The 143,304-nt window shown below is 41.8% G+C and overlaps 1 protein-coding gene across 8 annotated transcripts; it reads left to right on the top strand.

The window, feature by feature from the left end:
* The first annotated feature begins 31,767 nt into the window (after positions 1-31,767).
* fli1 (Fli-1 proto-oncogene, ETS transcription factor) lies at positions 31,768-117,761 on the top strand. Of its 8 annotated transcripts, XM_080214534.1 has the most exons (10): positions 31,769-31,929; positions 32,578-32,658; positions 39,171-39,376; positions 40,899-41,053; positions 41,511-41,714; positions 60,616-60,684; positions 98,038-98,100; positions 102,672-102,731; positions 103,818-103,865; positions 115,808-117,761. In XM_080214534.1, exons 2-10 carry the CDS (start codon positions 32,620-32,622, stop codon positions 116,335-116,337), a joined length of 1,374 nt encoding a protein of 457 aa, XP_080070660.1. In that variant the 5' UTR covers positions 31,769-31,929; positions 32,578-32,619; the 3' UTR covers positions 116,338-117,761. The 8 variants fall into 8 exon arrangements, with proteins under 8 accessions (XP_080070665.1, XP_080070660.1, XP_080070663.1 ...); XM_080214539.1 differs by lacking the exon at positions 32,578-32,658 and having other exon boundaries at positions 31,768-31,929; positions 39,171-39,335; XM_080214537.1 differs by lacking the exon at positions 32,578-32,658.
* Positions 117,762-143,304: the final 25,543 nt, after the last annotated feature.

The following is a 143,304-nucleotide window of genomic DNA, read 5'->3' as shown; positions in this document are numbered from 1 at the left end:
GTGTGTAGACTGATTAACCAACATGAAAAAAGGAGTCAGAATAAATAAGATTTAAGATTTAACCAATAAAGTATCACGTGGATAAGGTTGGGTGGCACGGTGGTTAGCATTGCTGCCTCACAGCACCAGGGACCCAGGTTCAATTCCGGCCTTGGATGTGTGGAGTTTGCACGTTCTCTGTGAGTTTCGTCCGAGTGTTTTGGTTGCCTCCTACAGTCCAAAAGTGTATGGGATAGGTTGATTGGCCATCCTAAATTGACTCCAGTGTCAAGGTAAGTATACAGGGTTAAGGGAATAGGACCTAAGTGGGATTATGATTAGTGCAGACTTTATGCTCCGAATGGCCTCCTTCTGCACTGTAGGAACTCTATGGAACATACTAATAGGGCCTCAATTATTTACAATTTATGTCATTGACTTGGATGAAACAACCAAACAATGATACAAAGAGGAAAGTAAATTGCAAATAAGACTTAAGCAGTCTGCATAGTGATATAGGTATGTTAAGTGAATGGTCAAAAATTTGGCAAAAGGAAAATATTGTGGGAAAATCTGAACTTGCCCATTTTGCAGGAAGAATAAAAAAGTAACATTTTTTTACATGGGGAAAGATTGCAGAACTCTGTGGTAGAGGATCTGGAAGTCCTGATACATTAATCTGAAAAGGTTAGTATGCAGGTAAAACAAGTGATTAAGAAGGCAAATAGGTTGTTGTCATTTATTCCAAGAGGAACAAAATATATAAGTAGGGAGGTTTTGCACAGAGCGTTTGTGAGACCACATTAGGAATACTATATATAGATTTGGTATACCTTTTAAGGAAGGAGTTAATTCCATTAGAAGCAGTGCAGAGAGGGTAGACATCACTGACATTTCAACGAAGGTGTTGTATTATGAGGAAAAGGTTGGGCCTTTATCCACTGGAGTTATGAAAACTGAAGTAATATTATTGAAACATAAGATCCTGAGGGAACTTGACCCTGAATGCTGAAAGATGTTTCCCCTTGTGGAAGACTAGAACGAGAACACAGTTTAAGAATGAGGGGTCTCCCATTTAAGATGGAAAGTTTTTTTTCTCTCAGAGGGTCATTAAACTGTGGAATTCTCTTCACCAGGGCGCAGTAGAGGCAAGATCATTGAATATGTTTAAGGCTAAGATTCTTAATCGACAAGGGAGTCAAGGGGTGTGGCGAGCCAACAGGAAAATAGAGGCCACAGTAAAATCAGCCTGATATTATCATTTGATAGAGCAGGCTCAAGGGGCTAAGTGACTAACTACTGCTCCTGATTGATATGTTTATATGCTTCACGTGAACATGAACAACTTAATTATTTGAGGAACTGTGAATGGAACTAAACACTGTACAATCATCAGTGAACAAATCTATTTCTGACCTTATGTTGATAGGAGAGTCAATGATGAAACAGCTGAAGATGATTGGGCCTGGAACACTAAAGGAATTCATGTAGGGGTGTGCAGGGCTGAGATTATTGTCCTCTAACATTGAGAACAATATATTTTGTGTTACATTTGCACCTGATTCCTATTGATTTAAGTTTTGCTGGGGCTCCTTAATGCCACAGGCAGTCAAATATTGATGTCAAGACCAGCCAATCTCATCTCACCTCTGGAATTCAGCACTTTTGTCTATGTTTGAACCAAGGCTATAATGCGGTCTAGGAATTAGTGACAGAACCCAAACTGTCACTTGATACTTTAACAGTGACATCTTCCATTATTTTGATGATACTTGACTGATGGGGCAGTAATTAGTTAGATTGGATTACCCCTGCCTCTTGTGAACTGAACACACTTGGGCAGTTTTCCATTTTGTCACCTAGGTGCCATTGTTGTAGCTGTACTGAAACAGCTACATAAGGAATGCTGCTCGTTAAGGAACACAAGCACTACAGCTGGGATGTATCCAGCATGCTTGGACAAACTATATAAAGGCTATTTCTGGCACTAACACGTAGAGATCAGAGGCAATTTACAACGTTACAGCTGGCAGTAATGTACAGGGATCAGAGTGAATCTGATGACCCAAGAAACAGAGAGAATAAGCGCCAACATACAGGGGACAGAGGAAAGCCTGTAATGTTACTGATTTTAAAAATACTTTAATCAGAGAAAATGATTAATCTTCAAGGGCCAAGAACATTCTGAAAGAACTTATGTTTAAAGCTTAAAAAAGGTAGCAGACAAAAGGCAGGGAATTATAGGCTGGTTAGTTTAACATCTGTTGTTGGAAAAAAGCTTGAATCCGTCATCAAAGAAGAAATAGCGAGGCAGCTAGAAAAGGATGGTTTGATAGAGCAGACGCAGCACGGATTCGTTAAGAGGAAGTCGTGTTTGACGAATTTATTGGATTTCTATGGGGATGTGACTACTGCGGTAGACAGAGGGGAACCAGTGGATGTGGTGTTTTTAGGTTTTCAAAAGACGTTTGGTAAGGTGCCTCATAAAAGGTTGCTTCAGAAGGTTAGGGTGCACTGAGTTGGGGGGTAAGGTGTTAGCGTGGATAGAGGATTGGTTATCTAATAGGAAGCAGAGAGTTGGTATCAATGGGTGCTATTCTGATTGGCGGTTGGTGACTAGTGGAGTGCCGCAGGGATCGGTGCTGGGGCCTCAGCTATTTACCATTTATACAGATGATCTGGAGGAGGGGGCTGAGTGTAGGGTGATGAAGTTTGCTGATGACACAAAGATGAGTGGTAAAGCAAATTGCGTGGAGGGTGTGGAAAGTCTGCAGAGGGATCTGGATAGGCTGAGCGAGTGGGCGAGGACCTGGCAGATGGAGTATAATGTGAGCAAGTGTGAGGTTATCCATTTTGCCAGGAATAATAGTAGGAGAGATTACTATTTAAAGGGCGAAAAGCTGCAGCATGCTACGGTGCAGAGGGACCTGGGGGTCCTTGTGCATGAGTCACAAAAACCCAGTCTGCAGGTGCAGCAGGTGATCAAGAAGGCGAATGGAATGCTAGCCTTTATAGCAAGGGGGATAGAATATAAAAGTAGGGAGGTCTTGCTGCAACTGTACAGGGTACTGGTGAGGCCGCAGCTGGAGTACTGTGTGCAGTTTTGGTCGACGCACTTGCACAAGGATATTTTGGCCTTGGAGGGAGTGCAGAGGAGGTTCACTAGGCTGATACCGGAGATGAGGGGGTTGGACTATGAAGAGAGACTAAATAGACTGGGTCTGTACTCGTTGGAGTTCAGAAGGATGAGGGGGGATCTTATAGAGACGTATAAGATAACGAAAGGGATGGATAGGGTAGAGGTAGAGAGATTTTTCCCGCTTAGAAAGGATAGCAGGACCAGAGCGCGCAGCCTCAAGATAAGGGGGGGGTGCAGTTTAGATCAGAGTTGAGGAGAAACTTCTTCACTCAAAGGGTGGTGAATCTCTGGAATTCTCTGCCCATTGAAGTGATGGAGGCTACCTCGCTAAATATATTTAAGTCACGGGTAGATAGGTTTTTGACAGACGAGGGAATTAAGGGTATGGGGAGAAAGAAGGAAAGTGGGACTGATCCACTTCAGATCAGCCATGATCTTATTGAATGGTGGAGCAGGCTCGAAGGGCTAGATGGCCTACTCCTGCTCCTATTTCTTATGTTCTAAGACATTGTCCCTTAAAGGGTTAATGCAAGAAGTGTGATTGCTGCACTTTAAGTGAAAAGGTAATTATGCAGTTTTAAAGAAGCTGGCAACCTCTTGACCCAAGAGACAAAAGATTACATGATGGCTCATGACTTTGAAAAAAAAAATCATGTGGTTTAAAAGCTAGCAGGCTGGTTTTGCTTTTGGGAGAAACAAAATCAACAGTTTAGGCAGAGAAGTTGCTGAAGCTCCAGGCCCAGTTGAAAGCAAATAGTGAATATAAATTATTTTGAAGTTGCTCTACATTCTAAAATTAACTGACTGCAAGTCTTCAGTGAAGTCCGCCTGAAAAGTTGTGCAAGAATTATCGATTGTTTAGTAGACAGTGCTGTGAGACCAACAGTATAACCCAGTCATCATTTCAAGGACTCCATCTTTTATCCCCTTCCCTTGAACCATTGACTTTTAACCTTCAGGCAGAACTCTTCCACGTGTGTGAATTTGAATATTTCAAAACAGTAATTATTATACTTTCATATTTTATACTGTAATGTTAATAAGCTTGGTCTTCTACTTGATAAGTCTGGTTTTGTAACACACTAATAATTTTGTTGTTTCTTGAAGAAACCTGGGTGCCACATCAAGAAGATATGAAAGAAAAAATATATATTTATGTCACCCTAGTGACTTTATAAACTTATTTTTTTAAATAATGGGCAAAGGCACTGACTGAAGCCTTGACTACCTACGATTCACACAAAAGGATAGCCTTCAGAAAATCACAGCAACTTTGTTAAACACAGAAACGCAGAAGTAGGTGTCGACCATTGGGCCCTTTGAGCCTGCTCTGCCATTCATTTTGATTATGGCTGCTCATCAAATTCAATATCCTGATCCCCTCTTCCCTGTAAAGAGGCGCTAATTCCCCCTATGACTGCCGAAATCAAATTCCAAGCAAAAGCATAAACATGCTTTTACATTCTGCAGCAAAGCCCTGACCAATGGAGACAATCTATCTGTGAAAGCAAAAGACCCTGGAAACACTACAAAACTTATTAATGGATGAAACATCAACCACCACCTCAAGAATCTAGACCAGAAGACCCCCAACCCACGCTAAGCTGCTAAGTCTGTAATATTACCTTGTAAAGGAGGCAGTCTGACATATCTTCCATTAACCAAACAACAGCAAGACCAAAGCTCTTTTCAGGTTTCAAATTGTCTGGCCCTCATCTACACAGTTTCTACTGTACCAATGCCTACATTAAGACTAATTCATCTGTACATGCTTTGGCTACCCTGCAAGTCAGCATTACTGTAAAAACAGATTACCCTCCTTCAGCCTGCTAACCTCTCTGAAGGAATACATTATTGGATTTTTGATTCTGCATTCAAGTGAAACAATCATTCTCATTTTCTCTGTGATCGATGCCCCGTACCTCTTTATTTCCCCATCCGTTTTTCATTGTATGGGTAAAAAAGGAGCCAGGTGGGGGGTTAAGTGGCAAAACCTTCTCCCTTTATTTTGGCCTATCTCATGTTTGCTGTTGGGTCATTAATAGAAGATTAGGTCACTCCTAAACTAAAGGGTTGGGCAAATTTCTTACAAAGGAGAAAATCAAAATGTTAAAAAAATCTATTTATAGATGGGTGGCGTGGGAGAAATTGGGCCTCTTTTAAACTAAAACCCTTTCCTGTCCATAATAGAAATTGGGACCTCAACTCCAAGATAACCCATTTAAATTTAACCAAAGTCCCAGTTAACAGACGAGCCAAGTCTAATATAAAAGTCCATTGGAAGCAAAGAGGAAAACTTAGTGGCTGTAACAAATTTTCAACACAAGTAACAACACAGCAAATTCCTTTTCCCCACCTAACACCAAGAAAATGGTATTGCTTGATGTCCAGATGGTGTTCAGCAAAGGAATTTAAAAGGCGAAACTTTGACGATCCTTAGCACAAAACAATTAAAAGCTGTAGTGAGAAAGTTACAGATTAAAAGTGCCTAGCAAAATCAAAAGAAGTGAACTGATCCAGTCATTGGTGGAACATTTGGAACTCACGTTATCAGTGGAACATTTGGAACTCACATTACCAGCAGAGCAGTTAGATGTAGAGTCCAATCATAACTCTGAATTCCTTTCCCAATTTTGAGCTGGAAAAGACCAAGTTGCAGCTAGAATTTCAGAAGAGGGAAACAGAACTGGAAAAAACAGGAAAGGAAACAAGGCTTCCAACTCAGAAAATTGGAAATAGAGCTAGCAGCTCAAAGTGAGAGTGCAAACAATTGGGCACAACAATGAAAATTCTCTCTCCACTTAGTAGTACCCCTTGTCCTTCTAACCTGGAACCATACTCTGAGGCCCTCAAAGTTCATCCCCAAATTTAAAGATTAGGGATGTGGAGTTTTTTTTTGCTCCTTTTGAGCATAGCAGAACAACTCAAATGGCCCTCAGATATCTGGACATTTTTAATACATGGGCAGCTGTCCAGGAGAGCCCAAGAGTTCTATTCCATGCTGCCTCCTAATGTGTCTCTGAATTATGAGCAAACTAAAGCTAGCATCCTAATTGCCTATGAGTTCGTCATATAAGCATACCACCAGCAATTTCGGAAGTCTCATAAGAAGCCAAACCAAACCCATATTGAGTTTGGATGACTGAAACAAATCACGTTGGACCAATGGGTAATATCCATAAGAATCCCATTTACCAATCAGGCTCTGTGTGAATTAGCTTGATTGGCTTGGCTGGTAGCTTTATGGCAAATATAAATATGGACTACAGAAGTTCCCAAATTGGCACAGAGTGATAGTGATGCCTCACTTAGTTGGAAAACAACACAGAACTACAGCAAGATATCTGCCATAAGGTAGTGGTGTCCCAAACGACAGAAGCTACCATGCAACCATGTTGGACCTCATACTTACCCACTATAAAGCAGAATCGCAAGGTGACCGTACAGGTTTAACTACTCTATTTAAATCAATCCATCAATCCTCACCACACTACAGCATGTAGAACTCTGCAGTATGAATGCAGGAAAGGGCCCTGCCAGAAGGCCATCTTCCTGTCATCCAGGCCAAGCAAGGCTGACCAAAGTACTCCTTAAAATGCCTATAGTACAGAAGGAGGCCCATCAAGTCTGTACCAACCACAATCCCACACAGGGCCTATTCCCACACCCGTATGCAAATCCCTCTGACAGTAGGGTCAATTTACCATGGCCAATGTACCTAACCCACACATCTTTGGACTGTGGGAGGAAACCAGAGCAGCTGGCAGAAACCCACACAGACATGGAGAGAATGTGCAAACTCCACACAGACAGTGACCAACGGACAGAATTAAAGTCTGGGATCTTGGCACTGTGAGGCAGTAGTGCTAACTACTGTGCCAAACTATTCACCCAAGCCAAAGCAACTAGCAACTAGAACCTGGAACTCTCTGGTTGTGTTAACACCCAAGCCAGACCCTCTAAAAGAAGCCAAGGTCCCTTTAAAACACCCCACTCTCCTGATCCTCAACCTGACCACAATCCTTGCGCTGACACAGTGGACAAGCAAAAGCTAAGCTGGACAGGAGCAGTTTGGCCCTATAATCCCAAGGCCTGGCACTACAGAATGAGATGTCCAGCATCATCCTGCAAATTGCCAGAGCAACTTGATCTTCACGTGTCCCGAGTGCAAACCACCCTGTAAAACTCCCAGACCCTTTTGAGGATACTTAATCAGAAAGTTGGAATGTCTGACGCCCAAAAGAGGGAAATTAGTCAGAATTCTAGCACTGAAGAAACTTCCCATGCAGATGAATTTTGAATTATCGCAGGTTACCTAAACCTTCCCAAATCCTAGGACTTGTGGTCTAGAATGAAAAGAGAAGGCTCGCATCTTCCTTTGTGTCATAGTCTGCCCATCCCCCATCCTGTTTTTCTTCAACATGACGAGGCAATTTACAACTTAGACCATGACGAGTCTGCCCTGAAACTAATGCCCCCACCCCAACAACCCCGCTCTAATGAATGTGCAATTTGTGGATAAAAAACATCTTACTGTAACTGTCTCCAGAGCTTTTTAACTTGGCGGCCACTTAACAAAATAAAACGAACCCTTTAAGGTGGAAATGTTGGCTGCAGGGAGGGGACACGCTAGATGAGAATAAATGGAGCGATTCATTGCAGCAGAAACCATTTATCAGGGAGCCTGGGGTCATTGATGGGTTCCTACTCAGTGCACTCATTTCTGTTAATGATCTTTTCAGAATGCTTTTTCAGTTAAAACCACGAGCTGGGTTAAGAAATAGCGTCCCAATTAACAGGAAGGCCCTTTTACTTTCTTGTACACATCAATCCTACCACACACACCCTGCTTAGTTTCTGGGGAGGAGTCATAAATAAGACATAGCAAGAGAACAAAGGATCTTGAAAATAATGTTAACTGGGTTGAAATATCATTTTAAAGGATTTCATCTGTATGGAACTTCAGTACTGACCCGATTGTGCAAATCACCTGCTAGTGTTTAATGTTCTGACCACGGGATAAACTTTTTAAAAAATGGTTCTTGGATGTGGGCAACACTCTGATGCAGTACTTTCTGTCTTTTTCTAATTCTTCTGAGGTCATTAAAAGGTCTGCCATCTTATGTGGTAACGAAATTATCTGTAGGCCAAACCACGTAGAAGTGTATTTATCTCCCAAATGAACGTTCATGAAGAAGTTGAGTTTGTCAACAGTCTGGAAGTTTTCATGGTCAGAACTAATCCCCCAGTGATCAGATTTATTGAATTCACTTGTCTGATGCCTGTGCTGCTAAACCAGTACTGTAACCCCAAGTGTACCCTATCCTTACAGCTGTGGACTGACCTTTAGTAAGTTCTGTTTTTGTTTTATATTATGCTGTTACACACATCTGCTGCCACTTTCAATCTTGAACACAAAAGGATCCAACAATTATTTGGCCCCTTTCCTTCATCAAACGTTTTTTTTTCCAGGTGGCGTCCCTGTAGGAGTATAATAGCTTTAATGGTCTATTTATTACACAATCGAATGATGGGAGTTTCAATCACTAGAAAATCATGATTTTAAATCTCTGTCTAGAATCCAGTACAACTAGTCTGAAACCCTTTAGCAAAATTCCAGTGTATTTACAAGCTAAAGGATTTACTCAAAGCCCCACAGGAGTGATGACTGGTACCAACATTGATGTGAAGTGGTTTCAGAGAGCATCAGAGTGGCAGTATAATTTTCGATTGTGACTTTAGAAGAGAGTCTCACAGTGCCAAATAGCGTATAATTTAAATCATGAAGCTATTAGGTTATAAAAATGCTCTGAGAGTACCTGCAGAGTTCTTTTTTAATACAATGACAAAATGCATACTCCCTGTCCCTACTTTCCTTGACAAACACAGCTGTCAGGGAGGAGTATTACATTCACACAGGATTCTCTCGATGGGCACAGCATGATTTGCACCCCACACAAGTCTAGCTTCTGTGGCTAGACCAACAATGTAGTGCCACAAAACTGCAGTGTAGATGTTGGGGGAAGGGGATGCAGTATTAGTGGGAAAGTCGTTTTAACTGTTCCAGTGGCACTGGCCTTAAATTTCATTTTAAATTGATTGGTAAAATCTAAATGCCATAATGGCATAGGATTAAAAAGACACAGTCTTCATGAAAAGTGTGCCACAGTTTTTACATTTCAGGAGACAGAAGATGGATTATTCCTGGAATTACCTGTTGCAATACTGAGACCAACTGTCTTGGAAATGAGATTAGACCAGGTTCCTTTGGAGGAAAGCACAATGCTTTTCCTCTCTCAATCTGTTTCCTTTTCTCTCTACTTCATTTCCTCTATTTTATCTGTTTTGCTATTTTCTGTTCTTTGTTTCCAATTCTCTTCGTTTCTGCTTTTTTTTCAATTTCTCTGATTTGATTTCTTTCTCCATCTATTTCACTGTTGTTCTCAACTTAGCCAGCTGTTTGTCTCATTATTTGGTTCCTAGTGTCTTTTTCTACTTTTTGCCCTGCATTTATCTTTTTCTGTTCTCTCTCCATTTCCTTCTGCCCTCACTCTCTTTCTCCAAGTGTGTGTGTGTGCGCGCGTGTGTCTCTCTCTCTCGACTTTTCAATCACTTTTAAACTTAATGAAATTGGAAAAGAATTGTCCACTGGACCACAACGTACAAAGAGGAATTGATGGCTGGACTGATATTTGTGCTGCAATTGGCTTCAGGTCAGAAGTAAAAGTGATGTGTTTTTTCCCGGGAACTCCGTGTGCATCCGGCTCCATTTCCTGTGCACTGGCTGGTGGCTAAGGCTAAAGGCAAAAAATGTCACGGATGGTCAGCCTGATGTGCTCGAGTTACATGGGTCAGGGTCTTGCAGCTGGAAATAGAAACAGGAAATAGGGCACCAGGAGCTGGCTAGGGGCAGCAGGAGCCGCAAGCTGATATCCCTAGACACGTGGATTGTAGGAAAGCAGCATACCAGAACAGGTAAACAGACAGCCGCTCCAAATCTGACAGAGATTCAGTCTAACTTAGCGCACAGAAACAGCATTAATCACGATTCAATCCACATATCTAAACTGTAGTATTCTGTGATATACTGCAAATCATGACTTATTCCAATCTTTATACTCCCAACCCCCCCCACCCAGATTCATAAGTAATCTCAATTTAAAATACCCCAGACATGTACACAATCTCAATCCAAAATGTATTCAAGGACAATCTGAATAAAAATCTGCTTAAGGTAAATCGTATCTCCTGCACAGTTAAATTTCAATAAATATGCAGTCACTGCTTGGCAGACAAAGCAGAGGTTCAGATTTACCTTTGACAGCACCTGATATCATGATGAGGGTTTATGAACCTGAACACTTTATTCATTTAATTTTATTCAAATGCTACTAACCTATTGTGTTATTTCCAATACCTTCTGGCTTGAAGTTCAAACTTACAATTTTCTTTTCACTCTTGTTCCGGAAATCTTGATAACATCTTCAATGAAGATATAATAATACCCGCAGAAGTATTTGACTACTTTTTATGATGAAGTTTATGAAAACTATTTTGTTTGTCGTGTTCTTAAAACATCAAATATATGGTCAAATTAACAACTGTAGATTCTCAGAACGCTCTATGGGAGTTATATGCAATATATATCATATTGAACACGTGGTTAGATTGCTGCCTCGTAGCATCAGGGATCCAGGTCTGCTTTTAGCTTTGGGTGATTGTATGGAGTTCACACATTCTCCCCATATCTGCATGGGTTTCATCCAGATGCTGCGGTTTCCTCCCAAAGTTCAAAGATGTGCAAGTTAGGGGAACTTAGGGACACTAAATTGCCACTTAGTGTCCATAGATGTGTGGTTTAGGTGGATTAGCAGGATAAATAGATGGGTTTATAGGGTTAGGGCAGGGGAGTGGGTCTAAGGTAAGATGTTCTTTCAAAAAGTCGGTGTAGACTCAAAGTGCCAAATGGCCTTTCTGCACTGTAGGGATTCTATCCACACAGAACCTTAAGTTATTCCAGGAACCAGCTGGTCACACTGATGGCCAGGTTTGAATGGCAGTAACTCATATGGAAGGTCCGGTGCCAGTGTTTGATACCAGTTCAGATAGGGCAATCTCCTCAGTGCGCGTGTTCACAAGATATGGCTAAATGTTCACAACCTTTTCAGCACTGCAAGAAGCACTGCAGAGCGGACAGCCTCATTCCCCAGGAACTGCAGCATCGCCAGTATGTGGCGGGCATTATGTTGAGTCCAGCAATCTCACTTACTCAGAGGAGAGCCGAGGGTCCATTGCCCTGGCTGCGGAGAAAAGGTGGCCCCATGATAGCTGAGGTGGGGGCTCTCATGCTTTTGGAAGCTGATCTTGACCCGACCACCACGTTACTTCCAGCATCTTCACCCACTCCGAACTCACAGCCCACCCATCCTGCGCATGCTCACGCGCTCTCCCGTGCCTGGCTCGCGCTCCTGCCGTTGAATTTGACCGCCAGCGCCGACGCCTCCCGCGCATGCTCATGGATCCTCCAATCACTGCCCCTTCTGTCAGCCCCGCTCGCGCTCCCTCCGTTGGGTTTGAACACACGGGATCTGCGCATGTCCGCCGACCCACCAATCAACGCCTCTCCTTCTCCCGCTCGCGCTCCTGCCGTTGGGTTTGAACACACGGGATCTGCGCATGCCCGCCGATCCTCCAATCAGCGCCTCTCCTTCTCCCGCTCGCTCTCCTGCCATTGGATTTGAACACACGGGGTCTGCGCATGCTGACAGATCCTCCAATCACCGCCTCTCCTTCTCCTGCTCCGCACTTTGCCGTTGGGCTTGAGTGTCTTCCACGCATGCTCAGCTTGGCCCTAGCACCCGTCCCGCGCATGTTCGCTGTGCCCCGCCGCCCCCAACTCTGAACCTTCTCCCGTGTTCCCCAGATTTCGTACCTTGTGTGAAGCTTCGGGTTAAGCTATCCTCTGACAATATATTGATCATAAAATGTGGAGCCGGCAAACGGACCAAAAATTAGAAGGCAAGCTATTGGAAGAGATCCAGTTTTGTGCCCTATAAACACGGAGCAAAATATCAAGGCTGAGAAATAGCTGAAAGACTGGTTCAACTGAAGTGGAATGAGGATCACTGAGTTATTACACTGAGCTTCTTCTCTGAAACTAACTCAAATTATATTTACATAATGTCTTCATCCTACTAAAACATCCCAAGACCCTTCATAGGAGGTTATCAGACAAATTATAACAGAGCCACATGAGGAGGTGTGATAGATGAAGAGCAAAAGCTTAGTCAAAGAGATGAGTTTTAAAGGATTGTCCTTAAGGAAGAAAGCGAGTTCCAGAGTTTAGGGCCTTGGCAACTGAAAACAGGGCTGGCAATGGTGGGGCAATTAAAATAGGAATGCTGAAGATGCCAGAGATCGCGAGAGCACATCCAGAAGCTACCTTCATGCAGACTACAAAATGGTGTTAAAACCAATTGTAATGAAGGCAAAAGGCAGGTAATGGATGAAGGCATTACATTAGAATCAGATGGCAATTGAATAAACTCAGTGACATGTGATACTATTGCAACTTAGTGATATGTGATACTATTGCAACTGTCTTTGAAAACAGTTTATTAATTGGAGGCAACTGCACAACACCTGGATCTGTCTGTCTCATTGGGTGGCACAGTGGTTAACACTGCTGCCTCACAGCACCAGGAATCTGGATTCAGAGATATGCAGTATAGGTAGATTGGCAATGCTAAAATGTCCCTTAGTGTCAAGAGGAGTAGCAGAGTAAATATGTGGGGTTCCGGAGATAGGGCCTGGGTCGGATTTTTATCAGTGCAGGCTCAATCGGCCAGGTGGCCACCTTCTGTACTGTAGGGATTCTATGATTCTATGTGTCCAAGTCTTTATTGTTCTTAGTGTGTTTATTTTTACTGTGATCAACGTAGAGATATGCAACAAAGGGGGAAATTATGATCGGCCCAGATGAAAATACTTTCAATTAAGAATTCATGAAGCTGTTTTGTGATTATTTAAAATTATGAAATGGGAAAAGGTGTATCTAGCAACAATGAAATTTTCCACTATGATATCTAACTTTATACCAAAGCCTAGTATACTAATCAATAACCACCCTGCATTGTGTAAAAACAAAAAAGCCATGCTGTTGTGTCAATAGTTTATACAGTGTCATCAATGGAAGAGGCTGACTGTATTGTTAATAGTCAGTCAGCCCAGAGGTGGAGGGGTTGGAGGGAAAGTGATCCAAATAAACTTAAAGAAGCCAAAGACGAGTTCCTTTATCTGAATGGTAAAGGTTACCATGTTAAAGAAGCAGATTCTCATTGAAAGAAAGGGGACCACTTTTCCCTTTGCAATTTTCCTCCCTACTCTAGAAGACTCAGGGATAACGTTTACAAGATGTGTGCTCCAGGGAATGTTTTGCGCTTGTGGTTCGTAGCTGATAAACACTGAAGCAGCCAGTTCAATAACATATCTGGACTACAAGAAGTTAAGCAAGACAGGTACTGTACATTGTATTAAACAAATTGTCCTTTGATACTTACAGATCCAATGCATTCAGCTGCAATAAGATTTCAACCTGGATTGAGCATAGTGAATTTCAACAAGATTTCTAGTGATACCAAGTACAGAAGACAAAATGATAGGTGGCTCAGCTGCAAGCCTAATCTGACATTGCACTCTTTTTGTTACAAATCATTCATGGTTAACGCATGAAACGATAGGGTAAAAACGTTTAAAAATGATTCCCTCCTTAACAGCACTGTAGGTGTATCTACATAGTAGAAAGTCTCACAACACCAGGTTAAAGTCCAACAGGTTTATTTGGTAGCACAAGCCACAAGCTTTAGGAGTGCTGTTCCTTCATCAGGTGAGTGGGAGTTGTGTTCACAGACAGGGCATATAAAGACACAAACCTCATTTATAAGACACAAACTCAATTTACCTCAGAGACTGCAGCCATTCAAGGTGGCAGCTCACTACCACTTCCTCAAGGGCAATCAAGAATGGGCAAAAAATGGCCTAGCCAGCGATGCCCACATCCCATGAATGAATTTTAAAAATGAAAGAACATTTAAAGGTTAGTTAAGGGTTGTTGCAGAAACAGACTATTTCCAGTAGTTGAGGAGTCCCAGTGAAGAGGCACAGACATAAAACTAAATGTAAGCGATTTAGAAGTGGTCAAGAGAAACTTTACACAGATACAATTCTCCCTGGAATTCATTTCCAGAGTTAGTCGTTAGGTTGCAAAGTGCTGTAATGACAACCAGTCCTCATGTTTTTAAGACAGACCTCATTCCTATGATTTGCTTCTCATGTTAATGCAATGGTTTAAGTTAAAAAGGTGTTAGTCATCAGTGAATAGCTGCAGTGATAAATAAAATGTAAGTGTTGTGAAATAGAACACCTTAGAGACTCAGATATGGTTTTAATTTGTTTATTCAAGTGAATGCAGGGATACCCTGTCTTAATTAATCCAATCCAATTCAGTACGTTACTCCTTGTTCCAAGTTACATTAACTTGTATCCATTTAGTCCCTGTCCTGCTGTGACTGAATGTGTTTTTGGTCATATATGCTCACTGTATCACAATAGGTAACAACAGTTTCTGTTCTGCTGTGAAGCTTGGCATTCCTGTGACTTGTTACCTGAAATTGCTGCTACAATAAGTGCTGAATGTCATAGATCTCCTGCCTCATCTTACTTAGATTGTCGCTGTCTACCTCTAATTACTGAGTTAATTCCCACTATGGCTTCGTCTGGACTAGTTTTTTTCCCTCGCTGTGTCCTTTATCTTGGTGAACATATGTGAAATGTCCCAGTAACCTCCACTTTACAGGCTGCTGCCAAATATCTTTTCATGGCTAAAACTGCTACGAGTATAATGCTACGATACCACTCTGTTACCCTTGCCAACAAATGATAAAAACCTTTACATGCTTAACAGTATACTCTAACATAAGTGGAAATAGCTACCAGTAATGCTTGTAACTATATCACAGTAACATTTCTGAATGCTGCCCACACCAAATGTTAGAAAATAAAAACAGTCCTATTCATCTGAAATTCATTTGATGCCCATAGACACGAGTTAATCAGTAATCTGTTAATTCTACTTCAATCGAAATGAAAGCCACATGGATATCACTGAATCTTACACTTGTATTTCTACCAACTTCATACTGATTTAGTTATCATGCTACATAGAATTTAGATCAATTGCAGCACAGGAGGTCAAATGAATCCTCACCTCCTTTCTGCAAGAGCAATTAATCTAGTACCACTCTCCACTTGTTCCCCTAGCTCTGAAAATATTTTCCCTTCAGGTGCTTATGAATCAGCACCAGCATTGCAATCTAGATCTGGGTCTCTTACTGCATAAAAAAATTGTTTTCTCAAGAGCCTTTGGTTCTTTTGCTAATCCTCCTAATTCTGTATCTTCTGTTTCTTGCTTGTTTCACTGTTAGGGACAGTTTCTAGACCCCTCATGATTTTGAACACTTAAATCATCGCTCAACCTTCTCTGAGGAGAGTAATCCCAGCTTCTCCAAACTATCCATGTAACTGAAGTCCATCATTCTATTTAATCACCTCCCCACCCTCTCTAAAGCCTTCAGATCCTTCCTAATGCACAATGCCTAGAATTGAATATAGCACTGCAGTTCACAACAGATCAGGGTGTTGTAAATGGTCATCATAAATTCTGTACTTTGGTACTCTTTCCCTTTAATATTTCAAGCCAAGGATCTTGTATTTCTGTTTAACTAATTCCTCAACTTGCCCTGCCTTCTCAACAATTTGTTCACATATGCTCACAGGTCCCTCTGTTTCTTTAGAATTATATTCTTTATTTCATATCGCCTCTCATTCTCCATACTTAAATATATCACTTCACATTTCTCTTCATTGAATTTCATCTGTCATTGGTGCATTCATTCCACCAGCTTGTTTATGTCCTCTTGAATTCTTATTACTATACTCCTCACAGTTTACAGTACTTCCAAGTTTTATGTCATCTGCAAATTTTGAAAAAGTGCCTGGATCAAACAATTCCAGGTCATTAAAAAAAATCAAGAAAATCAAGCCTCTTACCAGATACCAAAGAGTACAATAGAATTTAATTAAATGCAAAACTCATTTTCCACATTAGGAAAAATATGACAATTATCTGGATGGCTTGTCTTTTGGCTTGTGTGCCAAACTGTAATAAGAATTGAACAACAGAATTCAATTGCTTGCATTAATGTTAATTTACAAAAAAAAGCCTAATGTACAAGCCGAATATAGTGAATTGTAACAGGATGTCCTGTTGGACTGCATACAGTGAATTCCAATGGAATTTCTACCTATACTCAGGGAATTCCAACAGGATTTCCTCCTGAATTAAGTATAGTGAATTGCAACAGGATTCACCTATCTCAGGTTATTTATTTGTTGAGTCTGGAGAATGAATATTTCAAGATCTCTACATCCACCAAAATATAATGCAGCAGTGAAAAATTCAAGAAATATGATCTTCCTGTTAACAGGTTGGATGTACAAGGCTTTGCCTGTTGGCACAATGACTCACACTAAAAGCCCTGCAGCAACTGACTTTTCCATAAATGACCCGATAGATAAGATGTGCCAAGGCCTTTGCAACATATTGCCTTAATAGATACAGAAGAAAACCCAGAGTATTTATAGTTGTATGCTCTAAATATACTCATAGCAGGCAAACGTATGCACCTGAATATATACTCAGATGGCATGCATCAAAATCTACATTCATAAAAGAATATAAAGAATAAATAAATAGGATCAGGAATACTGTAACCATATGGCTACTCAAACCTGATCCACCATTCTGTATGATTATGATCGACCTTTTGTCTCAAGCTCCATTTTCCCACAATCTTCTCATATTCACTGATCCCCTGATTCCTTCATCATATCTACCCCTTCCTCACTAAGTTCATGTGCTAAGTGAATATTATTTGCCAAACCAAAAATAAGAGAGGTTGGCTCCAGGTCCTCCTCACATTTCATTGTCCACTATAATCCATCCGGTTTGAGATTTCCTCTTGGCAGTGCTCTGAAAGCTCATGCTACCAAATAAACATGTTGGACTTTAACCTGGTGCTGTGAGACTACTTACTGTGCCTATCCCAGTTCAATGCCGGCAACTGCACATCATGTTTAAAGGCACTACGAGACAAATCCCTGCTCAGCACAAAGGGATGAGCATGATGGCTATTTGTATTGATTCCCCAGTGAACCCAGCAAAAGAAAATACTTGATTAAATTCTGGAAAGGTCCAATGAACCCAGCTTCACAACTTAATTTGGGTCATTGCTGGGTGAGTCACCAATTTTGTCATGATCCCTCTGATAACCAACAAACTAACAGAACCAAATTTACCAAATGACCCCAACAAGAAACTAATGGACAAGATTTCACTTTTTATTTCTTTTACTTTAACAAACAAACCAAACTAATATAAATTAAACATGAATTAACAGGAAAATTGTGGTCAGTATTAAATATATCACTTGAAATAGCAGATACATCAAAGACAGATCTCATGAACTTACTAAGCAGTCCATTTTGCATATATAGCACCATTTTTACATATAAGATCCTTCAAAGCTCTGAACTTTAAAATTTTAACTCCTTTTGTTCAAGATTTTAATCACCAATTCTCATTTGATGGCAGTTTTACTTTACTCCACTGTATCTCCATGGTATAATCATCATGAAAAGGCCCCTTGATCTTCTTTCCCTTTCTTTCCTTTTTCAGCACACCTAGTCACATGAGCCAATTTGGCACTGGCTGGGGTCACATGGACCCTGTTTTGCATCCCACAGCCTAGTTAAAATGATTGTTCAATCCCTTAGTTATACTGTTTCCCCAACCATCTCACCTGCTGCCCTCCAAGTGCTGTGGAGCCCTGGGACAGGAACCAACACGAGTGGCTGTGATTGCTTCCTCTGGCCAAGCTCCAACCACTTGTTTCTTGGCACATGTACTACTAGCACCTCCAGCCAACTGGCTCACACTGCCACCATCATAGCATGATGCTGATTCCACCCCAATAAACACCATCACAACATGGGGTGGCACGGTGGCATAGTGGTTATCACTGCTGCCTCACAGCACTGGTGACCAGGGTTCGATTTCTGGCTTGGGTGACTGTCTGTGTGGAGTTTGCATGTTCTCCCTGTATCTGCGTGGGTTTCTTCCTGGTGCTCTGGTTTCCTCCCACAGTCCAAAGATGTATGGGTTAATTGGATTGACCATGCTAAATTGCCCCTTAGTGTCAAGGGACTACATGGGGTACATACGTGGGGTTGTGGAGATAGGGCCTGGGTGGGATCATGGTCAGTACAGACTCGATGGGCCAAATGGCCTCCTACTGCACTGCAGGATTCTATGATTCTATGAATACCCAAACATACACAAATCAATATACACTCCTACAGCACCCAAACATACACACATCAATATACATCTCATAGGACCCAAAATACACACATCAATACACACACCCACAGCACCAAACGTATACACCTGATACCACTCACTGAGCACCCAGATATTGTGTGAACCCTGTGGGGGAGCCATAGAACAATGTAACCAAATTTATTGAATGGCCTTCAAATGCAGAAATAACGAACAAGATCCCACTTTTGTGGCATTTACTTTAACAGAAATCAGAACCAGTGCAAATTACACATTAATTAACAGGCACATCAAATAAAAAGGTAAATTTCTATTTAAGTCATTAGAATGACAAAAATACACCTCACACAACCACAAGTATTTGCATCACTCCTCATATAAATGTGGCACAATGGAAATGCATAGTTTAACAATGTGCTGTTCTTTATTCAAGCTGGGAAGGGCAAGATTCTATCTGACAATAGCTTTCATCTGCAAGTATTATAGAGTCCCTACAGTGCAGAAGGAGGATATTCAGCCCATTGAGTCTGTATGGCAAACATCCCACCCAGGCTCTATTCCCATAACCTCATGTATTTACCCTGCTAATTCCCTAGGGGCAATGTCACTAAAGGGCAATTAGCACAGCCAATCAACCTAACTGGCAGGTCATTGGACTGTGGGAGGATACTGGGACAACTACAGGAAAGCCATGCAGACTGTTCCACAGTGGCTACCTAGTAGTATTATCACCAGCAAGGCACACTTCTATGAACTTTCCCTGCTTCAGGTCACAACAGTCCCAATGGGTTAACTTTCCAGGGTTCCTTTTTAACAAATCAATCCATATTCACAATTTGGCCATTTATTGGATAAACACCCAGCTCTTTAGCATCTCTGAGCTATTACATGGCTTTCCAGATTTTAGACTCATTTGGCCAACTTGCACAGTACTTCCAATAGCTCCTGACTCCTTTTCTACCAAATAGAAAAACTGACATCGCTAAGGGTGATTTACTTCTTATCCTTGAGAGAATTTCCTGTGTTCCTCTTTATTCCTGTCTGCTTTCTCATCTTGTCTGTATCTCTGTGCTGATAGTCTTCACCCTTTTTCAGCTTATTTGCATATAATACGCGTTTGTGTCTGGCCACATGATTTTCTGAACTTCTTTCCTATTGGTATTGCTTCCAAGTCAAGAGTCACCAGTGTTTCTTTTATCCAAAGTTACAATTGATCCCTTAGCAATTGATGCAAGCAAATATATTTAAACAAGAACAGTTTCTATAGACTGTTAAATAAATAACAAATTACTCTTTATACTTCTGTGTCAACGATCATCAAACTATACACACTAATATCACTCTTCAACACTCAATTATACATACACCTAAGTATCACTGTATCAGCATCCAGATATGTACTTGTACAGGGCCTAAAAAGCTGCATACACCAAATAGAAACTCAGCGCACGCAAACAAGCACACCCAAATGTATACTTACACAGTATACAGGCATGGACATATTTGAATATGTATTAATATAGCACCCACACATAAGCACACCAAACTATATATACTCAAAGCACCCAAAATACACAGCTGAATAATGCACCTCTGAATTTGCACCCGCATAATATCCAAGGGTATATACATGTGAAAGTGCACGTGAGGTTTAAAAAGCAGGCCACACTATCCAGTGGGCAGCGCCGTTACTAGGCAGTCGAGTGAGCAGGCAGCAGAGTGAAGGCTGAAGGGCTTTGGCTCAATGGGCTCAGATGGAAATGGGCGAGGCAGGGTAGGTTTAGTTCTTAGTTTTTCCTGTGTTATTTGAAGAAAGGGGAATTATGAGTGTAAGGCCAGTTTGTTGTTCTTGGTGTCAGATGTGGGAGGTCCTGTAATCTCCTAGCCTCCTGGACATCCATATCTGTGCCAGATGCGTGAGTTGCGGCTCCTAAGGGACCATGTTAGGGAACTGGAGCTGCAGCTCGATGACCTTCATCTGGTCAGGGAGAGTGAGGAGGTGATAGAGAGGAGTTACAGGCAGGTGGTCACATTGGGACCACAGGAGGCAGACACGTGGGTCACAGTTAGGAAGGGGAAGGGGAAAGGTCAGGTACTAGAGAGTACCCCAGTGGCTGTGCCCCTTAACAAAAAGTACTCCTGTTTAAGTACCATTGTGGGGAGATAGCCTACTTGGGGGAAGCAACAGTGGCTGTGTCGCTGGCACAGAGTCCGGCCCTGTAGCTCAGAAGGGTAGGGAAAGGAGCAGGAAGGCAGTAGTGATAGGGGACTCTATAGCGAGGGAATCGGACAGGCGATTCTGTGGACGCAGTCAAGAAACTCAGATGGTAGTTTGCCTCCCTGGTGCCAAGATCCAGGATGTTCCTGATCGCGTCCAAGATTTCATGAAGTGGGAGGGAGAAGAGCCAGAGGTTGTGGTAGGAAAAAGGAAGAGGTCCTGAAAGGAGAATATAGGGAGTCAGGAAAGGAGTTGAGAAGAAGGACTGCAAAGGTAGTAATCTCATGATTGCTGCCTGTGCCATAAGACAGTGAGACTATGAATGGAATGAGGTGGAAGATAAATGCGTGGCTGAGGGATTGGAGCAGGGGGCAGGGATTCAGGTTTCTGGATCATTGGGACCTCTTTTGGGGCAGGTGTGACCTGTACAAAAAGGACAGGTTGCACTTGAATCCCAGGGGGACCAATATCCTGGCAGGGAGGTTTGCTAAGGCTACTGGGGAGAGTTTAAACTAGAAAGGTTGGGGGGGTGGGAATCAAATTGAAGTGACTGGGAGAGAGGAAGTTAGTTCACAAATAGAGAAAGCTTGTCGACAGTGTGAGAGGGAGGATAGACAGATGATAGAGAAGGGGAACGCTCAGACCAAAGGTTTGAGTTGTGTCTATTTTAACACAAGGAGTGTTATGAACAAAGTGGATGACCTTAGAGCATGGATCACTACTTGGAAGTGTGATGTGGTGGCCATTATAGACATTTGGATGATTCAGGGACAGGACTGGTTACTTTAAGTGCCGGGTTTCAGATTTTTTAGAAGGGACGGGGGGGAGGCAAAAGAGATGGGGGAGTGGCACTGTTGATCAGAGATAGTGTCATGGCTGCAGAAAAGATGGATGCCATGGAGGGCTTGTCTACGGAGTCTCTGTGTGTGGAGGTTAGGAACAGGAAGGGGTCAGTAACTTTACTGGGTGTTTTCTATAGGCCATCCAATAGTAACAGGGATGTTGAGGAGCAGATTGGGAAGCAGATCCTGGAAAGGTGTAATAATAACAGAGTTGTCGTGATGGGAGATTTTAATTTCCCAAATATTGATTGGAATCTCCCTAGGGTAAGAGGTTTAAATGGGGAGGAGTTTGTTAGTTGTGTTCAAGAAGGTTTCTTGACACAGTACGTGGATAAGCCTACAAGAGTAGAGGCTGTACTTGATTTGGTATTGGGAAATGAACCTGGTAAGGTGTCAGATCTCTCAGTGAGAGAGCATTTTGGAGATAGTGATCATAATTCTATCTCCTTTACAATTGCATTGAGAGAGATAGGATCAGACAAGTTAGAAAAGTGTTTAATTGGAGTAAGGGGAATTATGAGGCTATCAGGCAGGAAATTGGAGGCTTAAATTGGAAAGCGATTTTCTCAGGGAAATGTGCAGAAGAAATGTGGCAAATTTTCAGGGAATATTTGTCTGGAGTTCTGCATAGCAATGTTCCAATGAGACAGGGAAGTTATGGTAGGTTACAGGAACTGTGGTGTACAAAGGCTGTAATAAATCTAGTCAAGGAAAAGAAAAACTTACAAAAGTTTCAGAGAGCTAGGTAATGTTAGGGATCTAGAAAAGTATACAGCTAATAGGAAGGATCTTAAGAAGGAAATTAGGAAAGCCAGAAGGGGTCATGAGAAGGCCTTGGCAGGCAGGATTAAGGAAAACCCCAAGGCATTCTACAAGTATGTGAAGAGCAAGAGGATAAAACGTGAAAGAATAGGATCTCTCAAGTGTGACGGTGGGAAAGTTTGTATGGAACCAGAAGAAATAGCAGAGGTATTTAATGAATACTTTACTTCAGTATTCACTATGGAAAAGGATCTTGGTGTTTGTGGTGCAGACTTGCAGTGGACTGAAAAGCTTGAGCATGTAGGTATTAAGAAAGAAGATGTGTTGGAGTTTTTGAAAAGCATCAAGTTAGATAAGTTGCCAGGACCGGATGGGATGTACCCCAGGCTACTGTGGGCGGTGAGGGAGGAGATTGCTGAGCCTCTGGCGATGATCTTTGCATCATCAATGGAGACCGGAGAGATTCTGGAGAATTGGGGGATTGCAGATGTTGTTCCTTTATTCAATAAAGGGAGTAGAGATAGCCCTGGAAATTATAGACCAGTGAGTCTAACCTCAGTGGTTGGTAAGTTGATGGAAAAGATCCTGAGAGGCAGGATTTATGACTATTGGAGAGGCATAATATGATTAACAATAGTCAGCATGGCTTTGTCAAAGGCAAATCATGCCTTACGAGCCTGATTGAATTTTTTGAAGATGTGACCAAACTCATTGATGAAGGAAGAGCAATAGGTGTAGTGTATATATGGACTTCAGCAAGGTATTTGATAAGGTGCCCCATGCAAGGCTTATTGAGAAAGTGAGGGGGCATGGGATCCAAGGGGACATTGTGGATTCAGAACTGGCTTGCCCACAGAAGGCAAAGAGTGGTTATAGATGGGTCATATTCTGCATGGTGGTCGGTCACCAGTGGAGTGCCCAGGGATCTGTTCTGGGACCCTTACTCTTTGTGATTTTTATAAATGACCTGGATGAGGAAGTGGAGGGATGGGTTGGTAAGTTTGCTGATGACACAAAGATTGGAGGTGTTGCGGATAGTGTGGAGGCATGTCAGAAGTTGCAGCAAGACATTGATAGAATGCAATACTGGGCGGAGAAGTGGCAGATGGAATTCAACCCAGATAAGTGTGAGGTGGTTCATTTTGGCAGGTCAAATAGGATGGCAGAATATAATATTAATGGTAGGACTCTTGGCAGTGTGGAAGATCAGAAGGATCTTGGGGTCTGAGTTCACAGGACACTCAAAGCAGCTGCGCAGGTTGAAGCTATGGCTAAGAAGGCATATGGTGTACTGGCCTTCATCAATCGAGGAATTGAGTTAAGGAATCAAGAGATAATGTTGCAACTATATAGGACCCTTGTCAGACCCCACTTGGAGTACTGTGCTCAGTTCTGGTCGCCTCATTACAGGAAGGATGTGGAAGCCATAGAAAGGGTGCAGAGGAGATTTACAAGGATGTTGCCTGGATTGGGGAGCATGCCTTATGAGGATAGGTTGAGGGAGCTCGGCCTTTTCTTGGAGAGAGGAAGGATGAGGGGTGACCTGATAGAGGTGTATAAGATGTTGAGAGGTATTGATTGAGTGCATAGTCAGAGGCTTTTTCCCAGGGCTGAAATGGCAGCCACAAGAGAACACAGGTTTAAGGTGCTGGGGAGTTGGTACAGGGGAGATGTCAGGAGTAAGTTTTTCACTGAGAGAGTGGTGGGTGAGTGGAATGGGCTGCCGGCAACAGTGGTGGAGGTGGATTCGATAGGGTCTTTTAAAAGACTTTTAGATAAGTACATGGAACTTAGCAAGATAGAGGTTATAGGTAAGTCTAGTAATCTCTAAGGTAAGGGACATGCTCGGCACAACTTTATGGGCCGAAGGGCCTGTATTGTACTGTAATTTTCCTATGTTTCTATGTTCTATGAATAAACTCCCTTACAATCCCTATGGGGATCTGAAACCCAAAAGGAGCAAATTGACCGAAGACCACCACCCCCACCTCATAAAAAAATTAATGGACAAGATTTCAGTTTTTATTACTACTTTGTTTGTGAATGTTTGTGAATGTTTGAAATGTCTGTGTGTAGTCTAACTTACACATAGAATAGTAGATACAAGAAAGCATATCTCAGAAAGGTAGTAGGCAGCCCAGTCCACTTACATGGTTCAAGTTACAACCACACAGTTCTTCCAAGCAGAACTACAGTTCCTTTCTACAGGACTTGACCAAATTCTTCATTCTCACTGGCAGCGGGGCAGATATGAACAAGATTGGAGAATATTTCTCATTCACACAGAAGCAAAGGCAGCATCCTTGTAAAACAAGATTTTACCTGTGTAATTTTCCACACAATGATGGACTTCTTTTCAGAACTTTCTAAACTTTCAGTTTTCTTCTTCTCCTGATCTGTCTGTTCTTATGCCACACGGCTTCATATTTTAACTTTCTTCCTGTTGATACTGCTTCCAATCAAGCATTGCCTGGACACTGGACCCATATTTTTAATGTAAAAATCACAATTGATCCCATGATAAGTGATATAAACTCTTAAAAATCTTAGAACGTTTGTTTTTAAAAATCAATTACAGATTCTCCAAACAATTTAAAGTGATTACAAGTTTTCCATGCTGATACCAATACAGGGTCAATCACAAAAGGCCATCAAACTTCAACTGATTTCTCTTTGAGTTTCTCTCCCCATGGCAACTGGATCAAATGGCATGTCTCCGTGCTAAAGTGTTTATCTGGAATTCTTTACTTCACTTTGTGTTAAAGCTGCAATTCAAAACATAGCCAGCTTGTAAAGTTCAGCATTCATGACAATATTCACAGACCACCCAAACATATGCACACACAAATATACACATACACAACTCAAATATATGCAAACCCACATATACGCTCACAAAATCCCTAACCATAATTACTAAGCATATACATGTAAATATATATTCACACAGCACCAAAACATGTACACAGAAATATCGCTCACTCAGCACCTAAATATATAACCACTTATCCAGGACCCAACCATTTACACACCCGATTACATATTTGTCAAAATTCTGCAAGGCACAGTGGTTAGCACTGCTGCCCCACAGTGCCAGGGGACCCGGGTTTGATTCCCGGCTTGGGTCGCTGTCTGCGCAAGTCTGCACATTCTCCCTGCGCCTACACAGGTTTCCTCCAGGTGCTCTAGTTTCCTCCCACAATCCAAAATACGTTCTGGTTAAGTGCATTGGCAATGCTAAATTCTCCCTCAGTATACCCAATCAGGCACCGGAGTGTGGTGACTAGCAGATTTTCACAGTAACTTCATTGCAGTGTTATTGTAAGGCTTCTTGTGACGCCAATAAATAAACTTAAACTTAACTGGGATTCTCCGGTGACACTGCAGAGTTTTGGCTGAGTGCCAAATTCTTCATTCTCACTGGCAGCGGGGCAGATATGAACAAGATTGGAGAATATTTCTCATTCACACAGAAGCAAAGGTGCATTTATAAAGCAGATGTGATAAACAACATACATTTCAAAGTGCTGTACAGCCCATGAAATATTTTTTGATATATTGCTATTACTGTGATTTAGAAAATACTGCACCCAGCTTAGGCAAGGCAAATTCCCGCAAACACCCAATGTGATAATGAACAAATGGTGTTTTCTTAATGATGCTGAGGTTGTGGCGCTGCCGCTGTGGGACTGGGGTGGACAAAATGAGAGGTAACACCACACCAGGTTATAGCCAACACCTTTATTTGAAATCACCAGCTTTTGAAGTGCTCTTTATTCATCAGATGAAGTTGGATTATAACTTGGTGTAATGTGATCTTTCATCTTAATGATGTTGATGGAGGCATAAATATTGGCCAGAATACAGGTTCTGCTCTTCTTTGAAATCGTGCCGGTGATCCTTTACATCTTCCTGAGAGGGCAGACCAAGGCTAGATTACACATTTCATCCAATGAAGCAACTTCCCTTCGGGATGCACTAGTGTTCCAACCTGGAATTTTGTATTCAAATTCTGGAGTAGAACTGAAAAGGAATCCTCTTACTCAGAGGCGCGTGTTCGACCAACAAACATGGGGTGGGATTTTCTCGGTGCTGGACTTGGAAGGTAAGGGAGTGGGGGAAGTACGGTGAAACTGCTTCAGGAAAGATGGATTGATACGGCAGGGAACTTCCCCAGGGGGCAGCTGGAAAACAGATCAGATACGAGAGGACTGCCAACACATTTTCAATAATTTAGTAGATAGATCGGATATTGGAAAATCCGGATCAGACCATGTCCGCCAGAGGAACGTGCTTCAAGAACTGTGAAGTTTAGCTCAATCTTGAGCTCTGTGCGTTATTTCGTCCACGTCGGAAAGTCACACTGATCGTACGTTGACTTTATTAGCAGAGTCTGTCGTGTAAAATTATGAACATGTCTCACCCTTTAGATAAAAGTTTGAAAATGTGTTTCCCTCACAAAAAAAGAACCCATGTGCTTTCATCCAGGGAAATGCAGGACTGCAGTGGCATTGATTGGCACGGGCTGGATTTGCTTTGTCCGTTCATTTTCCTGAAGAACACTGCTACATAGCATATTCCCATTTAGCCCAATTATTAGGAAGCTCTTGCTGATGTTGCACTGCGAAGTGGGTTACATCACTCTGCACTAGGGAAACGGGCAGCTCTTACATCATTCCAAGCACCTCTTTCAGTTGAATTCAGGATCTGCATGTTTTAAACTGCATTCAGAAAATTAATGCAGTTTCAAGTCAGACGTACGCTGTTCTTTAGATGGCTTTCCATTTGGTAACTTTCTTTATCTGACACAGAGGAACAGACTCTTTAAAGGAGCCCTGTTTAGACTTGTAGTCATTCAGCGGCTTCCATCTGTGCATCAGGTCTTCCATAGATAACAGTCGGTGGATAGAAACCAGCGCACTGCATAAGACTTTGGAGTACTCCAATATCAGCACGAAATGCTGGAAAAGCGCAGCAAGCCGGGCAGCATTCGTGGAGAGAGAAACAGACATAAGTTTTTCGTCGATGACCTGTCACCAGAAATACTTCAGGCTACCGCCTCCCTCGTCAGTTTGGTAGAATCGTGTAGAGAAGCAAGAATCTGCTTATAGCCGGTTAGAGAGGGGACGTCCGAGGCTGCGCTATTTAAAGTAATCGGCCACTTGTTATGGCAGAAATATCTTTTCAATTTGAAGCTAGCATATTTCATTATATATTTCTAAAAATGATCAAATTTATTTACGGCGATTTTGCAGCTTCGTTTTTGTACCAAATCCCCCAATCCTGTTGGTTGAATTTATGTTCGAATATTTAACGAATGTAATATAACTGCGGGTAGGGCCGATAGAATGTTCTTTATATGTGCGTTTTTATGAAGTGTTTGTCTCATGAAGCATTAGCCTGCCTTTTTCATATCCAAACTGGCTGAATGAGTATTTCTAGTATGTAGTATTATTATTCCACGTTTTCAATGGTATTTATTTTTCGATTTGTGGATTGATCTTTTTCTGAAAGATCCATTAAAGGAATGGGCTCGGTGGGAGATGTCCCTAACGGGCGGTCCGGAATTTGCCGATTTAACGAGTCTATTAAAGAGAAGTAACATTTAACTGGATCACGCTTCATTGGCTGCTCCCGTATAAATTTGGATTATAAATTATCTCATGGGATAGTAGGAGAGTGGTGACAAACGGATGTTTTTTTTCTGATCGGGATGTTGTATGCAGTGGGGTTCCCTTGTTACCCATATTAAGACCAGTATATATATTATATATAAATGACTTGAACATGGGTATAGGGGGTACAGCTTCAAAGTTTGTAGATGATAGGGAACTTGGCAACGTAGTAAACAGTGAGCTGAATAGTAGCAAACTTCAGGACGATATAATGGTGAAATGAACAGACACATGTCAAAAGCAGTTTAATAGGGATAGGAGTCATGTTGAACTTGTATAAGACACAAGTTAGGTCTAATCTGGAGGCTAGCCAATTCTGGGAGGAAAGATATAAAGGCATTGGGGAAAATCAGAGGAGATTCACAAGAATGATTCCAGGAATAAAAAACTGTAGCTATGAGGATAGATTGGAGAAGTTGAATATTGCTTTCCTTGGAGAGACAATAAGTAGTCTCACAACACCAGGTTAAAGTCCAACAGGTTTACTTGGTAGCACGAGCGCTCGGAGCACCACTCCTTCATCAGGTCAGGTGACTTGGTCTCAGGTGACTATGTGGAGTTTGCACATTCTCCCTGTGTCTGCGTGGGTTTCTTCTGGATGCTCCAGTTTGCTCCCACACTCCAAAGGTGTGCACATTAGGTTGATTGGTCTTTGGTCTCAGTGACATTAGCAGGGCAAAAATGCAGGGTTATGAGGATAGGGCCTGGGTGGGATTGTTGTTGGTGCTTGATGGGCCGAATGGTCTCCTTCTGCCCTGTAGGGATTCTATGGTTCTGTGATTCTAGTAAGAAGTTCCTAAAGCTTCCTCTGGCAAATAGGTTGAAAATGTTTAGCGTCCTCGAGGTTTACAGCATGGAAAGTGGCCCTTTGGCCCAACTTATCCATGCTATCCAGTTTTTACCATTAAGCTAGTCCCAATTGCCCGATTTTGGCCCATATCCATCTATACCAATCTTACTATGTAACAGTTTAAATACTTTTTAAAAAAGAAAATTGTACCCGCCTCTACTACTATCTCTCGCAACTCATTCCAGACTCACCACCCTCTGGGTGAAAAAATTGCCCCTCTGGACCCTTTGTATCTCACCCCTCTCACCTTAAACCTATGCCCTCTAGGTTTAGACTCTCCTATCTTTGAGAAAAGATTTTGACTATCTAATGATTTGTGCCTCATTATTTTATAGATCTCTATAAGATCACCCCTAAGCCTCCTACGCTTCAGGGGAAAATGCCCCCAGTCTATCCAGCTACTCCTTATAACTTAAGCTTTCAAGTTTCGGTAACATCCCAGCAAATCTTTTCTGCACTCTTTCTAGTTTAATAATATCCTTTCAATAATAGGGTGACCAGAACTGGTCACGGTATTCCATATGTGGCCTTAACAATGCCTTGTGTAGCTTCAACAAGAAGTCCCAACTCCTGTATTCAATGGTCTGACCAATGAAACCACGTATGCTGAATGCCTTCTTCATCACCATGTCCACCTGTGACTCCACTTTCAAGGAGCTATGAACCTGTACCCCTAGATCTCTTCTAGTTCTATAACTCTCCCCAACTCCCTACCATTAACAGAGTAAGTCCTGTGCTGGTTTGATCTACCAAAATGCATCACCCTGGATTTATCTAAATTAAACTCCATCTGTCATTCATCAGCCCACTTGCCTAATTGATCAGGATCTCGTTGCAATCCCAGATAACCTTCTTCACTGTCCACTGTGCCACCAATCTTGGTATCATCTGCAAACTTAGTAACCATGCCTCCTAAATTCTTATCCAAATCATCAGTATAAATGACAAATAACAGGAGGCCTGGCACTGATCCCTGAGGCACACCTTTGGTCACAGGCCTCCAGTTTGAAAAACAGTCCTGGACAACCACTCCCTGTCTTCTGTCACCAATCTAATTTTGTATCCAATTGGCTATCGCACTCTGGATCCCATGAGATTTAACCTCATGCAACAACCTATCATGTGGTACCTTGTCAACGGTTTTGCTAAAGTCTATGTAGACAATGTTGACTGCACTACCCCCATCTACCTTCTTGGTTGCCCCTTCAAAAAACTCAATCAAATTGGTGAGACATGATTTTCCACTTACAAAGCCATGCTGACTGTTGTTAAAGATTTGAAATAATTGGCAGAAGAACTGGAGTAGAAATGAAAATAAATTATTTCACAAAGAGGGTTGTTTGGATCTGGAAAACCCACGCAGAAAGAGTGCTAGATTCAGATTCATAGGATCTTTCCATAGGCAATAGGACATGCATCTGAAGAGAACTAATTTGTAGGATTATAGGGCGCCAGCCGGATGTTGGAATTAAGTAGGACAGCTCTAAAGACATGTCAGCGGAATTCTGTAATTCTATGATCCACAACGTTCTCCAAAATAGATATACTATTTTATGAATGTCCTCTTCCTCAAACTTCAGTAACATATTTCTTGTTAACACGTGTTCTTCTTTTTGTTTATATAAGACTCGAGTGTGCGGTAGATTATGTCTGAGAACTCATGTGCCAGATGCTGTATCTCAAATACAACCATTCTTATATCAACTATTTACTGAATTTCAATCGAGTTTACATTTTCATGAACCAAGAGTGATTAGATGCCTAGCAATGTGAAAGCGATGCAATGTGAATCCTATTATTGAATTGACTCGTTTCCCTTCACTTATCGGGGAATTTTGGATCCGTTTGTGAGTTTGGTATCTCCATTTTTTCTATTTCATTGTTTGTTTTCAGTGGCTGTTATATTGTCGAAATTAAAATTCTGCCGGATCTGGTGTTATTGCTTGTTTTCATTAGCTCCAGATCTCGGCTGTGTTCCAGGTCACGGCCTTCACTCACTCGCTCACTCATCTATCCATTAATTTGAGCGAATAAGTCCGTGTGTGTGTCGCTGTGCTGTTGCTTGAGCCAAACCACACATCACCAAAACCCTAAAGGTATAAATGATTTGTTAATATGATGTGATTTCAGAAGAGTGGGATGAGCTTTCTTTTGCAATAATACTTTAGATTTCCTTGCAAAGTCATGAACTGGTTAACTTTGCATTGCTCAGAAATTTAAATAGCTTCATCAGTTCCGTTAGTGTATAATTGAACGATGGAGCTGAACACAGACAGAGCGACCCGTCTGGCCTCTTTCACCCCGACTCTTTATATGTTACTGTTCAGAGAAAAATGTTTCAATATGCTGAAGTCTGGATCACCGTGGGGGAGGGGAGACTGGCGGGATTGAAAGGTTCATGACAAAAAGAGGATAAATATACCCTAAATGACGGTTTACAAAATAACTCGGTGTTTTCCCTTTGTTTTGTTACTAAAGTTAGGATTGAGTCTTTTAAAGTTAAACGCAATCCCTTTTAAAATAACTTCGATTTTGAGTTGAAGTTACGCACGGAGCTGGAGCTCCACTCAGCGTCGCTTCTTGGTTTAGCTCTTTTTTAAAAAAAGTAGAGGAAAACACATCTGATAGCTTTTCCTCCTCTCTGGGTCTATGGTAAAAATTTAAGGAGGGGGTGCAGTTATCCACGGGGATGGACTTCAAATTCAGTCTGACGGAGGAGGATTTCCATTTCCCAGTAATTAATTAAAATTAATCTATGGAATTGATCAACTAAACTAAGACTTAAACAAATAACGGGCTGTTAATAATAATTCCCCCAGGCTTTGGTGAACTCGGTCTGACTGGAGTTTCTGAAGCACACAGCCCCCACTGTACCACAGCATGGACTGTCTTGTCAAGACTTTTCTACAGTCAGTATTAGACTAGCAATGGGCCGCTAATAGCCGCCTGGCTCGCAGGTGTTGTGCTGGGATCAAAAATCCGACTGGTCTTTTGGACAACTTGAAGGGTAAGTGGGTCTTTGTGTGATAAGAAGAAAATAATGAAATGCGATAGTATCATGAAAAAAAAACACGGGCCAATGGGCATTTGAACAAATCAAAACGATAATATGTAATGATAGTGATGGGAAAGAACCTTTGGGCTTAGAGGACCCGAAAAGAAACACAATCCGGAAAGTTCTGGAAGATCACAGAGAACCCGAAGGTGAATAGAGGAAGAGAGTCGGAAGAAATAAGAGGGAGGGCGAAAAAGAGAAGTTAAGAAGCGAACCGAGGGGCGTGGTGGATTTGAAAGGAGAAAGAATGGAAGTGAAAGGAATGCTGCATAAAATATTAACTACAACAGATAAAGAAGGAAGGAAGCGTGGGGACAGAGACTGTGATAGATAAACAGCCAGCCGCGTGAATGGCTACAAAAGTAGCGTTGAAACAGTTCCTGAGCAGCATCACTTGTAGGAGTGTCTGTTGCGGATTAGGAGAAAGTAATTTCCTATCTGAGTGAATTTGGATGGATTTTCTGTCCGCGGTGTGCGGTTGGACACGGCCAGGCAGTGGACAGGAAATGTAGACGGGTCAGGCTATGGTGGTCTGGGTGAAAGGGGCACTGAGTAAAACCCCACTGCTGTATATACTCTCAAATGTGGGGCTCGTTTCAGGACGTGGACGCAATCGGAGCGGGACACAGGGCAGCTTGGAGGATGTTTCAGACTGTTCCGGACACCTCCTCTTACGTAAAGGTAAGACTGAGGCTGCAGCGTTCCATCAGAGCCATCCAGCGGCCTGAGAGTAAATTCATTCAACATGCCTGAGAAAGTGATCTTTACTGATAGGAAGTACAGAAGAAAATTGGAGCATGCTGGAAAATATTTGACCCTGCTTTACTTGCAGTTAATTTCCTCACTGTGATTTGTAATTTCCAACTGCAGTTTCTTTAGCTCCAGTGATCCAGATACAACTTATTCCATCTAAGGGGATGGAATTTCAGAACTGACTGAATCTGAAAAGCAAGATCCGGCCTGAAATTTGGGTAAATACCGGTGATATTCATTTCTTATCATCCAAAAATCCTTACTATCGCCCAGTTTATCCTTACCGCCGGGATATTACCTGTAGGGAATGCCACCCTCTCATTCCCAGCTACAACTCAGATCTGCAATGTAGCGTGTAACTTCTAAAAGGCGACACCCAGTTGGATTCAATGAAAAGAGCTTTTGTAGTGTTGGAGATCCCCACTATTGCCGTTGCATCTCTCTTTCTCACTCTCTCTCCACGTTTTAAGCCGAATGTAAATTATAAATTCCAAAATCCATGTTCAGTGGTGGATATGAATTTGAAACGAGAACTAATTAATCGATCACAATCATTCTTGGTACAGAATTTCATGCGTGTGGCAGTCGCACTTCGGGCCCATCCCGAAACTAAATTAATCCAAGATATATTAAAAATCATAGAAAAGAGTTTTGAATACATATAAAATGAATGCGGAATAATTTCAAAACTGCTTTGGTAGTAGAGACCTAAAGCTGTTAGGCCAAGATCAGCTTTTGGAGCTTTTTGTGTTTAAAGTCACATGGCCAGCGTCTCGATGATATGTCTGTGGAAAGTGTCTAGCCATCTTTTCGAGTCGAAGAGTCGAAATCTTCTTTGCTTCCTACTTTGCCCCTTTTGGGGCAGTGGATTTCTTTATAGCACCCAGACATTGAGTCCTTCCCCCACCACCCCCCCCCATGCCAAGTCGAACAGACAGGCTCCCTCAGATGGAAAAAATCCACCAGACATTAACGCAATTGTTAAATAAATAATCCGAAATGAAATAAAAAGAACATTCCTGGCGCCCACCTTTGATTGGTTAGAGCATATAATAATATTGTTTGTGCACCTAATGTTAACAACATGGGGCTTGGGTTTTTATAATTTAATCTTACGTAAAATAACTATGTGCATTTTGCAGCCATTGGGGCGGCTTGTGACCTCTGTGTCGTGCATTTTCAAAGTGAAAACCATGCAGTTACAGGTGTGCAGAGGTCTGGATTTATTTATTTCAGACACTGGGCAGCTAACACTCAATCAAAAGGGAAGCAATATCAGAGGCTTAAACGCGCCTCAGACTTATTAAAGAGAACCTTTAGAAAACATTGATGTCTCTAATATTCTGTGGCTCTATTAAAGAGTGCAGAATGCGGGCCTCGGGCTTGTACCTAACGCCCTTGAAATAGCATATTTTTTCATCCAGTCATAACGTTTGTGTTATTTCACAAAGGCTGGTTTTCAGACAGTCTCCAACCAAGGGGGAGAGGTCTGCGAAATTGGAACAATTCTCAGTCTGTTCCCTGTTCCTTCTCCCAGCCTGAGTTCAACCAGAGCTCACCAAGTGAGAGAGATTCAGAGTCAGAGAGAAAGCCCCCTCCCCGGGCTCACATGGGGTAATAATCGTCCCCTTTATTACGGTGTCTAATTACAGCCTCAACATTTATTACTTTCTAAAGATAGCTGTGTATTATTTTTTAAGCACTCCGAGACAAAACCCAAATCAGGCCAGCAAGAAATACTTTGCAGTTATATTATGATTCATTCAAGCGCATCCAGGTCCTCGCTGCAGACTTGTTTTGCTAAGGTCAGCGGAGACTAGGAGTTCTCCAATAAAAATAAATCTCAAATTAATTATGGCCCCGAGCAAAGGCCCAGACAGCTTGCTTGTGTGCTTGGAGTCGCAGGTCTCCCCCACCCCTCCCCCCCCCACCCTTCACCATTTTCCGTACGGCATCGTAATTGTGAGAATTTGAGTGCAGTGTTAAAAACCAAAGTTGATTATCTTATTTTAATGTGTAATGTCGCCATCACCAGCACCCCCCTCCCCCCCGCCACCCCCGCCGAAAGTAAAATGGTATTTTAAAGTTCACCTCCACGACTGGCCCATAAATTACCCATAACCTCCTTGTTGCTTCAAACTTTTTAACACGTGCATCACAAGTTCAAACACTTTCCCCAGGCATTTATTTTTAAAATAAAACTCACATGCCAGGGACAATCTGAGATTTTGCTCGCTATGTTCCAAATTACAAACAAATATTGATGTTTATTTGTTTTGTCTTAATCCCAACGTGATGGCTATCTAAATTCGGGGAGCCCCGACTCTGTTATGGGTCCCAATCTCAGCGTTCTCATGATCCGAGGTATCTGCAGGCAGGGTTCGTGGTCTGTATATCGTAAGTAGTTGCAGTCGGGGTGGGGGAGAGTGATGGATGGAGACCAGTGCAGATGATTGAGGTAGGAGGCAGGGGCTTGGATATCTCAACGGGATGGTCCCGACTGACAACCGGGAGGGTTCCAAGTAAAAATTTGGATTTTATAAGGACGACAGCAAATTCGATGACTGATCTGGTATGAGAATCTCCGTTACCTGGAAACCATGCCAGTCATTAGATGTAAGAACTCTGAATAACCACATGCACAGAAAACTGATGAGAAATAATTAAAACGTTCTGTTCTCTTCGTGTTCAACAACAGCATTCCTCTAGACTGGAGTTTGAAAGCTCCTGCTGCACGTGTATACCCAGGTTTGAGACACGTTCAAAGTGACTCATTACAGCCAAACCGTTTTTGGGGCTTAGGATACGGGGCCAGGTTTCAGTTAATGAGAGAAAAAAGAAAGTGTCCTCAGTGTGTACACAGGAACGAAACCTACAATTATGGGTGAAAATAGCACTCGCCCCATTGGTGAGCGCACCACGACTCCCCGGCGGTCTCCTCACGTTCCGACCTGCAGCTGCACTGAAATGCTGGTTGGATTGATGAGGATAATTTCAGAAGGGGGGGAGGGGGCTGCAACCTTAACTCACCAATTTATTCAAGAGAGGGAGAAAAAAACGAATACAGGGACTGGAGACCTGTAAAAAAAAACCAGGAGCGCAACGTCCGGACTTAACGGGAAAATTCAAATAATTATATTTTAAATCAATAAAAACTTCACCTGATCAGGTAAACCATTGATTCTGATTTATACCCTTTCAGTAAAAGTTTCTAAATGCATATTTTATATGAAGATTAGCGGTGTAACAGTAACTCGGTGTGACGTGCACTGTGCTGAATGGTTAGTTGACGACTGCCCGGTTTTGTATAACTTTATAAGTATTTTGCCGAAAACTGTCTGTCGTTTGAGGTTATGTCGAGGCTGGGATTCTCGTCTGTCTTTTTATAAATAAATGTCAATGTGTTTATTAAATGGCGCAAACAGACTAGGTAACGCCAAAAGTATCAATTTAAAGGAAACTGCAAAATTACTCTAAACATGAGCTTTGACCGCAACAAGAATTGATGTTTTAATTTATTCTTAAATACAAAAAACCTGTGTATTTTGCGTGTGCGCACGTCTGTTTGTGTTGTGTGTCGTGTTTAAGTGTGTTGTGTATACTGTATTGTGTGTTTTGTGCGTGTTGTGTTTTGTGTGTTTTGTTTGTGTTATGTGTACATGTGTGTTGTATGTGTTGTGCTTGAGTGTTGTGTGTATGTGTGTGTGTTTGTGTATGTGTGCGTGCATTGTGTGTATTGTGCTTGAGTTATATGTATGTGAGTGTGGTGTGTTTGAGTGTTGTATTGGGGTGTTGTGTGTGTTGTGTTTGTCTTTGGAGTGTTGTATTTGGGATGTTGTATGTTGTGTATAGTTGTATAGTGTGTTGGGGTGCTGTGTGTAAGTGTGTGTTGTGTTTGAGTGTTGTGTGTAAGTATGTGTGTGTGGAATAAAAGCAGAAACGGCTGAGGGTGAGGGGCGCTTCCCGACAGGAAAACGCACTTGAACCACGGAAAAGAGAAATCGCTATTGTTTCTTTTTTCCTTATCTTGACGGCCAAAATATCCTGCTTAAAAAAATGTGTAATGAGCCCCCACCATTGGTTCAGCGGCTTCCTCTCGGGCGGCTGACTTCACTTCCCAAAATTGCCAATCTTTCATCCGGTTACCTCGCCTGTCCGAGCAAGAATTGCGGTTGTAATTACCTCCTGTCCGTGTCATGTTTGGGATATTGTTCCGATTTGGGGAAAAGGGAAGAAATCGGGTGAAATGGACGGCACGATTAAGGTAAGGAGGGGAGCGGAGGAGTGGCGAGTGCTCTAGAGGCTGCTCCGTCCCCAGCGTTTCGCTCCCGTCCCCTTTCCTAGGGGGTGACGCGACTTTTTCCACAAGTTTCCAGCCCAGAACAGTGATCCGATTTGTCAGTTTTCCATTTCTTTCTAAATTTCCTTTTCCTTTCACGCGTTGAGGCCGCAGTCAGAGATGTAGTTTGGGTCAGGAGGACGCTTGAGCTAGAGAGGGTTGTTGAGGGAGCCCCGGTGAGTGTTACTCTTTCTGCACCACATTGACTTCACTTCTCCAACTCACTTGGATAGCATTGTCCCAAAGTGGACGCCGCTCGGACTCTAGCTGCTCTATAAAACTGCCTATCACTGAGTCCAGATAAAGCCAGGAGGTTGAGGGGTCGAGGGGGGGGGGGGGGTGGGGTGGTGGTGATTGGGGGAGGGGGCAGGCGGGGGGGGGGGTGGGTGAGCGCTGAGGGGGACTCTCAGTGTAAGGGTGACAGGAACCTGCCCGCGGATCGCCCGGGCTTTTACGAACTGCGCAATGTTGCATGGCACCGCGCCCGATAGCCACTCCGCGACTCTACGGGCCTCCTGCTACCCTCAGGAGCTGCAGCCGTGCGGCGAACACAGTTCAGCGACTATAGCATGAACCATTTAGTGTGACCAGAGTGCACTAGGATGTCCTGAGAACGAAACCAATCGTGTAATTTTCCGGTCTGTTGTGCTACCGGGACCTCGCAGCTCATTCCGGTGCAGCACCTTTCCTCCATCTAAGACTTTCAGATAGAAGTTATTTCTCTCACGTGCTTCAGGTGTGTGTCCAGGACAGCTAGCTGCCTCCGTGTGGCACAGACTCCCACAATCTATAACATAAAATAGGAGCCACTTTAAGATAAACTGAGTTCCAGATTGGTGAATGCACAACGGGAGAGGGAGGTGAAAGCTGCAACAGCTAACAGTTTGAAATGAAAGTTTGATTGATTCATAACTGAACACCAGGTTTCTCATCAATCCCCCTCCCTTATCGAGCCAGCATACTTCCGTTCTTTGCACTCCTGCTTCCTGACAGATTTCCTTTTTCCATAATACAATAAAGATGAAAAATATCTTATTTTTCCTATTGTTCTCCCTGAAAGGCTTGTGATTTGTGTTCTTGTTCAATGTTTGTCAGTGAACACTTATTCATGTTTTGTTTTACTTATTCTGAACTGGACTAGGGTCAGACGCCCTCCCGTTCTCCCTTCTCTCTCTTTCTGCCGAGATGTCTTCCACAGAGTGAAGCTCGCCTTTGGCTTTCGTCTATGGTTTCTGAGAGGTGGCAAGTGCAAAAAACTGAGGGGGAATATGTGAATGTTTGCCACTGCCTCTGGCTGACCCTGTGCCGCTGTGGACAGAGGCAGAGGTTACTGACTCCAGCAGTAAAACAGCCGCTCTCCAGCACCTTCTAACCTTCACATTTGCTTCATACCTGTAGCATTGTTGTTACTCTTTTCAAATACTGTGGATGCATTCGGTCTACAGACTGCCGCACTCACTTATGATCGGCCATTTATACAACATTTTACACAACAGGGTGCAAATCCCAATCATTCCCAGAGATTTCTGGAGGGGTGTGGTACTTCTGAAGAGTTGATTGAAAGATCCCTGTGACAGAGACACATGATTCCATGTTACAACATTCCATACAGTCGCTTTTTCAATATTGTACCTGTCAATTTTCATTGAAATAATATGGCCCCTGAAATTGCTCAATTAATAATGATTCAGTTGATGCCAAATGATAGGCATCTCACCCGTAAATAGGCACGTCGATGCCTGCTCACCGAAATACCTACATATATTTACCAAAAACACGAATGTATTGAAACCAAAACACTAAATATTATAAAAAACCTATATATATAATTTCCAGAATGTGGCGGTGGATTTTAAAAATAGATATGTACGGTATTGATAAACACGCTTACTATCGTGCGATTGCATAACCGTCCTGAGGTTAGCTATTTTAAATAATTAACCTGTTGCTTTCACGATAACATGTAGAGTTCTATTGTGGAGCGGGGGCACTGCACCACGCATATATTGTACTCTGTACATCTGCCTTATGTTAGAGGGTGCAGTATCTATGTATTTGCTGTCCGCACCTGTAACTCTCTCCCTATTTGCCCTGCTTTCAGGAGGCGTTGTCGGTTGTGAGTGACGACCAGTCCCTGTTTGACACCTCGTACGTGGCTTCACACCTCCCCAAAGCGGATATGACGGCTTCAGCTGCCGCCGACTATGGACAAACGCACAAAATTAATCCCTTGCCTCAACAAGAATGGATCAACCAGCCTGTCAGGGTTAATATCAAGAGGGAATACGACCATATTAACGGGTCCAGGTAACATCGGATCAGACAGCCCTTTCCACTCAAGACAGATCCCCCGGGCAGGAAGGGGGCAGAGTGCATCATACATTCGATACGCTGTATCCAGCCCCACTCAGCATGATATAAATGCCCCAACAGCTGTAATGTAATGCTGTCCGAGAATTCCCTAGCTTTGTCTCATCTCTTCAGAACAGATGACCCAGCGATCTTTGGATAGAAGAGCACGAAAAACGTCAAACACTGTATTTGGAACACATCTATATCAAACGCATTCGATACATAACATTAAACAATGTTTAATAACGTTTATAAATACGATTTTAATGCTCCCATTGTATTTAGAACGTAACATGCAACTGACTTGCAAACAATACTGTTGCACTCTGATTATGGATTGCTTATTCATTGCAGCCTTTTCATAGCACAGTGCTGTCTATGCATAGAGCCGGGCTCACCGAACTCTTGCAGCCCTCAGTCTCGGGCAATGTCCGCTGGGAGGTGCTTGGCTTGGATTGTGAGCTCTGGACCCAAAGATCTGTTACGTCTCGGTCTGCAGTGATGGCGGACTATAATACTAATAATTCAAATGAAATTGAACTGTTATTCTTGATGCGTTCTGTTACTCTGGGCAGTGGCTCACTTCTACTTGCCCTGAAAAGATGAGATGGGCCATGAGTACAGCAGAGTGGATTGCTGGGGCATCTCACATATGGAGTCACATGTAGGCCAGACCAACTAAGGAGTTCAGCTTTCCTTCCCAAGGGACATTAGTGAACCAGTTGGGTTTTAGAACAGCTCGACAGCTTTTACTGATTCCAGATTCTTTGTAGATTAAATTCAAATTCTCAGATTGCAATGGACGATTTAAACACACGTTCTTTAGATAGTGCAGGAATTTCAACAGCCACTACACTACACTACCTCACCGTGTTCCGCGTCTGTAAGACTGCAGTGAGACATTAGAAAATCTCGACCACATCTTCCCCTCTCTGTCTTGACTTTCTTGATTCGCTTTCTTTTCTTGGCCACCTTTCTCAGTCTCTTTTGAAAAGCAATGACATGTATATTCTCAGTGTGCATTCGAGTTGATGTTATCAGGGACACAGTGGGTCTTTGGGAAATTGGAAAGATTGGAATATTGAAGATTAAATGCACAACGCGCAGGGCGTTGTTTTAACTTAGTTGTAAACTAACTCAAAAGGGGATTTCGTTCACATCTAACACGTACAGAAAATTGTGTCCATGTAGCTTCTGGAGATGCCATGTCTACAGTATTCATCTGAACAATGGCTAATCTGCTGTTGACCAATATACACAAGGAGATGTAATTAAAGTGACTCACAATTGCCGAGCCCTGATAACTGCTGCCCACATTTTCAGAGGGAGGTTGTTAAGGGAGTGGTACGTTCTAATGTGTCCGAAAGGATTTGAAGCGAAGGGCAAGATGGAAAAATGTAAAGAACTGACTGCTGCACCTGTGGCTCTTGCATCCCGCGTCTTCTCTCTCTGACTCCTCTCTTCTTAACCCTGACAGGGATTCACCTGTAGACTGCAGCGTGGCCAAATGCAATAAGCTGGTGAGCGGCACCGACACCAACCCTATGAGTTACAGCAGTTACATGGAGGAGAAAAACGGACCTCCCCCGCCTAATATGACAACCAACGAGAGAAGAGTGATCGTCCCGGCAGGTAACGAGACCTCTGGGGGCCCGGGTGAGGGTGCGAAAGGTAGCATCGTGGTGTGGCAGTGAAGCTGGGGGCTGGAGCTTCACATGAATGGAAGCCTGTCTCAACACGTTCACAGACCCGATGTGTTCAAATCTGTGTTTGTTTTTAAAAAAAATCTGTAATAAGGTGAAATACCCTTGATAAGACTCGACCACATCGCTAAAGCTGACTGCATTTGATCCAATTATGCACTCAATTGCTATTACCAGAAATTAGCCGAGTGGGCTGCGTACATCTGGATTGAGTATATCGGCTGCTAAACCGGCTGGTGGGAGCTAAGCCTCAGCATTTACTGCATGCAGAAATGACACTGTCCCTTTAACTAGAACAACGTGTGGATTGGGGAGTTAGTGTTGTGGAGTTGGTGCGGTTTGTTCAGGATTCTGGATGAGTTATTTAAATGACTGCTGCTTTGCAGATCCGACTCTTTGGAGCCAGGAGCACGTCAGACAGTGGCTGGAGTGGGCCATCAAAGAGTACGGGCTGTTGGAGATCGACACTTCCCTCTTTCACAATACGGACGGCAAGGAACTCTGTAAAATGAACAAGGAGGACTTTCTCCGCCTGACCTCTCTCTACAATGCCGAGGTCCTGCTCTCACATCTCAATTACCTCAGGGAAAGTAAGTGCGATTCCAGTTCTCACCATCAGTCTAACTGAAAGTGTCAGTGAGTTAGTGCTGCTAGAATTGGGCTTGTCAAGATTTAGCTAAAGCGATGTTAACTTGTGCTGGGTTTCAGGAGTTGTAGTCAGAATGTAATCTACTCCCAATTCTTTGTTGCCGGCACTTTTCAATATAATTGAATTCGACCAATTAGCAGTTACAGAATGAAGCATTTCACTGGCACGTCCTGTGTGGTCCGACTGGTTTGAAATGTTTGTAACTTTTGAAGGTGATGTTTTGGTAATTTCAGTGCGAGCTGCAATATGTTTATTCAGCGTCTTTGAGTGCCCACTTTTATCTCAGCAAAACTAGTGTTTGTGGAAAAATCTCACATTCCCCGGTTTCTATCACCAAAGGTTCAGAAACTGAATCGATTCTCATTGGACTATTGAGCATTGTCACAGGAGGGAGTTTTGTATTTTCGTTTCTGGTCTAAAATCGTGCGTTTATGTGTGTATATTTGTGTGTCTGTGTTGTGTGTGCTGTGCATGTGCGTCTTATACCTAAGTGTTGCGTTTGTGTATAATGTGTGTATGTGTTTGTGTGTGGCTTATATATTCACTGTCTCTGTAACTTTCTAAACGTATTGCCTTGTTTTTGATTTGATGCAGACATGGTAGATGAGGGAGCGCACGGCCCAGAGAAAAACTGATTATTTCAAAAACAGGAATTCTAGTTTCTTGTATCAATCCATTGATGCAATAAACCAAAACGGTCTGATCAAGAATTAATCAATTCAATTTCACTTTAGTCCACACGGAAGTTAATTTCAGATACATTGCTGATTCGTTTAAATAATGCATATAAATGGGTAAAACAAAAAAAAAATTATCTTATCATAGACCGTCTGACCGTAATTAAATATATACTGATAAAAATATCTATTCCAATGCATTTACACAATCAGTGAGTTCCATCCTGAGCGCATTTATTCGTCCATACATCAAAATCATGTTCAAAGAGGAGCACGAACAAGTTCAGGAACCGATTTGTTCGGCACCTGAGGGATTGTGGCCTTTTCCTCTGAACATATCCAGCAGTAATACCGAGGCAAGGGTTGAATCACACTGTTCACGACATTCTTTGATTTCCTCAAAATTCTTCAAGAGCAGATTTCATCAAGAGAGATCTATTTACCAAATACCCTACCTGACTGGGTTAATAATCCCAGTACCTTTAATGACTCTTATTTCCTAGCACAGCAAAATGCCATTTGTATATAGCGAGCCGCTGCAGTAAACATATCTATTGCACACAAAGCAACATAATGCACATTCCTGCATCACATAACTTTATCAATTTATTTTAATTAAATATAATCGAATTTATATAAAAATAATGACTACATTGATGGATAAGTTGATCCCTTATCCTTTACCATCGCAATCGCCTTTTTCGTACAAAACGAAACTCTGAATTGTCTTCCCAGATTATGGAAGGACCTTTGAAAGCAGGAGAGATGTTGATATGTATTATAAATGAAGTAACTACTTTGTCTATTACCTCTATTTTTTTCTATAAGAAAGTAGTGTGGGGATAGCCTAGCCACAGATCTGTGCTGGAAGAAGATGCGGAAAATAATCTCCGTTCTCTCGACATCATTCCCCGGCCTGAATAAAAGACAAAGCTCGGTACAATTATCGAGAGGATTTTCTTTTAGCTCTGAGGGAAGCTCTCTGCAAAGACACTGCTCTCAGACTTTGAAAATCTGCCTTGTTTACTGTGCTGTGTTCAGCTGTGTGTTTCTGGGAATATTCTAACGCAGACCGGTTCGAGACAGGTTGGTTTCAGTGGAGTTGGAACTGGGTTGGACGCGATGCAAGTTCGGGATGAAGAGATTAGACTGTCCACGGGATCGTTGATATATTTGAGTTGCAACTTCTAAAGAAAAACGTGTTGAAAGTTTGATTTGAACTAGACTCCCGGTGACATTCTGTGTTGGCTAGCTATTGTGACTCCTCTCTGTCCCTTTCTATCGTCTATTCCAACATGGTGGTTGCTGCCTGACATAAATTGAAGTTTAAATAGGAAGGGAGCTTCGCGGTGTATTTCTACAGTGCCCAATGACAGTTTGATTCGTCTGAGTGTGTTTTAAACCTGCCTGATCTTAGTGTCCTAATACTGAATAGTTCAGAATCTATTTGTAGAAAGTAATGATAGAAGTGGAAGAGATTGTGTTGTAGATATGAAATATTGGTGCAAATAGTGGGTTACAATCTTACGTGAGATGTACAGCTTGTGGTGTGGCCATTCAACAAGGTGTATTGTTACTAGAGGGTTGATAGTGTTCTGCGAGATTTGTTACACATCTAAATACCAATCTCCTTTTCTCGACAATGTTAAAGCCCACGCTAATCCATATAGACTTTAAGATTAGTAACAATTTCAGTTGTGCTGGGGCTCTCTCAGGGAGCGGTCGCACACCTGAAGGCGTTCTCATATAATTACAGCCAGGTATGGCGTTAGAAATCCATGTCGCTCAGTCGTGAGGGTGTACTCAGTGCGGCACCGCACACGGTCACGGTTACCTATGCGCCCTATCCTGTGCTGACTGCGACATCGCACTGCAGTTAGGCCTAAACTGCCTTTGTTCTCGCCTATCCCAGAGAAGAGTCGGAATTCATCCTCAAAGCGTTCCAAACCCCAAAATAAATTTGGGTTAGGAGTTTCGGTCTTGTGAATGCTAAATGGTTTAGGATGTGAAAATATATCAGGGCAGAGGAGGCGAGACTTCGTTCCGACTCCACTGGAGCCCTCCTGGTTTTCCCAAATTATGGTCACAACAGCTACCGGAATGAGGAGGATTAACTCTAGAATAAGTCTAGACATTTTCAAACTAAACCTGGAATTTATCTTTTGTTTTGAGGTTTACATTTTGTTTAGTGTTTAACCAGAGCGACCAGGCAGTCCACTGGTTAAAACAAAAAAAGTTAACAAAACCTCCTGCCCCTATAGTTAGCCCTTAGGGGTACGGTTTCCGTTGCTAGCTCCAAAATATTAGCTGACTTCTGCCCTCTACCCTCCCCCACTCCAGTACACAATCACACACATGCTATAAACATGCCCACAAAAACACACATATAACGCACAGCTACACACACTTACTGTCGTACACACACACACACACAGAGGGGCATAACCAACTCCACACATTCAAATACACAGACACACACTGACGTGGAGTTCATGGACCACATTGATTAATTCATCTACATTAAAAATCCAATCCAGTGAAATATTGCAAATTATGACAGCGTTTAAGAACAGAATGACATTTAACCCAAATAAAACCATGTACAATGATACATCAAAATAAAACTAATAATATTTGTTGAAGTTTTTTTAAAAAATTAGACGAATACTTAATGTCAGAAATGTATTTCTAATGCTATATTCTGCCGCAGAGTTTGTGTTATACAAACTCCTAGTTTACTAAGATATGCTAAATTTTATCGAAATATGATTTGGTCAGAATTTTAAAATATAATAGTTTCGATTTTCCTAGATTTACCTTTATCTCATATTCTGGCAGATTAAGCAACACTTTATCTTGTAACCACAATGTACAAATGCTTGACAGCAGAATCCAGAGTTTTGTGTTCTCCGAAATATTGAAAATCGTAGAAACATAGACACTAGAAGCAAGAGCAGGTCATTCGTCCCTTCGACCGTGCTCCGCCATCCATTTTTATCATCAAATTCAATATCCTGATTCCCTCTTCCCCCACATCCCTTGATCTTATTAGCCCCTAGAGCTATATCTAACTTATTCTTGAAATCACACAATGTTTTGGCCTCAACTACTTTCTGTGATAGTGAATTCGTTCAGCTCAGCAGCTCTGTAAACATCATTTAAGTTGAAGAGTGTCGGATGAACTGGAGGGGAAAGCAGAGGGAAAGGCAGAGGTGATGAGACGGGAAAATAAACTAAATAATACGATCAAAGGAAACCAAGTTCACTGAGGCTTTTGAGGTGATGTCTGCTCTGGGGTTTTACCCAGACTTCATTCTGTGCATCATAGCCAAGATACAAGTGGCAACGTAGCAGTGTTGCAAGATTGTCCTTGCACCCGAACAAGCTGAGGGGGAATCGACAGAATAGCATTGATTTTCCCCAACTGAGTTAGGTGCTACTGCAGGATCGGAGCAAGTACTACACTGTACTCGAAGTGGCTTACGATGTTTTCAACACGCGATAAGGCACTGTGCAAATACTCTTGTGATGCATTCTCCGTGCCTCAGACTCTTTATTTCAATTTCTGACTATTATAATAAGACGCTGCTGTTTCTGCCAAACCCTGTCTCAGGTGTCCCAGTGTTCGAATGGCTTTAAGTGATACCAGCTGCCTTTTTGCTTGCTCTCTTCAATTATATTTACTTTAAAGGTGATTGTATTTCGCATCATATTGGTTAAAGGGTCTGAGTCATATCCATCTTTTGAGACATGCCGTTTATAGATTATAGTGAAATTCAATGATGTTCAGGATTAAATATTTGCTTAATTTCCTGATCTGAGAGTGAGAATTGAGCTTTTCATCCATTCAATCTTCTAAACTTTAAATGAATTAGCTCTTGGGTTTTCCACCTAGAAGTAGTTGGGGTTTGCTGCTCAGTTCGCTCGCTATTTATGGAGCCCGGCTGTTAAATCCCATACAAACTTCCGGATAAACCCTATAGTTTTCAACATGAAATAGTTGATTAAAACTCATTATAATCATGGTCTACTGAGAAGATCTAAGTTAAAGAGACAAGACCAGCCTAGTACTGGGGCTTCCGAATAATAACTCAACAGGAGAGTGTGCTCCCTGTAAAGCAAAAGACAACCTTAGCACATGAAAGTGGTCAATTAACAGGGCAGAACCACAAGTTTTCACATCTGGTATTGTTGCAGTATTATTCTGATAGTCCTTTCAGTAAGTACAGTACCACAGAGGATCCAGTTGGGTTGGTTTCATTTAAAGAATCAGAATTTTTTAATAGAATTATATTCACCAAAGATTTAGAATTGGTAAAATTCAGTTCAAAGTACATTGCAGAATGTTGTAGCTCAAAAATATCAAATTTGGCACAGCAGGTCAAAACTAGTGTTTATGCTCCATGGGAGTTTTCCTCCAAGCTTACTTCACCTCACCCTGACATCACATCCTCCTGTTTCCCTCTCATGTACTTCCCCAGCGTCTTTTTATCATTATCAGGGAATATTTTTGTTTACCTAGATGTGATCTTCTTAAAGTGGATATGATATAGTTATGGGCTGATTCTCCCTTTCCAGCATGAAAAGCTGCTCCTCTAAGTAAGTTCTTATTCTCTATGTTGATGACAACCTCCTACACTAAATCTATTTTGGACTGAAACTGATTGCCTCCCCCACAGTATAGATCTTTAATAACTCATCCTGACCTCAACCATGCCAATTTTCCTTGATAGTTGGTGACTCACTCATTGTTCTGGCCCATTTTTGAAAATTTCACAGAAAACACCCTAAATCTTATGGTTTTGACATTCTTGTTGATTCATCATTTTAACTCTAAATGTGGCATAGCACTCGACATACTTCATGAATTCATCAAAACATTAAATAAATTGTAATATACATACACACAGATATCCTGACATGCCACAACATGTGTTGATACTTTGGTGCGAGTCTTCTCTGGATGACAAATGTTTCCTAAAGAAATATAAGGTACCTGGCAAATTGTTACTCAATAAATAAGACAAATGCAACTTGAAAAGGGAGTGTTGGAGATCCAGGAGCAAAGCAAGGGAGTGGGCTTAATTGGATAGTTGTTTCAAAGAATTACCAAAGACATGATGGGCTGAATGGATTTCTTTTGTGCTGTTGAGTACTTTGTAACTGCTGTGTTATTGGCCAATGTGCATTTTATTATATAAATGTTTAAGTCTCTTGTATTTTTCAGAGATTATTTCCCATTTTGTTATTAATTAATCACATTAGATCCTCCTCTACCACATTCCAACCCAAAAACTCAATCATGTTCTGTGTAAAAAAACCTAATATATGGAAGCCAAGCCAGCTGTCTATCCATTCTGTTATATATACTTAAAATGAACATTTAGAAATAATAAGCAGGTTATAAATGAAAAGATTATGAGAAAAAACATAATAAATTTATAGAACATAGAACATTACAGTGCAGTACAGGCCCTTCGGCCCTCGATGTTGCGCCGACCAGTGGAATCAATCTAATGACCCTCCAACCTAAACTATTCCAGTGTTACCCATATGCCTATCCACTGACCATTTGAATGCACTTAAAGTTGGTGAGTTCACAACTGCTGCAGGCAGGGCATTCCACAACCTTACTACCCTCTGAGTAAAGAACCTACCTCTGACATCCGTCCTGTAACTACCACCCCTTAATTTAAAGCTATGTCCCCTTGTGTTAGCCATCACCATCCGAGGTAAAAGGTTCTCACTGTCCACCCTATCCAATCCTTTGGTCATCTTGTATGCCTCAATCAGGTCACCTCTCAACCTTCTTCTCTCTAATGAAAATAACCTCAAGTCCCTCAGCCTTTCCTCATAAGACCTTCCCACCATACCAGGCAACATCCTGATAAACCTCCTCTGCACCCTTTCCAATGCCTCCACATCTTTCTTATAATGCAGCGACCAGAACTGTACGCAATACTCCAAGTGCGGCCGCACCAGAGTTTTGTACAGTTGTAACATGACCTCATGGCTCCGAAGTTCAATCCTTCTACCAATAAAAGCTAACACACCGTACGCCTTCTTAACAACCTTATCAACCTGGGTGCCAACTTTCAGGGAGCTATGCACATGTACCCCGAGATCTCTCTGCTCATCAACACTACTAACAGTCCTTCCATTAGCCCTATATTCTGTTCTCCAGTTACTCTTACCAAAGTGAATCACCTCACACTTTTCCGTATTAAACTCCATCTGCCACCTCTCGGCCCAGCTGTGCAGCTTATCTGTGTCCCTCTGCAAACTGTAACATCCATCCTCACTGTCTACAACTCCTCCAACAAATAAATTTGTCCGTCCCATTTTTCAATCAACAATAGCTTGCTACCTTGAGGCTGATGCAACATAACTAAGCATCTCAGTCTACAATTTTCAATGCCAACACATGGTTTCATGCCCACAATCTCACTAATTTCTAACTTTGACACCTCAGCAGTTACAAAAGTCTGTACTTCATGCTGTCTGCCAAAACCTTGATCTGTTTGTCATTTGCTCTCAAATGTACTTAGCAATTTACAGGTCCATTTTAGTAGAGCCTTTGATAGGGTTCCTCATGGCAAGCTGATACAAAAGGTGAAATCGTATGGGATCTGAGGTGAGATGGTAAGATGGATAGAAAACTGGCTTGAGCATAGAAAGCAGAGAGGAACAGTGGAAGGGTACTTTTTTAACTGGAGGCCTGTGACAAGTGGTGTTCCACAAGGATCAGTGCTGGGGTCTCTGTTGTTTGTAATATATATATAAATGATTTGGAGGAAAATGTAGGTGGTCTGATTTGTAAATTTGCAGATGATACCAAAATTGGGGGTGTAGCAAATAATGAGGAGGATTGTCAGAGGATGCAGCAGGATATAAATTGACTGGAAACCTGGGCCAAAAGATGGCAGATGGAATTTAACCTGGACAAATGTAAGGTGATGCAGTTTGGAAGATCTACTGCAGAAGGAAATTATATATAGTAGATGGTAGAACCCTTAGGAATATTTGCATACTGAGGGATCTAGGTGTGCAGATCCACAGTTTCCTGGAGTGGCAACTCAGATAGACAAGGTGGTCAAGAAGGCGTATGGCATGCTAGCCTTCATCAGTCAGGGCCTTGAGTCTAGGAATTGGAAAATCACGTTGCAGCTGTATAAGACTTTGGTTAGGTCGCATTTAGAGTATTGAGTACACTGCTGATTGCTACACTATCGGAAGGGTGTTGATGCGTTGGAAAGGGTGCAGAAGAGATTTACCAGGATGCTGCCTGAATTGGAGGATATGGACTATGAAGAAAGGTTGAAGAAACTTGGATTATTTTCATTGGAGAGACAAAGGACGAGGAAAGACCTGGTTAGAGGTTTACAAGATTATGATAGGCTTGGATAGAGTAGATAGTCAGAGTCTTTTTTCCCAGGGTCGAAAGGTCAATTACACAGGAGCACAAGTTGAAAGTGAGAGGTGGAAAGTTTAAAAGAGATATAATGGGCAAGTTTTTCACAGACAGGGTGGTGAAAGGCTGGAACGTGCTGCCAGAGGAGGTGGTGGAAACAGATTTTACAACAATGTTCAAGAGGCTTCTGGATGGATACATGAATAGGCAAGAAATAGAGGGATATGAATCACGTGCAGGCAAGAAAATACTAGATTAGAAGCATCTGTGTCAGCACAGACTTGGTGGGCTGAAGGGCCTGTTCCTGTGTAGTGCTGTTCTTTGTTCCATTGACTCTATTCTCCTTTCTGTATATGACTGTTCCAGTTGCACACTTTGCATCTGAGTGTCCCACTCTCTTCCCCCCTCTTCCACAAATCCCCCACAGCTTTGGGCCGTTTGATGTTCATGACTCTCTGCCGCTCATGGCTGGAGCAGAGGATAATCTACAAAACACATCGGAATGTGGATAACGCACATTGATTGCTTTGATAAAATAGTTGAAGACAATCAATTCCAAATTACTCTGTTTGAATACATAATTTTAAAACAGGAATATACAGAAATTGTGATTTTTCTTCTGGATGTATTTTGAACTAAGGGAAAAATCAGGATTGGAGGATTTGTATGAAGGATTGTAAACCAAATTCTAAATGTAAATTGATGTGGGGACCAAACAAGTAATCCAGAATATTATAAATTACTTTATTACTCATGTATCGTGCAATTACTTTTCATACAACTTGAGGGAAAAGAAACAAGTTATTTACAATGATGATTTTATATCTGGGTCTGAAATGAGCTTTCACCCTCACCTATCACAAAGAGGTCCTACTTAACCTCTATGGCATTGTCTACTTTCATCCCTGCCTCAACTCATCTGCCACTGAAACTCTCATTTATGCTTTGGTTGCCATTAGAGTTGACTGCAATGTTCTTTTGGCCAGCTTCAGAACTTGCACCTTCTGTTAACATTCTGCTTATCTAAAAATATGTTGCCATTCTTAAGTTGCATCAAGTCTTGTTGCCCTTCACCCTTGAGCTTGCTAATCTATATTAGCTCCCAGTCCAGTAAGCCTTTAATTTTAAAATTTTCATCCTTATTTTCAAATCCCTCCATAGCCCTGCTAGGAGGCCATGTGGCTCAGTAGTTATCATGCTGCCTCTGTGCTGGAAGCTCTGTGTTCAATTTCACTTTAGAATTTGTGGTTTGGATGGCTGCTCATGATGTATTTCAGCAGGTTGATAATCAATCTATCAATACTTGCCCACCATTCCCCAAGGGGGGAACAATGTGTATGAACATAGCTTCACCCCACCCCCCATCTCTAACCTTCAGCCCTACCATCTTATGCTATCTCTGAACTCCTCCAGTTCTAGCCCCCTGTGCATCCTCAATTTATCACCACAGAGTCATGGCTTCAGCAGCCTAGACTCTCAGCTCTGAAATTCCCTTCCTAAGCTCCTCCATCTTTCTCACCAAGCTACCTGATTAATTAAGCATTTTGGTTACATTTAGTACCTCCTCAGTGTCACATTTTGTTTGAAAACACTCCCTTGAATGGTCTACTACATTGAGGCAATGTATAACTGGAGCACGAACAGTATCACAGCCAACAACTATTCAGAAGTGAAGCATTATGCTTGCATGAAGTTACTTCATTTGCTATTTTGACAAAGGTGCTGTTTATAAATCTATTAACAATGCCTTAAAGAAATTTCATATAATAGCATGAAATATTTGTACCTCAAAATGGCATGGTGCCACTATTTTGGTGAAAAGGGTGCTGTGCTAACAAGATACACCTGTTTGAAAGTTTAGTTATAGCACATAGTTTTGGTCCTAATTGCTGATTACCATAATTTGAACTTGCCTGGAGGTGTTAATTCAAACCCATGCAGGTTTAACAATAGCAATTTTCATGGAGCACTATTTATGGAGTGGGCTGATTGACGCACACTAGTAGGTTTTAAAATGGCTTTGGAACTGAGGAAGATGTGACTAAGCTCTCAGAAGTGGCAATGGAGGTCTCTGTCCAACTTGCTCTTCTATTCCCTCTATTCCTTACAACATTGAGTGTATCTGGTCGCAGATTCACCTCCTTCCACTTAGGACCAAGCAGTCCTGTTCATCTGATGAATCTTAAAAAGTGTCCAGTCAGTTACAACAGAAAAAAACCAAGGAAGCAATTTCACTTTCTCGTCCCGTTGGTCGATGGGCAAGATTGTAAGATTGCGAGAGAGGCAAAAAATGGCTCGTGCCTGATTTCTCACTTCCACGATCTAAATCAATGCAAATGTTGATTTAAATATCATTAGTGAGCCCAGGTTCACTTGCATTAGCAGCCTCGCCAGTGAAGGTCCTCACCAGTGAGGATCATGTATGGTCCCCATCAATAGGATCCAGTTGTGATGGCCTCCCAGTTGGACTGGAGACCACTGAGGGCCCCCAGGAGGATGAGAGCAGAGGGCAGTGCCCCTTGAGCAGGACCTTCACCTGTAAGACGGCTCAGACAAGTGAATCTGGACAATTCTGTCCCAGGCTCACTAATAATATATAAATCAACATTTGCATTGATTTAAGTATTGAGATCAGCCTTGCATCCTTCCCAGGTGTGAGGCTGATCTTGCCAGAAATCCAGATCTGGTACAATCGTGAGAGGTGATATATAGAATGACATTCCCAGAAAATTTCCAGAATAAATGTTGGTAGAATGTTACTGAAATCAGAAATGACATCCTATGTGACGACAGTAAAGGTAAGTTATCACTCTGTATCCTTCTAGACCTGTCTGCAGCCTTTACACCTCTTCCTCCAATGTCTCGCAACCATTTTTCTGCTGAGTAGAATTTCACATACCTTGTTCCATTCTTTTCTATCTAATTTCAAAAAATCATCAGTTTTTACATGAGCCTTACTGCCACCTATCTCAATTCTCCACTTTTAAAATTTATCAGACTGCTTGGCCAATCGCAAGTACTGGATAAACAGAAATTCCCTCCAACATTTGAGAAACCACAACCATTGTTTTTGATTTCTGCTAATTTAGTTCCTCAACTACTGACTCCATTCCTCTGCCTGACAATTGTCTGAATTTAAATCAGACTGTTCACAACTGTTAACCTGCAATGAGCTTCTAACCATGAATCCACAACATTACTAATACCACCTGTTTTCACCTTGGTCCCATCCCTGCAATCTGTCCCTGTCTCAGCTCATCTGAAACCCCTGCATATGGGCATGTTACCCCTAGACTTGGCTATTCCTGTACATTCTATTCATTCTACCCTCCATAAAATTGAGGCTACTCCAAATTCTGTTGTCTATTTTCTTACTGACACCAAATTCCATTCACCTGTCACCCTTGTGGTTGCAGGTTAACCAAGGCCTGGATTTCAAAATTCTCATTCTTATTTTCAAATCCATTCATTCCCTCAATGCTCTCTACTTCTGTATTTTCCTCCAGCACTACAATCCTCCAAGACAGCCATGTTCCTTTAATTCATTCCTAAATCTCTCTGCCACTCTTTCCTCCTTTAAGATATTCCTTAAAACTTATCCCTTTGAGTAAGCTTATGGTCAGTTGCTAAAAAGCCTCTATTCACTATAGCTTGGTGTCATATTTTGCTGTGAAAGATTGTTATTATATTGACCGTGCAATCCATTGACTCTGTCTACACTTCCCGCTGCCTTGGCAAAGCAGCCAGCATAATTTAGGACCTCACGTACCCTGGACATTCTCTCTTCCACCTTCTTCCACCAGGAAAAAGATACAAAAGTCTGAGAGCACGTACCAACTGACTCAAGATCACCTTCTTCCCTGCTGCTATCAGACTTTTGAATGGACCTACCTTGCACTAAGTTGATCTTTCTCTACACCCTAGCTATGACTGTAACACTACATTCCACACTCTCATTTCCTTCTCTGTGAAGGTATGCCTTTTCTGTACAGTGTGCAAGAAACAATACTTTTCACTGTATGCTAATATGTGACAAGAATAAATCAAATCAAATCAATATAAACGTAAGTTGTTATTGCTCATGAAGGATTGCCGAGAAAGTCTTCTAATGTGTTTCAAAAATCCACTTCAAAACTGCAGCAACAAGTGAACAATTAAATGTGATACACTTTTAAGTAGTGCTCAGTGTTCTCAGCAATGTCATGTTTACTTCTGTTCTGCTAATTGCTGTTCGAAGAGCTCATTAGATGAAGTGTTATGTGCGCAGCCTGTTTAATAACTACTATTAGGAACTTTAATTGTCAATTAGTCTCTTAATGATTCTCTGGGCAATGTTACTGGTGCTGACTTCAATTCCAACAACAAGATGGCAGTAAAGATCTTGCACGAAACAGAGAGTAAACTTTCACTGCAGCTCACCTTTTTAGGACCGAACGTTGGTTGGTCTCTCTTTTGGCTTTTCCAATGTTATATGGGGTCATCACAATGCTGATTGATCACCCTTCATATCAAACATAATTTTTAGATTTGGTGGATGGTTTTACAGCCAATGCACTTCCTGCCACTATTTTTAGCACCTTAGTTATTTGGCCAAAATTGCCCTTTTTGTTTTTTGTTATAATGCTTATAATCACTTACAGAATATGGTCCAATTTCAAAGAACAAATAACAATACAGTACAGGAATAGGTCCTTCAGCCCTCCAAGCCTGCACTGATCATGTGTTCCTAACTAGACCCTCCATTTGTATCCCTCTATTCCCAGTCTGCTCATATGGCTATCTAGATAAGTCTTAAATGATCCTAGTGTGTCTGCCTCAACCACCTTGCTTGGTGCATTCCAGGCCCTCACCACCCTCTGTGTAACATACATCCCCCGCATATCTGTATTGAACCTTGCCCCCCTTACCTTGAACTTGTGACTCCTTGTGTTTGCCATTTCCGATATGGGAAAAAGCTTCCAACTGTTCACCCTATCTACGCCCTTCATTATATTATAAACTTCTATTAGGCTGCTCCTCAATCTCTGTCTTTCCAGGGAGAACAACCCTAGTTTACTCAATCTCACCTCATAGCTAAGACTCTCCATACCAGGCAACATCCTGGTAAACCTTTTCTGCACTCTCTCCAAAGCCTCCACATCCTTCTGGTAGTGTGGTGACCAGAACTGGATGCAGTATTCCAAATGTGGCCTAACCAACGTTCTATATAACTGCAATATCATATGCTAACTTTTATACTCTATGCCCCATCCAATAAAGGCAAGCATGCCATATGTCTTCTTTTCCACCTGTGTTGTCACCTTTGAGGATTTGTGGACTTGCACACCCAGATCCCTCTGTGTGTCTATACTCCTGACGGTTCTACCATTTATTGTATAGCTCCCCCCTGCATTAGATCTACCAAAATGCATCACTTCGCATTTATCTGGATTAAATTCCATCTGTCATTTCTCCGCCCAATTTTCTAGCCTATCTATATTCTGCTGTATTCTCTCCCAATGTTCATCACTGTTCGCAACTCCAGCAATCTTTGTGTTGTCCACAAACTTACTAATCAGACCAGCTACATCTTCTTCCAAATCATATATATATATCACAAACAGCAGAGGTCTCAGTCCAGAACCCTGTGGAACACCACTAGTCACAGACCTCCAATCAGAAAAGACCCCTCCATTGCTACCCTCTGCCTTCTATGGCCAAGCCAGTTTTTAATCCAACAAGCTAGTTCACCCTTGATCCCATGTGATTTAACCTTTTGCATCAGTCAGCCATGAGGGTCCTTATCAAATATTTTACTAAAATCCAGTGTAGACAACATCCACGGCCCTTCCTTCATCAATCATTTTTGTTACCTCCTCAAAAAACTCAACCAAATTTGTGAGGCATGACCTCCCTCATACAAAATCATGTATCGCTAATGAGACTATTCTGTTCTAAGTGCGTATAGATCCTATCTCTAAGAAACTTGTCCAACAATTTCCCTACCATGGACATCAAGCTCACTGGCCTCTAATTACCCGGGTTATCCTTGCTATCCTTCTTAAATAATGGGACCACATTTGCTATCCTGCAATCCTCTGGGACCTCACCTATGTCCAATGAAGAAACAAAGACTTCTGTTAGAGGCCCAGCAATTTCAACTTTTGTCTCCCTCAGTAATCTAGGGCAGATGCCATCTGTCCTGGGCATTTGTCTACCTTAATGCTTCCTAAAACACCTAACACTTGCTCCCTTGTAATTGTGATTTGTTCTAACAGGTCTACACATCCCTCTGAGACACTACCAATCAATGTGTCCCTCTCCTTTGTGAATACTGATGCAAAGTATTCATTTAGGATCTCACCTACTTCCTTGAGTTCTAAGCATAATTCTCCTCCTTTGTTCTTGAGAAGTCTGACTCTTTCTTGACAACCCGCTTGCTCCTATCATATGTATAAAATGCCTTGGGATTCTACTTAATCCTGTCTGCCAAGGACATTTCGTAACAAATTAAAATCAAAGGTGGCAAACAGCTGGGATTTAGAAATAATTTCATGAGAGATAGATAGTCTATTGTGTTTTATTGCAAGCAATAATTATTAGGTCAGACCTACTTAAGAGTTATTCAACACAAAAAAAAGTCAGTGGTAGAGCATTCCCAGACAACATTACATCAGGGTTGAGGCACATTTACTGAGGGTTTATTTTAGTAGAATCTCTGTGCACACCAGTAGGTGTGTGATGTCCCTATTCTAACATATCACTGGGTGAGCTGCCAGGCATAGACTTACCTAATGCTCCTGTGAGTGACTCATTCTCTACTTATGCTCACTTGTGATGGGTGAGTTGGTCCACTTTGGTTGAAGCATGGGCTTAACAATTTGGAAACAATACTGGAAGAGATATTCTCAAAATGCTGTAAAATTATTGGGTTCTGATGAAAGAGATAAAGAGAAATAAATATACAGAGGAAAGATAAATAAACTTTTTTCTTTTTTTCCCTTATTTTGATTTCATAATACTTTAGAATGTGTGAGTCACACTCCCCCTTTTGGAAAAATCAGGTAGCTGGATTGGAAAACCAGTAGGGATTTCAGGCTTCATGTCTTGAAGCCATTTCACTGTCTGCTGGGAATCTAGCCTAGAAAAACTTGAAGAGCAGCAGATGGAAGATTCATGCTTGGCACTGAAGCACACTTGATCTCTGGATGTCTGCAACCAGACTGCACAAGGGTGCCAGATATGACTCCCTATGGTTCCTCTTTGCTGCAGAATATGTCCAGACAATTGGCCCAAAATAGCATTGTCCATGGGTCAGGATCTGTTGGCCTAGTTTCTTAGTGGTGGGTGATGTCAGTCAGCATCACAGAATTATAAAAATAAAATTTAAATAAGCATTTAAAGTGCAGCATTAAGGTAAGTGTGGTGAGCTTCTATGTTACTCTCAGTAACATTTCACAGATCCCAAAATATGGACTGCAAATGAGACAATATGCATTCCAGCCAGGGTTACAATTTAATTCTACTGTGTAAGTAATTCCACATTAGGTGATTAGAATGCACTAATTGAAGAGCTGAGTATAGTGACTTGTAATAGGTCCTTGTTTCCCTATAACTGAATGAACTATGGAAGATGCAACATGGAGGTATAATGATGTGTAAAGAATCGTGGAGGCATAAGGGACAATCATAAATTTTGGATGGAGTTTTTGATAGCTTTCAACCTGAAATGGGTTTGATGTATTATGGTCATCTACTCAGCAGAAGCAATGATGAATACATCAACATATAAAATCAAGAGTGGTGGGGAGCAAATATTGTTATTGACTACTCATGGTGATTAGTTTTGTCAATTGGATTATGTGATAGGTGAGGTTGAGCAGACTAGTTGTGTCATGTAATGCTTGGTTTACTATGCAGTGCTAACAACTCTCATCTTTCCAGTATTGTGCTTTTCTTTCCATTCACTAACTTTTTCATGTAGAAGGATACATATAATAAAATATTTTGCACAGATATGCACCATCATTCCTCAGTGACAGTATGATGCAGTGTAAAACAAGATAATTTACGCAGTGCCTAATTGTCTTTACCTGCGCAGTCCCCTGCGTTCCCTTGCTTTACATCCTTTAAGAAAAATGCCTCATTAAATCATACCTAGTGATCCTGGTATATTGTAAGTACCTTCATGCAACAGCTAAGTTAGCTGAGGAAAGAAAATTGAATTACCTTTCATTTTAAAACAGGACGATTTATCAAAACAAAACTTGTTTACCAAAATAAATAAAGCAATTGATGAGAATTATTTAAAGCTAGTATAAACAATTTGCTGCTTTACTACTGGTGAATTGCAGAATGTTTATCCTAGTGTGAAACAGCTGGTATGCACTGTGTCAGATGACCTGGAACTGAAAGTGATTTCAATGAAGGCTGAACAACAGAGCTAGGGAGATTGAAGAGAACTCTCTCTCTATTTAAATAACAGCCTGTTTTATTTGTTTGGTAACCCTCTCAATTCCGAGTCAGAAGATTGTGAGTTGAAGCACCAATCTAGAACCCACAGACAATGTCAACTGACAGATCAATGCAGGACTGAGGAAGTGCCTATCAGATGAAGTATGACTGATTCGTGCCTCCTTGTTCAGGTGAACATAAAATAGCACCATTTGAAGAAAAACAAAGACCTTTTCCAATGGTCAGATCTAAAAGCCATCCTCAACCAACATCAGCAAAAGTGATTGACAGTGAATTACTCCAAGCCAGTAGCAATTAAATAGCAAATTGTCAGCTCATTCTGCAACTTACAATTTTTGTTTGCATTGACTTCAACCTGGAATGGTTTAAAATAAGTGGCCAAATTACTATGAATGAACTTTGTGCTTCTGTCGGAGTCCAGTTTCATGCAATTAGCAGCTTCTTTGTATGATATTCTTTTCCGGGAACTTTACTACAAAAAACAAAACACAGCACAGGAACAGGCCCTTCAGCCCACCAGATCTGTGCCAACACAAATGCCTCTCTAATATTTTCTTACCCCTACATGTTCAATATCCCTCTATTCCCCTAGCTATTCATGTATCTATCCAGATGCCTCTTGAACATTGTTTAGAATTTGCTTCCATCATCTCCTCTGGCAGTGCATTCCATGCATTCACACCCTCTGTGTGAAAAAATTGCCCCTTACATCTCTTTTAAACTTGCCCCCTCTCACCTTCAACCTGTGTCCCCGAGTAATTGACCCTTCAACCCTCGGAAAATGACTCTAACTATCCACTCTATCCAAGTCTGTCATAATCTTGTAAACCACTATCAGATCCCTCCTCATCCTCCGACACTCCAGTGAAAACAATACAAGTTTCTTCAACCTTTCATCATAGTCTATATTCTCTAAACGAGGCAACATTCTTCTGCACCCTTTCCAATACATCAACATCCTTCTGGTAGTGTAGCGACCAGAATTGTACACAATACTCCAAATGCGGTCTAACCAAAGTCTTATATAGCTGCAACATGAATTTCCAATTCCTATACCCAAAGCCCTGACCAATGAAGGCCATCATGCCATATGCCTTCTTGACCACCTTGCCCACCTGAGTTGCCACTTCAGGAATCTGTGGATCTGCACACCTAGATCCTTCTGTATGCTAATATTGCTAAAGGCTATTTACTGTATACATTCTATCTGCAGTAGACCTTCCAAATCATATCACCTCACATTTGTCCAGGGTTAAATTCCATCTGCCATCTTTTGGCCCACGTCGCCAACCGATTTATATCCTGCTGTATGGTCTGACAATCCTCATCACTATCTGTTACTCCCTCAATTTTGGTATCATCTGCAAATTTATCAATCAGATCACCTACGTTTTCCTGCAAATCATTTACATATATTACAAAGAACAGAGAACCCAGCAGTGATTCCTGTGGAACACTACTTGTCACAGGGTGTGCAAGTGAGTTGTCAGATATGCATTGAAGGTAAAGTAACTGTGTGGTTACTGGATGGTGGTTAGCACTGCTGTCTCACAGCACCAGGGTCCCAGGTTCAATTCAGGCCTGTGTGTTTGCATGTTCTCCCCATGTCTGCTTGGGTTTACTCTGTGTGCACTGGTTTCTTTCCACAGTCCAAAGATGTGTGGGTTAGGTTGATTGGCCATGAAAAATTGCTCCTTAGTGTCAGGATAACTAGCAGAGTAAAGATATCGTTGCTGTTGGTGCAGGCTTGATGGGCCGAATGGCCTCCTACATTGTATGGATACTATGCGAAGCACTTTGTGATATCAAAAGCATGTGTAGGATGCTTCATAAATACAACTTGTTTATTTTTACTTTATGACCTAAATTTTTAAAATTGTAACATTGGTTTAAATAAAATGAAAATCATAGGTAGATTATAGTCAGTCTCGTCGGTTCTACTTATCATGCTATGTTGCTTGCAATGCATATCTGACTTGATATTCGTAATGCTTTTAAAGTAGGTATAATAATTTTAATTGATATTTTTGAAAGTCAGTTAAGTAGCTTTGTAGTTTTATTTTGTTATCTGTTGAAGCACTGAGGCCTTGTTGATCCCTACCGGGAATTGCCTATGCTGTATCAGCCATGAAATGCTCATGATTCGCAAGTCCTATGAAGTGTTTACTCGGATGTGAACTGCATGCAATCTATGTTGTTTTACAATCTGAGATTTTTACAGAATGATACTATTGTCAACTTGCATGCTATTAGATAGTCGTGGTGGGCCTTTATTTAACTGGTTACAATATCTTTTGTAGGTAGCTCTCCATTAAGCTATTCAACGTCATCTCACACTGACCAGTCAGCACGTCTCCCAGCCAAAGAAGGTGGGTTCAATTTTCTTCTTTTAATCCTTTCTTTAAATAATATTGAAATAAAGCTGGAATGGACTTCTGCTTTTGTTATGGTGACTGCAGTGTCCTTGTGTTAAAGATAATATGCAATATTTCATCAATACCTACATGTTGCTTTGTCCAAACAAATCTCCAATTAAAGAAAATTTCATCAGGCAGCCTAATGTACAGGCTCATTTCCAACATCATCCTATGTTCACATTGTACACGAAGCCTGGATTCACTGCAGCAGATTATCAGTTTACCACCCATGAACAAAAACTGAAATCATGGATCAGTCTCCATTATGGAAACTGTCTGATTTATATTTAGTAACATAGGACTGGACTTTATGCTCCCTCGCTGGTGGGGTTGAAGTTGGGGCGGGGTTTGAGGGAGGTTGTAGAAAAAAATTCTATTGTCTGACTTTCCTGCCACCTATCCATTCATTGCCAACCTGTCTGAAATTTTGAGGGGTGAGGAGGTGTTAGATGGCCTTCCTGTTGAGGCCTTAATTGGCCACTTATCATGCCCCATTCCTATTTTACCCATGCTATGGGGAGGATCATGCCATGTGTGAATCCCAACAGATATTAGCTGTGTGAGCTGGTGTCCTTTGGTGGGTCCCTAGGCCCATCAGAGGCAGCTTCCCTCAAGATCATTCCTTGCTCTAACTCTGTCCCTGGTCTCTTAGACCCAGTCCTCAGTTCTTCCTTTACTGAGAGCCTTAATGTTGGAGCTCCTAGGCATGGTGGGATTGCTTGTAATCCCAGAAGTGGCCACTACTCCTAGCTAGTGGTACTGCCCTACAGAGTTGCTGGCCTCTGATTGGCAACTCTCTAAGGCAGACTTCCTCCTGAGATAGAGGTGGAAATCTCATCTTAAAGCATTTAATGCTGCTGCCCAAATTAAAAGAAAATTGACCTGTCCTTCAAAGGGTGCCTCCCTGTTGAGGCATTCACACTTTTCTCATCATGGATATGTAGCTCCCACCTTGGCAGCTAGTAATGTATCAGTGCCTACTGGTCTCCCTTTGGTCCTCCAGCCTTGAGAGCACATCTAAGGAAGGCAAGCCCACACCTGCATGAATTGGCCTGTCCTTCTAAAAATCTGGATCATGCTGTGTGGATTCCTGACCCAGGATTAAAAATGCAGGAAATTCCAATGTGACTGATGTAAATTCATATTTTATTTCATAAATTGGATGGTGAAAATTCTAGCCTTTTCAATAAGGATACTGTACTCTCAGATTTCTAGGTGGACAGTGAATTAGCATGCAAACTTTAGATATGGACCCGGGTTTTTTTTTTGTAGCTCCTCCTTCCTCACTTTAAACCTATTAAAAGAGCAAAGATAAATCATATTTATGCCCACAGCTCTCCTGTAGCAGCAGTTGATGAGGGGCACCATGCTATGCTTTCAAATCTATCCTGGAATGATTAGATAATAGCAGCTCAATTTTTCTTTGATTTTTAGGAGAGAACTATGTGAAATAGATGGTGGTGGTGTGCTACAAATTATTCAGGAAACATGTACTTTTCAGTCTGGAGCTATAGATAGTGATGGAAGAGGCTCCATCATATGGCAAACCAGAAATATTTCACCGAAAGGATTTGTAGGTTGTTAATCAAACGGCTCAATGACATTATGAATTCACGCACTTCTTGGCCATCAGGTTCTGGGGTGTGATTTGAACACAGCGCCTCTGGCCTTGAGACAGGGATGCTAACCATTGCACCAAAGGGCCTCTGTAAAATACATGGAAGAGTCTCAAAACTGCCACAGCGAAAATCAGTCACATATGGCTCTTTTATTTAGCAAAGGTGTACAGGTAGATGATAAAATCATACAGTACACGGTGGACTTGAGGAAGAGTTCTTAGAATGCTGTCAGGATAGTTTCCTCGAACAGTATGTCACAGAACCTACGAGGGAGCAAGTTATCTTGGATCGGGTCCTGTGTAATGAGACAGGTAAAATTAAAGATCTTCTTATGAGGGATCCTCTTGGATCGAGTGATCACAATATGGTTGAATTTCTAATACAGATGGAGGGTGAGAAAGTAGGGTCCCAAACCAGTGTTCCCTGCTTGATCAGAGGGGAGTACAATAGGATGAGGGCAGAATTGTCTAATGTAGACTGGGAGCGCAGACTAGTTGGTAGGACAGCTGAGGAATAGTGAAGGATTTTGAGGAGATTTTTCTCAGTACTCAGCAAAAATATATTCCGGTGATAAAGAAGGAATGTAAGAAAAGGAATAACTAGCTGTGGATAACTAAGGAAGTAAAGGAGAGTATTAAATTAAAAATCGATGCATACAGAGTGGCCAAAACTAGTGGAGAATTAGAAGATTGGGAAAGGTTTAAAAAAAAAACAAAGAACTACTAAGCAAACGATAAAGAAAGGAAAGCTAGATTATGAAACTAAACTAACACAAAATATAAAAACTGATAGTGAGAGTTTTTACAAATATATAAAAAGTAAAAGAGTAAATGCTGGACCCTTAGAAGATGAAAAGGGGGATTTAATAATGCGAAACGAGGAAATGGCCGAGGCCTTAAACAAGTTTTTTGTGTTGGTCTTCACAGTAGAGGACACAAATAGCTTACCAAAAATTGATAGTTGTTTGACTGAAGGGGGTGAGATCCTTAAAACGATTACTATTACTAAAGAGGTAATACTCGGTAGGCTAATGGGACTAAAGGTAGACAAGTCCCCAGGCCCGAACGGAATGCATCCAGGGTACTAAAAGAAACAGCAGAAGTAATAGCAGATGCGTTAGTTGTAATTTATCAAAATTCGCTGGACTCTGGGGAGGTGCCAGCTGATTTGAAAACAGCTAATGTGACGCCACTGTTTAAAAACGGAGGTAGGTAAAAGGCGGGTAACTACAGGCCGTTAGCTTAACATCCATAGTTGGGAAAATGTTGGAATCCATCATTAAAGAAGAAATAGCAGGACACTTGGAAAAGAATGGTTCAGTCAAGCAGACGCAGCATGGATTCATGAAGGGAAGGTCATGTTTGATGAATTTACTGGATTTTTATGAAGATGTAATGAGTGTGGTTGGCAGAGAGGAACCGGTGGAGGTGGTGTTTTTAGATTTCCAGAAGGCATTCGATAAGGTGCCTCACAAAAGGCTGCTGCAAAAGATTAAGGTACACAGAGTTGGGGGTAAAGTGTTAGCATGGGTTGAGGATTGACTATCTAACAGGAAGCAGACAGTAGGAATAAATGGGTGCTTTTCCAATCAGCAGCTGATGACTAGTGGCGTGCCGCAGGGATTGGTGCTGGGACCTCAACTGTTTACTATATATATAGACGATTTGGAGGAGGGGACTGAGTGTAGGGTAACAAAGTTTGCTGGTGACACAAAGATGAATAGGAAAGCGAATTGCGTGGAGGATGCGGAAAGTCTGCAGAGAGATTTGGATAGGCTAAGTGAATGGGAGAGGATCTGGCAGATGGAGTATAATGTTAGCAAGTATGAGGTTATCCACTCTGGAAGGAATAATAGTAAAATGGACTATTATTTAAATGGTGAAAAATTACAACATGCCACTGTGCAGAGGGACTTGGAGGTCCTTGTGCATGAATCGCAAAAACTCAGTTTGCAGGTGCAGCAGGTGATCAAGAAGGCAAATGGAATGTTGGCCTTTATCGCGAGAGGGATGGAGTATAAAAGCAGGGAGGTCTTGCTGCAATTGTACAAGGTACTGGTGAGGCCGCAACTAGAGTACTGTGTGCAATTTTGGTCCCCTTATTTGCAAAAGGACATATTGGCCTTGGAGGGAGTACAGAGAAGGTTCACCAGGTTGATTCTGGAGATGAGGGGGTTAGCTTATGGGGAGAGATTGAGTAGATTAGGTCTGTACTCGTTGGAGTTTAGAAGGCTGAGGGGGGATCTCGTAGAGACATATAAAATAATGAAGGGGCTAGACAGGGTAGAGGCAGAGAGATTCTTTCCAATTAGAAGGGAAACAAGAACTAGAGGGCACAGCCTCAAAATAAGGGGGAGTCAATTTAGAACAGAGCTGAGGAGGAACTTCTTCTCTCAGAGGGTAGTGAATCTTTGGAATTCTCTGCCCATTGAAGCAGTGGAGGCTACCTCGTTAAATATGTTTAAGTCACAGGTAGCTAGATTTCTGATCAATAAGGGAATTAAAGGTTAAGGGGAGCAGGTGGGTAAGTGGAACTGAACCACTATAAGATCAGCCATGATCTTATTGAATGGCAGGGCAGGCTCGAGGGGCTAGATGGCCTACTCCTGCTCCTATTTCTTATGTTCTTATGTTCTAATAGTGTGGCATGAAGAGTAAGTTTAGTCTCACTTACTGGCTGTTTCCTCATATAACTGCAAGTTTTTCTCACTCACGTGTTTGCAAGTTTCTTTTGCAAGCTACTTATTGAATCTTTTTTATTATCCCATCAAACATCAGCATTCCAACCCTTAACCATGACAAAAATAAGGGATTTTTCTTTTGTCAAATACCTAACATCAATACTGTCTGTTTATTGAACATGATGTGGAGATGCCGGCATTGGACTAGGGTAAACACAGTAAGAAGTCTCACAATACCAGGTTAAAGTCCAACAGGTTTATTTGGTAGCACAAACTTTCGGAGTGTAGCTATTTCTTCAGGTGAGTGAAGAGTTGTGTTCTCAAACAGGACATACATAGACACTGACTCAATTTATAAGATAATGGTTGGAATGCGAGTCTTTACAGATAATCAAGTCTTACAGATACAGACAAAGTGAGTGGAGAGAGGTTTGAGCACAGGTTAAAGAGGCGTTTATTGTTTCCAGCCAGGACAGTTAATAAGATTTTGCAAGCTTAGGCAAGTCATGGGGGTTACAGATAGTGTGACACGAACCCAAGATCCTGGTTGAGGCTGTCCTCATGTGTGCGGAACTTGGCTATCAGTTTTTGCTTGACAATTCTGCGTTTTCGTGTGTTATGAAGGCCACCTTGGAAAACACTTACTCGAAGATCAGAGGCTGAATGCCCATGACAGCTGAAGTGTTCCCCAACAGGAAGAGAACAGTCCTGCCTGGTGATTGTCAAGTGGTGTTTATTCATCTGTTGTCATAGCATCTGCATGGCCTTGCCAACGTACCTTGTCTCGGGACAGCCTTTCCTGCAGCGTATCAGGTAGACAGCGTTGGCCGAGTCACAAGTGTATGTACCGCGTATCTGCTGGATGGTGTTCTCACGTGAGATGATGACATCCGTGTCGATGATCTAGCACATCTTGCAGAGGCTGCTGTGGCAGGGTAGTGTGGTGTTGTGGTCACTGTTCTCCTGAAGGCTGGGTAGTTTGCTGCAGACAATGGTCTGCTTGAAGTTGTGCAGTTGTTTGAAGGCAAGAAGTGGGGGTATGGGGATGGCCTTGGCGAGATGTTCGTTTTCATCGATGACATGTTGAAGGCTCCAGAGAAGATGTCATAGCTTCTGAAACTGGGGAAGTACTGGATGACAAAGAGTACGCTGTCCGCCGTATCCCATGTTTGTCTTCTGAGGAGGTCGGTGCGGATTTTTGCTGTGATGCGTTGGAACTATCTATCAATGAGTCGAACGCCATATCCTGTTCTTATGAAGGTGTCTTTCAGCATCTGTTAGAGTCTGTGCAATCCTCCTCATCTGAGCAGATCCTGTGTATATGGAGGGCTTGCCCTTAAGGGATGGCTTCTTTAACATGATTAGGGTGGAAGCTGGAGAAGTGGAGCATCGTGAGGTTATTTGTGGGCTTGCGGTACAGTGAAGTGCTGAGGTGACCATCCTTGACGGAGATGTGTGTGTCCAAGCATGCACCTGATTCCGGAGAGTAGTCCATGGTGAGCCTGATGGTGGGATGGAACTTGTTGATGTCATCATACAGTTGTTTCAGTGATTGTTTGCCATGAGTCCAAAGGAAGAAAATATCATTGATATATCTGTCCTGGCTGGAGACAATTTCAGACCTCTTTAACCCTCTCTCCACACACATTGTCTGTACCTCTAAGACTTGATTACCTGTAAAGACTTGCATTCCAACCATTATCTTGTAAATTGAGTCTGTGTCTATGTATGCCCTGTTTGTGAACACAACTTTTCACTCACCTGAAGAAGGAGCAACACTCTGAAAGCTTACGCTACCAAATAAACCTGTTGGACTTTAACCTGATGTTATGAGACTTCTTACTGTATTTGTTGAACTCCAGGCTTTGGAAATAGTTTATCTTCACTTACTTACAAATGTAGAGAGATGAATGGAACAATAATTGGAAAAATCAATAACTAAGGCAACAACTTACTCCCCCTCTGTGCTGATATTCCTCATCTTAATGAACAAATTAAAATCTCTATGATTAGCTTGGCAAGCACAAATGGATGAGTTAGGAACTTGGGTGCAGTCTGTGTTTATAGGTTTAAGGGTTTAATTTGATCCAGGGATGAAAACAGGCAATAAATAGGTAACATGCTAATGTGTTATGCCTTTTTAAAAGTCTTGTTTACCACACAATTTTGGTGTTAATTTCTGATTATCATAATTTGAGATTGCCTGGAGTTGTGAAACCAGAAACTTGCATATTTAGCCCTGATTAGATATCATTTTCATAGAATAATATATATGAGCTCCTTGCATCCACTAGACTTGAAGTGTCAGCTCTGGCTGGTACCCAATGGTAAGAAGTCTCACAACACCAAGTTAAAGTCCAACAGCGCTCTGAAAGCTAGTAGCATTTGTTACCAAATAAACCTGTTGGATTTAATCTGGTGTTGTGAGACTTCTTATTGTGTTTACCCCAGTTCAACACTGGCATCGCCACACCATGGCACCCAATGGCACATTGCTGTATGGGACTGAAGGAGAGGGTACTCAGGTTACTGAATGCAACACTGAATTTTCGGTGGAGGAGGTTCAGAGGAGAATGGATGTTTTGTAGTTGCAATAGGGAAAGAAGTCACATTGCTGTTATTCCTGCAGCAGCTCCTGCTGCTCAACCCAGCCTTATTTCTTCCTCTCATTCTTTGTCTGGGCCAAAGGTTCCTCTTGCAAGATACTCTTGACCAAGCATTCCCTTTATCCTGGTGACTTCTATAAAGTGTAGTAGCACAGCGGTTACTCTTTTTATATGAAGTCTTTGACAAGTGTCTCGAATAAAGGTTGCTAGAGTATCAGTGATATATTGAGAAAATGTCCTGGGAGGTTTTGCAATACATTTCTGAAGCCCTCAGCAGCAATCAACATAAAATACTGAGTATCACTTTAAGTAGCACTTGAAATTAATATCAACATTGATTCCCTCAGATGTCAATGATAGAAGGGATTTTGTTGAAGTGTTGGCCACAAAAATGATGTGAAGCCCCTTTAATGAGTGCGTATAGGCACTTCAGGGGCAATTGCTAGTTAACGTTTCTCTTAAGTTGTTGGAGCTAATGCTGATTTCAACTCCTTTACCAAGATGGCATCATATGCTAAATGTGTGCTAAATTGTGTTGCAGCTTTAGACCCCATTTTCTGCAGGCTAGCTTGGTGCCTAAGGTGAAAATCACATCCACAACATTCACAAGTGCATTTAACCAACACCAGCTGGCAGGAAGCTTGTTAATAGAAGCAATGGTCAGAATTTTACTGAGGCAGACAACAGCCTGACCCAGAAGCGCTTAAGATTGTGCAGGATGACGTCAGGCACATGTCTTGATACTTTTGCACCTTTGTGTGATATTTTGATCAATGGGCAAGTACAGGAGTCAGAAGCGTGCCCTCCAACAATCAAGAAACAAATTTAAATTAATTAAACAGTAATTGGCAAGGATTTTATGTTGCCTGCTTACCTTTATGGTTGGTGGACAGGCTGATTGGCAAGGCGGCCTTTATTTTTTAGCTGCGATCTTGATCCAGGGTGGGATGAAAGTCAGGACTCTAGTAAGAATAACAAATGTGTCTGGGGACCTGAAGTCTGTGTATGATTGCGCTGCCTAGACACTTATGGCTTAGTTTTTTTGCTGACATGTATTTTCCGTTGGCTAAGACAACTCTGCAGCAGCCATTCCCCTGAGAGAGCACACTGGAATCACCACCTGCATGCTTCCTTTACTCAGGACCCACTCTTCTCCCACTCTCTCTGGCAGTGTCCAGCTTTACAGAGCATGTTTTAGACTGGATGGCTGTTTACTGCCCAGTCAGCTGAATCATAGAATCTCTACAGTGCAGAAGAGGCCATTTGGCCCATCAAAATGAAAGTCTTTGACAGACTATTTTACCCATGCCCTGTCTCTCCCATTCTATCCCTGTAATCTCACACGTTTACTGTAGCTAACCTACACACCTTGAATCACCAAGAGGCAACTTAGCATGTCCAATCCACCTAACCTGCGCATCTTTGGGGTGTAGGAGGAAACTGGAGCGCCCAGTGGAAACCTATGTAGACAGGGGGAAATCATGCAAACTCCACACAGACGGTCACTTAAGACTGGAATTGAACCCGGGTCCCTGGAGCTGTGAGGCAACAGTGCTAACCACTACCTCTGGACCAGAAGCTCCAAGTTCAAGTCCCATATGAGGCCTTGATGACAATGGATGGTGCATTTGTATCCATCCAAGGTTGATTATTAATTTGTAAATCTTTCTATTATGTCTGATAGCAGGTGGTAAGAGTGGGAGAATTTCCTGGTTAGCCAAGTATAATCATGAACCAATCCAATGAAAGTACAAGGTTGCTGATGCCCTCTGAGGACATGGTACTGGAAGGAGGAAGAATTCAATATCAATATAAAGAAAGATTGGATGCAAGAAGTGAGGAAAACATAAGTTAAATTTGACATTTTAACATTTCCAACCGAATAGAAATCTAAGGAATGAGATTCCAAACTTGAAATAGTAATTTTCAGGACTAGCAGGGTTGGTTAGTAGCAATCAACATCTTTTATTTCATTAGAGTGTACTTAAAGTGAAGTGGGCAAGACTTAACTTTCTGTAGCAAAATTCACTCGTATCTACAAATAGCAGCTTCATAAATTTCAGTGGTGAGCCAAACAGCAAGACACTATTTTGCCAAACTGATGGAGCATATCCACTTCGACAGCAACTTTTGGATGTCTTCCTGTAACCTCACATCAGCCCTTTATCTAAAGTTGCTGCGCCATTTGCACATAAACTATGGTGAGGGTCATTACCTCATCGTTACCTTTGTCATGGTTACCAAGCCTGTCAGTAAACACAGTTGTAAGCAGATGGAGCTCCCCTGGTGAAATGCACCATTTCAAAGAGTGGTACATAGGAGTGGGAAGCTTCTTGGTTCATTTCCTGGTATGTGCTGAGTTTGAAGATATGCAACAGGAAGCTAATTGGTAATTTTACAGTTGATCCGAAGTTCCTTTGAACTAAGGAAGGCCAACTTAAGCATGGTTCCCATTCCAGATCAATAATCAATGACTCTACAGTAAATTGAAGTGCAATGCTTTTCATGTAGAACAGCACCAATACGTTCACTTGCTGGATCCACTCTTGAAAGATTGTCAGTGCACAAATTCATACAGCATAGCAGGATCCTGACATGAGATATCAGCGTAGAACACTGGATGGTGAGAGAAGGAAGCACTTCTTAGAACAACAACAATAGGGACTTGAAGACAGTCAGCAGTTATTTTTCACTATAAATGTTGGAACAACACAGGAATCCTATTGGAAAGTACCAAAAGACTGCATAGTGCTGCAGTTTTCCCATCTCAGTAAAGTAAAACTGAGCTACAGCCAGAACAAAGCTTAGTTAGTTGAACTTTCAGTTGCCTGTTTCCCTAATCCATTTAATCAGAATGTTGCACGCTTTGCTCTTGATCATCTCATAAAAACTGCAAGAGTCACTGGGGATGTAGATTCAAATTTACTCAATGCTAGGAAACAGTAAACAGCTTTAAATATAGCTTCCCTCTCAAGACAGATAAGTACTGGAATGTGGTCCCTCAGGAAATCCCACCCAGCTCTTTAGTCAATGCTTCTGAGGAGTCATTAAGATCCAGATCATAAACATTTAAATATATCCAGCAGTTAGGACTTCTCCTGCAGCAGGTAATTTGTTTGTGTGATCATTTTTGCTCTTGTGCTATTACGTAAGGCTGCAAACCCTCTAGATTTGGCCTGGACTCTTCAGGATTAGTTTCTTGGATAGTGTGTAAAAAAAATAAGGGCATGGTGTTTTTTTCTTTCATTACTATGAATGTTTTTTTTCTATGGTTGTAATATTATTAGAAATGGGAATTAAAAACTGCTTGACAGGATGGAGGCAGGAAAATCATGTGATGAAATCTCTAGGAATTAGTCCAATCAGAGTTGGCAATGCTTTGTTATGGTGAAGGGATTGGAAGCTTATTACTGTCGATCTAATGATCAGGGTTTAAGGTTGTAGGGATGAAGGTACCAGGTGAAGCTTCCTTCTTGTGTGTCAGTTGGCAGCTTAGCCCATGACCAGCATGACTCTGACAGGGCTGAGGTCAGTCCACAACTAGCAGCAATGTTCCTATGTCTGTGAATGACATATGTTCTAGCTGGTCTATGATGACCACAAACCAAAACAATATTATGCTGATATTCAGCATCTGGATTGTACCACACCCCTCCTTGTGCAGAATTATTTGCAGAACGTACTGACTAATATTTTCTGTTTCCAAGGGTGTGGGTAGTGCTTTAGTACTCAGTCAAAGTGTGAATCATAAAATGATACAATGCAGGACAAGAACATTCAGCCCACCATGTTTCTATTGGCATTTTAAAAAGCGACCTAATGAATCCACATCCCTACTCTTTCCTCATAGCATTGAAACTTCAGCCCAGTTTTTCGCTCAGGTGCACAGAGCTAGGACATTTTCCGCCTCCGCCAACCTTACCGGGGAGAAAGAGACCTGGGAGGTTGGATTTTCATTCCGGGGCTGGCAAACAGGATCAGAAGTTGGACCTACTGCCCACTGGAACAAGCAGGGAGGCTGCCCAATTAGGGCAGGAAAGTAGGCCTGTCTCTTTCCTATGACACTTTGCTGAAGTTTTTTAAAAAATGATTAAAACAAAGATTAGCCTCACCCATCTTGCCCACAACTAGGCTTCTGGATTCTGGCCTCTGTACTTTTGCACGGATGCCAACTGTTCTTGTTTCTTTTATTCTGTCATGACTGGCAAGGCTAGTGTTTGATTGCTCACCCCTAATTCATAGAATCATAGAAACTTTACAGTGAAGAAGGAGGCCACTTGGCCACCCCATCTGCACCAACCACAATCCCACCCAGGCTTTATCCCATAACACTACGTATTTACCCTGCTAATCCATTTGACACTAAGATGCAATATAGCACGAGCCTAACCCTCACAGCTTTGGACTGTGGGGGCAAACTGGAGCACCTTGAGGAAACCCATTCAGATACAGGGAGAACATGCAAACTCCACACAGTGAATTGAACCCGAGTCCTTGGCACTGTGAGATAGCAGTGTTAACCACCGTGCTACTCGTAAGTTGCCCTTGAACTCAGTGTCTTGTTCAGCCATTTCAAAAGACAGTTAAGAATCAACCACATTGCTGTGGGTCTGGAGTCACATGTAGGCGAGATCAGGTAAAGGTGGCAGATTTCTTTCCTAAAAGGATATGAATGGACCAGATGGGTGTGTAATAATAGTCAATAATAGTTTCACCATCACCATTACTGAGACCAGCTTTCAGTGTAAAGTTAATTAATTGAATTTACATTCCACAGAGCTGCTGTGGTGGGATTTGAACCCAATGACCCCAGAGCATTAGCCTGAGCTTCTGGATCACTCATCATTATGCCACAACCAGCCCCTGGTGAGATCTGCCAAAAGTTGCTGAACTTGGTGAGACCCCTCAATTTGTCGCCGTTTGGCTAGGATACCCATCCCCCACCAAAATGATTACAAACCCTGGTGAGGAGGGATGACTGGCTCTCTGCCTTTATTTAACCCATCCTGCCTGGAGCAACAAACTCTAATCTAATAAGGTGTACCTTGGGTACTTTTTCCAGACCCAATAATTATGTTTGAAACGGAACCAATTTTGGGGAGACGTGATGTGATCTCAGGAACGGCTGGGTTTCCATGAACTCTGGTGCTACTCATCTGTTAACCCTTTCATTTATCCTAATGCACAGCCCATAAGTACCTAATCTTGGAGTGAAAACTCCACACTATGTCTTTGAAAGATTACTGATTAAGTGTTGGGACAAAGGTTTACAGAGATAGAACTGAAGAATAGACAAACTGTATAGCTCTTTTGGGAGATGGTGCAGACACGATGGGTTGAATGGCTTCCTGTGCTGGAAAATTCTATGATTCTAAAACGCTGAATAAAGTCATGAATATCCTCAATGGAAGAAAGCAATTGGAGGAAGCTGGGCCCTCAGTATGGTTACTTGGTCAGTGAGAGGGCTCTCGACTGCCAATAGACATTGTAGACGATGACTGTAACTATGGGGGCGATTCTCTCAAAAGCGCTAAATTAGTGGGAAAACTGTTCGAGATCATGACTGTTCCTTCAGTGCAGCTTCAGATCCGAACCTCCACACTCTGTGCACTGCAGAGGTCACAATCGTGAATCTCATTAAAAACCCAGGGGGCGGACCCTATTTGCATCAGAGTCTGACAGCTCTGGAACTCTGCGCATTTGCAGTGGTCCCGATCTGTCACTCTCCCCATTTGTTGGCCAGCTTGATTGCTGGCCAGCCTGGGACCAGCCCTGAGCCCCCTCGCCCCAGAGCGCCTCAATGTCCCGTCCATTCCCACCCCCCCCCCCCCGAACCAGTGGTGATCACCTCCCACCCCACTCACCCCAGCAGACCTCCCCCCAAGGAGGCATCCCCACACCACCCCATCCTCCGCAGACCATCTCCCCCAGCCCACCCCAATTGCTGACCTCCCTCCGGCCCAGACCGATCCCAATGCAGATTGGCAGCGGGACTCCTCCAAACTCCCTTAGGTACCGCCCTGTTGGCACTGCCTAATGGCCAGTGGGCAATGCCAAGGTGCCCCTTGGGCATGGACACTTTTCTCCTTGCGCAGTGCCAGGGAGCACAGGCTGGCACTGCCAGGGTGCCCATGCCCTTGCCCATCATGTCTGCACCATCTCCAGAATGAGAATCCAGTTTGCTCCATTCTTCAGTTCTATCTCTGTAGACAGGCTGGCACTGCCAGGGTGCCCATGCCCAGGGGGCACCACCCCCACCCCCCCCCCCCCCCCCCAACTGCCTTGACCCCCTGGGGGGCCCCGATTGCCTCCCCTTCTCTCTGGCGGGGTGTCCTGCTCCTTCCCCAAATGTGGGAAGCTAGTCTAAATCCCGCCGGAATGAAGTAGTCCTGGCGTGATGTGAGATGCTATCAGGCCCAGCAAGTTCCGTGCCGGGCCTGATAATCACATCTAAAATACCTTTAAAATATATGTAAAACTGATTCAAATGACTTACCTCACTTCCCGACGGACTTCTGCACATTTCCGCCAATGTCATTTTCTTGCGGTTGGGAGATGTGCACAGCTTATAAAAGCTCGCAGGGAACCCGCGAAATGGCCAATGCGTGCATCTCCCAACCTGATACACCAGAAAAGTTACAGGTTGGAATAGGAGAATCGGGCCCAATAATTAAGGATTGGATGATAAACTCATCTTTTTGGCACTGAATTTCAGTACTCCTATTGCTGAATTGCAGAGTACTGCTGAGAAAGTTGGTGAAAGAATCCCTGTTGTCAGGAATGAGGCTTCCCCAGCTTAGGCTCATTTTCAATCCTTGGAAAATCAGCCAAATAGTATTTCAAAGATCCTGATTGATCTGGAGTGCCGGGGCCAAAGGAGGAGCATCCATGTGATCAATTTTCCAGAAAAAGCCAACATGAAAGCTGAGTATATTAATCTTGAAGGGGCACATTGTATCCTGCTTTCACGACCTGACCCCCCCAGCCGTTAGTCAGGCGTTTTCATAGCTTTAGTTGGAAGGGTTTTGATGAAGCTGAAAAGCATCTGAAAGCTATCTGAATGCAGATTCTGCACTTTATTCTGTTACCCTGAGGTGGACATCCGCTGGATCCTTAAGGCTGCTCAACAATCCTACTCAGATTTTGGCCTCTCTAAACTCAGTGGTTGGCAATAATTTGGAGTCATAATCTGCAATTTATTGTTAATCCTGGATTTTACCCTTGTCGTTACAGTCCTTTTTTTTGATTTTGTGATGTTGTTTAAACATCACAAAATTGTGATGTTTAAGAAATTGCCCCTTAGTGTCCAGGGATGTGTAGGTTAGAGGGATTAGTGGGTATAGTATGTAGGATGGGGGTAGGGCCTGGGTGGGATTGTGTTCGGTGCAGACTTGATGGGCCGAAGGGCCTCTTTCTGCCCTGTAGGGTTCTATGATTCTATGATCTATTAACATGTTGACAGGGTGCTGAGGCAAATTTCACCTATTATCCTTTGAAAACAAGGGGCATCGTCCATTTGTTTACAATGCAATGCACCCGTCAGCATTTTCTTTAATTACTTTAATTAATTTAAAACTTGAGACACAAATTTGATCCCATTGTAGCCTTGTTGTGTCAGGGGCTTCTGGTCATTTGTCAAAATTGAATCTTAGTGGTGTAATATCTTTGAAGAGTTTGAGAGTGTTTTGGAAGCATGCTGGGTAGGTTGTATGACACTAGGGCTGATACTTATCTTTTTTTTCTTATAATCCTTGCATTTATAATGGCGGCATTTACTATTTGATATCATTTACACTTGTCTTGGCTAATATGAGTAGCATCACTGCATGGAGGTGAGTGGGTGTTTCGCTGTTGATGTTGCAGGTACGACCCATGTGTCCTCACAGCTGGTGAGGAAAACCCCCTTAGAACTAATGGTGTTTTTTTCAGTATTGTTGTTATTTTGGAGTCAAAGAATCTCTGACGGACTCCTGTAAAAGTGCAGATAGAGTACATATCCAGGGAAAGGCATTGTTTTGTATCAATGGTGCCGTTGGTGCAGCTGGAGATTGGTGCCTGCCTTAGGTGGTACAAAAATCTTTGGCTGTCCAACTTTTTCTACCTCCGTCAATATCCTATATTCTACATCCTATATTCAGATATCCTATATTCAGAATATCCTATATTCAGATCAGCCATGATCTTATTGAATGGCGGGGCAGGCTCAAAGGGCTAGATGACCTACTCCTGCTCCTATTTCTTATGTTCTTATGTTCTCCTTGGCTGAATATGCAATGGCGCTAGCTACTTTAAAAATCCAGGAAGTTACGTGTACCCACTACCCAGTACCCTAGTACCCAGCAAGGAAGGGCATGCTCCATTATGCCGTATATGCATGGCTTTTGTTTTGTTACCCTATCAGTCTATGAAACATCCTTTCATTGTTTATACCTCTGGAGATGTTGTTTGAAATGAATAATGAACTGTGTTGATGCTCTCTTGTCTCTTTCTGAAGGTATATGTGAAAAAATTATTATGCTGTACCATACCAATCCTTGAGGGTTTGTTGCTTTGTTTGTAAAATGGAGAAATATATCACTGAGTAATAGGGTGGTAGGACAGTGAGTGTTGGAAAAGAAGGGCAGTGACTGATGGAGAGGCAGCCATTGAGTAAAGCTGATGGAGCAGTGACTGATGGAGAAACAGCATTGAATAATAGAATGGCAGGGCAGTGGCAGACGGAGAGGCAGAGCAGTGAGTGACAGAGATATGAGATGTTGAGTACCAGAGCTGAGACAGAGTATCAAACAAACTTTGTACAAATGAACAAAGAACTGGGACTCTATGACAAGAGAAAATGGGTTCTATGTCACAGCAAGAGATATATGGGCCACAGAGCCATCGATTGTCAGCTCATTAGTTTTTTTAGTATATTCCTTCAAGGGATATGGACATCGCTGCCAAAGCCAACATTTATTGCTTATTCCTAATTACCCTTGAGAAGGTGGAAATTGCTGCAGTCCATGTGGTGTAGTACATCCAAAGTGCTATTAGAGAGCCCGTTCTAGGACTTTGATGCAGTGATGATTAAGGAATGGTGATATAAGTTTAAGGATATTTGATTCCCCAACGTTACTCAGCATCTAATCTCTGCCAACAAGTGGTGGTCTTGTGACAGCAACATGCCTTGAACATTGGATTCCCTATCAAATACCAGTGTGATGGCACTGCTACCATCACCAAAGACTCAGAGAATGACCAATGCCATTTTCTCAAGGTGGCAGAAAATAAACAAAATATCCAGTGTTGCCCACCTCTTCTGAACAATTAAAAAACAAAGAGGAGAATTCGAATTGTGGATCTTGCATTATTTTGTGGGTAAGTTAGAATTTTGTGGTAACCAGCAATAGAAAATACACAATATGGAGTGTAACCAGTTTAAGCTCAAAAGATGTTGAGTTTTTCTATTGATGTATGAACTTTCATCGTCTTGGTGATCAAAGCAGTCCAGGAGAGTATGCACCAAATATATAGGATGAGATTCTCCAGCTGTGCTCACCCCAAAACAATAAATTCCACCTGCGGTCAATGGACCTTTGCATGGCCCACCTCCTGCCCACAATAATTCCCGTAGCAGGTGAGACAAGAGATTTCCCTCCCATCATCTTGGATTTTTTTTTTGTAATTGCTTTTGCTCTGCTACTGCAACCTGTCTGGAAATGTGGCAGGAACCCTGCTTCTTCATGTAAATAGGTTCCTGTCACAGTTCCAAAACTGCAGGAGCAGCTCCAAAGAAATTTTTGATCTATATATAGAATCTGCTAATAATGTTTATTTATTATATATGTTATGGATAAGAGTGTGCCACTGAATGGGTTTCAGATTCAACAGCTATAACAATAATAAACTAAAGTTAATTTATTAGTCACAAGTAGGCTTACATTAACACTGCAATGAAGTTGCCCTTGTCGCCACACTCCAGCGCTTGCTCAGTATAGTGAGGGAGAATTTAGCATGGCCAATACACACCTAACCAGCACACCTTTTGGACTGTGGAAGGAAACCTCAGCACACGGAGGAAACCCATGCAGACATGGGGAGAATTTGCAGACTATGCACAGACAGTGACCCAAATGTGGAATCAAACCTGACTCCCTGGTGCTGTGAGGCAGCAATGCTAACCACTGTGCCATTGCAGCTCAATATGTCTACAAGCTTGTTATGTTCTTGTGAAGTGCTGATGACACAGCAGAATTAGAAGAGGTTCTATAAGATATAGTAGATCGAATAAAAGGTAGAAGTTTAGAGTGTGGATTAAGTATGAACACCCGAAAGACTAAAACAATGACAATTGGAAGGAATATATTAAAAGAAACTAGAGTGGAGGCTGAAGTGGATGATGTCACATTGGAACAAGTAGATAAGTTTGTCTATTTAGGATAAATGATAATGAAAGATAATAGATACTATGCCAAAGGATAGAAATAACCAGAAGTAGTTTTATAAAGATGAAGCCTGCGTTAACAAGAAATTTAAGATTATGACAAGGAAAAAATACATACAATGCTATGTTCTACCTATGTTTTGTATGCCTCAGAAACCTGGACAATATGTAAAGAAATAGAGGCCTTTGAAATGTGGGAATTGAGACTTTTGCGAAAAATTCCTTGTACAAACCATAAGACATGACGATGTGCTTGAAATTGCAAGAGCAAAAATAACACTAGTAAATGACACCCAGAAAAGAAAATGTCAGTATTTCAGCCATTTGATTAGACTTGAAAAGCTACAGAGACCTCTTCTAGAGGCCAGAGTGGAGGGCAGCAGAAAAAGTGATCCACCTAAACGTAGTTGGATGACGGATGTCACAGAACGGTTATTGATGAGCTACAGTGGATGTGTGAGAATGACGCAAGACAAATGAGTGTGACATACCATGACAGCAGATTTCTTGGTAGGAGCGGCTTCAGGCAGCAACAATAATACATCTGTAATAGAATTGCTTTCAATTACGGAACAATTTTCTTACAACACCATCCACTACACCAGATTAAGATTGGTTGCACAACAAGCCTCAGAACAATTTAAAACCTTGAAAATCCTCTTTTCCAAGTTTGGTAGCATGCTGTTAATATAAGGCAGTTGCGATGGACATGATGAAAATACTAATTTGTGCTTTTGGTATCAGAATGATTTGTTGGATGTGTCTCTGTGATATTGTTCTTGCCTCTGTGTCAAAAATTGTAGTTTCAAGTTTTGTGCAAATTATTTAGGCTTATATTGCAATGCTGCACTGAGAGATGCTGAATTATCAGAGATGGTATCTTCAATATGTTAAACTGTGATCCTATGTTCTCTTTCAAGTGGATGTAAAAATCCCACACCATTAGTTCAAATATCATCAAAACATTATTTGTTCACCACCATGCTGTTGTTGTGGGATATAGAATCATCGAAGAATCATAGAATCCCTACAGTGCAGAGGAAGCCATTCGGCCCATCGAGTCTGCTGTACTGAAATATTTAATGGAACATAACACATTTTGGGATATATTGAGTTTGTGAAATCATCTATCAATCACATTACTATTTATCCAACTATCTATCTAACCATCCAGATATTTACTCTGCACCCAAGAAGCTCCTCCTGCTGATTGGCACTTATTGCTCTCCTCTATTGATGAATCAGTACTCCTCCATATTAGACACCCCTTGGAAGAAGGATTGAGATTAGTTTGAGCACAAAATGTACTCTGGGCGGTGCACTTTCATGTCCATCACCAAATGCAGCTTGGTACTGAGCAAACCAAAAGCTGATGGAACTAGCTGCCAGACTAGATATGCAACAGATAGTGAGAGAATGAACTAGAACTACTTGACCCATTCCTCACTAATCCATCTGTTGTAGTCCATGACAGTATGGTGGAATACCACCAATAGACAAAGCGCTGTCTTCACACTGAGAACACCATCCATTGTGTTGCATGGCATGTCCACTGTGCTAAATGGAACAGAATCAGAACAGATCCAGTGTCTCAAAACTGGGCAGCCATGAGGTACAAGAAGCCACCAAGACCAGTAGAATAGTATTCAATCATGATCCATACCCTCTCTGCCTGGTATTCACCTCACTATTATTATCATCATACAGAATTCTGATGTGTAGCAAGCATGCCAGGAGTAATATCAGGCACACCTAAAAATGAAGTGCTAAGGCACATTGCAGGACTCTATCCATGTTAAACAGGAGTGGCAGCATGCAATAGGCAGAGCTGACCGATCTCACAACCAAAAATCAGATCAAAGCTCTGAAGTCCTGCCACCAATCATCAATGGTGTGGACAATTAAACATCTAACCTGAGGGGGAGGAGGATCTACAAATGTCCGTTCCTGAATGATGAAGGAGCCCAGTATATTAGTGCAAAATACAAGGTTCAAGCACTTGTCACCAAATTCAGCCAGATGTGCTGAGTGGATGACCATCTTGGCATCCTCTTGACGTCCCCACCATAATAGATGCCACTGCATGTTTGCTTACCTCCAATGTGATAAAAAGAAATAGTTGAAGGCAGAGGAAACAACAAAAGCCTGACACATTCCAATTGTAGTACTGAAGATTTATGTTGCAGAAATACCTGCACCCTTAACCATGTTGACACAATACAGCTACAACACTGGCATTTTGCTGACAATATGAAAAGTTATCCAGATAAACCCTGTTCTCACAATGCAAGGCAAATCATTTCTCTCTAATTTCTATCCTATCAGTGCAAAATGAAAAATGATGGAAAGTGTCATTGACAGTCCTATTAAGTAACACTTGCACAGCAAAATCCTGTTCACTAATGCTCAGTTTGGGCTCTGTCAACTCCTACCTCATTAAGCCTTAGTCTAAACATGGGACTAGAGAACTGAGTTAGAGAGGTGAAGTGAGAGTGACTGTATTTAACATTAAGGTACTCTTTGATTATGCATCAAAACACCTTGCCCAAATTGAAGTCAATGGGAATCATGAAGAAAACTCACCACTGTTTGGAGTCATACCTAGATTACAGAAAGATGTTGCTTTGTTGCAGGCCCATCATCTCAGTCCCATGACACAAAGAACAAAAAAAATTACAGCACAGGAACAAGCCCTTTGCCCCTGAAGCCTACACCGACAATGCTGCCTGACTCGACTAAAACCCCCCACCCTTCCGGGGACCACATCCGCCTATTCACATCCTATTCATATATTTGTCAAGACCCCCCTTAAAAGTCACTATTGTATCCATTTCCAGTAGCCCCCCGGTAGTGAATTCCAAGCACCCAACATCCTCTGTGAAAAAAAACCTGCCTTGTACATCTTCTTTAAACCTTGCCCCTCACACCTTAAACCTTTGCTCCCTAGTAACTGACCCTGGGAAAAAGTTTCTGGCTATCCATCCTGCCCCTCAACCACCATCATTCCAGTGAGAACAAACCAAGTTTCTCCAACCTCTCCTCACAGCTAATGCCCTCCATGCCAGGCAACATCCTGGTAAATCTTTTCTGTACCCTCTCCAAAGCTTCCACATCCTTTTCTGGTAGTGTAGCGACCAATATTGAGTACAATATTTCATGTGCGGCCTAACTAAGGTTCTGTAAAGCTGCAACATGACGACAATTTTTAAACTCACTGTCCTGGCCGATGAAGGCAAGCATGCCATGTGCTTTCTTGACTACCTTCTACACCTGTGTTGCCACTTTCAGTGACACTGCTGTAACAATTGCTCAGAAAAATGCCTTAAGCCCAAGTAATCTCTGCTGCTTCATCAATAACTTGCTGCTTATAATAAGATTAGAAGAGGGGTTGTTCACTGATGATAGCATAATGTTCAATATGATTTGCAACCTCTCAGTCACTGAAGTAGTCAACGTCTGCATGCAACTAAAGCTGAACAAGATTCGGGCTTGGGTTGATAAGTGGCCAGTAAAATTGGTGACACACAAGTGCCAGGCAATGGTTATCTCCAACAAAAGAGAATATAACCATCTGCCCTTAATATTCAATGACTGTGTGGCCAAATTCCCCTCCAACTTGATTTTGAGTTTGCTGATGACTTTGTGGGTCGGATCTCAAACAATGATAAGACGGAGGCAGAAATGAAATAGAGAATCCGGTGAACTGGTGCGATGACAATAATTTGTCCCTTAATGTCAACAAAATGAAGGAGATTGTCGTTGACTTCAGGAAGTGCAGGGGAGAACATACCCTTGCCTACATCAATGTGGACGAAGTAGAATTGGCCAAGAGCTTCAAGTTTTTAGGTGTCCAGATCACCAACAACCTGTCTTGGACTCCCATGCCGACACTATAGTTAGGATAACCCACCAACGCTTCTATTTTCTTAGAAAACTAAGGAAATTTGGCATGTCAGCTACGACTCTACAACTTTTACAGATGCACCATAGAAAGCATTCTTTCTGGTTGCATCACAGCTTAGTATGGCTCATGCTCTGTCCAAAACCGTAAGAAACTACAAAAGGTCATAAATGTAGCCCAATCCATCACACAAACCAGCCTCCCATCCAACGATACAGTCTACAGTCCCTGTTGCCTCTAAAAAGCAAACAGCATAATTAAGGACCCCACGGACATACTTTCTTCCACCTTCTTCCATCTGGAAAAAGATACAAAAGTCTGAGGTCACGTACCAACCAACTCAAGAATAGCTTCTTCCCTGCTGCTATCAGACTTTCAATGGACCTACCTTGCATTAAGTTGGACCTTTCTTTTTCCTAGTTATGACTGTAACACTACATTCTGCATTTTCTCCTTTCCTTCTCTATGAATGCTTTGTTTGTATAGCGCACAAAAAACAATACTTTTCACTGTATGATAATACATGTGACAATAAATCAAATCAAAATCAATGAGAGCACCATCACTGAATGGCCCACTATCAACATTGTGTAGGTTTCCATTGACCAAAAACATAACTGGACCATACCAATTCTGCAACTACAAGAGTGGATCAGAAGCTGGGAATTATGCGGTGAGCAACTCAACAGTTGACTCCCCAGGTCCTGACCACCATCCATAAGTCTCAAATCAGGTATGTGATGGAATACTTTCTGTCTGCTCCAATAGGAACAAAGGAAAACAGGAGCAGGAGTAGGCCATTTAGCCCATCAAATCTGCTCCACCATTTAATATAATCATGGCTGATTGGACACTTACCCATTTCCCCATTTTGTTAATCAGAAATCTATTAATTTCTGCTTTAAATATACACAGTGACTGAGTTTCCACAGCCCTTTGACGCAGAGAATTCCAAAGATTCACAACACTCAGTGTATATAGATGTCTCCTCATCTTTGTCCTAAGTGACATTTCCCTTATTTTGAAAATGTGTCCCCTGCTTCTAGGATCCGCAACCAAGGGAAACATCTTAACTGCTTTTACCCTGTCTATTCCTTTAAGTATTTTGTAAGTTTCAATGTGATTATCCCTCATTCTTCAAAACTCTTCACAATATAGGCCCAGTTTATCCAACTTCTCTTCATAAGACAGTCCGGCCATTCCTGGAACGAGTCTGGTGAGCACTTGCTCTATAGCAATAATATCCTTTCTGAGGTAAGGGACACAAAGCTGCACATAGTAGTCTAGGTGTAATATAACCAAGCTCCTATACAATTGAGCAAGGCTTCACTACGTCTGAACTGAAATCCTGTTGAGATAAAGGCTAACATTTCATTAACATTGAATAACATTCAAGAAGCTTGACACCATCCAGGACAAAGCAGTCTGCTTGAATGGCATACAAGCCATCACTGTTAACAGTCATTCCCTTCACCATTGATAAATATTGGCAGCAATGTGTACCATCTACAAGATGCATTGCAGCAACTTGCCAAGGCCTTTTGGCATCATCTTCCAAGCCCCTTACTTCTGCCAACTAGAGGAGCTAGAGCAGACACATGGGAATAACACCACTTTCATGTTCCCCTCCAGGCCATACAACATGCTGTCCCGGAAACATATCGCTTTCCTTCATTGTTGCAAGACCAATATCCTGGAGCTCCATTACAGTACTATTGGTGTACCACATGGATCATTTCAGAAAGGCAGCTCACCACCGCCTTCTCAATGGCAATTAGGGATGGGAAATAAATGTTGGCTTTGCCAGTGGTGTTCAGATTCCAAGAAAAAAATATTGTTTTTTTTCTATATTTTGGACCATATTATGTGTTTATTTTTAGAATACCAGACATATTAATAAGTGAAGCATTTACCCACTGATGTTGCCAGTCATATGTCTGGCTGTAAAAACCTCATAGAGATGGAGACCTGTTCACTAGTATGGTACTAAATTTAATGCCTCAATGTCAAAAGACAAAGAATTTCCTGCTATGAGATCTCAGGTGGACTCTGCCAACAGCCAATGTCTCCTGTGTGAAATTCACTCCTCGTTCAAGAGGTCATTGGAGCAGAACTCAACAACGTCATTGAAAAGGGAAATACAACACAAAAAATGTCTGTTCCCAGGCTGTCTCTCAGCAGCTATTTTAATGTGTGCAAAAGGGTGGTGAATCTCTGGAATTCTCTGCCCGTTGAAGTGGTGGAGGCTGCCTCGCTAAATATTTTTAAGACGCGGGTTGATGGGTTTTTGATAGGAGAGGGGATTAAGGGCTATGGGGAGAGGGCGGGAAAGTGGAACTGAGCAGCGACAGATCAGCCATGATCTTATTGAATGGCGGGGCAGGCTCGAAGGGCTGGATGGCCTACTCCTGCTCCTATTTCTTATGTTCTTATGTTATGTTCTTAAAAACGAGGGTAACGGAGGATTGAAAGACTCCAATGACTCTGTCGCTATCGCTCTTTTTTGCCCCAAGCAGTGAAAGTTTAATATTGAAATGCAAAATGAATCCTCACTGCCAAGATTTCAAATTTCCCTCACTGATAGCTTTTTTATGCTGTAAAATTTTAAAGCAATTAAAATGTTACATTTTTGTTTGGATATTAGCAATGATTTTTCCAATTAACATTTAAAATGTTAGTTCAGACAGTAACATGCGCTGTTGGGTATCCATTACTTCATACCTTATAAAGAATTCCGGACAGAAAGGTGATGTCCTGAATGAAGGATTCAGAGTTAATACCAATAAGGACTTAATGCCACAGGGCAACAAACATGTTAATAAGCTGATGTAATTCCTATTAACACAAATGTTGGCCAGTTTAAATAAATGATTAAAAGTTGACTTAAGAACATTTTATGAGAACAAATTTACTTAGTGGCCGACTGGAGAAATTAAGATCAAATTTATGTCCAGTACAGCAACATTTTCCTTTACCAAACTCCCTATAACATTTTTCATTCTTGTTTATGCTTAATCACACACAAATTTATCCCAATTTAGGCAAATTTTCCTATGTCTAGCTAATTCTATCCTGTGTCTAACAGACCTAGTTGTCTCCTCAACCCATTCTCAAGCAGTCCCTGTATCACTTGTCCTCACTGGCCTACCTTTCCTGTTATCTCACGGTTTTCTAACTCTTACCAAGCCGACTTCAATTATACCACATTAGTTTTTGAAAATTACCCTCCTATAAGTCTCTGTTGCCTTGCTCCTACATTTTAAGTAAGCCACTTCATGCTTAATCTAAATTGCGTTTGTCTGTAAATTGGAAATAAAATAATTTTCTCACTGTAGAATCCTACCCCCAATCATTTGCCTGTCCTGAATTCTGGTTTCCTACCATCCAATGTCATGTGCTCTGTATTGGTTGGTGCTCACATATCTATTTGGCCATCTTTTGTTATAAACAGGATAATGTTTTCCTGAGTTTCACCTGTTGCTGTGGCTCACTCATACAAACACAAATACGAGGGTAATATGTGATATGTTTTCATAATATTAGGAATGAACCCTGGATCCACAATAATTCTGTTTACCTACTACTAGGCCGCAGTTCTCAGATATGTTTCTTACTCTGCCTCCTAACTCAATGTTTTCCTTCATCCTTACTGAGAGCACTGAGTAAAATCTTCCTCTCATTGTTTTGTTCTTATTGCATCTGCAGCTCCAAGGTATTCTTATCTCTGCAGTCATTTTGTTGTTCCTGAATATTTCACTTTCAGACCACAGTTTAAATTACGACAGTATAGTCTTGTATATTGAAGAAAAATCTCAATTACAGTCTCACTGATTATGGAACAGTTTAATTATTACATACAGTCTCCCTTATTACAGTAGTTTTCCCTCACTACTGAGCAGTCTCTGTCATTACAGCACAAACTCCCTAATTACAAAATGGTCCCATTTGTTATGGAATAATCCTCTTACTACAGCACAGTCCATTTTACAGCATAGTACTCCTTATTGCCAACAACCTCACCTATATTAAGCACAATTCCATTTATTGCAGTAGCTTCTCCCATACATTGCAATTTAAGGGGTAATAGAACAGCAAGACCTGGGCATGTGCACACACAAATCTTTAAAAGCTCCAGTACATGTTGAAATGTCTGCTACTAAAACCGAGCAATGCCTCTTTGCTTTAGAAACAGATGCATGGAGTACAATAGCAAGAATCTGCTCCTTACAGTTTTAAGCTCCTGATCTAAGGGAGGATATATTTGCCTTTGAGGGTGTGGGAAGGCTTATTAGGCTGATTTCTGGGTTGAGGGGCACATCCTATGACAAGAAGTTGAGTTGACTTGGCCTAGGTTCCTTAGAATATAGAAGAATGAAAAGTCATCTCATTGAAGGATGATTGTTTTAAAGGATGGGCTTGACAGAGTGGGTGCTGAGAAAATACTTCTCTGAGTTAGGGTGCCTAGAAATCGGGATCAATTTGCACAATATGGATTGCCCATTTAGAGCAGATACAAACAGAAATGTCTTCACTCCAAAATTGGTGAATTTTTGGAATTCTCTCCCATTGAGAGTAATGCATGCTCAGTGGTTGAGTCTGTTCAAAACAGATCAATCATTTTTATGTACTAAGGGAATTAGAGGGATGTGGGAAAAATGCGGGGAGTTGGAGTTGAGATAGAAGGTCAGCCATGGTCTGGCTGAATGGTGGTATAAGTTCAAGGCTAAATGGCCAATCCTTCTAGAATCATAAAATTCCTACAGTACAGAAAGAGGCGCAACGAGCTTGCACTGACAACAATCCCACCCAGGCCCTATCCCTGTAAGCACAGGTATTTATGCTGCTGATGTCCCCTGATACTAAGGGACAATTTAGCCTGGCCAATCAACCTAACCTGCACATGTTTGGACTGTGGGAGGAAACCAGAACATTCAGAGGAAACCCACGCAGACACGGGGAGAATGTGCAAACACCACACAGTCACCCAAGGCAGGAATTGAACCCAGGCACTGTGAGGCAACTACTATTTCTTATATTTTCATGTTCTAAACCTTTATAAATCAATGGTTCTGTCTGAGCTGGAGTAAGGTGTCTCACTCTGGGCACTGCTCCTGAAGAAGGATGTCAAAGCCTTAGAGGATACAGAAGAGATTTAGTAGAATGGTACGAGGAATGTGGGTCTTCAATTATTTTCATGAACTGAGGATGCTGGTGTTGTTCTACCTGCAGTGAAGAAGGTTAAGGAGAGATTTAAGAGACGTGTTCGAAATGATTAGGCATTTCCATAGAATATAAGAGGAATAAGATAATAGTGACAGTTGTTTCCAGGGAGTGAACGATTGATTATCATAAGACACCGACCTAAGGTAATTGGAAAAATAAACTGGAGCGACAGGAACAGGAGTTATTTTACTCAGTTGTTTGATCAGAAGTGACTTAATGAAAGAGTGGTGGAAGCAGATTTGGTGATAATAATCATAATTCAAAAATAATATGATGTGAAGATGCCGGCGTTGGACTGGGGTGCCCACAGTAAAAAGTCTCAGAACACCGGTTAAAGTCCAACAGATTTATTTAGTAGCACGAGCTTTCGGAGTGCCGCTCTTTCATCAGGTGAATGAAGAAGGGGGTTCACAAACACGGCATTTTTCGACGCAGGTAATTTAACAGGTAATCGGGTGTTTACCGAAGAGGAGCAATTTGGAAGATTACGAGATAAGAGTAGGTGGATGGGACTGGTTAGCTCTGTCAAAGGGACAGCACAAACACTAATGGCTGAATGGCCTCTGCCCGTCCTCGTTGCGCCTATATGATCCTGCGAAAGTGTATTGGATCAAAGCAAGGGGAGAAGGACATCCGGAGCTTTTCACTGCCCAGGAAGAGCCTGCCGCCCCCTGTGGTATAAGGATTGGGCAATGGGGTGGAGTGCCAGCAACTTTCAACGTCTTCCGGAGGAGGAAAAACCGGGATTTGTGTTGGACGTGAAAATAACCTGAAATTGGAATTCAAGATCGGACAGGAAACACTACCAGCTTCACCAGGGGTGTTGGATGTAATAAACTGACAACCCCCGGCGTTACTAAATAATGGATCAGTGGATGGACTGCTCCCGAAATCTCGGCAGCCTCCTTTGAGCGGGCTGATTGGCGCTATTAGTGCTGTTTGCAGGTGTGGGCATTGTGTGAACGACAGAACAGATACAGAATACACACACTCCTCTCGCTTCTATTCAGCAGACCTTCGTCTCTACCTGAATTCTAAAATAAAAGGTGCATTATCCGGACAAAAGCTAATCAGTGTCCAACGTTTGATACTTTAATAGGGTTTCTACAAGCCTAGGCTGCCTTGTTTGTCCAAGTGGAGGCTGAACAAATACTCCATCAGGCAGAGAGTTGGAGTTCGCGGACTGGAGGGCGGCGCTGGCTGTACTCACTGCGAGACAGGTGGTGTCCTGTACAAAGCGAGAGCAATCTGCTGCACTCATTATTTACAGAGAAAAAAAACCCCTCTCATTGTCTTCTTAATTAACAGAAGTGCGTTGCTGCTGCTCTGTGACAGCAACGAGTTCCAGCCGAGCAAGGGCAGTGTAATGATCAGTTGGAACGCTTTTCGTCACACTATTCAGTGATTTAACTGAGAAAACTAATAACCCACACCCACTTTGGTTGCAATTAATTTCAGGCCATCTTAAATAGATGTAAAGTGACAAGGTTTCGCGATCAATGTGTGTTAGCTTTTTAGAGAGCCCTCGCTGCTTTCCTGACTGAACCAGGTTGTAGCTGATGAACCTTCCATTCTGTGCCTAGCTTCTGTTCATCCGAAATAAAGGGAATTTTCAACTGGGCCGATGCCGAGCTGAAGTTCCGTCCAATTTTTCTGGGTTAGATTTTTTTGACACATGGCACACTCCCACTGTCACAGGAACCGATGCTGACCAAAACTAAATATTTACAGTAAAAATAAAAAACACAAAGTGGTCTGACTCCATGCTAAAATGTGCTGTGATCCGGGTAGAATGGAGCTAGGAGGCAGTAATTCGGAGCTCCGAATATGGGACAGATCGGAGTTTTAAATCCAAGCAAGACACTTTTGGGGACACAGACACGATTCGACCCGGTGTCCCAGGCCCTGACACTAACCCGAGTAAGTCGGAGCTCGGGCTGTGTATTGCTTCAACCCGAGATACTCCCTCCACTTCCGAACACGGGCAGCTTCAAACTTTTTATTTAAGCAATTCATCCAAGTACAAACCAAAATACATTACAATTTCGAAATACAAACCGGAATACAGTAGTCTCACAAGAATAAATTGTAAAATGACAACCGATACAATACAATTTCAGCAATGAATCTGCCATCATCCTTAACACAACAGCACAAACTAACATAGCACAATAACAACAATACATTTGCCACCCTTAAAACAGCGGAAAACAATTCCCACTCCAAATGAAAACTGTCCATTGTAAGAAATTTGTAACCTTCCGGGGCCAAACTTGCTTCAAACAGCCTGGGCCTCCCTTTTCACATACCAGTTATCCACTGCCAGCAGCTTGCCCCAACTCCAATTTCTTCCAAGGGCATCAATTAAACCCAGTCTCTAGGTTTTGGTGCAGCCCAACCGGTTGAACCCATTGTTTTGTCTCTCTGCAATACTTCAACCAGAGTTGAGACGGTTAAACTTTCATCTCAACAGAAACTTCTTATAGAAGATACTGACTGTTATGTGCAGCGGGATGTCCCCATGCACTAACTCCAACTCGCGGATCTCCTTCCTATAGAACAGAAGGAGACCTTTTGCCGCGCCCTGTCCTTGCGGCATCTGCAGCAACTCAGTTAGACCCAGGAAATACTGTTGCTGTTCATTACTGAGAACTCTCACAGGCCCGGGACTGTTCGTGGGTAGGATTTCACTTCAAAAACCCAACTGTTATTATTTTGATACAAAAAAGTGATTGTACGTATGGGCTTGAAAATCTGAAACAAACATCAAATATTATATAAATCGCAGCAGATGTGATAATTAACTGCCAGTCGATGTTTGGCTCTGCAGTCTTTCATTGCCACGGTGCTGCCCGGAGTGCGTATTGCCAGCATTTTCTGTGTTTTTTCCTTGTAACATGCCTGCTCAATATCCACAAGGCTAATTGGCAAGGAAGTGTGCAGCTCTCACAGCCGAACATTTTCATTATACAGGTTGCGGACTGGATTTTTATCATTTAATCTCATTAGTTTTAGAGAATCGTACAGCTAATTAAATAAGCATGTGGCACCTTTCACAACCGAGGGGCCACCAATCAACTTAGCATTCAGTGAACTATTTTTAAAGCAGGCACCATTTTAATGTAGAAAACGTGAACAGCGACCTTGTGCACTGCAAGATTCCACAATCACTGAGCGATAAGGACCGACGACCTGTTTTTGAGGTTGAGAAATGTGTATTGGCCGCAGCAGATGGGCTAATTTCACACCTTTTCTTACAAATAGTTTAAGGGGCATTTCACGTCCAACTGGGGGGCAGATGAGACCTCAATTTAAGATTCAGCGATGGCTAACACCTCCGACCGCGTAGCACTCTCTCAGTACGGCATTGGAAAGTCAATCTAGATTGTGAAGGCTAACATGAGCCCACGACCTTATGCGAATGCTTGCTGTGCGGGCGCTGGGCCTATACCTCAGAGTAAGAATAGGGCTATCACTGGCTCCCAGCTGATACCTTACATTCACTTCAACAAGCTGACATTCTAACATCCTCTATTCTCCTGCGCTTTCCCTCCGAATGTCTTTCAAAAATCCGCTGAAAAGTTATGAATTTTGTCCCATCCACTGTTTCTGATTGGAAGTTCCATGTAGGATCTTTAGTATTAACAATTCCTCCCAATCTCTCTCTTTATTCCTTAACTTTATGCCGAAATATTCCCTAAAGGATTTTCACCGATCTATTTCATCAAAACCTCTCAGAACTTTGAACACCCACATCAAATCTTATCCTTCACTGTGTTCTAGTGGAAAAGGCTCTCTTTTTCCAGTCTCTAGCTTAAATCTTTAATTCCTGATAAATTCGGAGCGAATCTGCCGACAAATTTAAGAATGAGTGAGGGGCAAGGTATACCTGTAGCTCAGTGACATTACCCGAGACTCGCCGAGTTTAGGCTTCTCAGAAGTTCTTTCATTTCATCTATTCTGCCAGCATTACTGGCAAGACTGGTATTTACTGCTTATCTCCAGCTGTACTGGAAGGTGGCAATATGGCCTCTTTTATTTACAGGACGGTTAGGAATGAACTCGAATAGCTTTGGTTTGGGGTCGCTTAGGGTCCCCACCAGGAAAGGAGGTTTTCTTCCCTAAAGGACCCCCGTGAATCAGTGGGATTTACAACAACGACGGCTTTTACCGTACCTGATTTTTTTTTAATCACAGGACTTAGTCACAGTTCAACACCAACTCTCTAACTGAGCAATTCACCTAGTGCCTTCTCCCTGTATCCCTGCACATTCTTCTTTTGCAGATAACAGTCTAATTCCCTTTTGAAAGTTCCAATTGAATCAGCCTCCAGCACCCTCCCAGACAGTACATTCCAGATTGTAACCACTGACTGCGTGAAAAAGCTTTTCCTCATGTGGCTATTGCCTCTTCTGACAATTTCCTTAAATCTATGCTCTCTCATTCACTATTATGCCATGTTGCTTTTAAAATATCCAGATTTAAAAGAAAAATAAATCCTAATTCTTAAACTGCCATGATTTGGGTGCCTGTTCTTTGGATTACCAGTTAACATAAACACGGCGCTACCCAGAATCTATAGCGTCCCAGACTCATAGGAAAGCCCCTTCCAGCTCCGAAAGCTGAGAAATCCCCCACCCCACGTACACATTGTATATTATGAGGACGGGGTGAGGCTTTGAGTCGGGATGAAGGTGCCTGCTGGCCAGAGACTGAGACAAAGCACAGTGGTAGCAACTCAGAACAGCTCTCCTGTTTTGTGTTTTGTCTGGTTTAAACACTCGACTGCAAACTTGCGCCATGTAAAAATAATGTGAGAGAGAGAGAGGGGCGGGGGGGGGGGGGAGAGAGAGAGAGAAACAAAGAGAGGGCTGTGTGTGAGCCCACAGTTCAGGAAGCGCAACTCTTCGGGGACCCCATACAACCTCTGGAGCCCGTGAATCGGGCCAGCTTGGGGGATTGGATCTGATGAGTTTCCCGGGCACTTTCCTAAGTTGTTGTAGCGCGAGTGACAGGCTATGCTAAATATGAGAAGACAACACGAACATTTTAGAATGATGCCGAATAAAACAAGCTGAAATCTATTAAAATAATTTATTGCATTTTTCTTTCTACCCAAGATTAATTCGATTATGGAAAACATTTGCTTGAATTAAATACGTTAAATATCCATTTTCAGTGGTTGAACCTCGCTGAGAAATTTTATATCATGTTTTGAAAATTCCAAGCTCACATTACATTTGTGTGTGTATCTTAGATAGGGAGCTTGAAGAAGTTGATTGATTTGTAAGCACCTTCTACTTTCTGTTTTTCCTGACGAAATACGTCGGAATCTTTCCCAATAAAAGTGAAGCAAAAAAAATCATGGGGGGGGGGTGTGATTTGGGAAGTTTAAGGAGTCACGAACGAGTTTACTTTTTGGGTGCACGCCCATTAATTATGCAATTGTAAGTCTGTACACTTTCGGCGTGTTTACAGTGAAATGATTAAACCCCGGCCATTTCTTAAGTCCTGTTTGTGTATTGCTTCTTGTAGTCTGGCTACTAATTATTTAAACCCATGACCTCGCCTCTTTTTGGCCAGCGTACAAAACCTCAGCCAGCAAATGTGAACAACGCCCCCTTCTAGCTCCATTCGACTTTTCCACATTTAAATAATTTTTTTGAAAGGCCACAGTTTGCTTTGGAGAGCTGCGGCACATTCCATGCCTTCATTTATACAGCTGACCTTCAACTTTCTTTTTGGGAGTTAAACAAACTTAAACATTCACAAATAGTCATGCTTAGATACTTTAAATACTGGCCCGACAACAAGCTCAGTGTACGAAGAGGAGGTGCAGTAATTTAGAGTTAAATTAGGGACTGCCGGTCTGGTGTCTGATTTCTAAGCTAAACCATCATACAACACAGAAGGAGGCCATTTAGTCCACCGTATCTGTGTGAATGTTTAAACGAGTTATCCAACTACTTCCACCTCCCTACTGCTTCCTCATAGTCTTGCACATTTTCCTCTTTTCGAGTTTATATCCAATCTCCTTTTGGGATTAATGATAGAATCTGCTTCGGGCAGTGCAACGCAGATCATGATTACCAGCTATTAAATGAAGATTATCATCTTCCTCTATCTCAACACCACTCCTGCCTACTCCTCCTGTGTCTCTAAATCATCAGACAACTTGTGCAAGATCTAGTATTGGGGCAATAAAAATGTCTGCCTATCGAGCGTTGGGAAGAATGAAACCATTACTTTCAGTCCCCGCTACAAACTCTACTCCACAGAAATGTAAAAGCAAAATACTGTGGATGCTGGAATCTGAAACAAAAACAGAAAATGCTGGAAAATTTCAGCAGGTCTAACAGCATCTATGGTAAGAGAATAGATGTCAGGATGCTGGCGTTGGACTGGGGTAAACAGAATAAGAAATCTCACAACACCAGGTTGAAGTCCAGCAAAAGCCACTAGCTTTCAGAGCATTGCTCTTTCATCAGGTGAGTGGGAGTTCTGTTCAGACGTGGGAATTCAGGACATATAAAGACACAAACTCAATTTACAAAATAATGGTTGGAATGCGAATCTTTATAGGTAATCAAGTCTTAAAGGTACAGACAATGTGAGTGGAGAGAGGCCTAAGCACAGGTTAGAGAGATATGTATTGTCTCCAGCCAGGACAGTTAGTGAATTTTACAAGCCCAAGCAAGTCATGGGGGTTACAGATAGTGTGACATGAAACCAAGATCCCAGTTGAGGCTGTTGTCATATGTGCAGAACTTGGCTATCAGTCTCTGCTCAGTGACTCTGCGTTGTCGTATGTCTTGAAGGCCACCTTGGAGAGCACTTACCTGAAGATCAGAGGCCGAATGCTCGTGACCGCTGAAGTGTTCCCCAACAGGAAGAGAACACTCTTGCCTGGTGATTGTTGAGCGGTGTTCATTCATCCATTGTCGTAGCATCTGCATGGTCTCCCCACTGTACTGTGCCTCGGGACATTGTTTTCTGCAGTGTATCAGGTAGACAGTATTGGCCGAGTTACAAGAGTATGTACCATGTACCAGGTGGATGGTGTTCTCATGTGAGATGATGGCATCTATGTCGATGACACTGAAAGATGCCCTCATAAGAACAGGATATGGCACTCGACTCGTCGATTGACAGTTCTGACACATCACAGCGAAAAACCACACCGGCTTCCTCAGAAGACAAACACGGGACATGGCAGACAAAGTACCCTTCATCATCCAGTACTTCCTCAGAGTGGAGAAGCTATGACATCTTCTGCGTAGCCTTCAACATGTCATGGATGAAGATGAACATCTCACCAAGACCATCCCCATACCCCATTTCTTGCCTTCAAACAACTGCACAACCTCAAACAGACCATTGTCCACAGCAAACTGCCCAGCCTTAGGAGAACAGTGACCTCGACCCACACAAACCTGCCACAGCAACCTCTGCAAGACATGCCAGATCATCGACATGGCTGCCATCATCTCACATGAGAACACCATCCACCAGGTGCACGGTACATACTCTTGCAACTTGGCCAATGTTTTCTATCTGATACACTGCAGAAAAGGATGTCCCGAGGCATGGTACATTGGAAAGACCATGCAGATGCTACAAAAATGGATGAATGAACACTGCTTGATAGTCACCAGGCAAAAGTGTTCTCTTCCTGTTGGGGAACACTTCAGTGGTCATGGGCATTCAGCCTCTGATCTTCGGGTAAGTGTTCTCCAAGGCGGCCTTCTCAACACACGACAATGCAGAGTCACTGAGCAGAGATGACTAGCCAGGTTCCGCACACATGAGGATGGCCTCAAATGGGATCTTGGGTTCATGCCTCACTATCTGTAACTCCCGTGAATTGCCTGGGCTTGCAAAATCTCACTAACTATCACGGCTGGAGACAATGCACATCTTTTTAACCTTTGCTTAACCCTCTCTCCACTCACATTGTCTGTACCTTTAAGACTTAATTACCTGTAAAGGTTCACATTCCAACTATTATTTTGTAAATTGAGTTTGTGTCTTTATGTGCCCTGTTTATGAACAGAACTCCCACTTACCTGATGAAGCAGCAGTGCTCTGAAAACTACTGGCTTTTGCTACCAAATAAACTTGAGAGAATAGAGCCAACATTTTGAGTTTGGATGACCCTTAAGGGCCACAACTCTAAACAAATTCTGCTCCCTTGGTTCCAACTCCAGCCCTTTCCATGCAACAGTTTGGGACTCAATAACAAAGCAATTCAAAATTTTGGTATCATGTGTAACCTGTATCTGGTTTTCCAACCATAAGTGTGAACAACCACCAAAATTGTCTATTTTTACCTCCACATTGTTGTAATCCACTCTTGCTGCAGCTCATCTGCTACTGAACACTCATCTTTGGTTACCTCTAGACTTGAATATGCCAATGCATTCCTGGCTGGCTTCTCAATTTCAGTGAATCTGGAATTAATCCAAAACTTTACTATTCATGTCCTAATTTTACATCCAGTCCTGATAATCCATTGCTCCTGGCCATTGGATCCGGTAATGCAATGTCTTGATTTTAAAATCCTTGTCCTTATTTTCAACTCTCTCTGTGTCCTTCAAGTCACAACCCCCCAAAATATTTGTGCTCCTCTAATTCTCCCTTTTGATCATCCCTGAATTCATTCTTCCACCATTAGTGGTTGTACCTTAATCTGCAAAACTCTGGAATAATGCATCTCTCTTTCCTTCTTTATGATGATCCTTAAAACTTACCTGCTGGAGCAAGATTTTGGTGATCTTCCCTAATATCTGTCCAGTGTTCCAATCTTTCCATTGTTAATGTAATCCGTATCTTTCTGGATTTCAAATTAGAGTACAACACAGAGAGCAGCCAATAACCAAAGTTTATCCCCAATGTTTGTCAATTCCCATACAAACTCCTTAAAAAGACAAGATCAGAGTGACTCTAACAAATCATTCATTGACTATATCTTGCTGCAGATGTCACAGGTTAAGTATTGAATGGATGCTTTGAAATCAGTCAGACTCTTTATAAGTTACTGTGTGGAATTGAGCAGAGACCCACTGGAAATCTCTGAAATTGATGTAGCAGGAGCAACAGAAAATGTGGGACCTTAATGAATGATAGGATCGACAACATATCTCCTTAGTCAATGACATTTAAGGTTTGAGAAAGAAACAAAGGAACAACAGAGAAGGAAGTAATGTGAACTAAATTAGACAGATACAGTTAGATACAAATCAGATATAGAAAAATAAATAGAGGGGAAGAAATATTAGATTAATACAAAGTGAAAAAAGAGAATGGAAAAAAATAAGAAAAAGCATATTTTAAAAATATAGCGACAATTTACTACATACAAGAATTAAATCGAACATTATAAATTGTTCTCTTTTTAGGTCACAGAGTTTGATTGACCCTGCATTTATTTTCATTTTGCTAAAAGTGTGTTTATACTCTTAATTGCCAGAATTAATTTTCTGTGACCAGATTAAGGTGTTTTTAATGTGTAATTTCAGCAAATTCCTAAAAATAATTGGGAAATTAGACCAAGGTGCCACTTGAACAAGTAAACACCACCTTGCTGCATAAATTGACCGCAAGGTCTGTAAATTCATAACTCAAGGCATATGTCTTAATCCCCTGAATTTAATAGGTGATTTTCACATTTTAATAGAATGCATTATTTACATGCCATTATTTTTCCAGTAAGATCCAGAGCCTGTAAGTGGCGGCAGTTTGAAAATGGCTGGGAAGTGGTGATGGGCATTTATATTATTTGGATGGGTGTGTGGAACAATGATAAATAACTTCTCACTATTTTCAGTAAAGTTAATGTTCTGTTGATGAAAACAACAGCAACGTTATCGCATGGCATAAATAATGGAGAGAATCACATACATTGTAACTCCCTCTTTGTACCATCTGAGTCCTTGAATTGCAGATGTGCCACAAAAGGACAATGATTTTAGTTGTGCAATAAAATAGTTGCGTATCATGCTGTCTGCTGCTCACACTCAGGTCAGCTATTGTCACACTGGTGGTCACCCTCAGACCAATCATTGTCACATCAGACAAATTGCTCTTGCTTACATCAACCTGCGTAGAGATTAGAAGATTTTATGGTCTTATTTAAGAGTTTATGTAACATCTATTCTTGTGCTGCTAAGAACAAACCAACATAGTACTTGAGGGAAGGAAATTCTGCTGTTGCTGTGATTTGGGTATTCACCCTTTGTGTATTGCAGAATTTAAAAAGAAAGAACATCTATTTTTAGTCTTTTTCCTAAAAGATATTTTTCATTTATATTCTTCAGGACTCTGAAGAAAAGTCATACAAACTTGAACCATTAATTCTGTTTCTCTCTCCACCAATGCTGCCAGACCTGCCGAATATTCCTAGGTTTTTGTTTTTATTTCAGATTTCCAACTTCCGCAATATTTTACTTTTATTACACGCATTTTTGTAATTCATTTCAGTACTCTCCAGTGCATAGCAAAGCCAATGGAGTATTCTTGAAATGTAATCACTGTTGTAATGTAGGAAGTGCGCCAGCCAATTTGTGCACAGCAAGGTCTCATAATCATGAATGAGATAAATGAGTGGATAATCTGTTTTCGTCATTTGCAATATCACAATTCACATATAATTTGATAACCCACTGGGTCCTGAAGCTAGCCTGTTAATCTCATTTGGCATTTGTCCAACTCCAGAGTAAACAGGCTGCAGCATTGATGAGGCTGGAAACTTACATTGAGCACTGGCCCCATAATTCTGATGGTAAGCTAAAACTGAGTCGGTCCAGGATTGATAAATTGTTGGCTCACTCAACTCAATCGCTTGTCTATTTTAGATCCACCGTATGATACTGGTAGGCGATCTGGATGGGCCAATAATATGAACAATGTGACAAAAAGTAAGTACCTTTAAATATTTAAAAATTGTCGAACAATGAGTATTCAGAATCAGTGTCAACAGAACAGGACATCAACAAGTTTGAATAAAAGTGAAGAGCTGATTTTCTGAATGCATAAGAGTGGTAGGGGTTCCACAACTATTGGGAAATCCTAGAGGTGAACTGGTAGTGTTCTGGTATGTGCTCTTTTAGGGCAAACCAAATAAACCTACTCAAATGAACTCAGGGACAAAGTAAACGGGGCAGCTCCCCAGAAGGAGAGAGAACAGCCCGAAGAGAAACTAAGTGCAAAGGAAACTTAAAACATCAAATCATAATGTGATTATTGGGGTCTATAATGCACCCTAGCCCCTATGGTACCTAACAGGCATGGAAGGCAACAACTGCACCCATGCACAACGCATGTTCCCTCTCCAGGGACATCTGGCTGCGAACATAGCTGCAGCAGAGGGGCAGACAGTCGGGATGGAGACCCCGTCGATCGCTTGCTGCCTGGATCTGTTAATGGCGCATTTCACCAGGCCCAGGAGCAGGTTCACGAGGAGGTTGCCATCCCAACCCACCTTGCTCCGCACCAGGTGTCTGTAGATCAGGAGCATGAGACTGAAGTGCAAACAAAACATCAATAAAAGATACTTCAGGAAAACAAAAAGGGAGTGCACATGTTCTGGTATATATGCTGACAAGGGAGGCTGTCTGTATACAATTACAATAATGTGGTGTGAGTGAGTATTGATTAAGTGAGACCAATCTAGGACTTTACACAGAACCATAGAACCATAAAACACTACAGCACAGAAACAGGCCCTTTGGCCCTTCTTGGCTGTGCTGAACCATTTTTCTGACTAGTCCCACTGACCTGCACCTGGACCATATCCCTCCACACCCCTCTCATCCATGTACCTGTCCACATTTTTCTTAAATGTTAAAAGTGCATTTACCACTTCATCTGACAGCTCATTCCACACTCCCACCACTCTCTGTGTGAAGAACCCTCCCCTAATATTCTCTTTAAATATTTCCCCTTTCACCCTTAACCCATGTCCTCTAGTTTTTTTTCTCCCCTAGCCTCAGTGGAAAAAGCCTATCTATACCCATTATAATTCTATATACCTCTATAAAATCTCCCCTCATTCTTCTATGGTCCAGGGAATAAAGTCCTAACTTATTCAACCTTTCTCTGTAACTCAATTTCACAAGTCTCGGCAACATCCTTGTAAACCTTCTCTGTACTCTTTCAACCTTACTAATATCCTTCCCGTATTTAGGTGACCAAAACTGCACACAATACTCTAAATTCGGCCTCATCGATGTCTTATACAACCTCACTATAACATTCCAACTCTTATACTCTATACTTTGATTTATAAAGGCCAATATTCTTTATGAACCTGTGACACCACTTTTGGGGAATTATGTATCTGTATTCCCAAATCCCTTTGTTCTATTGCACTCTTCAGTGTCCTACCATTTACCATGTATGTTTTACCTTGGTTTGTCCTTCCAAAGTGTAATACCTCACACTTGTCTGCATTAAACTCCATCTGCCATTTTTCAGCCCAATTTTCTAGTTGGTCCAAATCCCTCTGCAAGTTTGAAAACCTTCCTTACTGTCCACTATACCTCCAATCTTTGTATCATCAGCAAATTTGCTGATCCAATTTACCACATTATCATCCAGATCATTGATATAGATGACAAACAACAATGGACCCTGTGGCACACCACTAGTCACAGGCCTCCACTCAGTGAAGCAATCCTCCACTACCACTTGCTGGCTTCTTCCATTGAGCCAATGCCTAATCCAATTTACTACCTCTCTATGTATACCTAGCGACTGAACCTTCCTAACTAACCTCCCATGTGTGACCTTGTTAAAGACCTTATTGAAGTCCATGTAGACAACATCCACTGCCTTCCCTTCATCCACTTTCCTGGTAACCTCCTTGAAAAACTCTAATAGATTGGTTAAGCATGACCTACCACGCACAAAGCCATGTTGACTCTCCCTAGTAAGTCCCTGTCCATCCAAGTATTTGTAGATCCTATCTCTTAGATCTTATCTTCCAATAATTTACCTACTACTGACATCAGGCTTACCGGCCTATAATTTCCCGGATTACTTTTTGAGTCTTTTTTAAGCAACAGAACAACATGAGCTATTCTCCAATCATCCAGCACCTCACACGTGGATGCTAACATTTTAAATATATCTGCCAGGGCCCCTGCAATTTCAACACTAGTCTCCTTCAAGGTCAGAGGGAACACCCTGTCCGGTCCTGGGGATTTATCTACTCTGATTTGCCTCAAGACAGCAAGCACCTCATCCCCTTTAATCTGTATAGGTTTCATGACCTCCCTACTTGTTTGCCATATTTCTTAGACTCCATGCCGGTTTCCTTAGTAAATATGGATGCAAAAAACCCATTTAATATCTCCCCCATTTCTTTTGGTTCCATACAAAGCCAACCACTCTGATCTTCAAGAGGACCAATTTTATCCCTTACTATCCTTTTGTTCTTAATATACCTGTAGAAGCTAAGTAGAGTTTTGGTCTGAGATTTTGATAAAAATGCATTGGAACTCGAGACAATGCAGCGAATGTTTATTTCAGTACTGAGCAGGCACAAGGTGGAGAAAACAAGAGACTTTCTGGCTCAGTGTCCAATGCATTGGATTTAGTGACATCATTTACATTGGAAATTTGTGCAGGTCAGATTGCAGACATGTCAAAATCGATGCCGGGTGATCTAGGTGGTATACGTCCAGGAAAATCTTTTCTGTAGTATGAAGATGGTGTACCACAGACTATGAAGAACAAGAAGGAAGGTTGAGAGGAGCAGTAATGATGGGAAGGTTTCTGAGACATCAGTCGGACTATAACCCTACTCATTGTGGCCAGAAACATGGCGACTGGGCCCATTTAATCACATGTGTTAGTCAGCCATTGAAGCAAAACCTCCTACAATTAAATCGGTGGCTGGAAGGAGCATGCAACTCCCTCACTTGCAATAGGATGTTGAGCAGGCTCATTAATGAGCCACTTGACACCATCTTGGAGATTTAATGCAGCTTTCTCTGTCTCCTGAAGAACAAACCTTGTCGGAGTTATTTGCAGCCTTGCAGGAGGAGGGCTGGTCCCTTGTCCATGTGGATCCAATTCCCAAGGACTCGGTACTGAGAAGGGGCAGCTGCTGAAGGCAATCCCACTATCATTGACTCTGATTCCCCTATCTTTCCTTTCCCACTTCCCATTCTGGCCCACATAACTCTGTCCAAGGATGCACTAACAATACATGAATGGCAGTTCTGGGGGTGCAGTAGTAGAGGGATTTCTCAAATTCCAGAAAAACCATTTAAGCACCAGACAGGCACTTCATTTCATAAGTCCACCCCCATGGATGTTCCCTCCCATGGTTCCTCCTGGTTCTCGAACCTCCTCCCTGCAGCCTTTAACTTTCAACTCAGACTTAAACTATAATAGTGAAAACATTCTTTACATTTAGCTGTCGTTATTGAATACTTAGGGTCACATCCAATTTACAGCTACTTTAAATTTGGTTTAATGTTGGAATTATTTTAAAAAAAGAATTTAAGAATAAAAGTCAATGAACTTGTAAAGCCTCCAAAGCCCGCTGTAGCATTTTATAACGTTGTTCTATAAACTTTCATACACTCTCTTTTTAAGTTGTTTTTGTTTCTTAACTGCTGCTATGAACTTGATGCAATAGGTAGCTGATACAATATTGTCTATGTTGTGCTACATTTTTTATCCTCCCACATAATGGGTGCAGATTCACAGACTTTTGCCCAACTCTCCATTCTTCAAGAGTTTAACACTAGTTTGACATTTACTCATGTGGCACATTATAGTCAAGCATGATCCAGCCCATAACTACCGACAACAGATGCTTGAGGCCAGTTATAGCGTTCTTTCTGCTTCTAGTGGAATCATTCACAGACTGGAGTCCAATCATATGATTTCCTAGATCTACGTGGCTCTGGAATATATTTTTTAATTCGTTCAGAGGATGTGGGTGCTTATTCCCTTATGCCCTTGAACTGAGTGGCTTACTAGGCAAGGCCATTTAAGAGTCAACCACATTACTGTGGGTCTGGAGTCTTTCCCTTTCCTGAAGACGCCAGTGAACCAAAAGGGTTTTTTTTTCGCCATCAGCCGTGGTGGGATTTGAACCCAGGTCACCAGAGCATTACCACTACGCCACTGCCTCTCCGTGTGTCAGTCATTTATTTCTGAGCCATAAAGATGGCTGTGCCGTTCCATATGTTAGTGGTTGATAAGCACATGCGTGACAAAGAGCGATGAAATGGTCAATTTATTCTGTGAACACGATTGGAACTATGTTTTTCAAAGGTGGCCGCCCACTCTTAAGAAATGCCAACCCTATCGCTTTCCTAGTATAGTAACCAGCTGTTGTTTTTCAACCGAATCCCGCCGCCTGGCTATTTGCATCCTTCCTTGTGGCCCATTGCAAATGTTGCTCGTTCTCCGTGCAAATAAGTACTTTTTTCAATAGTTGTATGAAACGGTTTATGAATCTATTTTCCAGCTTCTCCTGGAGCAACGCAGAGTGTGAATAAGAATACGGAACAGCCTCGACCCCAACCAGGTAATAACGAGGAGTAAAGGAAAGATAGCGGCGGATTTACATATCACTGCATAGATATAGCAATGGAAAGAAATAGGGACGAGATGTCAGCGAAAGGAGAATGTTCATTCCACGGCTTCTTCCTTTATTTCCACTTTCATCCTACACTTCACAAACGTTTTGACTTTCGCTGGATACAAATTCAAGGCATTAATTTTGCACTGTATCCAGGTGGCCCAAACAGTATGTAATGCCAGAGCAACTGACCCTGACTGATTTTCACCAGCCCTCTTTCCAACAGCAATCACTGGAGTTCTCAGCAGGAACGGATTCACCAATTCATGAGAATATTTGTTGTCCCACCCACCCTCCAATCAGCTTGACTGAGAAGAGAGCGATTGCCCACAATCTCCATGGAGCTGCTCCCTGTCTGCCGCCGTAACTTTGCTGGAAAATAGTTGGAAATCCGAACTTGGTGACAGGCCGGAGAGGCAGACTGGGAATAGTTCCGAACCCGTGGCCAATGACTTGTTGTTAACAATGAGCCCGTTCTTTCACTTATTTCCCAGCTTTATTTGAATTCGGACGTATTGATCAAAAAGATGTAACGTGTTTTCAATTTTAATGATGAAGGGATAAAATATCTAAAACTGAGAAGATGGCTCTGTGCCCATGGAACCAGGCTTGCTCCATGCAGGCGTTTGGATGTTGTAATATAAAACCAACTGTTTGTGGGCCTGGTGTCCCAGTGTTCAAAACTACTCGCAACCTCTTCCAAAAGTAAACTGGTCAGCTTCCAAACTGACACTCTCACGGCAGCATCAGTATCTCTCTGGTGTAATCGCCCTTCTCTCAGGCAGTGTGTGCACGGCAAGACACAGTAAAGTCTGACAACACTAGGTTTCAGTCCAACCGAGCAGAGGCCCGAGTGAGTTAGGGAATGGCTCAAATGCAAGGCAATTTTGACATATTTCTTACAGGCTTCTATTTAGATGAATGCTTTTTATAGAATTCCAGCATTCAAATTGAACTTCCTTTTAATTTAAATCCATTTTTATTTAGTTTTCCATTCTGGTGAATACTGAGGAGAGTGCTTCTGTATTTCAGATCCTTATCAAATTCTAGGACCAACCAGCAGCCGGTTAGCCAATCCAGGTAAGATGAATCGATAGCGAACAATACTCTGCAAAACGTATATAGAATATTATAATTTGTATTCACTATTTATATTGAAATTTGTAATTAAAAACTAATTGGCTATATAATCAGAGACAATGACCACTGGACATTCGCCCTTTAACTGAAAAAGCACAGGCTATTCTACCTGTATTTTAATTTCTGCTATCTTTGATCTGCAATTTATATCAAAACAATCGCCAGAAAAATCAACTGCTTGGCAAAAGAACAAAGTACTTTCCAGTTCCTCTTTCCAATCATATGCAGAAAACATTTACAGAAAATGGTTTTACAGATGTTTAATAACAGGGCAAGGTATTTTAAAAACTGAAAGGATATATTGTGCTCCACCAAATGTGTTGAGTTATAATCACTCATTCCTTATATTCAGAGCTGTACAATGTAGTGAATTATAATGTGGTGCAGTTTTGTATTGTGCCAGAGAGTATATAGTGCGTGTTATAGTGCAGCATATTGGAGTGTGGATTTGTAATAGATTGGTGTGGTACAGTATGTTGTGGTGTGCTGCCAAATAGAATCATGGAATCCAAAACAAAGGAGATGAGCTGTAATGTCTGTGCTGGACATTTGAATTTGTCTAATTTCCCCGGTCTTCCCTTACACTTCAGTGCAGTGCTGAGGGAAGGCTGCATTTTTGGCAGTGCTGTCTTTTGGATTAGAGGTTGAACTGAGGCGGTGTATGCTTTCTCAGATGGATGGTGCTATTTTGAAGATGAGCCAGACAGTTATTCCCTGATGTCCAAGGCAATATTTATCCCTCAATCAACATCACCAGAGCATTATCACATTGCTGTTTGTGCAAGTTTACTGGCTATATTTCTTAAATTGCAATAGCAACTATATTTCAAAACAATTGGAGAGAAGTGTTTTGGGAAGTCCTGAAGTTGCGAAAGGTGCTGTATAAACACCAATCTTTTTTCATAATAGCCCTGCAAATATTTCCATTTCTGGTATCTATACAATTTGCTTTTGGAAGTTACTACTAAATCTGCACCCAAAATACTTGCAGGTAATGAATTCCAGATCATAACACCTCACTATATTCCAAAAAAATCTCATCTCCCCCTGATTATTTGCTATTATTTTCAATCTGTGTCCTTTGATGAGAGACACTACTGTCAATGAAAACTGTTTCTTCCTATCTACGCACCAACACCTTTCATAATTTTGAATCTTCTTTGTTCTAAGAATCCCAGCTTGCTTATCTCTCAATATAACTGAAGACTTTCTCTTCCCTGAAACTATTCTAGTAAATGAACTCTTCATCTTTTCCAAGGCTTCACATCCTTCATAAAGTGTGGTAAGCAGAATTGGACACCATACTCTAGTGAGGTGCAGTAATTTATACCGAAGTTGAGGGGGTTGAGCTATGAGGAGAGGTTGAATAAACTAGGCTTGTACTCGTTAGAGTTTAGAAGAATGAGGGGAGATCTCATTGAGACTTATAAGATGATGAATGGGATGGATAGGATAGAGGTGGAGAGGCTCTTCCCGCTCAGAAAGGACAGTAGGACTGGAGGGCACAGCCTCAAGATAAAGGGGGGGCAGTTTAGAACGGAGTTGAGGAGGAATTTCTTCACTCAAAGGGTGGTGAATCTCTGGAATTCTCTGCCTGTTGAGGTGGTGGAGGCTGCCTCGCTAAATATATTTAAGACGCGGGTAGATAGGTTTTTGATAGGCAAGGGGATTAAGGGTTATGGGGAGAAGGTGGGAAAGTGGAACTGAGCCACTTCAGATCAGCCATGACCTTATTGAATGGCGGGGCAGGCTCGAAGGGCTAGATGGCCCACTCCTGCTCCTGTTTCTTATGTTCTTACATTCTTAGTGTTGTGCCATTTACTATGTGGTTGGTATTACAGGATGGTGTTGGTTTTCACAGCGCAGCAGTTTATCAGTCACCTCCACTTCTATAAACATGAAACATCACTGCCACTGTTTCTGCAAAGCTGCTATTGAAATTCCCATCCATGTGTCCTTTGCCTTTAGATTCAACTATCTTACAATGTTTTCCTGACCAACCTCCCACCTGGTGACCTCCATAAACTTATGCTCATCCAAAAATCTCCTGCCTGAATTCTAATGTTCATCCAATACTTTTACCTATCAACCCATTAATCAGTGATCTCCATTGCCATCTCAATTCTAAACTTCTCGTGTTTGTTTTCAATTCACAGAAATGGTAGAAAATAAAGAAACTCTACAGTGCAGAAAGAGGCCATCTGGCCCATCAAATCTGCACCAACCACAACCCCACCTAGGCCCTATCCCTATATCCCTACGCATTTACCTGCTAATCCCTCTAATCTACACATCTCAGGATACTAAGGGGCAATTTTAGCATGGCCAATCAACCTAACCTACACATCTTTAGACTTCCATCATTTACCTTCCTCTGTACACTCCTCCAGTCCTGCAACCCTCTGAGACTTAGCACCCCTCCAATTCTAATTTTTAGCATATCTCTAATTTTCTACACCCCAGCTTTGGCTGCTGTGTCTTCAGTTGTGTAGGTCCTAAGCTGTGAAATTCCCTCCCTAAACCTCTCAACAGTTCTACCTCTCTTCCTTTTCTATGCTCCTTAAAATCTACCTATTTGACCAAGCTTGTGACATCAAATGTGCTTCATAATATCAACTGTGAAATATCATGCGATCCACATGTGCTTTGGGGCTTGAATGAGTAAGTGGCAGGTAACATTGCAATATACATGCATCAGGCAAGGGCCATTTACAACAAGAAAGAATCTAACCATCTGCCCTTGATGTTCAACAGTATTATCATTGCTGAATTCCCCCACCATCAACACCCCGAGGTTTGACCAGAAACTTAACTGGTGAAAACATATAATTATTAATAGGTACAAGTGCCAGTCAGAGACTTGACATTATGCAGCAAATAACTAACCTGCAAGCTCTCCAAAGCATGTCCATCTTCTACAAAGCACACATCAGGAGTAAGATGCAATAATCTCTACTTGCCTGGAGTGCACATCTAACAGCAGTCAAGACACCAGATAGAACCAAACACTCTGCTTGATCAGCACTCCATCTATCACCTGAAACATTCACGCTTGAACCAGCAGCGGACAATGGCAACAGGTTGTGCCGTCACAAAATGCAGCAATTTGCCAAGGCTCCTTTGGCAGAACCTTTCCAACTGGGGAACTCTGCCCTAGAAATGCAAGGGCACCATGTTCTAATCCAAACACAGTCCACTGACTTGGAACTACTGCTGTTCCTTCACTGTCTGTGATTCAAAATTCTGGAACTCCAACATTATTAGCACCCTTGATGTACCTAAACCACAGTTCAGGAAGGCAACTCATCTTACATTCCCAAGAATGTTTAGACATAGGTAATAAATGTTGGCCTTGCCAACAACCCAACATCCCATGGACCAAAAAAGTAAAAACCACAATGTTAGATCTGCTAAAGAAAGACAGGTTATTGTTCTTGATGCATGGTATAGATTTTTAAGTGTAGTGCAGTTCAAAACAGAGCAGTGGAGTATTTTATTATGAAGTGGTTTACTGATGTTCTACAGTACTTTAGTATAACATAGGTAATTTCACTGTGGTATGGCATGTTAGATTTTTGTCATGGTATAGCATTTTATTGTGGTTTATTTTATTGCAGTAAGTATAATATGTCATTCAGGTTTAATCCATTACCGGGTGGTGCAGTATTTTGTTTTTCAGTTTATTGCCACATGGGACAGCATTTTAGTGGTTCAGTTTATTACTTTACGGTACAGTATTTTAGTGTGATTAAGTATATTAAAATACTACAACATAGTGAGGTTCAGGTTATTACAGTTTTAGAGTACCTTAGTGCTGTTCAGTTTATTATAGTGTGGTGCAGTATTTTGTTTGTTTATTACAGAAAGGTTCAGTTTATTACAGTGCAGTACAGTACCTTAGTGTGATTCAGTTTATTATAGTGTGGTACAGTATTTCATTGTGGTTCAGTTTACTACAATGTGGTACAACACCTTGTGGTTAAGTTTATTACAATGTGACTCAGTATCTCACTTTCAGTTTATTACAGTGTAGTGTATTTTGTTTTATTTCAGTTTGTTTTTATGGTGTAGTCTTGTAATATGGTGGCCTGTATTGCATTGAACTTGTGTATAATTGTGCATTTCAGTTCATTAGTATGCAATACTGTATTTTATTTTAGTTTATTGAATTATTCTAATATTTCATTGTGGGCAAATTGATTACAGTGTGGCATTCTATTTTAATGTGATTTAGTTTTATTGCTTTGTGGTTGAATATTGATACTTCACATCCGTCTTCACCCAAGAGCATGAGGACAATGGTTTGGAATTCAGGGAGAGAGACTGTGAGGTTCTTGAGCAAATTGACATTGGAAAGGTCAAGGTACTGGAGGTGTTGGCAACCTTAAAAGTGGATAAATCTCCAGGTCCAGATGGATTGTGCCCTAGGCTGCAGTGGAAGGCAAGGAAGGAGATTGCTGGGGCTCTAACCCAAATTTTCAATTCCTCTCTGGCCATGGGTGACGTCAGTAAAAAGTCTGACAACACCAGGTTTTAGTCCAACCGATTTATTTGATAGTAAACTCACAATGTGTGTGGAAGGAGCACTGATCACAGGTTAAAGAGATGTGTATTGTCTCCAGACAGCACAGTGAGTGAAGTTTTGCAAACCCAGGCAAGTCACGGGGGTTACAGATAGTCTCCACACACATTGTCAGCCACTTTAGGACTTGAACAGCAGGTCAGGTGTAAAGATTCGCATTCTAATCAGTAATCTCTAAACTGTCTGTGCTGTATATGCTCTGTCCGAGGCCAGAACTCTCCATTCACCTGACGAAGAGGGTGTCCCCTCGAAAGCTTGTGAGTTTACTATCAAATAAATTGGTTGGACTAAAACCTGGTGTTGTCAGACTTTTTACTGTGTTTACCCCAGTCCAACGCCGGCACATCCACATCATGGGTGAGGTGCCAGACAATTGGAGAACAGCCAATGTGGTTCAGCTGTTTAAGAAGAGTTGTAGAGATAAACCAGGGAACTACAGACTAGTGAGTCTCATGTCAGTGGTAGGGAAACTATTAAAGAAAGTTCTGAAGGAGAGCATCTTTCTCCACTTAGAGAGACAAAACTTGATCGGAGATGGTCAGCATGGCTTCACCAGAGGGAAATCATGCTTAATAAATTTGAATTTTTTGAGGAGGTGACCAGGTGTGTAGAGGAGGGCTGTGCAGTCGATGTAGTTTATATGGATTTCAGCAAAGTCTTTGACAAGGTCTGACATGGGAAACTTGTAAAGAAGATAAATTCACATGAGATACAGGGCAATTTGATGAACTGGATTCAAAATTGGCTCAGTTGTAGGAGACAGAGGGTGATGACAGAGGCTGGAAGCCAGTGTCCGCTGGCGTACCACTGAGATCTGTGTTGGGCCCCTATTATTTATTATTTATATAAATTACATTGATGACTATGTGGGGGATAGGATTAGTAACTTTGCAGATGACACAAAGATTGGATGGGTGGTTAACAGTGAGGTGGAGTGTCTTGGCTACAAGAAGATATAGACAGAATGGTCAAATGGTGGATAAGTGACAAGTGGCATTTAACCCTGAAAAGTATGAAGTGATACGTTTTGGAAGGAGTAATTTGATAAAAAAGTATTCAAAAATGGTAGGACACAAGGAAGTTCTGTGTAAAAAAGTTCTGTTTGTCTACAGATCTCTGAAAATGAAAGGGCATGTTAGCAGGGTAGTGAAAAAGGCATATAGGACACTTGCTTTTATCAATTAAGGCATACATTACAAAAGCAGGGAACTTGTGTTGGAATTGCATTGAACTTTGGTGAAGCCATGGCTAAGAGTACTGTGTGCAGTTTTGGTCACCACATTATCGGAAGGATGGGATTGCACTGGAGAGGGTGCAGAGGAGATTCACCAGGATGCTGCCTGGGATGAAACATTTAAGTTATGAAGAGAGGTTGCGTAGGCTTGGGTTATTTTCGTTGGAGCAGAGAAGACTGAGAGACGACCTGATTGAGCAGTTCAAGATTATGAGAGACATTGCCAGAGTGGATAAGGAGTAGCTGTTCCTCTTAGTTGAAGGATCAGTCATGAGGAGACATAGGTTCAAGGTGAAGGGCAGGAGGTTTGGGGGGATGTGAGGAAAAATGTTTTTACCCAGAGGATGGTGATGGTCTGGAATGCGCTGCCTTGGAGGTTGGTGGAGGTGGGTGGCCTCACATCCTCTAAAAAATATCTGATGAACACTTGGCACATCATAACATTCAGGGCTACGGGCCAAGTGCTGGCAGATAGGATTAGATGGGAATTCAGGTGTTTCTAATGTGTCAGTGTGGACTTGATGGGCCAAAGGGCCTCTTCTGGGCTGTATGATTCTATGATTTTGCTATCCTTCAATTTATTATAGTGAAACAATATTTAATTCTGTATTTTTTGTGTGGTTCAATTTATTATAGTGATGGAGTTTGTTCAGTTTATTTCAGCATGAGACAGTATTTTGTTCCTGAGTTTATTACACTATTATGCAATTTTCTGTTCACATTGTGAAAAAGTAGTGCCATATTTGTGGCTCAATTTATTATAGCGTGATAAAATATTTCAGTGTGGAGTGGTTTATTACATTGTGGTCCATTAATTTATTGTGTGGCACTTTATTACAGTATAACATGGTATTTTATTATGCATTCTCCAAGCATTCTCCAAGGCGGCCTTCACGACACACGACAGCGCAGAGTCGCTGAACAGAGACTGATAGCCAAGTTCCGCACACGAGGACGGTCTCAACAGGGATCTTGGGTTCATGTCGCACTATCTGTAACCCCCGTGACTTGCCTGGGTTTGCAAAACCTCACTTACTGTACTGTCTGGAGACAATACACATTTCTTTAAACTGTGATCAGTGCTCCTTCCACTCACATTATCAGCCACTTCAGGTCTTGAACAGCAGGTTAGGTGTAAGGATTCGCATTCTAATCAGTAATCTCTAAACTGTCTGTGCTTTATATGCTCTGTCTGAGGCCAGAACTCTCCATTCACCTGACGAAGGGGCTAACCCGAAAGCTTGCGAGTATATTATCAAATAAATAGGTTGGACTAAAACCTGGTGTTGTCAGACTTTTTACTGTGTTTATGCCAGTCCAACGCCGGCATACCCACATCATTTTATTATGACCCAGTGTCTTACATGGAGTGTCTTAATTTATTAGGATGGGATATAGTATTTTAATCTTGGGCAATTACACACATATATAAACGTATGTACAATGATTAACAGGATAAATACTCTGATCCATATAGATCGTGCCATTTAATTTGGTAATTTGAGTTGAAATACGTAACCTTTGTCACTGATCCAGAAGCATATTGGAAAATAGATAAGATTTAAGGAAAATAATTGCAAAATCCTTTGTCGATCTCAAGGCAATGGAAACAAGTGCAGGAGATCATGTTGGCTCTGATTAACGTCATACCAGGCCTAACATTTTGTAATGTCTGCCTTAGCTAGAAACAGGCCCAGATTTTCGCTCCAGACGCGAACAGATCTCATGCTAAAACCTACTTTCCCAGCCTTGTTTTGCCAATGCAATTGACTTTGTGCCCAAAAAGGCCATGAAGCCCATTTAGATTTAATGACATGTTTCTGCAGAAGCTCCTGAGACCACAGGTGAGTGAAAGTGGGAAGGGTGTTGTGGGATGAGGGAGGCCACAAGAAAGTGGGAAGTATTGTCAAAGACAAGTGAAGGTGGGTGACTTTCAGCTGATACCTTGCTGGCGGCTCCCCTGACCAGAGACAACAGTCTGTCCCTCCCATTCACTGGCAGACCATTCAAGATTTCCTGCGTGGCCTTCTGATGGTGCAGGAGACCCATGTGGCCTCCATTTAATTCCTGAGCTACCACCGAATTTTGTCAGACCCTATCACCCTCCGATTTAATCGGGAGAGGTTTTCCTGTCACTGGGAGACTGATGCAGGTCCTTTTTTACTATTAAGTAGACCTGGCTGCCATGGTTTCCCGCATGACAGGCTGCATTAACTCCACCCCAGAGTTCTAATTGAGGCTGATCTGAGATCTTGTACGTGGGCAGAACCTTATGATTAGTTTTAGTCGATTATCTTGTAAATATGTAGCAATACCCTATTTGTCTTAGCTGTAGCACAGTATTGATACTGATGCATAAGAACAATTAGGCCTCTTTTTCTCCATTTGCTTTTCCCTGAAGAGAATGATCAGCTACCCACATTCACAACACTGCACTTTTTCAATGCTATCTGCCAATCATGATCTCAGTCCTCTAATGCGTTAAGATCTGTTTAAAGCAGTTAAGCATTGTCTTAATAGCCACACAAATCTTTGTATCATTTGCAAACATCATCAAAATTAAATCATTAATCAAAACAACAAAGAGCAATGGCTCCTGTAGGACAGGAGCTTGGTTCCAAACAAATCCAAATCCATCTACAAAATTTCTGCTTCTTGGTTTTCAACCAGCTTTCAATAGGCAGTAGCTTACTACTAATACTAAAATCTTTGCTCTTATTTGGAACCTTACCAGAAAGCTACAGTCAGATATGTATGGCAGAACCTCCATTTATTGAAGTCATATTGGCATCAATAATTTGTCTTTTCTAGCTAAATAGTCACATTTTGCATCCCTAGAGATTCCCTATTACTGACATCAAGCTAATTGCCCTATAGTTAGCCAGACCTATCTTTTCACCTTTTATAATGATTGAGACATTACCCACCTTCAAATCAGAGTCCCAGACTCCAATGAACTGTTAAAGATACAGGCAAGTGGGGTTGTGGGAGGTGCCTACAGCAGGAATGGCAGATGCTCGAGTGAATATCATTTGAACCGCTGCCCTATCTACATTAAGGTTCCTAATTATACTACAGCATGGTACAGTATTTTCAAGTGGTTCAATTTATTACAGTGTGGTATATTATTTTAATTTGAAGATTATTATACAAAGATACACACTAGTTTAATGTGGCCCAGTTTATCATAGTGGAATACACTTTATTAATATGGGTCACTTTGTCATAATGTGCTACAATATTTTATTGTGGTTCAGTTTATTGCAGTGTGGTGTGATATTTTAGTACACTGCCATTTATCACACCAATTTGCAGGACTTCAGTTTATTGTAATGTGCGGCACTGTAGTTAAGTGTGGCTCAGTTTATCATAGTGTGACACAGTACTTTAGTGTGCTGCTGTTTACTGTGACAGTGTGGTAGTGCATTTTATCATAGCACTCAGTTTTGTATTTTACTGTGGTTTAGATTTTCCAGTATGCTACAGTGTATTATTGTTATTCAGTTTTTTCCAGTGTAGTACAGTATTATAGTCTGGGACAATGGCTGGAATTCTCCAGCTGTTCACGCCACTTCTACAGCTGCCAGCAAAAGTGGAGAATTTGGTGCTCAACTAAATCTCCATTTACTGCAGCAGAACTGGAAAATCCCAGCCTTGGGCGAGGTCAGAGAATTCCGGCCAGCCAATGTTTTAGCATAGCACAGTTTATCACAATGCAATACAATCTCTTAATGTGGTGCACTTTATTACAATGTCTAATTAATTTTCTTTTTCTATCAATTCTGCTGCCGTTTATATAGTGCATTAATTTAGTGTGTTTCAGTTTATCACAATGTGGTGTGTTTAGTGTGAGGCAGCTTATCATAGTGTAGTGTAGTGCAGTGAACGTTTTAGTTGATTATAGTATGGTATTTCCTTTTAGCATTCTTCAGTTTTCCACAATGTGGTGCAGTAGTTTGGTATGTTTTATTTTGTTACAGTATGGTATTGGATTTCCCTGTGTCTTTTACCATTAGATCCCAAAATTAAATTAAGTTGTTGATGGTGTGCACAGAGTATTAACAAATGTAAGTTTTTTATTACACTGGATAATCAGAATTGAGCAAGAGTCTTGAAAAAGTTATTTTATGGTAATACTTATCAGCTAGATCAGACAACTGCATATCATTCCAAGGTATCGTTGTTAATACATGCCATCATGTCATTGTTAATTGTTACACAGCAAGATTGTAGATCTTCAGGCCTTAAATCTTCATCTCAGAAACAGATTTTCAAAAGATCCATGGCTAATGCATGTTCTCATAGCTATACTTTGTCAATGTTACATCTCACTGTTCTGAGGGTGCAGCTGAATGTAATGTTAATAATTGCAGAGATGATGGGAGAGATTTTCTGCCCTCACTTTCGATGGGTGAGAATGGCAGCGGGGACGGAGAAATCAACAGGAGTCCCCAAACAACTTTTACACCAATGGGATTCCCCATTCCAATTGTCTCAACCAATAACATAATGGGGTTCCTACCACGAAAATGTGAGAAGCCTGTTACCACACATTTTAATATCATTAAAATATAGAAAAAAAAGCAGACTTCTCTGTTCTATTATTCCTTCATTTGGATTCCGCCAACCTTCCCGACTTCACCGATGTGGCATCACTTGGCAGGGTTTACAACAGCTTCTGACAAATGGGGAGCTGGTGGAGAGAGCCCACCAGTGGTGCACAGGTCAGTACAGCCCCCAGGAGGGAAAGGGTCATGACGAGGCAGTACCCTGGGAACTGCCAGGCGGAAGTGCTGGGCAGGAGGGACTTCCAGTGGGAAGATCCATGGGAGGGGAGGGCTGGGCTGTGTGCATGGGTGGAAATTCCCTGGGGCGTGGGGACATATGCGTGGTGGGGAATTTCCTGAGAAATGCATATGGGTGAAAGAACGTTTTCTTGGGGGGGGATTAGAATGCCCTTTATAAGAGTCATCCTGATCTCTTGAAGGCTGATGTTGCCTAAGGGACAGATTCATTCAGAGCATGTCCCACCAGCGTGACAATGTGGGACCCGCTTCCAAGATTCATTTTGACAAAATGTTGAAATCATCGAATCCTTACAGTGCAGAATGAAGCTGTTCATGTCTGCACCGAAAACAATCCCACCCAGGCCCTATCCCTGTAATCCTACCTATTTACCCTGCTAATCCCTCTAACCTACGCACCCCATGATACCAAGGGCAATTTAGCATGGCCAATCTATCTAACCTGCACATCTTTGGACTGTGGGAGGAAACCGGAGCACCCACGCAGACACAGGGCGAATGTGCAAACTCCACTCAGACAGTGACCCAATGGTGGGAATCGAACCCAGGTCCCTGGAGCTGTGAGACAGCAATACTAACCATTGTGCCACCGTGCCATATGGTGGGAAAAGTCAGCAGAGAAGCCAGCAGCTACACACTTCTCTTCTCACCTGAGATGACACTTAGTTCAAAAATCGTAAAATTCCACTCAATGTCCTACTTTCCAAATTCAACAGGATTTAAATGTGCAAACAGTGACTGAACATTAATGTCAGTACTAATGTGTTTTAGATACAATTCCCAAATCCATCACTTGCTGCATCAGTCAGCTCCCTGCTGAAAGCTGCCCTGCTGTGATGAGAATTCTCATCCCATTGCTGAGTCCACATGTCACACCAATATTTGATTCTTACGGTCAATGCAATAATTCATCAACAGCTGAATCAATGTCTTTAATAAGATTTGACACTCAGAATATTTGTATGAGTAGTTTTGTTTTGGCAGAAGTTGTGAAGAGCACATTATGGGAAGCAGAAGATAGCTCTGCAGTTATGTCCCCAGCACACCTTTGATGTCAGCAGTGATAAAATAGCAGCTTATCTGAAATGCTCAATTTAGCATCCTTAGTGAAATAACTGACTGAGTCATCAGGAAAGTTTTAATTTCTCTGTGCATCAAAGAATTGGAATTTCATAGGTTTTGAGGGAATGAATATTAGGTAGCTTTTTGCGTTATGTTTCTGACTGCAAATAATTTATACCAAGCTCTCAATTTCTTGCAGGAAGTGGACAAATACAACTTTGGCAGTTCCTTCTAGAGCTGCTGTCTGACAGTTCCAATGCCAACTGCATCACCTGGGAGGGAACCAATGGCGAGTTTAAAATGACAGACCCAGATGAAGTGGCACGGCGCTGGGGAGAGAGGAAAAGCAAGCCCAACATGAACTACGACAAGCTGAGCAGAGCTCTGCGCTATTATTATGACAAAAACATCATGACCAAGGTTCATGGCAAACGTTATGCATACAAATTTGACTTTCATGGCATTGCACAGGCTCTCCAACCACATCCAACAGAGTCCTCTATGTATAAGTATCCCTCAGACCTTTCCTACATGTCCGCCTACCATACACATCCGCAGAAGATGAACTTTGTATCCCCTCATCCCACCTCTATGCCAGTGACGTCCTCTAGCTTCTTTGGAGCAACCTCACCATACTGGAGCTCTCCTACAGCGGGCATTTACCCCAATCCAAATGTGCCCCGTCATCCTAACACGCATGTTCCCTCTCACTTGGGCAGCTATTACTAGCATTAACCTTTGTTCATTCTTGCTTGCCAGCCTAGGTGGATCTATATCTGATATTGGAACTCTAGGGATCCTGGAACTTCATATGGTCTTGGAATATTAATGAATGCAAGAACTATTACCAAACTGGATTTCTGACCATTCCTGAATTGTTAGCTAGCTCTGGGCCTTTTGTCATCTCTAAAGTCTCCAACTGTTAATCTGTTGTCTCAAAGTGAACAGTGACCCATTGTAAAACTTTTGAGCATCAGTGGATTTGTAACCATTTTGATCAGCAATCAATGATCTTCCACGAAGCAAGAGCAAACCTTGGACATTTGCACCAATTAAGGGCTTGTAGTCAGTTATTGACATTGGCCAGTCACAGATGTTGTTCCTTTAATCAGTTAGCAACACTGGATTACTAACCAGTCCTACAGTGTAACCACAGTCACAAATAACTGTAGATCAGCTGTGGGCATTTGACCAGTTGCAGGACTACTGGAACTGGACTCTCTCCCAGCTTTCTATTTCACTGATGATGCTTTCTTCCAGAAATGACCTCTGTTAAACAGAGGCCCCTCCTCAGTGAAATAAACTGAAAGAAAGGGGCACATCTGTTGGGACTTCTGACCTGAAAAACTATGCTAACAAGTGAAGAATATTGCTACAAAGAGCTGTGTTTTGTCCTTAGGGAACACTAAAGATAATTTGATTACACAGGATACGCGAACGCTGTGCGTTTGTAAGAATTCAATATTGGATCAACCACGCATCCTCGTATAAAGCAAGTTACTGTATAAATTATGCAGAAAATGACAATTCCTTTACGTTACAGTATTACACGAGTTGACCTCGGTCACAGATGCAGTTTTACTATCAAGTCCATTTTGACAAAATATAGTCATTTTGTAGCCTGTCGATCTTCTATCTGTACATTTGGCTCTGCCTTTTTACTGAGTAAAGGGACACATAGGGTAGTAATTGTTGAGAAAACTTTATTCCTATAAAGTGTTACTAATGACGGAAGCACTGATACAGCTATTTTCTATAAGATGCAAATAGCTGGAAGCAATTTATTTTCTAGTTCTTAGAGCTTTTGGACTTTTTTATGTAGCATTTTTAAATAATCACCAACACGATTTTCCCATTAAAATGGGACATCGCCTACTATATATGCAAATAGTTCTTGATGATGATTATGTAACTTTGCAATTAATCCCTTGCAGCATATTAAGTATTAAACCAAAACACTTATACAGGGGCTACTTCTGACATAAAACCAACTGCCATGACCTATTTCCTCAGACAGATGGTTCTGTTATTACATGCATGCATTTTTATGTGAAAGCAAACTGTGTACTATTGAAGAAATGGCATGTATAACAGTTTCTTACACTATGTAAAATGTTCAATAAACAGTGGCAATAGGGAGTGCCTTAACAAATCCCACTCACGTACAGCAGCTTGTTACTGATGTAGCTTCTGAGAGAGAATCCAGTTTTCAATAGTTAAGTTTGAAGAGTTTAGGGCAGCTCATTTTCCTTTTCTTGTTGCTTCTCTCTCAACTCATATTTTTCATTTTCAAACACTATTCCCATTACTAAAACTGATGTTGATTGGATAAGCAGCTTCATGAAGATAGAGCTGCCTTTGTCAGTCAAAGGGTGCAAGACTTTCATTTGAAAGTTGTATATGTGACCTACCACCTTGCACCAAAAAGTGGGTAAGTTGAATGAATTGTGTGTGCTAGAAAAGACAATGTGTACAAAGCTGTTACTCTGCTATTTTCACAAACAGATTAATAAGTGTTAAAAGTAACACAGATTGCAATTTATGTGAATGCATTAGCAGCTGTTATAAAACTAATTTGGTGCGAGAATCACAACAAGAACATGCATTTAATGTAATAAAATGTCCCCAGGCACTTAACAGGAGCTTAATGATATTATTAAAAACTGAGACTGAGCCAAAGATGGAAACATTAGGGCAGCTGGCCAACAGCTTGATTAGAAAGGTAAGAATTACAAAGAAACGTGAAAGTGGAAAGAAAAGAGGAGAGTGATTTAGAGTCTGTGTAGCTGAAGGCATATTGTTGAATAATGACAATATGACTAGGTTTGGAAAAAGGCAGAGTTCTTGGATGGCTGGAGAAGGTACAGAGGCATGGAAGAATTTTAAATATATTATTTCCATTTGTCTTTCCCTGTTCGCATCTGTCTTTGTCTTTTCCTTTTCGCAGTCTACTGGACTTGAGGAGCTGTCTCAGCATTCATTGGAGCAGCGAATACACTCTATTAAAACTATGAGATCCACGGTTATAAGAGAAAGGTGTATTGCTTCTTAGATAGCCCTCTCTTGATTGGAGTCTCTTGCTTTTTTTCTTCAATCTCCAACCCAACAAATTGTGAGAAATTCTTGAGCACAGAAGTTATAACGAAGTTTTATAAATTGGTTCAGCTGCAACAGCAATATTGGGCCCCGCTCTTGAGGAATGATGTAAAGGTGTTAGTGAGGGTGCAGAATAGTCCTGAGGATGAAGCATTTCAGTTAGGTGGATAGATTTGAGAAATTGGTGTTTTCCTCCAAGAAGAAAGTTTTGATGCAAGTGTTCAAAATCATGATGAAATCATGAGAAGAGAGAGAAACATTTTAAGTTTATTTATTAGAGTCACAAGTAGGCTTATATTAACATTGCAATGAAGCCATTGTGAAAATCTAGTTGTCACACTCCAGCACCTGTTCGGTACCCTGAGGGAGAGTTTAGCACTGGTGAAAGGCTGAGAACTAGAAAACTATTATTTAAGGTGATTGGCAAAAGAACCAACAGAGACATGAAGAAAATCTGCCTTAAGCAGCAACTGGTTAGAATGCGCTGTGGTGGAGGCAGATTCAACCATGGCTTTCAAAAGGGAATTGGATAAGAGAACACAATTACAGGATAATTGGAAAGGACCGGGGATTGGGATTATCTGAGTTGTTTTTACAGAGAACCAGCACTTATACAATCAGCTGAACAGTCTCCTTCTGTGCTGTAGTGGCATCGAATGCAGTGGGCCATTTGATTGCCGTTTACTTCAGCAGGATTGTAATATTCTGCTGGACAGGAGGGACTGGTATAGAGAATACAGATGTGAGTTGACATTCTTGGTACATATCATGATCGCAGAACCATTGGAAATGAAAATAACGTGAATTTAATTAGGGTGGCACAGTGGTTAGCGCTACTGCTTCACTATGCCAGAGACCCAGGTTCAGTTCTGGACTTGGGTGACTGTGTGGAGTTTGCACATTCTCTCCAGCTTTGTGGGTTTCCTCACAGTGCTATGGTTTCCTTCCACACTCCAAAGATAGAACATAGAACATTACAGCGCAGGACAGGCCCTTCGGCCCTCGATGTTGCGCTGACCAGTGGAACCAATCTAATGACCCTCTAACCTAAACTACTCCAATATTATCCATATGCCTATCCACTGACCATCTGAATGTCCTTAAAGTTGGCAAGTCCACAACTGCTGCAGGCGGGGCATCCATGCCCTTACTACCCTCTGAGTAAAGAACCTACCTCTGACATCCGTCCTATAATTAATTTAAATTAATTATAGCCCCTTAATTTAAAGCTATGTCCCCTCGTGTTAGCCATCACCATCTGAGGAAAAAGGCTTTCACTATCCACCCTATCTAACCCTCATCATCATGTATGCCTCAATTAGGTCACCTCTTAACCCTCTTCTTTCTAACGAAAATAACCTCAAGCCCCTCAGCCTTTCCTCATAAGACCTTCCCACCATACCAGGTAAACCTCCTCTGCACCCTTTCCAATGCCTCCACATCCTTCTTATAATGCGGTGACCAGAACTGTACGCAATACTCCAAGTGCAGCCGCACCAGAGTTTTGTACAGTTGCAACATGACCTCACGGCTCCGAAATTCAATCCCTCTACCAATAAAAGCTAACACACCGTACGCCTTCTTAACAACCTTATCAACCTGGGTGCCAACTTTCAAGGATCTATGCACACGTACACCGAGATCTCTCTGCTCGTTGACACTACCAAGAGTCCTTGCATTAGCCCTATATTCTGTACTCCTGTTACTCTTACCAAAGTGAATCACCTCACACATTTCCACATTAAACTCCATTTGCCACCTCTCAGCCCAGCTCTGCAGTTTATCTATGTCCCTCTGCAAACTGTAACATCCATCCTCACTGCCTACAACTCCTCCGACTTTGGTGTCGTCAGCAAATTTACTAACCCATCCTTCTACACCCTCATCTAGGTCATTTATAAAAATGACAAACAGCAGTGGCCCCAAAACAGATCCATGAGGTACATCACTTGTAACTGAACTCCAGGTTGAATATTTCCCATCAACCACCACCCTCTGTCTTCTATCAGCTAGCCAATTCCTGATCCAAACTGCTAAATCACCCTCAATCCCATGCATCTGCATTTTCTGCAGTAGCCTACCATGGGGAATCTTATCAAATGCTTTGCTAAAATCCATACACACCACGTCAACTGCCTTACCCTTATCCACCTCTTTGGTCACCTTTTCAAAAAACTCGATAAGGTTTGTGAGGCACGACCTACCCTTCACAAAACCGTGTTGACTATCCCTAATCAATTTATTTCTCTCCAGATGATTATAAATCCTATCCGTTATAATTCTTTCCAAAACTTTGCCCACAACAGAAGTAAGGCTCACCGGTCTATAATTCCCAGGATGGTCTCTACTCCCCTTCTTGAACAAGGGGACAACATTTGCTATCCTCCAGTCTACTGGCACTATACCTGTAGCCAATGACAAGATGAAGATCAAAGCCAAAGGCTCTGCAATCTCCTCCCTAGCCTCCCAGAGAATCCCATCCGGCCCAGGGGACTTATCTATTTTCATACTCTCAAGAATTGCCAATACCTCCTCCTTATGTACCTCAATCCCATCTATTCTAAAAGCCTGTATCTCAGTATTCTCCTCCATGTGCAGGTTATGTTGATTGGCCATGCTAAATTGACCCTCGTGTCAGGAAGATTGACAGTATAAATATCAGGAGTTACGTGGATAGGGCTGGGGTGGGATTGTTGTTGGTGCAGACTCAATGGGCCAAATGGCCTCTTTCTCTACTGAAGGGATTCTATGATCGTCTTCTGCAGATGTTCTCCTTGATATCTTAGTAGATAAATGTGCTGACTAGCATGGCTCAGGAAGATGCAGTTGAGGAAGTTGGACTAGCTTATTCCAACCAGAGTTGTGTGTGGATGTTTTGCAACTGTCTTATCTATTTGTGGGTTAAGGGAAGGTATATTCATCCAAGATTCTCATTGTTAATTATCATGTGAACACTCCGAGTGGAAAGTATGTGTGGATGTCAGTTCAGGATAGGATCAGTTTTGCCTTTGCTATCCCCATCATTGACTAGCTTCAAACACTCATTATCTGGGTTTACAATTGAAGAACGGCCGTTTGAGTGAGTAACAAAAGCTCAGTTCATCTCAACTGGGCATTGAGCATGCCATTAGATAAATGAAGACTGAGGGAGGAGAAAAACAAAAAGATAGTGGGCAGTGAGGGAGGCTGAGAAAGATGGAAATGCAAATTGAAGGAACAAGTAACTTTAAAAGTGAATGAATGACACATGTATCCCAAGAATAGGTTTGAAGTACCCAAAGATGATGTAAAAATACCTGGAGGAGATTCAACTTTCAGTATGGCCAACCAATGTTTTTTGATCATTTAAATTCTGATTTATTGCTAATTTCAACACACAATTCTAGGGTGGTTCTCAGTTTTTATTTTTAGCGCCAAAAAACAAAAAAAATCGGGGAGAGAAAACTTATGCCTGAAAGAATGAGAGAAAAAAATGAGAGAAAATCAGTATTATAATGAACTGCATTTTATCTGAAGCAATTAACAAAGCATAGTAAAGGTAAGTGATGAATCACACTTTACAGAAGGGAGTTATATCTGATGAGGATTGAGTGGGATCAAATCAGTTTTATGTACCTTACACAATTTCACTCTCCATTGATTGTTTCAGCACACGATCCAACTCTCTGTGAGTAAGGGCACAATAGATCCATTCATCAACCTACAAAAACATTTAAAAAATTACAGGATGTGGGCTTCTCTGGCTCGGCTGGCATCTATTGCCCATCCTTAATTGCCCCTTGAGAAGGTGATGGTGAGCTAACTTCCTGAATTGCTGCAGTCCCTGTGATACAGGTACTGTTAGGGAAGGAATTTCAGGATTTTGACCCAGCAACAGTGAAAGGAATGGTGAGATGTTTCCAAGTCAGAATGATGAATGACTTGGAGGGGAACCTCCTGGTCCCAGTTCTACTAATTTTACTTTACATCTTTTTTAGGACTCTTGATTGTAAAATGAATCAGGTATTTTATAACCATATCTATTATTTGAATATTGACCAGTTCCTTAATTGTTCCTGATTCTCCACCTCACTTTTTCTTCTGATTAAAAACAGACAATTTGATGACTGTGATTCTTGTTTTTGAATTCCATTGCAAATATATTTTATTTGTTGTTTATGTTTTTGGGAAATCTTTATTCTTTTTCCAAGCTGCTTTCTGGAATCTTCCATTCAATGTAATTGTGATGTCATTACTATTTTAGCTTGCTTTAAATTGATCCAATTCCCTGTCTGTGTTTTGAAACCTGGCTGTTTATTCTCATTACAGCTCCTTACATTCCTGTTAAACCAAATTAACCTCTGTTGTTCTTTAATCTATTTCCATTTGACCGTAAAATAATTTCAGTTGTTGCTTTGCCAACATTTTTCGACTATTATTCATTTTTGTAATGTAGATCTTACAACCACATCTACACTTCAATACATTTTGAACTCAATGAAACACGTTGAATTACTAGACAAAAAATGTCAATGTCCATCTATTTCACCTTCTACCATCCTGCCAGCTGCATGATACAGTGGTAATACTGTTGTTGATTAATATAACAATCAATCTCCATCAATTAATGTCCAATAGACCCAGATGTGAGATGAATAAACCGCTTTACATTCCCTCCAGCTCTTATTTTTAGGAGAAAGTGTTCTGTATTTTTGCATTCATTTAATCAGTAAAGTGAGCATTAATATGTGGAAATTTTATTCTATGCACTAGTTCAAAATGTTGCCATATCAAATTTTTCACAGGTGCTTGAAGCAGTAAAGGAGTCTGCAGTTGTGTTTTAATCTCACACTGATTAATAATTCAGAAAAAAAACCCAAAACAAATCTATTAGTAAAACTTAAGCCTTCCTATGGGAACAACTCATGGAAAGTCTTTTTTTAGAACTTAAACAGGAATATTCAATCAAGCTGTTCTTCATCTGGCAGTTTGAGATAGAGATCAGTGAGAGATCATGCAGAATAATAACCCACAATTTATAATACGTTTTAAGCCATTAAGCATATGAATATTTTTCAAATTCTGTCATATAATGGTTTGTGTAATTGTACAAAATATGGGAAATAAGAAACACAAGACTGATATTGTTTCTTTTACATTTTCTTTGTAGCACAGTAATATCTGTACATTTTGTTATTCCTTGCAATTTATAGAACAAAATAATGAACCTTTTCTTTAAGGTATGAGGACAGATTTCATGAATTTGCACCCCCAATAGACCTTCATGTGTTGTAGTGTATATTGAGAATTAAACACAAATCCAATGACCAAACAAGATTTTTTTGTCCACTGATTTTAATGGCAGTATATTCATGGATTGCAAGGAGCTCAGGTACGAACCTAAAGCAAAAGGGTGGCTTTAAGCAGTTGAGCTTGTTAAGCCATTGCGGTTGTGTCCACCACTGGAATCATAGTGGATGTGACAGAAAATTTGATGGCCCTTTGAACGTCAAAAGGAATTTCTGGCCCCATGGTTGCTGCAATAAATCTTGTAGATGGTATTCACTGCTGCCACTGCACTGGTGGTAGAGTTAGTGAATGTTTAAGATGGTGGATGGGGTGCCAATTAATATATAGGCTGCCCTGTTATGGATGGTGTTGGTTTTGTAAGTGCTGTTGGAACTGCACTCTTCCAGGCAACTTCGGAGTATTACATTGCATTCATCATTTATGCCTTGCAGATGATAGTTGGCATTCAGAGAAACATGAAACATCTTACTCACCACTTGACTTCCCAGTTTGTAGTCGCAGTACTTTTATGGTTGGTCCCATTAAGTTTCTGGTGGATAGTAACCATGAGCTGTTAATAGTGGGTGATACATTGGTGGTAATGCAATGATGATATACCTGGACAATTCTCCACATTGTCAGGTAGTTGCTAGTGTTGTAGCTGTGCTGGAACTACTTGGCTAAGAGCATGGCTGGTTTTGGAGCTAGTCTTCAGTGCTTGAGCTGGAATGATATCAGGGCTGATAATGTTTCTGTATCCAGTGCGTTCAGCTATTTTCTTAATATCACATGGAGTGAATTAAATTGGATGGAAGTTGGCGTCTGTGATAGAGCAGACCTCAGAAGGAGGCTGTGATGGATCATCTCCTTGGTATTTCTGGCTGAAGATCATTGTAAGTATTTCGGGCTTGACTTGCTGAGCTCACCAAACATTGAGAATCAAGATATTTTGGACCCTTCATCTCCAGCTAGTTGTGTACCACCATTCATGACCGGATGTGGCAGGACATTAGAGCTTTGATCAACCTGTTACTTGTGGGATTGCTTGCCTCTGTCAGAAGCATGCTGCATCCACTGTTCAAAATGCATGTCATCCTGTTTTGTATTTAGCACCTCATCTTTTGATACAACTGATGCTGCTTCTCATTGAACATGGTTGGTTCCCGGTTTGATGGTCAAGGTAAAGTGAGGGGTGAACCTATAGCATTAGAAATTATGGTTCATACAGTTCTGCTGCCATTGCTGATGGCCCATAGCACTTCATGAATGGCTAGTTTTGAATTGGGTTACAATGTAAGTTAGAAACTCAAGTGTGTTACAAAGTTGGCCTGGATCATAAGCTTTGTACTTTGAATTTGGCTGGGATAAGCATGAGATGATTCACTTCAGGTATGATTAAATGACCCACTCAGGAGCTTTTATCAAACAAAGTTTATTTAAGAATGCAGTTAGACATAAAAAAAGCAATAACTTTTATCAATTACAAAAAAGAAAAAAATCCAATATTGTATAAACATTAACTGCTAAATACTGTTCCAGTACAACAAAACCTCTTTATTGACATATACCTGCCACAGGTTTAGCACAGAGAATAAGAATGCTCCCTTGATACTGTCGGATTTTGCAACTTTCTTGACACACACCCAGACAAGCTTGAAGTCAGAACTGCTTCCCCAAACACCAGGGAGAAACAGAACACTACATCCAGCCTAAAGCAAAACATCTTTTAACTAAACCAGCAGTCCAAAATTGAAAGTAAGAACTCATGTCATCTGACCAGTCAATCATTCTTTCCCCAACAATTCAAGAGATCATAAACTTCCAGAAAATGCATTAAACCAGATTAAAAATAAGCAAAACCCCATTTAAGCAGCAGTAAGAGGACATCTAAGCAGGCAGCCAGTGCCACAACAAAAACAAAAGACCGGCTCACAAACTGCAGAGAACATGATTTTTTAGAAAAATCCCTTAAAGATACAGTACTGTCACAATTACTAATTCTAATCTGAATCTATCCTGATTAGTGTGGTAGTTATGCTGAACAACACAATGGAGGTGACCTTCATGTCTTTATTGTGAAGATGGGACTTTGTCTCTGAAAGGACTTTGTGACAGTCACTCCTATCAAATGCTGTCAGATGCTTATACACAGGTAGATTGTTGAGAGCAATATCAATTAGATTTTCCCCACTTGATGATTCTCTCACTCCTTCCTGCATGTCCAATGCTGAGGGTGTCTTCACAATGAGGCAAACCCCTCCCACTTCCTGCTCAAGATAGGGAAAAGTGTAAATGTCATTTTCTCACCCCAACTTCACCCACACTCACCAGCCTAAAAATTGATGCTGGGCAGGGTAAGGCCCATAAGTATCATTTAAGGCCCTTAAGTGGCCATTTATAGATAAATGGGTGGGTATTCCAATCATGAAATTGCATCTGGGATTGAATGGATGGGTTCCTGGAGGAATCATGTACATTAAATTTAATGCTTACCCCTGCCTCAGAACACACCTTTGGTGGATGGGGGTTGGGGTGGGGGGAGAGGTGAGGATGGAGTGGCTGGTGAAGGGAAGAAGCATAAAATTCTGCCTCTGAGCTATTTAAAAGTTTCTCAGGACTTGTTTTAGCCTGAAACTTTAATTGCTTTAATTGTTTCAGCACAACCCTGCTTGGATAGCTGATTATGAACTTCCGGATTAGAAGTGGGGTCTCCAAAAGTGATTCAGTGGAGTCTTCTACTGCATTAAAGAATTTTACATTTGGCCTCCAGCTTCCAAGCCTTTCTTTGGAGCTCCTTCCTCTTGATTGAGTCTTTCTTGATTTTCAGAAGGCGTTTGACAAGGTACCTCACAAGAGGTTATTGCAGAAGGTCAGGGGGCATGGAGTTGGGGGTAGGGTGTTAGCGTGGATAGAGGACTGGTTGTCAAATAGGAGGCAGAGAGTGGGGGTCAATGGGTGCTATTCGGATTGGCGGATGGTGACTAGTGGAGTGCCCCAGGGGTCGGTGCTGGGGCCTCAGCTATTTACCATTTATATAGATGATCTGGAGGAGGGAACCGTGTAGGGTGTCGAAATTTGCTGATGACACCAAAATTGGTGGAAAGGCAAATTGTGCGGAGGGTGGGGAGAATCTACAGAAGGATCTAGATAGGCTGGGCGACTGGGCCAGGAAATGGCAAATGGAATTTAATGTTGGCAAGTGCGAGGTGGTCCACTTTGGTAGGAATAATGGTAGGAAGGATTATTACTTACGTGGAGAAAAACTGCAGCAGGCGACGGTGCAGAGGGACCTCGGGGTCCTTGTGCATGAGTCGCAAAAACCCAGCTTGCAGGTGCAGCAGGTGGTCAGGAAGGCAAATGGGATGCTGGCCTTCATCGCGAGGGGGATTGAATATAAAAGTAGGGAGGTCTTGCTGCGGCTGTATAGGGCATTGGTGAGGCCGCAGCTGGAGTACTGTGTGCAGTTTTGGGCGCCGTACTTACGCAAGGATATTTTGGCCTTGGAGGGAGTGCAGAGGAGGTTTACTAGGCTGATGCCAGAGTTGAGGGGGTTGAGCTATGAGGAGAGGCTGAATAAACTAAGCTTGTACTCGTTAGAGTTTAGAAGAATGGGGGGAGATCTCATTGAGACGTATAAGATGATGAATGGGATGGATAGGATAGAGGTGTAGAGACTCTTCCCGCTCAGAAAGGATAGTAGGACTAGGGGGCACAGCCTCAAGGTAAAGGGGGGGCGGTTTAGAACGGAGTTGAGGATGAACTTCTTCACTCAAAGGGTGGTGAATCTCTGGAATTCTCTGCCCGTTGAAGTGGTGGAGGCTGCCTCGCTAAATATTTTTAAGACGCGGGTTGATGGGTTTTTGATAAGAGAGGGGATTAAGGGTTATGGGGAGACGGCGGGAATGTGGAACTGAGCCACGACAGATCAGCCATGATCTTATTGAATGGCGGGGCAGGCTCGAAGGGCTAGTTGGCCTACTCCTGCTCCTATTTCTTATGTTCTTATGTTCTTATGATTTTTCTTCTGCACCTGTGTTTCTGGAGCTTTCTTCAGGTCAGGTTGCTTTGCTGAATTTATTCTTAGTCTCCCAGCATTTTAGTTTTTCTCTGCATTTTCTGTGAAGTTTTGGATTTTACTGCAAGTTTTTCACCATGTTGTAGGGTGTTTGGTACAGTTCAATGAGTCTCAAGGTATCTTTTTAGCAATATGAAGGTTTATTTATTGACTAGTTACAAATATACAGTAAATGATACATGGAGCGGTCTCCATGCTTACTGGTACACAGGGCTCTGTCCAATATTAGGTACATGAAAGTGGCTCTTACATGACTATGTGCGTGGTACAGTACTCAGTGTCCTTTATTCATTCGTGGGACACGGGTGTCACTGGCTGGCCAGCATTTGTTACCCATACCTAATTGCCCTTGATGAGTGACTTGCTAGGCCATTTCAGAGAGCATTGGGAGTCAACCACATTGCTATGACTCTGGAGTCACATGTAAGCCAGACCAGGTAAAGACAGCAGATTTCCTTCCCTTAAGGATGTTAGTGAACCAGATGAGTTTTTCGGACATCGACAATGGTTTCATGGTCATCAGCAGATTCTTAATTCCAGATTTACCTAGCTTTTATTGAATTCAAATTCCACCATCTCAGAACATTAGCTGCGTTTCTGGATTAATAGTCCAGCAATAATAGCACTAGGGCATCGTCTCCCTGTTAAGTCACATCCCCCCATGGGATAGTTTCCTTATTACTTATTCAGCATATAGGTGACCATTGAGCAGAAATTCAATTGGGCAAACCACATAAAGCCATTACTCTGAAAGTATGTCAGATGTTTGGTATTTTTTACTAACTACAAGTCATATCAGAAGTGAAACAATTATTCTTCATTTGCTGGATGAGTGAAGCTCCAACTCAAGAAACTATATCATTCAAACAAATTAGCCACTTGATCAGTGCCACCAGTTTAAATCTCCTCTACATCCACAATAGATACAAAGCTGCAGTGTGAGCTGTCTACAAGATAGGCTGGAACATTTTATTAAGGTCCCTTCAACAACATTTCTTAAACCCATATCTCGAAAGATAAGAGTAAAAGTGCAACTTGATTTTGACAAATATCAATGTTTCTCGTTGTTGGGTGAAAATCTTGGCACTGCATACATAATAGCAATGTGGGACCACCTTCACTACCTTCTTAAACTGCAACAGTTTAAAAAGAAAACTTATCACCAACCTGTCAAGGACAACTAGTGATGGCAATAACCACCAATCTTGCCAGTGATACATTTGGTACAGAAATAAAAAACATACAGGGTGGGGTTTTCTGGCCATGTTTGCCCCAAAATCGGAGAATCCCACCCAAAGTCAATGGACCTTTTCATGGTCTGCCCCCCACCCCCCCACCCCAACCACCGCTATGATTTCCATGGCAGGCAGGACAGGAATGTTCCCCCATAGCCTTTTAAATAAACTGTTAAACATAAATGTTAAATGAAGAGGAAATTTTGTGGAATGTAAAACCATGTGGAATAGTTGAGGTAAGTAGCATCGATGCATTTAAGAAGAGCTAAATGAGTACATTTGTCGAAAGGAATAGCATGATATGCTGATACAGTAAGATGAAGTAAGATAAAGGGAGGCTTGTATGGAACATAAACTCTGGCAAAGACCATTTGGCTGAGTAATCCATTTCTATGCTATAAAACTTCACTATACAAATGAGGCAGAATAATGTTGACTGGATGGTAATTAGGCAGACTCAGAAATTTATTAACCAATTGGTTGGACTTAAACCTGGTGTTGTCAGACTTTTTACTGTGTTTACCCCAGTCCAGCGCCGGCATATCCACATCAGAAATTTATTCCAGTTACCAATGTGTCAGGGATAGTGATAAAGAAATTCTGGATTACTTATAGATCCTTGCTTAGCCTTTTTAACAATTTATTTAAGGGTATCCTGGTGATTATTTGATTGTTCAGATTTAAGAATGTAATAGCAGTGACATTTATCAAATCTTAATTTTCATAGGATGTGTTAAATGCCCATTTGCACATTGTATTGTGGTGAATCTTGTTCTTGAACCTCACGGGTGGTAATATGTTTTATTAGTAACTATTCTTCATCTCCTGCACTACCAGGTACTTTTATTTTTTATTTTGTTCTGTGGAAAAGGCATACTTATTCCCCATCCCTAGTTGCTTGTGAGAAAGTGATGCTTTGCTGCCTTCTTGAATCATTGTGGTTCTTACCGATGATGGTGTCAGGCCTATAAGTTCCAAAATATCGTTCCAGTGATGATGAAGGAGTTGTGATACATGTCCAAGATGAGACAGCATGTAATGCAGATATGGTTTGGGATTCTCCAGCCTTGGTCACCTCAAAACCGGAGAATCCCCCCCAAATGGACCTTTCCGTGGCCTGCTTCCACCTACTACAGTTCCTGTGGCGGGCACGACAGGGGAATTCTGGTCATAATGTTTCCTCATGTTGGTCCAGCTGCGTGGTTGCAGGGGTGGAAGGTACTGTCAATTATTGTTAATAGTCCATATTGTAGTTATCATTGTGGAAGGCATGATTATGAGCGCATTATCAGGAAGACTATCCAGTCCTGATGCTGAAGAGTGCATCATTCATCATACAGTAACCAGCCACTGACCAGCACTTACATTTGATTTGTCTGGTTTAATATGATTTCTAGGGAGCCATGACCCTGTATATGTTAAAAGCAAGAGGAGAGGAGGAACTAATGTGCATCTCTTTAGTCCTTGCAGCAAGGTGATGCCCCATGGTGATGATGTATTGGGATAAAGTCAGCCCCGGACTTGTTAATCTGAGACCCAAGCTAGTCAAATCAGGTACCCAGGAGATCAACAGTACCCAACTCACCAAATTGACTTGGTTTTGTAATCAGTAGGGATTGATGTTGGGATGCGATAGTTTTCAAATTTGGTTCCACGTAACTTCTAATGGCCTTGGCAATCACAGCCGAACAAACAGTTTGAACTAAACCAGCACAATAGCTTTTGGCGGTATTCACGTGAACAAAATCACCAAGTCAAGGAGGCTAATGGAAGCAAAATCCATTCAACTGTTGAGAAAAGTGATTTCAACATTGAATAGATCCAAACCACAGGTCACACAAATACGGCAAACAAAATCAAATACATTTAAATGGGAAACACAACAGTTAAAAGTCTGGAAATGAAATAGAAATAGAAATAGAAGCTCTGAAATTTCTCCAATTACTTTTGTGCATTTTAGCCTGATTTTTTGGTATCTTTCCTGTCCTTTTTCATTTCAGTGGTAATCCTCTGGATTAAGGATTAAAGTTTGCCATCTCAATGAGCTGCAGCCAGTACCAGTTGTGCATGTCACTGTGTAACTAACAAGAAGCTACAAGCAATAATCCACAGCTATCTTCTACCATGGGCAGTTTCAGAAATGCTTGAAGCAGATGCATTCCAAAGCATGATTTTAAAAAAATTTGTTCAATGCTTTCTTACTCTGAGCTAAGTTGACAGATCTCAGCTGGATCATGTGGTGGGTGTACTGTCATTTGCCTCAATGACCTGGATTATAGAGGTTATAAACATTCTGGGCTCCCACTCTCAGGAATCAATTTTTACTTGTGTATAAGGCAGTTTGCAATGGGTGAGGAAGAACAATACAGACTCCCCCTTAACCAGAACAATCCAACACTGCTCCAACCAAATCATTCTTCCCCCATGGCAAGCCATGATGCTCATTCAGAGAGCCAAATGGTTTTTTTCTGCACCATGACAATTCTGTGATATCTGACAAAGCACTTGATGCTCTAACTACCCAGTGCATAAACACATTCTCCAAAGCTTTTTGTTCTTCCCCTCTGTGTTTTTAGTTTATTTATTAGTGTCACAAGTAGGCTTACATTAACACTGAAATGAAGTTACTGTGAAAATCCCCTAGTCGCCACACTCCGGTGCCTGTTTGGGAACACTGAGGGAGAATTTAGTGTGACCAATCAACCTAACCTGTACATCTTTGTACTGTGGGAGGAAATTGGAATACCCAGAGGAAACCCATTGTGCAAACTCCACACAGACAGTGATGCAAGCCGGGAATCGAACCCAGGTCCTTAATGCTGAATGAGACAGCAGTGCTAACTGCTGTGCCTCTATGTCAACAGAGAGGTGGAGAGAAAATTGGAGGATAGAACACATTGAAAGTTAATAATAATCAAAACCTCAATGTTATCATTACAGACAAGGAACAGGGCTGACAGTGCCTGAGTAAATATGGAGGGAGGAAAGGGTCAAAGTGTTTTGCAACTGGGTAAAACAAGAACGTCACTATGTTTTTACAAGTCTTATCCCTTAATACAACATTTCCTGTTGCTGCTTTCCCATAGTAACAAATGGCGTCACATTACATTGTTAATATACATAACACTTCACTACATGCTCAGTCATCACAGAGAGGAGATACATTTTCCAAGAAGATATTTAAAATTAAACTAAAGTCTGTAAGTACTTGATCTTTTCTGTTTACAACACCTTTCTCATTTTCTCTACATCTTTCTCACCTCATTTCCATACTCTGATGGGATTATGGATGCCAGTCACCTTCTGAGCTCCTGTCCAAGTGTTCATTATTCAGACATGGGTCTAGATAAGATTGTTAGCAACTGGTTTACCACAGTAAGCATCACCTAAGAGTCACATAGGCTTGAAGCATTAACTCAGCTTCTCTTTCTGCAGACACTGCTAGACCTGATGCCTTTTTCCAGCATTTTTTTATTTTTATTTGAGACGTTCAAGGTAGATATTCCATAAACATTTGGAGTGCCTTACAGCAGGACTGTTCCAGCACCCTCCAATATCTAATTATTTCACAAGTAACCCAGGTGTGAACGAGTGTTTTCAATTTATGGTCTGGATTGGATCCCCTCCTCCAAGCCAACCTGACCACCCCTGTTCCCTACCAACCCAGGCCCAACCCAATGTGAAGCCCCTCTCCCTGTCTGACCAATGAGGGCTCCCTGGCACCTGTGATAGAAATGGACATGCTGTTCTGTAAAGAGAGAAGACTGTTCAGCAATGAAGTGCCCGTTAGGTACCCCTACCCCAAGATGTTTGAGATCTTGGGAACTTGCTGTTTTGTATGATTTACAACAGTAATTATCTTGACATCTTCTGTTGTTTTGAGGAGATTTAGGGTTGCATAAGCAGCTCTGCTCAACAGAGAAAAAGACGGGTGAAGGATGATTACACCAGCTTGACAATTAGTTCCCTTCCATGCCTTGGTGGTTCCAGAATCATGCCTATGCCCGGAAGTTGCAATTCTCCAAGCCCATAGAGTGGTGTGTTTGTTGTCTGAAGCTAGAGGTGTCTCAGCCATAGTTCTCTGTCCAGTAGGATTGTAACACTGGCTCCCATTTCCAATTTAAAGTGAGTGAGAAATCCATTAACCAAAATGTCTGCAATCCAAAGTAAAAATCCAGTATCTTGATCACACCCAAGAAACATGACTATGTGTGGTCTTGATGTGCAGTCGTGATCTCATAAATCATTGTGTCTTCTGTGCATTTAGATATTTTAGACAGTTTGCTGAAATGTCCAATTCTGTAACATTGGAAAGACTGGGCTGAAGTTGCAGGATGTTGATTTAACCTTTAAGGAGCGCTTTTTTCCACAGAACTGGCATGGTCACCCTACTATTCAGTTAGGGTATTGATTCCCTGAGTCTGGAGACCACCTGTTTCTTTGCTGTTGAACTAATTGGACTGTGGGGTTCACTTTGTACCAGGCTTTACTTTCTCTTAAAATGAACTTGTGCCTAACAACCTGGAGAGGAGGGTTGTAGCATGTCTGAAAGTGCCTCATCCATTCCTTCTACAACTGCTGCAACCCTGCTCAGTTGTGGACAATTGTCCTGTACTGGCACCATCTGATAATGTGATTTAAATCACTATGCATGGTTCTAAGTTCAGATTTTAGGTCTCCATATTGGCAGCCACCCTGTACAGAACATTATTGGATGAGGTGACAGGCTCCTGGCTGCTGGACAACCTTATTAAATTTATCCCTTTTGAAGATATTTTTACTTCTTACATTGAAATAAACGCTGAACGATGTTAGTACTCATTCACATTTAGCTGTTGATTCATTAATTTTTTGTCAGAGTCCCAGATTCTTAGAGGTTTCCAGCATAGAAACAGGCCCTTTGGCCCAACTCATCCATGTCACCCCTTTTTTAAACTCCTAAGCTAGTCCCAATTGCCCACATTTTGCCCATATCCCTCTTTACCCATCTTGCTCATGTAACTGTCTAAACGCTTTATAAAAGACAAAATTGTACCTGCCTCTACTACTACCTCTGGCAGCTTGTTCCAGAAACACTCAACTCCCTCTGTATGAAATAATTGCCCCTCTGGACCCTTTTGTATCTCTCCCCTCTCACCTTAAACCTATGCTCTCTAGTTTTAGACTCCCCCATCTTTGGGAAAAGATATTGACTATCTAGCTGACCTATACCCCTCATTATTTAATAAACCTCTATAAAATAACCCCTAAGCCTCCTTTGCTCCAGAGAAAAAAGCCCCAGTAGCATCCTAGTAAACCTTTTTTGCACTCTTTCTAGTTTACTGATATTCTTCCTATAATAGTGTGACCAGAACTGTACACAGTATTCCAAGTGCAGCCTTACAAATGTCTTGTATAACTTCAACAATACATCCCAACTCCTGTATTCAATGTTCTGACCAATGAAACCAAGCATGCTGAATGCCTTTTTCACCACTCTGTCCACCTGTGACTACACTTCCAAGGAGCTGTGAACCTGTACCCCTAGATCCCTCTGTTCTATAATTCTTCCCAACATCCTACCATTAACTGAGTAAGTCCTGCCCTGGTTCAATCTACCAAAATGCATCACCTCGCATTTACCTAAATTAAACTCCATCTGCCATTCATTAGCCCACTGGCCTAATTGATCAAGACCCCATTACAATCCTAGATAACCTTCTTCACTGTCCACTATGTCACCAATCTTGGTGTCATCTGCAAACTTACTAACCATGCCTACTAAATTCTCATCCAAAACGTTAATATAAATGATGAATAAAAGTGGACCTGTGGCACACCACTGGTCACAGGCTCCAGTTTGAAAAACAACCCTCTACAACCACCCTCTGTCTTCTGTCATTAATCCAATTTTGTATCCATATGGCTGAATCCCGTGAGATTGAACCTCATACAACAACGTGTGATACTTTGTTAAAGGATTTGCTGAAGTCCATGTAGACAACATTGACTGCACTGCCCTTATCTACCTTCTTGGTTACCCCTTCAAAAAACTCAATCAAATTTGTGAGACATGATTTTCCACTCACAAAACCACACTGACTGTCCCTAATCAATCCTTGCCTTTTTAAATACCTGCCGATCCTTTCTCTCAAAATATCTTCTAACAACTTATCCACTGCAGATGTGAGGCTCACTGGTCTGGACTTCCCAAGTTTTTCCCTTTTTAAAGAAAGACACAACATTTTCCACCCTCCAATTTTCAGGCATCATACCTGTGACTTTTGATGATTCAAATATCTCTGCTTGGGGACCCCCAATTTCCTTCCTAGTCTCCCAATATATCCTGGGATATACTTTATCAGGTCCTGGGGATTTATCTACCTTGATGTGCTTTAAGACTTCCAGCATCTGTTTCTCTGTTATATGTACACTCCTTAAGGCATCAATATTTATTTCCCCAAGTTCTCTAACATCCATAGTTTTCTCAACAGTGAATACTGATGAGAAATATTCATTTAGGATCTCACCAATCTCTTGTAGATCTGCACATAGATGAATTTGTTGACCATTAAGAGGCCCTACTCTTTTGCCCTTCATGTATTTGTAGAAGCTCTTTGGGTTCTTCTTTGCCTTATCTGCCTAAACGATCTTGTATCCCCTTTTTGCCTTCCTGATTCCTCTCTTAACTCTACTCCTACACCCTCCATACACTTCAAGGGATCCACTTTATCCCAGCTGCCTATGTATGTCATGTGCCTCTTCCTTCTTTTTGACCAGGGCCTGAATATCCTGAGTCATCCAGGGTTCCCGACTTCTACTAGCCTTGCCCTTCACTCTAAGAGGAATGTCCTTACCCTGAACCCTGGTTAACATAATTTTGAAAGCGTTCCACTTATCAGATGTTCCTTTGCCTCCCCATAGACTCCCCCAATTAACTCTTGAACGTTCCTGCCTGATGCTATCAAAATTGGCCTTGCCCCAATTTAGAATTTTCATTTTTGGGCCAGACCTATCATTTTCCATAACTATCTTAAAACTAATGGAATTATGGTCATTGGTCCCAAAGTGATCCCTCACTAACATTTATGTCACCTACCCCTTCCTTATTTCCCAAGGGGAGGTCAAGTTTTGCCCCCTCTCTAGTCAGGCCATCCACATACTGAATGAGAAATTCCTCCTGAATACACTCAACAAATTTCTCTCCATCCAATACTATGGCTGGCCCAGTCAATGTTGGGAAAGTTAAAATCCCCTTACATATTTTTTCCCTCAATTTCCTGCCGACTATTTGGGGGTCTATAGTACAACCGTATCAAAATGATTTCCCCCTTCTTATTTCTCAGTTCTACCCATATAAACTCAGTGGCCGATATATCCCATCTCAGTACTGCCGTGATATTTTCCTAATCAAAAGTGCAACTCCTCCTCCTCTTTTACCTCCTGTTCTATCTTCCGTATAGCATTCATACCCTGGAACATTGAGCTGCCAGTCCTGTCTCCCCTTAGCCATGTTTCAGTAATTGCTATAATATCCCAGTCCCATGTACCTATCCATCTGCCTTGAGTTCATCTGCCTTGCCTATCAGGCCTCTTGCATTGACATAAATGTAGTTTAATTTGTACTTCCCTTGTTCTCTGAGTTGCTTTTGCCTGATCTGCCTGGTACTAGGATTACTGATACTGCCTTTTACTATTCAGTGTGCTCTCTTTAACTTCTGCACTGTCCTCAACCTTCTCTTCTGTCTCCTACTGTTTTGTGTCCCATCCCCCTGCCAAACTAGTTTAAATGCTCCTGAGTGGCTCTAGCCATTCTCCTTGCCAGATTATTAGTCCCCCTTCAGTTGAACAGGTCACCCCTTTCCCAAAAGAGATCCCAATGATGCACACACCTAAATCCCTGATCCCTGCACTAAGCCACACATTCATCTGCCTAATCTTCCTATTCCTACTCTCACAAGCACGTGGCACCAGTAGTAGTCCAGAAATTACTATCTTCGGGATCCTGTGCTTTAGCCGCCTGCCTAACTCTTTATGATCACACTTCAGGACCTCACCCCTCTTCCTGCCTATGTCACTGGTACCAATATGTCCAATGACTTCTAGCTGCTCACCCTCCCCCTTAAGAATGTCCTGCAATCATTCGAAGACGTCCTTGACCCTGGCACCAGGGAGGCAACACACCATCCTGGAGTCTCGATTACGGCCACAGAAACGCCTGTCTGTGCCTCTAACTAGCGAGTCCCCTATTACTACTGCTCGCTTGCTCTTTGCCCAACCCTGCTCTACAGATGAACCAGGTGTGGTGTCATAGGCCTGGCTGATGCTGGTATCTTCCCCTGACAGGTCTCCCCCTCAACATATCCAAAATGATACACCTGTTTGAAAGGGAAATAGCCACAGAAGGCTCCTGCACTATCTGCTTGCCTCTCCTGGCAGTCACCCATCTACCTGACTGAACCCGTGGTGTGACAACCTCCCTGTAACTAGTGTCTATCACACTCTCTGCCCCTGTCTGGCAATAATGTTGTTTGCTATTGGACTTACTGAACAAAGCAGCGTGTTAACTAGTTCTTTTTTTTTATCCAGACCCGAAGCAATCCTGCATCTACGGAGTGTTTTCTCCAAAGTTCCCAATGATGCAATTGATCCAGGCCTTGGATAAGTCCAGATAGACCCGGAAGAGCGGAATTCTGATCCATGGGTAAAAAACTTTAAAGTGCAGGTTCAGCTTTAAGAAGCTGCTGAAGTTCAAGATGGTGCCATTGCTGATTTAAAGATAGAAGTTTTACCTCTGCTTGCTGGTTTTGGCAGGTTCCCACTGCAATGGGCGTCTTGGACATTCCGTTCTGACCACTGCCTGACGGACTTGTTGTAGTCGTCCATTCCCTTCTTATTCGTGTATTCGTCTAAATGCCCCTTAATTGCTGCAATCGTACTTGCTCCCATCACCTCCCCAGGCAGCGTGTTCCAGACATTCACCACCCTCTGTGTAACAAAACTTGCCTCGCACATCTCCTCTCAACTTTTCCCTACGCGAGTCACCTTCTTGAACCTCTGATTGCTGGCTCGGTGCGAGTGAAACGCTTGCTAGGCTGGTTCAGGGGACAGTTAAGAGTAAACCACATTCCGCTGAGTCAGGATGTAAATATAGGCCAGGCCAGATAAAAGCGGCAGATTTCATTCATTCCCTGAAGCAGATTAGTAGACCAGTTGGGTATTTATGATAATCCAATCATTTCATGGTCACCATTTCTGAGACTGTTTTCATTTTATTCCATATTTGTTTAATCAATTTAAATAAATCCCCCTGGCTGTCATGATGGGATTTGAACTAACGTCACTACAACACTTGTGCTGGCCTCAGGATTGTAAGTGCATTAATGTAAGCACAATTGTTACTGTGCCCTTTGCTACTTCTGAGAAATGTAAATATTCTCATTTGAATGACGTTTGAATTTGGTACAAAATGCTTTTGTAAATTCCTCACAGGAGACCAAACATCAGGAAAGAGATCCGATGGGAGTTGAAAGCAGCACTGTCTTATTTCTATTTATGATGTGGAAATGCCAACATTGGACTGGGGTAGGCTTAGTAATAAGTCTCACCAGGTTAAACTCCAATAGCTTCATCTGGAATCACGAGCTTTCGGTGCACTGCTCCTTCATCAGGTAATTCATCATCACTCACTTGATGAAGGAGCAACAGAGCATCCAAATGTTGGTGATTAACAATTCTTTTTGCTTTAATCTTCAGATCTTTGACTAAATCCGATTTGGTTTACTCCTACTCCAAGCTGCTTCCCATTCACTCCTATCGCATTGGCTCCTATTGCATTCCCTCTCTAGGCCTGAGTGTCATGTGATACCAGTTAGCCTCCAATAGGGGAGCTGCTTTGGTGATTCTGGTTGACTCACTGATGAAGCAAGAATTTCGCTCACAGGCCATTCTATTTTGTCGCCATCACTGGAACCACAGTTAATTTCAGCAGTAAGTGAATTTAGGTCAGACTATTACCACTTGAGGATGTGGATGCTTTGGGGAGGATACCAAAGAATATTGCCTGGTTTGGAGGGTATTAGCTGTGAGGAAGAGGCTGGATAAATTTGGTTTGTTCTCACTGGACGGAGGCTGAGGGACGACCTGATAGAGGTTTACTGGATTGTGAGTGGCCTGGATAGAGCGGATAGTCAGAAGCTCTTTCCTAGGGCAGAGAAGTCAAGTATTAGGGGACATAGATTTAAGGTGCGTAGGGAAAAGTTTAGAGGCAAGTTTTTTTACACAGAACATAGAACATAGAACATAGAACATTACAGCGCGGAACAGGCCCTTCGGCCCACAATGTTGCGCCGACCAGTCTTATTTTTAAAAAAAAACATTGACCCACTAATCTAAACCAATCCCTTTTCGTCCATAAACCTATCCACCAATCTCTTAAACGCCCCCAAACTAGGCGCATTTACAACTGCAGCAGGCAGGGCATTCCAGTCCCTCACCACCCTCTGGTAAAGAACCTACCCCTGACATCCGTCCTATAACTACCCCCCCTTAATTTAAAGCCATGCCCCCTCGTGCTAGCTTTCTCCATCCGAGGAAACAGGCTATCACCATCCACCCTATCTAAACCTCTAATCATCTTATATGTTTCTATAAGATCCCCTCTTAGCCGCCTTCTTTCCAGTGAAAACAACCCCAAATCCCTCAGTCTCTCCTCATAGGACCTCCCCTGCATACCAGGCAACATCCTGGTAAACCTCCTCTGCACCCTCTCCAAAGCCTCCACATCCTTCCTGTAATGTGGGGACCAGAACTGCACACAGTACTCCAAGTGCGGCCGCACCAGAGTTGTGTACAGTTGCAACATGACGCTGCGACTCCTAAATTCAATCCCCCTACCAATAAACGCCAAGACACCGTACGCCTTCTTAACAACCTTATCTACTTGATTCCCAACTTTCAGGGATCTATGTACACATACACCTAGATCCCTCTGCTCCTCCACTCTATTCAAAGTCCTCCCGTTGGCCCTATACGCAACACATCTGTTATTCCTACCGAAATGGATTACCTCACACTTCTCCGCATTAAACTGCATCCGCCACCTCGCGGCCCAGCTCTGCAACCTGTCCAAGTCACCCTGCAAACTTCGACACCCTTCCTCACAATCTACCACACCTCCGACTTTGGTGTCATCAGCAAACTTACTAATCCACCCAACTATACCCTCATCCAGATCATTAATAAAGATTACAAACAGCAGTGGCCCCAAAACAGATCCCTGAGGCACACCACTCGTAACCGAACTCCATGATGAATAATTACCATCAACCACCACCCTCTGTCTCCTATCTGCTAACCAATTCCTGATCCAAGTACCTAAATTACCACCAATCCCATACATCTGCATTTTCTGCAGAAGCATACCATGGTGAATGTCTGGAACACGCTGCCCGGGGAGGTGATGGGAGTAGGTACGATTGCAGCATTTAAGGGGCATTTAGACGAATACATGAATAAGAAGGGAATGGAAGACTACGGACGTAAGTGCATACGGCTTTAGTTTATACAGGCATCATGATCAGCGCAGGTTTGGAGGGCCGAAGGGCCTGTTCCTGTGCTGTACTATTCTTTGCTCTTTGTTCTTTGCTTAATGCTCAGCAACATGCTGCTTTTACATTCTGAGTCACTGATAGCACCATCTGCCATCCAATTTCCTCCTCTCTGCTCCAAGTATCTCACTAACTAAACCCTCCTGGCTTCGCTATCTCTGGGTTACTGTTGTCTCAGGTCAGTGATGGGCTGAAGCTGAGGACTCAGGTTCCCAAAATAGTTTCTCTTCTTGCTGTTGATTGGTGTTCCCCTGGGAGGGCAAAAATGATGCGGGAGGTTGTCAGAGAGGATTGAGTGGTACAATGATTAATTCCAAGCTTGAAGTTTCTTTTATTCATGAGCATTACTGGCTGGGCCAGCATTTATCCTTCTAAACTCCAACGGGTCTGTACTCGTTGGAGTTTAGAAGGATGAGGGGGGATCTTATAGAGACGTATAAGATAATGAAGGGGATGGATAGGGTAGAGGTAGAGAGATTCTTCCCGCTCAGAAAGGACAACAGGACTAGAGGGCACAGCCTCAGGATAAAGGGAGGGCAGTTTAGAACGGAGTTGAGGAGGAACTTCTTCACTCAAAGGGTGGTGAATCTCTGGAATTCTCTGCCCATTGAAGTGGTGGAGGCTGCCTCGCTTAATAAATTTAAGACACGGGTAGATAGGATTTTGGTAGGCAAGGGAATTAAGGGTTACGGGGAGAGGGCGGGAAAGTGGAACTGACCCACTTCAGATCAGCCATGATCTTATTGAATGGCGGGGCAGGCTCGAAGGGCTAGATGACCGACTCCTGCTCCTATTTCTTATGTTCTTATGTTTTTATTGTCCATCGCTAACTGCCCTCTGAAATGGAGGGCATTTCAGAACCAATCATATTGAATGCGATAATCAGCCATGATCTTATTGAATGGCAGAACGGGTGTGAAGTGCAGAATGGCCTACTCCTACCCCTAATTTCTTTTTTTCTATATTGCCTCTTGAAAAATTGGATTCAATGATTTCAACTTGGGAGTTTGAAATATAAAATCTAGGGGTGATAAGTAATCTGTATAAGGTATTGGTTAGATCCCAGATTTACACACTGTTCTGGACCTCCAATTATGGGAAGAGTACGAGCATCATAACAATTGGATGTTGCAGGTTTTAAAGGGAAAGATTGTTTTCAGTGCTGGTGAATTACTAACAAGGGTCAAAGAAGGAGGATTATTGTAACATGGGGCAAGTAAGGAAAGTGTTTTTGGAACAGGAGCAGGAGTTTTTAGATCAATGCGCAACGTTGGAAATGGTAATAGATTTGAAAAGAAAGACGATGAAAGAAGCAAAGCAAGGGCGGGAAAATTGGACTATAATAGTTAAAGTAAGTAGTTCTGTTAAACAATCTGGCATTAGCACATTCACAATGAACAATCTCCCAGCACTACAATTTCAAATTTGCATTCTGTGCTGAGTTTAACAAAGAACCACATTGCCATCTGGTGCCTCTGTTCAGTAACACAAGCACAGTAAAAAGTCTGACAACACCAGGTTTTAGTCCAACCTATTTATTTGATAATATACTCACTAGCTTTCGGGTTAGCCCCTTCGTCAGGTGAATGGAGAGTTCTGGCCTCAGACAGAGCATATAAAGCACAGACAGTTTAGAGATTACTGATTAAAATGCGAATCCTTACACCTAACTTACACCCTTCCTGTTGGCGAACACCTCAGTGGTTACGGGCGTTCAGCCTCCGACCCTCGGGCAAGCATTTTCCAAGGCGGCCCTCACGACACACGACAGCGCAGAGTCTGCTCAGCGATATTATCAAATAAATAGGTTGGACTAAAACCTGGTGTTGTCAGACTTTTTACTGTGTTTACGCCAGTCCAACGCCAGCATACCCACAGTAACACAAGCAGCAGCTCAAATCATTTTTTGTAGCATTGCACCCTATCCTTGTAATACAATCACAGAATAAAATTAGCTTATTTGGCTAAGTGGACTAGAGTGTGATGCAGAATAAAGCTAGTACTGTGGGTTCAATCCCTGCTTTGGCTGAAGTAGTCCTTGGGTTCTATTTCCTTACCTTGCTGCCTACCATGGCCATAAGTGATAATTAATTAGCTGAGAGAATGCAGTAAGAAAGGAGTTAATTGTTGGTGGCTTACTGTTCCGTTGATGGGAATGAATGGGACAGGACTGAATCCACATCATCTATCTGATCAAGAGAATGCCATACCACAGCTGGAACTTAACTGCACATAAGATAAACAGATGTGTACATAGATATACAAGCACATATCCAAACATATTTGCGCACATAGATATGCACACACTCGCCCCACAGGAATATCCTGAGCTAAACACTGTTCTCCTCAGTAGGTAGTCCCTCACTTTCCCTACAGTCACTTCCCCACTCTCTGTGAAAGCTGCAACTCAGACTTTCTATTCCTGCCTTTTCTC

The sequence above is a fragment of the Carcharhinus amblyrhynchos genome, chromosome 29 (assembly GCF_965287045.1).
Source record: "Carcharhinus amblyrhynchos chromosome 29, sCarAmb.v2.hapA, whole genome shotgun sequence".
NCBI lineage: Eukaryota > Metazoa > Chordata > Chondrichthyes > Carcharhiniformes > Carcharhinidae > Carcharhinus > Carcharhinus amblyrhynchos.
Note: the sequence above shows the minus strand (reverse complement) of the source record. Positions and strands in the feature narration are given on the sequence as shown.

Excerpts from the sequence above, each read along its gene's own strand:
- fli1 (XM_080214533.1), top strand. The coding sequence starts at position 32,560 with ATGTGGGGCTCGTTTCAGGACGTGGACGCAATCGGAGCGGGACACAGG. Across the intron at positions 39,377-40,898 it reads GACCATATTAACGGGTCCAG|GGATTCACCTGTAGACTGCA; the intron begins GTAACATCGGAT and ends TAACCCTGACAG. Across the intron at positions 60,685-98,037 it reads ACGTCTCCCAGCCAAAGAAG|ATCCACCGTATGATACTGGT; the intron begins GTGGGTTCAATT and ends TGTCTATTTTAG.